Source organism: Somniosus microcephalus, chromosome 3, assembly GCF_052327205.1.
Source record: "Somniosus microcephalus isolate GS21.2 chromosome 3, FLI_Smic_1.0, whole genome shotgun sequence".
In the NCBI taxonomy this organism is placed as follows: Eukaryota; Metazoa; Chordata; class Chondrichthyes; order Squaliformes; family Somniosidae; genus Somniosus; species Somniosus microcephalus.
The window spans coordinates 341162606-341306784 of record NC_140989.1 but is presented as its reverse complement, the minus strand read 5'-3'; the positions used below and the strand labels follow the sequence as shown (position 1 = coordinate 341306784).

The 144179-nt window shown below is 44.9% G+C and overlaps 1 protein-coding gene across 2 annotated transcripts; it reads left to right on the top strand.

Moving 5' to 3' along the window:
- The first annotated feature begins 41800 nt into the window (after positions 1–41800).
- plppr4a (phospholipid phosphatase related 4a) lies at positions 41801–131514 on the top strand. Of its 2 annotated transcripts, XM_085983258.1 has the most exons (8): positions 41801–41906; positions 43418–43673; positions 83049–83234; positions 91797–91926; positions 95024–95219; positions 111809–111866; positions 115294–115467; positions 128289–131514. In XM_085983258.1, the coding sequence occupies exons 2-8, from the start codon at positions 43596–43598 to the stop codon at positions 129627–129629; spliced, it is 2163 nt and encodes a 720-aa protein (XP_085839384.1). In that variant the 5' UTR covers positions 41801–41906; positions 43418–43595; the 3' UTR covers positions 129630–131514. The 2 variants fall into 2 exon arrangements, with proteins under 2 accessions (XP_085839384.1, XP_085839385.1); XM_085983259.1 differs by lacking the exon at positions 41801–41906 and having other exon boundaries at positions 43187–43673.
- Positions 131515–144179: the final 12665 nt, after the last annotated feature.

Sequence of the window (144179 nt, the reverse complement as noted above, 5' to 3'; positions counted from 1 at the left end):
ACATTCAGAATAGGCAAACTGGTTCTCAAATGCATATCACATATTAATTGCCATCACAAATAATAAAGCTGCACCCTTTAGTTAGACTATTTCAGGATGGCAGCTTAAAGATTAAAGATAGGTGAGGGTGGGGATACTAGAAAATATCTCTAAAAACAATTTTCATGCAAATTAACACGATCTAGATGTAGCTAATCATGTTGCATTAATACCATTGGCCCAGAATTTGCTGTCAAAATAACAGTGAGGCTAATGGCGTCACCGTTATTTATGCGCAAATTGCACAGCAACTTCAGATATGGGCAGATGCACAGTTAAATGCGAAAATCTCATTGAAACATACAAGATTCTGAAAGGGATTGACAGGGTAGATGCTGAGAGGTTGTTTCCCCTGGCTGGAGCGTCTAGAACTAGGGGGCATAGTCTCAGGATAAGGGGTCGGCCATTTAAGACTGAGGTGAGGACGAATTTCTTCACTCAGAGGGTTGTGAATCTTTGGAATTCTCTGCCCTAGAGGGCTGTGAATGCTGAGTCTTTGAGTATATTCAAGGCTGAGATAGATAGATTTTTGGACTCTAGGGGAATCAAGGGATATGGAGATCAGGTGGGAAAGTGGAGTTGAGGTCGATGATCAGCTATGATCTTATTGAATGGCGGAACAGGCTCAAGGGGCCATATGGCCTACTCCTGCTCTTACTTCTTACGTTCTTATGTTCTTAAAATCCAAAAGTTGCTGTCTGAGATGCGCTACTCCACTGTTAGCTTCGCGAAAACGCATCTTGTTATCTGACTCACCATTCAAATGCATTGAGCAGCGTGAAGTTCCTGTAGTTGCACTGTAGGTGCGAACTAAACTCGCCACAGAAAGTTAGGGCTTGTCCAGTTCAGTCTAAGTAAACATAGAAACATAGAAGATAGGAGCAGGAGTAGACCATTCGGCCCCTCGAGCCTGTTCCGCCATTTAATGAGATCATGGCTGATCATCCAAATTCAGTACCCTGTCCCTGCTTTCTCCCCCTATCCCTTGATCCCTGTTCAGAAAAATAATCTGTCTTCCTGTTTTTGGCACCAAAGTGGATAACCTCGCATTTATCCACATTATACTGCATCTGCCATGCATCTGCCCAATCACCCAACCTGTCCAAATCATACTGGAGTTTCGCTGCATCCTCCTCACAGCACACACGCCCACCCAGCTTTGTGTCATCTGCAAACTTGGAGATATTACATCTAGTTCCCTCATCTAGATCATTAATATATATTGTGAATAGCTGGGGTCCTAGCACCGATCCCTGCGGTACCTCACTAGTCATTGCCTGCCACTCGGAAAAAGACCCATTTATTCCAACTCTTTGCTTCCTGTCTGCCAACCAGTTCTCTATCCAAGTCAGTATCTTACCCCCAATCCCATGTGCTTTAACTTTGCATGCCAATCTCTTATGTGGGACCTTATCGAAAGCCTTCTGAAAGTCCAACTACTGGTTCTCCCTTATCTATTCTACCAGTTAAATTCTCAAAAAATTCCAGTAGATTAGTCAAGTATGATTTACCTTTTGTAAATTCATGTTGACTTTGTCCGATCCTGTCACTGTTTTCTAAGTGCTCTGCTATTATATCTTTTATAATGGACTCCAGCATTTTCCCTACTACCGATGTCAGGCTTACCGGTCTATAATTCCCCATTTTCTCTCTGCCGCCTTTTTTAAATAGTGGGGTTACATTAGGTACCCTCCAATTCATGGGAACTATTCCAGAGTCTATAGAATTTTGGAAGATGACCAGCAATGCATCTACTATTTCTAGGGCCACTTCCTTAAGTACCCTAGGATGTAGATTATCAGGCCCTGGGGATTTATCGGCCTTCAATCCCGTCAATTTCCCTAACACCATTTCCCTACAAATACTGATTTCATTCAATTCCTCCCTCTCATTAGACCCTATATTCCCCGAAACCTCTGGAAGGTTATTTGTGTCCTCCTTTGTGAAGACAGAACCAAAATATGTATTTAATTGGTCAGCCATTTCTTTGTTCCCCATTATAAATTCCCCTCATTCTGACTGCAAGGGACCTACACTTGACTTCACCAATCTTTTTCTCTTCACATATCTATAGAAGCTTTTACAGTCAGTTTTTATGTTCCCTGCAAGCTTACTCTCATATTTTATATTCCCCCTCTTACTTAATCCCTTTGTCCTCCTTTGCTGAATCCTAAACTGCTCCCAATCCTCAGTATTGCTGTTTTTTCTGGCCAATTTAAATGTCCTCTCCTTGGATCTTATGTTATCCCCAATTTCCCTTGTTAGCTACGGTTGAGTCACCTTCTTTATTTTATTTTTATGCCAAACAGGGATGAACAAATTCTGTAGTTCATTCATGCGATCTTTAAATGTTTGCCATTGCCTATCCACCGTCAACCCTTTAAGTAACATTCCCCAATCCAGCCTAGCCAACTCGCGCCTCATACCATCGTAGTTTCCTTTATTTAAATTCAGGACCCTAGTCTCTGAGTCAACTCTTAATGAAGAGTTCTATCATATTATGATCGCTCCTCCCCAAGGGGCCTCGCACAACAACATTGCTAATTAATCCTTTCTCATTACATAATACCCAGTCTAAGATGGCCTGATCTCTAGTTGGTTCCTCAACATATTGGTCCAGGAAACCATCCCGTATACACTCTAGGAATTCCTCCTCCGCAGTATTGTTACTAATTTGGTTAGCCCAATCTATATGTAGATTAAAGTCACCCATAATAACTGCTGTGCCCTTATTGCACACGTCTCTAATTTCCCATTTAATGCCATTCGCAACCTCAGCATTACTGTTTGGGGCTCTGTATACAACTCCCACTAACATTTTCTGCCCTTTGGTATTTCTCAGCTCTACCCATACAGATTCCACATCATCAGAGCTAATATCCTTCCTTACTATTGTGTTAATCTCCTCTTTAACCAGCTCTTATAATGGTGTGATAATTGTTAATTACTGCTAGCCAACCTCTCTGACACTGAAAATTAACTATTACAAGTGTGGAATCTCATTCCTTCAGGTTGTAATTGTTGTTGGAGATTTCAAATAAGGTAATTAATTTTTTAAAACTTTTTCTTTGACTTTTTTCTCTCATTCTTAATCTAATCTTTCTTTCCCTCTCTTTATTTTTCTTTCTGTAGCTGATTTGACATTGAATTCACCATTCTAACTTAAACTCCCTTGTTTCACAATCCTTCAATCTGATTGTTTAAGGAGCTGCACTGTTGCTTGTCCTGTTCACTCAGATCGCAGATGCCCTGTGGAGGGCACCATGTTGTTTGCAGCTTGCACTTCCAGCAACTTGCGGTGCAAAATATCATGGAGATTAAACGAGAAAGGGCAAGTCTAACTATCAGCGGGTGCCGTTCGTTCACCGGTTACAGCAAATTCTGGGCCATCATTACACGACACGTAACAGTTCATGTTTAGAATCCATTTTGAAAGTGTTATCTAAACTTCCAGATCTGGAAGTATGACAAGTTACATATGGTTTATACAATCTTTGTACAATCATATGTATGTGATATGCAAAATAAATCAATTTATAATTTGGAATTTTAGCAGCAAATGTTATTAGGAAACAAATTACTCAGTTAGGAGAAACAAATTCAGCATCCAATATGAATTGATTTGAAAGGGCCAAGTTTAAACCCTCTAATTTACCCAACATCAATGTTATCCAAATTTAAATGCTTCAATAAATTGTTACAAAAACATGCTATTTTGTTCATATAAAATATTCATGTTTTAAATTTTCTCCACTGACTGAGAAATTACCAAGTTAGTCACTTCAAAAAAAATCTGTTTTTGCATTTCTCCTAGATGAAAGTAACAATACTGAGACAATTTTCTGCTTAACAGTTGTGGAAAGTAAATTTAGAGACATGAAAACAATAATATCAGAGTGCACTGCCCTTAACATAAAGCTCACTAATAGCTTCATTAGCAGACAATACAAACATGCCATGTTGACTATTTCTGAGTTCAGCAGAAATTGTATTGAAATATTAAGTGCAACCCTGCCTCGTTATTATTTGTGCATTGTCTTCTGAATACGGGTCTAAACTCACTGAAGCATTTAGATTTGCTATGATTAGGGACTTTTTATGTAGAATGGCAACACTTGGGATATAAATCATGCTGCAAATGGAAAGCGTATAAATTTACAGGATTTGTCATGGGGGTTGTTGTGCTCGCATCAAATCACTTGCCCTGGCTATGATTGTCTCTGACATTACAGAGTATAGAACGGATCACTGGGCATAGCAAGAGCAGTGGTGGCCGAAATCCAGTTCAGTCAAACTTTCCAAATATATGCAATTGGTGCAGTACTGCAATAAATCCAAATGCACGCCTTTACTTTGCTTGCATCCCCAGCACTCAACAGACATTAGCAACGTTGTCATTTCAAGCCTCACTGAGTCCAGTATATCGGCGACATGATTTTATATATTGGACTGTGTCTTTCCAGTAGAAGGATCTACCCTTTTCTGGGGAGATTTTACATTCCGGGTCCCTCTTTCAGATAAATCTCACACTAGTTTGGTTTAAAGAAAGACACATATTTATATTAGCTAAAAAAATCAAAGCTTCCTCACACAGGCTCTCATTCAGGGGAAAGCAATCAAACAGCATTTGTTATGCTATATGTCAGGGGTACTCACTAACCTTTGGTCAAAGACCACAATTCCAGGCAATGACTTACTTAAGAGCCACTGCAAGGTTATCACCAAGATTTTAGTAAATCTTAATGGCGGGTGTGACAGCCCAGGTCAACAGCAAAGTGCCAAAACAGTGTTATTGCTGGAGCCAAATTACTCTCGAGCCCAAATCTTTTTGAAATGCTTCTCCCAGATGAAAGATATTTTGAATACCTGCAAATCAAGCTTATATTATTGTAAAGTTGGTTTCACTAATAGCTTTGACCCCCTCATTCCTTAAAGATCAAGGGGGGAAAATTTGGTTGCTTTGTGCCTCCCGTTAGTGCCCCACTAATGGGCGTGGCGCCATTAATGCCTCCCGTGAAATACAGCGGGCGGTTAGTGGTGGCGGTAGCCGGTAGCGCCCCTCGGCCCTGCGCCTCCAGCGACGATGACATCGCCGTGCGCAGCATCCCGCTCGTGCACTAGCCGCAAACTTGGCCCGCGCCCCCTGATGTACCGCCGGGCGCTATGTCTGACAGGATCAGGGTGGCGTTTTTGCGGCCAGGGCGGCGATAATTAAAGGGCAGGTGCTGGGCGGCCATTTTTTTTGTGCCCCCTCTGGCCTCTTCCTGCGGGGTGCCAGCCACGATCTGTCAGCCCGGCGCTCCTCTTGAGTGCCGGGCTCTTTTCCTGACACACCGTTCCCCAGTGGTCCAGGAGGGCCCCGGTGCACGCGGCGCTAGGCCCCTTCCCTTTATTCAGTGGAGGGGAGGCCTGCAGTACCGCGGTGCTATGTGCCAACACGTATGGTGATGCTGCACGTAGCACCGCAAATTTGAATGGTAGCGCCCCAAGAGGGAGGGGGTGCGCTTCCAGTAGTGCCCTGCCTCCTGCTTGGGGCACTATCATTGAATTTCTGGTGCGGGGGCGCTAACTTTTTCGGGGCACTAAAAGTAGCGCCCCCACAAAGTTATCGCCCCAAAGGGGGCATGAGCCAATTTTCCCCCCCAATAGTTTCCAAATTGAATTAAAGAATTCAGCTATAAGAGGCGATACAAGGTGCACAGGGACAAACAGCATTAGAATAAAGAATAGTTCAGAAATAGGAGGGATTAGACAGTGGGGGAAGTACGAGGCAGATTATGATGGGTTTAAAGTGCATGTGCATAAATGCATGGAGTGTGGTCAATAAGGTTGGTGAGCTGCAGGCACAAGTAACCACATGGGATTATGATATAATGGCAATAACAGAGACCTGGCTCAATGTATTCAGGAAAGAAAAGGAAAAAAAGGAGGGGGTAGCAGTATTGATCAAAGATACTGTCGCAGCACTAGAAAGTGGTGATGTACTTAAGTGTTCAAAGACAGAGGGGGAGAAATTCATTATAACCAAGGAATGAGCGCTAACTTTGGAAAAGTTTGAGATTTAGCGCCAGGCGTTAATGAATCTCGCTGCACGCAAAATTCAGTGTCATCGCTCAAAGAAAGGATGGGAGCGCTAAATCAAGCACTAACAGCCTAGATCAGTGGCGCTACACTCAAAGCGCTAACCAATATCAGGTGCAGTCTAATCGCAAGACATTATTGCCACAAGCTCTTTCCTGTTCTTAAAGGGGAGGTTCATTCATGCTGCAGAACCTCATTCTCAGCTTTGCTGCCTGTGAACCTGTGTCAGCAAGCAGGAGCAGGCCAAGTCAAGGAGCCGGACAACTCAACCAGCTGTACAAATGGCAAATCCAAGCCCCAGGGAGAGAGCTCGCAGATTTTCGGACCAAGCATTGGAGGAGTTGGTGTCCGCTGTGGAGAGACGGAGGGCGGTGCTGTACCCGATAAGTGGCAGGAGGCCCTCGCCGCAAGTCTTCCGTGCCACGTGGAGGGAGGTTGCCCAGCAGGTCTTGAGCAGCACTGTGGTCCCCAGGACCCACACACAGTGCAGGAAGAAATTTAACAACCTCACTCGGGTGGTCAGAGTGAGTCAATTCCTCAATAAATGCTACAAACCACCATCTGAACCACAGTCTGCACACATTGCCCAAAGACCCACACACCCAGCACTCACTCACCAACAATCTCTACCTACCAACACTCACACCCACATCTCACACCTTGCACACAATGACAGCTATTCAACTATGGCAGGCACATCACCCAAGCACATTGCTCCACACTCACTCACACACTTTCCTTCTCTTGCAGGCCAAGGTGTCTCACAGCAGGAGGGAGCAGGAGCGCACAGGCGGGGGACAAGCCGACACCCAACCACTGTCTGCGCTGGAGAATAGAGTGCTGGAGATTATTGGGCGCCAGGTGGTGGGCGCTGAGGCCATCAGCAATGTTGACCCCCTTGGGGACAACAACGGTATGTCAGTCTAATGTTGGTTGTGGGGAAACTTTTAGAGACATTAATCCAGGATAAAATTAATTGGCACTTGGAAAAATATGTGTTAATAAATGAAAGCCAGCATGGCATTTGGAAAAGTCTGGGCTAATAAATGCAAAACAGCATGGATTTGTTAAAGGCAAATCATGTTTGACTAACTTGATTGAGTGCTTTGATGAAGTAACAGAGAGGGTTGATTAGGGTAGTGCAGTTGATGTTTTGTATATGAACTTTCAAAAGATGTTTGATAAAGTATCACATAATAGACTTACAGTATTAGCAAAATTGAAGCCCATGGGATTAAAGGGGCAATGACTGCGTGGATACAAAATTGGCTAAGAGACAGAAAGCTGAGACTAGTGGTGAACAGTTGTTTTTCAGACTGGAGGGATGTGTGCAGTGGTGTCCCCTCTGGGGTCGGTGTTGGGACCACTGCTATTTTTGATATATATTAATGACCTGAACTTGGGTATACAGGGCATAATTTCAAAGTTTGCAGATGACACGAAACTCAGAAATGCAGTAAACAGTAACAGACTTCAGGAGGACATAGACAGACTGGCGAAATGAGCAAACACATGGCAGATGAAATTTAATGCAGAGAAGTGTGAAGTGTTTCATTTTGGTAGGAAGAATGAGGAGAGGTTAGAGGAATCAAATCGTACAATTTTAAAGAGGGTGCAGGAGCAGTGTGATCTGGAGGTGTACATACACAAGTCTTGAAGGTGACAGGACAAGCTGAGAAAGCTGTTAAAAAGGCATATGGGATCCATGGCTTTATAAATAGAGGAATAGAGTACAAAAGCAAGGAAGTTATGCTAAACCTTTATAAAACACTGGCTAGATCCCAGCTGAAGCATTGGGGCGATTTTCCCAGCCCCGAGGAGGTGGGTTTGGAGGTGGGACAGTTGGCAAAATGGCAAAAACTGAGGGCGGGTTCGGAACCCGCCTCCAACCCGCCTCCGCGCAATTTTGCCGGAGGCGGGTTTGATGGGTGTGATTCGGTCCCGCCTCCATCAGTCAGGAGAGGTAGTTAAGACCTTTAAATAGTAGTTAAGGGCCTCTATAATCCTATTTTGACAGGCCTTCGTTATTTTACCACATTTTCAGCATGTTGCATGACCCTCCTAAACCACGCCAGCTAATCCTGGCGGGTTGACAAGTGGGTGGCCTCCTCACTGCTGCAGCTCCACCATTAAAATGGAGCTTTCATCAGGGAGCAGTTGCAGGTGGCAGAACTTTTGTTTCAAAGGTCTTTCTGCACTTTTAGCAAGCCTGCCGAAGTCGGAGGTGCTGCAGCTTCCATCTCTCAACTGTGGGACCTCCTTGGAAGACCCTCTCCCCGCTTGGACTGAGCGCTTCCCCAATGGAGGTATCTGCCAGCAGCATGGGAACCATTTATTTCCTTTCACCATGGACCTCAGATTCAGATGAGGAGCACCCACGGCAGCAGCAGAACCAGGCAGCTCAGCAGCAACAGCAGCAGGAACCCAACTTCCTGCTCACCCACCTGATGCTGCACAGGGCAGAAGGTGCCAGCACATGGAAGCACGTCATGCAAGGAATGTACTCATCCTGGCCAGAGTTGCATAGGTTGCCCATTGTGGCACATGTGCTTGGCTCCTTCTTAACACATGATAGACAATGGACATGACTCTCTGGCCTCCTTTCACTTTGACCACCAACCTGACCATACAAGTGTCACGGAGCCCGCAATGTGGAGCTGTCTAAGCCGAAATAACAGATGCCATCATGCCAACTGTTTGCCATCACAGGGATGGCATTTCATCAATAAACAGAATCAATCACCCAGCCTGCACACAGATCTGGAGGTTATATCCTTTGCCAGCTGGTTCCGCACAGCATTGGTTTCTTTGGGAGGCCTCATCCTCCCAGATGAGGGGAAGAGTACCTCCCTGCTAGCTCTCGCCCCCTCAACCAGGATACCCAGCGCCTCATCCGGGAACCTCAGGGAGGCCCTTGCCTTGGAGCTGGCCGTTCCTCAAGGAGATAACAGCTTGGAGGTGGTACAGTATCGACCAAAAACCAGTGGAATGAGCCAAGGCAGCAAGCAGCCCTTAAATGAAGCTGGATAAGTGACGTCAGCAGAGGTGAGTTTCAGTCCCAAAACATTAATTGGCCCAGGGGAACCCACACCTCTGAAATTAACTGGCCAATTAGGGGAAAATTGCAAATTTTTCCCACCTCTCAGTGGAGGCGGGTTTGGAACCCACCCAAACCGAAACCCGCCTCCATTGGGAAAATCGCACCCATAGTGTCCAATTCTAGGCATCACACTTTAGAAAGGATGTCAAGGCCTTAGAGAGGTTGCAGAAGAGATTTACTAGAATAGTGCCAAGGATGAAAGACTTCAGCTACATGGAGAGACTAGAGAAGCTGTGTTGTTCTCCTTAGAGCTGAGAATTTAAGGGAAGATTTGATAGAGGTGTTCAAAATCATGAAGGATTTCAATAGAGTAATTAAGTAGAAACTATTTCCAGAGGCAGAAGTGTTGGTAACCAGTGGACACAGATGTAAGGTAATTGGCAAAAGAACCAGAAGTGACATGAGGGAAGCAGATTCAATAATAACTTTCAAAAGGGAATTGGATAAATACCTGAAGTGGAAAAAATTGCAGGACTATGGAGAAAGATCAGGGGAGTGGAACTAATTAGATAGATCTTTCAAAGAGCTGGCACAGGCACGATGGGACAAATGGCCTCCTTCTGTGCTGTATCATTCTATGATTCTATAATGGTGTCCGAGAAGATTTGAAGAGAATATCTTTGACTATCTAAGATATGCCCAAGCTTTCCAAAACCAACATTAGTGTAAGGGTTCCTTTTATCTTAGAGCTTGTACATGGCTTGTGGTACAGATGCTATAGCCTCCCTTTCTGACAATAATCATGGTATAGAAACTCCATCCATTTTGTGATGTTATTCTATATGTATAAATATTGATTAGATAAACCTGGATTGCAATGATCCTTAGCCAGTATAAAGAAGTGAGGATGAAGTCTAGCCTTCACTGACATCTAAATGAATTTAATGATCTTGGACACCCTGTCGTTACGATTGTTTCACCTTCATTCACATCTACCTAGGGCTGGATGAAAATGTTAGGAATGCACTAACATTAAGTAGGTATGTTTTAGTACCAAGGTTCAAAAGCTCTGCCTATAATATATGCTAAATGTACTAATCTGTTTTAGGTCAATCTCAGGTCATTGTTGCATCATTTATTTGGTTGAACTGGTGTTTGGACATTAAAATTAACTGGAATAAATTAGAAGGAATCAAAGGTCATTTTAGTCTTCTAGGAGCTAGTTAGTACTAAGAGTATCAGCCTTGGCACTATAATCAAATTCTTCACAGCAAGTTGCAAGCTTGATTCATTGTATTTTGAACAGGAGCTATTAGGGAAGATATACTCAACATCCCTCCTTCAAAAGATAGCTTTAAATGTCTTTAAGGTAGCAATTAGGGCCTTTGGGAATATGAATTGGATAATGAAAGGAAAGCAGTCTCAATTCCTGTATGAGCTAATGCAGTGATATCATAAGTAACATATGAGCTCAGCAAGGTGGTTCATATATGATAAGCAGGAACCCATTGCTTTATTCATGTATTTTCTTTAAAAAAATTAAATTAACTCCAGAATGGATTGAAGGCGGTTGTGGGACAATGAACAGAACATAGATACAAACTATTTAGAATGGAAGGTCATTCATGGTAACCAAAACAGAGCAGCAGGCAATACAAAGCTGCACCTAATCTTAATATCTCGACTTACTGTAGTTTAAACACATGGGGGGAGAAATTGGGGGCGGTAACTGAATTAGCGGCAGCCATTTAGCGCCCGGTGCGGGAGTACCGACCCGGCTGCTAAATAGGGCTTACCGCCCCGGCAAGAAAGCGAAGCGTTATCTCAGGCGCTCCACTTCCTCTCGGGGCGGAGTCTGGGGCGCAAAGCGCGGTAGTGCCGGAGCACTATGCGGCTGCCTGCATAGCGCTGATGCATTTCATCGTCCCTCCCCTTCCGTTAAAGGGGAGGGATGCTGCACACTCTGCAGGCCATTTGACAGCCTCCGCTAGCCCAACAGGACAGTGTGGTGCAGTGGCCACAGCCTGGCCCGGCCATGGCCCATGCCAAGGGCCGCCACGAGGGGTCGACCTGGAGGTTGGCTAAAACAAGGAAATGGCAGTGCAGGGCGCAGCCAGGCTTCCCCTTTAATTACCGCCTCGTGAGCGGAGGTTGGCCTGGTTTGCAACCCACGAGGCTGTCGCTGACATCGCCTGTGGTAACTTTGCGGGGCGCAGCTGAATTTCTGCCGCAGGGCGGTAAGGGGCTGCGGCGGGGCACTAAGGAGTCGTGTCGCTGGGCGATGACATCATTGCCAGCGGTGCAGCACCACGGAGCACTACCAGCTACCGCTGCTGCTAACCTCCCGCTGAATTTCGCGGGAGGCGTTAGCGGTGCTGTGCCCAGGCGCTAGGGGATTTGTGCCCCGTTAGCGCCCCCTGGGAGCACTAACGAGAGGCTCAAACCAACCCAATTCCCCCCCCTATGGTTCCCTGGCATATCAATAGCTTGTTTTATCTCCTTTTTTTTTACTTTAAGGCAATATTAAAACTTCATGCAGTGCACCACAGTTACATCTGTTGCACTTATTGATTACAATAGACTTGGTTGTTTTCTGTACCATGCTGTGAGTCTTGGATACTGTGGGATAATTGTGTCTGCTACATAATCTTAGAAAGAAACATTGACACATAGGGTAATGTTTCTATGGTTGCCATTCTGCATAGATTTTTGTATGGGTACAATGTGTGCGTACTGCAGCTACCAAGGGTCACCCCCAAAAGGAAACAGGATAGAAGAAACAGCAAAAGTAACTGTTGTGGGTGTGAGGGAATACTACAGTCCATGAAATAATTGGTCCTCTTTACATAGAGATACATCAAATAGCTTTTGAATAAATCACATTGAGATATGCCATGCAACTATTTGACGGAGAATGCAGCAGCCATCTGTCATCTCTGCCGGTGAGATGCGGGGGTCTCCGGTTCCCCAAATGTTGAAGCCTGCAGGAAGAAACAAAGGTAAGTAAACATTGTCTATCACTTTTCACTCACCTCACGTACTTACCTCTCCACGCTTGCACCCATCATTCACCTCCACAACGCACTTTTGCACCACTCCGACCCCCGCAGACCCACTGCTCGCCTCGGTGACCCTGGCGGGGTTTCCCGATGTCGGGAAGCCCGCACCTCTGTCTTATGTTCTTTAATAAATAGACATTCTTATTATGAACACAGCTAGTTTTGCTAGACACTTTTATTGAGCACATGTGGACTAGGTACAGTATCTGTAGAGGCATCCATCTTGACTGCTGCCTTGTGGGTAGCCTAGTGCCTCATGGGTAATGTAGTCTTAATATACATACAGCTGGGTAGTGTAGTCTTATATACATACAGCTATATACAGCTCTACACAGCTCTACGGCTCCACCTAGTGTCCACTATAGAATGACATGTTATTGATCATTACATCCCCCTTTCTTTCAGGTTTAACAAAATCAATATCAATCAACTTTCAAGAAAACAATAAAGATAATATCAGTAACACTTTTGTTAGTGCTCTATAAACATAAACATTTTCAAAACAGTCAACACATTTTCAAAGCTTTACATTGTACTCAAAGATTAAGTCTATCAGGCTTTTTTACTTCACGTGTGGATCTTCTCAACACGGATAAGTCTGATGTGTCTTCATGAGATTGTTCTGGCGGTGAATGACAAGATGCAGTTGCGGCATTGTCATCAATCTGGTCTTGAATAGTCTCCTGTGTTTTTAGGAGGGAACGGCGGTTCCTCCTGAGAATCTGTCCTTCCTCAGTTCTAACAGTGTATGACCTTGGTCCTACTTCCTCAAGAACTGTAGCTTTCCTGTTCCATGCATCTGGCTCCTCAATCCTGACAACATCATCCCTTGTCAATGGTTTTAGAGTTTTGGATGACTTGTCATAGTATGATTTCTGTTTCAGCTTTAACAGTTGAAGTCTCTGTCTCAGTTCCTCACTTTGCTGTTCTTTTGCACAGCAGGGTAGCGTGGTGCGCAACTTGCGACCCATTAGTAGTTCAGCAGGTGAAGAACCACAGTCTAAAGGTGAGGCTCGGTAGCTCAGCAGGGCGAGATAAGGATCAGACTTGCTTTCTGTCGCTTTCTTCAGTAGCTGCTTGAGAACTTGAACACCTTTCTCTGCCTTACCATTTGACTGAGCATACAAAGGACTGGATGTGATGTGCTGAAAGTCATAATGTGCTGCAAACTGTTGCCACTCCTTACAGTTGAAGCACGGACCATTGTCGCTAATGGCAATCCTGGGAATTCCATGTCTGGCGAAGATGGATTTCACATGCATTATGACACTGCTTGCTGTGGTGCTTGAGAGCAGCGCCATCTCAGGATAGTTAGAATAGTAGTGAATCACTATTAGATAGTCTTTACCATTTAAATGAAAAAGGTCCATACCAACCTTTTGCCATGGTGCTGTTGGTATGTCAGCTACTATCATTGGTTCCTTTGCTTGTTTGTTTTGGTGTTTCTGACATGTCTCACATTTGCCTATCATGTTCTCAATGTCCTTATTTATGTCAGGCCAATAAACAGTGGCCTAGAAATTCAGTTCTGACGCTATTGCGGCGCTAAAGTCGGGCGCTCGTCAAATTTAGCGCCCGCCGGAAAGTGCAGGCGAGCTCGCCGAAATTCAGTAGATTTGGCCAACTTTTTGGCCGAGCGCTGCACAAGGCGTTGGAACCCTGTGTTCAGGCGCTAATCCGGCGATGCAGCCTAATAACGCCGATTCCGGGCGCAGCGCAGGTGCGATCATGTGGTGAGTGTCAGCAGACACCCTGACGCCGGCCAGCTCTTAAAGGGGGAAGGGTCAACTTTGACTGCAGCCACGCCCTGCATGCTGTAGCCCTGCAACTAGGCCTCAGGAGTGGTTGTGTGGCATATCAACGCCTGGAAGACATGGAGAGGGCCCGTGAAAGAGCCGAACGCTTCTCTGAGCATGCGCTGGGTGTGCTCCTTCATGGGGTGCGCAAAAGAAGGCGGGTCGTTTGCCCGGCTAGTGGCAGGAAGGCTCCCAGGAGCCAGTTCAGGGAGGCCTGGACCAAAATTGCCCGGAGGGTCTCCTCCAGCTCAGATGTTCCCAGGAGTGCGGACCAGTGCCGCAAGAAATACAACGACCTATGTCGGCTGGTCAAGGTGAGTACCCTTTCCAATGTCCCCCTCATCCTTGCATGTGCACCTCCCATTAGGGCCAAAGGGACATCCAAGGTCTAATGGCCAGCCCTGCTGCCGCTGCAATGGCACTTGCATGTTAATCAAGAGCTCTTTCTGCACTTACCACACTGTGCAAGCTATTCCACCATGGCAGGCCTCACACACAGCTACAGGGCACCACACTGTACTTAGACGCCCTCCTTTCTCTTGCAGGCCAAGCTGGCAAGGAACGCCAGGAGCCTCCATGTCACTGGTGGAGGCCCTCGCGAGTTCCAGGAGCTGACGCCTCTGGAAGAGAGGGTGGCCCGACTGCTGCGGCACCCGGTGATTGGGCCTGTGGCGATCGGCGACGCCGACCCTATACTGGAGCCCACTGGTAAGGACAGGACCGGCTGCACCTCTATCCTTGCCCTCGCGCATCAGATCTACATCCTTCCCCAGTGGCCGATAAATGCGCATAATGCACCAGTGCGGCCTCCCTCGCTGTCGGCCTGTCCTCACTCTAAAGCTACACTTGTGCCTTCCTGCTTTCAGCTGGTGAGGAGGAGGTGCTCCCTGAAGCCCACACAGCCAGGCCCTCGGAGGAGGAGGACGTGGAGGAGCAGCAGGAAGGCGCCACCTCGGGGGAACCCTCCTCCGCTCCAGGACATGCCAATGAAGGGGATACATCTGGCGTGCCGGAGAACCAGGGGGAGGCGGGGGAGGGGAGCCCCGAACCTGGTCCCAGTGGCATGGACGCCCGCGGCAAGGCTCCGGCGGCACGCGACCCTTCTGCCCAGAGGGGGGAGGCGGTGGAGGGGAGGGCAGAACCTGGTGTCAGTGGCGTGGCCGCACGCGGCAGCGCTCCGGCGGCACGCCAGCCTTCTGGCCAGAGGGTGGAGGCGCCCTCCAGTCCGGACTCGGACGTCGCCCAGGAGGTGTGCCTCCTGGACGAGATGTTGGCGGCGTCGGAGCGCCGCCACGTGGAAATCATGGAGGTGCTGGCACAGATGCCTCAGGCCATCGAAAGCCTCTCTCAAAGTGTGGTGGCTTTCGGCCAAGCCCAGGCCAGGGGCCTCGAGGTTTTCGCTGCAGCGCACGCCAGGGGGGTGGAGCTCCTTGTGGCAGCGCATGAGACGGGGGTCGAGCAACTCGAGGCAGCGCAGCACGCCAGTCGCCAGCTGAGAGGTGCTGTCCAGACAATGGGACTGCAGATGCGGGGACATGCCGGCGCAGTTGGGGCACTGACTTCTGCGACCCTCGCACTGGCGGGGAGGCGTCGCCAGGCCAGGCACCGCCCTGCTGCCGCACACCGGTCTGGCCACCCACAGTTTGGCGCGCTTGCTCCCCGGCCAGGCCGCCCGAGTGCAGGTGTGTCTGGCGACCAGCGCGCGCCTGGCATCACCCACCTTGTACCCATTGGTGCAGGCGAGCCTGCCACTCCCCCAGCCACGGTGCAAGGAGCTCCTGCAGCCACTGAAGAGGGCCACCCACAGCTGCAGCAGCCACCAGCCGGCCCCTCCCGGGCCCACCCTCGTGTAGGCCGACCCCCAAGGGCATCTGGCGAGACGCCTTGTCGCCCTGAGGATCCTTCCCCCAGCCTCGGCACAGCCTCACGGCCCAGCTTGAGGCGCAGCAGCAGGACGGGCTGGGGCAAAAGACGCCTGTCCACACACTCGCCCTCTCGCCACACCCAATAGAGTGTGTTCACCGAGGGTTTGGGTGATGCGGGGGCTTCTGTTCTGGGGGGCATTATGTGTTTTTGTTTTATGGGGGTCTTTGTGTTGTTGGGGGGGCTTGTTTTTGTTAGGCCAGTGACGAGGCCATTTGGATGCTGATGTTATGTTAGTCCTCCCCAGGTTTTGGGAGTGACAGAAGTTTGTTACTGTTTTTTGGGGGTCTTCTCTGTTTTGCTCTTCCATGTGGGAAGGGCCCTGAGGTTTTCAAATAAAGATGTTTATTTATTCACCATGTGCAGGTGTCATGTTTCAAGTGGTTGTTGGGTTAACCGGCTGAGGGCTTGTGAAGCGGCTGCGTTCAGTGGGCCAGGCCATTCCCTGACAGGGGGCCTAGAAGTGTCAAGCAATAAGCCCCCGGCGGACGGCCCTTGGACCTTGTCGCTCCCTCCTGGCCTGGTGCTGCTCCTCCTCAGGGTCCTCCTGCTCGTCCTCCTGAGGTGGTGGCCCAATGTCAGGTGGCAGTGCCTGAGTCCTGCGGATAGCCAGGTTGTGGAGCATGCAGCAGACCACGACGAACTGGGAGACTCTATCCGGCGAATACTGAAGAGACCCGCCCGAACGATCCAGGCAACGGAACCGTTGCTTGAGGACGCCTATCGTTTGCTCTATTAGGTTCCTTGTGGCTTGATGGCTTTCGTTGTATGCCAGCTCCGCTGGGGTCCTGGGCGCGCGGAGCGGGGTCATGAGCCATGTGCACAAAGGGTGCCCTTGTCCCCGAGAAGCCATCCCCTTGGTTGAGGCTGTGCCTGGAACATGTCAGCCACAGTAGTCTGTCGCAGGATAAAGGCATCGTGGATGCTTCCTGGGAAGCGGGCATTGACAGCTAGGATGCGCTGCCTGTGGTCACACACCAGCTGCACATTTAGGGAATGGTAGCCCTTCTGGTTGCGGTCTTGCTCGGCATTGCGGATAGGTGGCCGCATAGCCACATGCGTGCAGTCAATGGCGCCCTGCACCATGGGGAAGGCCGCGATCCTGGCAAATCCGAATGCACGCTGCTCCTGCTTGTGTTGGGTCATGGGGAAGGAGATGAATTGGTGGCTCCTCGCGAAAAGTGCTTCGGTGACCTGTCGGATGCAGCGATGCGCGGCGAACTGAGAGATGGTCGCGATGTCCCCAGCAGCGGCTTGGAAGGAGCCGCTTGCATAAAAGCTGAGAGCCACCGTGACCTTCACTTCCACCGAGAGAGATGCCCTGGACATGAGCTGTGGCTGCAAATCTGCATGAAGCCGCTGGCAGATCTCTTCAACCACCTCCCTTCTGAAGCGCAGCCTCTTAACACAATGCGCCGCAGTCATGGTGAGATATGAGACCTGCTCCCGGTATTGCCTGACTGGGTAAGGCCTACGTTGGCGACGCCTAATGGCCCCTCTGCGTCTAGCCATGCCTGGGCCTGTCTCAAAGCGTATGCCAGCCCTTCGCACAAAATGTCGCAACTGAGGGTTGGCCCCCCATGCAGCCCCCATTACAAAGTTCCAACCAGCAAAATCACAAGGATGCAAATGTCAAAGCACTGGCTAGAAGCCAAAAAGACCTCTCCTATGGTGTCCGAAATCAGTAATCTCTGTGCCTTGCTCTCTGTGCAGAAATCCAAACCAGTCAAGTCATTGCAGCGAAATGGCTAGCTTTTATGGGTGAGTGGATGTGCCCTTTAATTAGCGCTCCCCGAATCCCACAGGGCCTCTGTTGAGTTCCATTTCACAGTTCTTAGTAGCGCCACGCCAACATCGGCCGGGCGCCACTGAATTTCCGGTTTGGGGCGCACAAACGGCGTTGCACGACGGAATGACGTCATAAGATGCGCGCGCAGCTGACCGGGCGCTAACACTTTGCGCCGGCGCTAAAGCCCAGCTGAATTTCGGCGTAGGCGCAGATCCAGCGGTGCCCGGGCGCTAAGTGGATAGCGCCGGAAATCTGGCGCTAACGTCTGGCACAAACAGCTGAATTTCTAGGCCAGTGTCTCTTGCCCTCCTTTTGCATTTTTCAATTCCGAGGTGTCCCTCATGAATCCTTTTGAGCATGTCTTGACGTAAAGCCTGTGGAATGACTATTCTGTTCTGTTTTAGTAATAGTCCACTTGCGACACTCAATTCTGACCTTATGTGAAAATATTTTGGACAGGAACCTTTTGGCCAACCATGATGAATGTTCTCTATTACTGTTTGTAATACTGTATCTTTTACTGTTTCTTCTGCTATTTGCTTTGATTTTGTGTCTGACACGGGCAGCGCAGCAGTGACCATACTCACATGAACATCCACGTCTTCTTCAGTAGAGCTCACATGACTCATTGTGGGTGCTTGGGATAGTGCATCTGCTAACACTATGTATTTGCCTGGTGTGTAGATCAGTTCAAAGTCATATCTTTGCAGCTTCATCATGAGTCGCTGAATCCTTGGAGACATCTCATTCAGGTTTTTTTTTATGATGGCAACCAGAGGGCTGTGGTCTGTCTCAACTGTGAAGGTGGGAAGTCCATATATGTAGCCATGAAACTTTTCTAGTCCAACTACCAAGCCTAGACATTCCTTTTCAATCTGGGCATGTCGACACTCAGTATCAGTCATAGACCTGGAGGCATAGGCAACAGGCTTCCAATCTTCACCCTCTGCTTGTAGCAAGACCGCACCTAGGCCATCTTTTGATGCATCCGTTGACACTTTGATTCTTTTTGTTGGGTCAAAGAAGGTGAGTACAGGTGTGGTTGTCAGCACTGTTTTGAGGTTTATCCACTCTTGTTCATGTCTTTCTGTCCATGCGAACTCATTTGTTTTATGTAGCAGGTCTCGCAGACAGGCTGTCTTGGCTGACAAGTTAGGAATGAACTTTCCAATGAAGTTTATCATCCCCATGATGTGTAGCACTCCTTTTTTGTCAGTGGGTCGGGGCATTTTGAGTATGGCGTTTACTTTTTCCATATCTGGCTCTATTCCTTTACCAGATAGATTATCTCCTAGGAAAGTGACTTCCTGGATGCCAAACTGACACTTGGCTTTGTTGAGCTTCAGTCCATTCCGGTGTATGCTTTGTAGCACTTTAGTCAGTCTCTCATTGTGTTCTTTCAGTGTGGAGCCCCAGATGATGATGTCATCAACATAGACCCGAACTCCTTGCAGACCTTCAATTATGTGTTCCATTGCTCTATGAAAGATTTCAGATGCAGATATTATCCTGAAAGGCATTCTGAGGAAACAATACCTGCCAAATGGTGTGTTGAAGGTACAGTATTTGGTGCTCTCTTTATCCAGTTTTAGTTGCCAAAATCCTTGTGAGGCATCGAGCTTTGTAAAGTATCTGGCACCTGACATTTCACTGGTGATTTCTTCTCGCTTGGGAATCTGGTAGTGTTCACGTTTTATGTTTGCATTTAAGTCCTTTGGATCCATGCATATTCTTAGATCATTGTTCTTTTTCTTTACACATACCATGGAGTTAACCCAGTCTGTTGGCTCTTCGACTTTCCTGATGACTCCTAGTGTGGTCATTCTGTCCAGTTCATTCTTGAGCCGGTCACGCAGGGATGCTGGAACTCTCCGTGGAGCATGTACCACTGGCTGAGCATCCCCCTTTAGCTGGATCTTGTAAGTGAATGGTAGAACTCCAAATCCTTTTAACACATCCTGGAAATTATTCACTACAGAATCCACTGAGTCATCTGGTCTGCTTATGGCACAGTTTATACGGTAGACTCTCTTGACCAGTTCTAAGTCCTCACAAGCTTTGTCACCCAGTAGTGAATCAAGTCTTTCAGCCACAACAGAAAACATGAGATGATGCACTTTGTCTTTGACTGTCACTTTAAGTCTGCATACACCTAAGCTATCTATTTTCTGTCCATTATAGTCATTCAGTAGTACTGACTTTTTCTGTATTTTGGGCTTTTCTTTCATATTTTTAATGTCACTCATACTGATTAAGTTTGCTTTTGCCCCAGTGTCTAGTTTCAAGGTAACTAATGCACCATTTACCTGCAGTGGGATCATCCATTTGTCCTCTTTTACTGCATTAACTTTATGTTCAGCATTGTCCATTTCCGAGGGCTGCACATTTTCTGTATCCTTTTTGATATTGTCACATGACACCATTCCTACAAGAAATATCTCACTTAAATCAGTGTCCTCAATTACATTAACTCGTTGCCCTTTCTTAGTTTTTACTTTTGAAAAGCATTGTTTGGCAAAGTGATTCTTTCCATTACACTTTGTGCACATTTTTCCAAATGCTGGGCATTGTCTTAACTGGTGTTTGTAACCACTGCATTTACAATTAAAAATTTCATCCTCCGATTGCTTTTCATTTCTGTTCTGCCCACGTTTCTTCCCCTTGTAGGACACAGCACCGACAGCAGCATTATCACTCATTACAATCGCATCATTATTGATTTCACTGAAAGTCTTCGCGTGCTTTCGAGCTAGCTCGCTGGCTTGGCATATTTTCACAGCATTTTCCAAATTTAGTTCGGTTTCTCTCAACAGACGTTCCCTGACTTTTTTATCATGAATACCAAACACAATCTGGTCACGAATCATGGATGCTTTGAGCTCAGAGAAATTACATGTCTGTGCTTTCAGTTTCAGATCAGTTATAAAGCTATCAAAAGTCTCATTTTGCTGCTGTGTCCGAGAACGGAAGATGTATCTTTCATAGGTCTCATTCTTTTTGGGAGAGCAATGTGCATCAAATTTTTTTAGCACACCTTCTAATTTTTTTCTGTTCTCCTCTGGATTAAATACAAATGTATTAAATACCTCTATCGCCTGTGGGCCTGCAACTGTAAGCAGCAATGCTACCTTCCTTGCGTCTGGCTTCGTACTGAATCCGATGGCTGCAATGTAGAGTTTGAATTGTTGTTTAAGCGTCTGCCAATTGTAGTCGATATTTCTTGTGAGTTTCAAATGCTCTGGTGGCTTCAAATTCTCCATGTCGCTTTTCACAATTTTCAGCAGATCTTCACCATCCTGGTACCATCTTATGTTCATTAATAAATAGACATTCTTATTATGAACACAGCTAGCTTTTGCTAGACACTTTTATTGAGCACATGTGGACTAGGTACAGTACCTGTAGAGTCATCCATCTTGACTGCTGCCTTGTGGGTAGCCTAGTGCCTCATGGGTAATGTAGTCTTAATATACATACAGCTGGGTAGTGTAGTCTTATATACATACAGCTATATACAGCGCTACACAGCTCTATGGCTCCACCTAGTGTCCACTATAGAGTGACATGTTATTGATCATAACACTCTGGTGGAAAAATGGGGATAATCCTCTTAACTGCCTGTTAACTACCTGTTAACAGGCAGTTAAGTGGCTGTAAACCCCTTCCTGCCTCCAGGAGATGGGACCCGGCGCGGGTCGGCTACCCACCTCCTGGGAAGATGGCACGGAGGCGGGTTGGGAGCGGGATGGGTATCCGCCCCCAGATTCTGCCATTTTCCCGGCAGTCCCGCCTCCAAACCCGCCTCCCCAGGGCTGGCAAAATCACCCCCAATGTCTTCAATTGCTTCCCGGCCATCTCTACTATATTTGTGCAAATGATTAACAGGCCGCTGGTCTGATTGCACTGTCTGTGAGGTGTTACAATGCTCACGCCAATTATCAAGACATGTTCCAGTGGTTACACTGGGATCGCACCCACTGGTGTCTTCCAGTGCTGACCCTGTCAGGGTTTGTGGGTTCAGTGGGAGGGCACTTAATTTGCATGCGGCAGGCACAAGCCATACTATCCGACACCGACTTGCCCCATGCAACTGGAAAACCTGGTGCCTGCCTACCATTTGCTGAGGCAGGAGAGGAGTTGCCCAACTCTCCCATCTTCCCCCCACCCCACCCACCACACCAGCCAACTCCCCCTCAACCTCTTATGTAAGAGAGATGATCGAGATTTTTGTTAAGCGTATTGTTCCTTCTTTGAGGATCTCGGAGGCCCAATACATCACTGTGAAACTCTGAAGAAAAAAAACATCTTTGTAATTGTGTGCTTACTGAGTGCGGAATACATCCTGTAATCAATAAATGATACATTCTGTTCTCCATCCGCCAGCCATTATTGCAAAAGTTCTCTGTAGTGTATGTAACCTGTACCACCTTAAGAGGATACCTTAAGGTGATGGACTACTTTTTGATGGCTCCTGTACATTGTAGTACCGGTGGTGACCACACCGGCATATAAACTCTGTGGAGCAAAGTGTATTCCAGTTCAGCCCTGACCCTCAATTACTAAAGACCTGTTTAATTATTTCTGTAGTCTGTGTCCAGTTATTCAGCATAACTACATTTGGAAACACAGACTCAACAGTGGCGACGAGTCTGATCTTACCTAGCGGCAGTTGCATCAAAGGAAGCTTCGCCTCTGAAACGGGCGTCGATCAAGGACATCCACCCTCAACATCCTGCTGGGCACTGCATAGCACGGGAGGCAATCGGGAACCCGGGTTGGTTTCTGGCCACGAAGTCAAACATCAGTGAACATCCCTTCGACGACAGCGGCGGGTAAGCCCGATCGAGCGGCATGGGGGGGAAGTCGGCCGAGTTGTCAGTAAGAGAAGGGGAGGGAAACGATGAAAAGGGCAGAGAACACGACCGCAGCCGGTGTCAGGGGCCGGACTGCAATCGGGGCAGAGACGCGCAGCAGCCAGAAAAGCGTTTATGTCCACAAGGACCGCGGGAGCGGCGGGGAACAAGAGCAGCAGCGTAGGGGAAAATAAAGGACCGCTGGGAGGCGAGAACGGCAACAGCGCGGTAATCGCCATTTTGAGTCGGCGGGGGAAGAAGACAAGCGCGGAAAAGCCGCCAAGTGCGGGAAGCCGCCATTTTGAAAAAAATAATATAAATAGTCATATCCGAAGGAAAGGAAACTCAACAAGGATGCCAAAAACGGGTAACATCACTGCTTTTGATAGCGATGTGGAAGATTGGGCCACTTATGTGGAACGCGTCGAAGTTTACTGTACAACGAATGAGGTACCGGAGGATAAGAAAGCACTAACCCTATGGGTGCGAAGACGTACGGGTTATTAAGGAACCTTGTAACACCAGATAAACCGGTAGGAAAGAGTTTCGCGGATATTGTTACTATCTTGCAAGAGCATTTAAACCCCACGCCGCTGCTGATAGCGGAACGATTTAAATTCTACAAAAGAATTCAACTTAAAGAGGAAAGCAATGCTGAATTCTTAATCGAACTGCGCAAGTTATCAAAGTACTGTCAGTTCGGTACAGGACTAGCAGACGCACTGAGAGATAAGTTTGTGTGTGGGCTCCTAAGGGAAGGAACCCAGAAGCGACTGCTAGAGGAAAAGGATCTTACGCTGGACAAAGCTTTCAGCATTGCAGCATCGCACAAGGCAGCAGCACGACATGCTGCAGAGATACAGCAAAGGCCATTGGAATTCAGCACCAATGAAATGGCATTGGGCGCAGTAAAGTGCTATCGTTGCGGAAGGACAACGTATGACCAGAACCAGTGCTGGTTCAAAGATAAAGAATGCAGGCAATGTGGCAAACTTGGTCACAAAGCGAGAGTATGCCGGCCAGGAAAGAAGACCAGCAGCAAAAAGTCGCCGCAGGAGAAGTACAAAAAAGTACACAAGGTGACAGAGAACAGTTCGGATGAACAGAAGATGGATTCAGACTCCAGCAGTAAGGAACTGGGTTGTCTAAAAATACATAATGTGGGTAACACAGCAGACCGCCAAACTATCTGGGTCATGCTTCGGATAGCAGGAGTCCAAGTGAAGATGGAATTAGACACTGGATTGGCATTGACGGTCATGAATAAGCAAGATTACAAAAGGTTATTCTCGCACATTCCCCTGAGGGATACGGAGATTGTATTGAAAACATACACGGGGCAAATAGTATACCCCATCGGAAAGATAAAAGTAAATGTGGTCTACAATGGTAAAGAAAGTCAGGAAATGGACTTGTATGTGTTACCTGATGGAGGTCCGCCACTACTGGGACGGGAATGGATCCGGAGAATAAATGTGGACTGGCATTCCATACAAGCACTGACTGTAGATTCCTGTAAAGAGGACGACGTCAAACCTAAACGACTGTCCAAAATATTGGACGATGCTAAGGAGGTGTTCCAACAGGGACTGGGAACACTGAAAGGAATTACGGCAAACATCAAGGTTGAAGAACATGCAAACCCAAAATTTTTCAAAGCCAGACCGGTACCTTATGCGATACGACCTGCTGTGGAAGCAGAGCTGGAAGGGCTAGAACATTCAGGAGTACTGTCAAAGGTGGACTGGAGCGAATGGGTCACACCCATTGTTCCTGTCATGAAGCGTTCGTTGAGCAACAAGCCGGGGGAACCTGGGAAAGTTCGCATCTGTGGCGATTTCAAGATCACTGTTAATCCGGTTCTTCACACGGTGCAATATCCGCTTCCGCGGATTGAAGATATCTTCGCTTCGCTGTCTGGCGGGAAACACTTCACCAAGATAGACCTGGCGCAGGCGTACCTACAGATGGAAGTTGATGAAGCGTCACGCCAGTATCTCACGATCAACACACATAAGGGCTTATATCGGTATAATAGACTGGTTTTTGGAGTGGCATCGGCTCCAGCGATTTGGCAAAGGGCCATGGAGCAGGTATTGCAGGGAATTCCAGGCACACAATGCCACCTGGACGACATTCTGATTACAGGAGATGATGATAAGGATCACCTCGCGAATTTGGAGCAGGTGCTCACCAGATTGAAAGAATATGGGCTCAGAGTTAATCGCCAGAAGTGTGAGTTCTTTCAAAAGCGAATCTCGTACTGCGGCCACGTCATTGACCAGGAGGGGCTCCATAAGTCACCTGACAAGATCGAAGCTGTTGTGGAAGCTCCCGCTCCGGAAAATGTATCCCAGTTGAGGTCGTTCCTTGGGTTGGTTAACTATTACCACAAGTTTCTTCCAAATTTATCCACTGTGTTACACCCGCTGAACACTCTTTTGTAAATGGGAATACCATGGAAGTGGAGCGATGATTGTAAGCGGGCTTTTCAAAAAAGCAAGGCACTGATCACCTCTAAGGAAGTGTTGGCTCACTTTAACCCAACGCTGCCTATTCGCTTAGCTTGTGATGCTTCTCCATATGGTATCGGGGCAGTGCTCTCACATAAGTTTCCAAATGGCTTGGAAAGGCCAGTCGCGTTCGCATCCAGATCATTGACCTCCGCAGAGCGCAACTATGCTCAGATAGATAGGGAGGCTCTCAGCCTCGTGTGGGGAGTTAAGAAATTTAACCATTACCTGCAAGGCCAAAAGTTTACGCTGCTGACAGATCACCAGCCGTTGGTTTCCATTTTTAACCCTAAGAAGGGTGTTCCGGTTATGACGGCGCAGAGGCTTCAGAGCTGGTCCCTTTTCCTAGGGGCACATCAATATGATATTGAATTCAAAGGTACAAAGCAACATGGTAATGCTGATGGGCTGTCGCGCCTGCCACTACCTACAGCGGAAGATGCACCGGCAGTTGACCCTGTCGAGATATTTCACTCGACCATCATCGAATGCTTACCAGTCACCAATGCGGGTATTGAGAGAGAGACCCGAAATGACCCGACACTGTCTCGGGTCTACGATTTGACAGTGAAGGGATGGCCAGCACATGGCGACCCACTGTTACCAGCATTCTCAGCCAGACGAGAACAGCTGTCCGTCTGTCAATGAACATTGATGTATGGAACAAGGGTGATTATTCCTCCTAAATTAAGGGAGAGAGTTCTGAAGGAATTGCATGAAGGTCATCTGGGGGGAGTCAAGATGAAAAGCCTTGCTAGGGCTTATGTGTGGTGGCCAGGTATCGACAAACAAATAGAGGATCTGACTAAAAGCTGCTCAGGGTGCCAAAAAGTTCAAAACGCACCTCCAATTGCACCGCTGCATCCGTGGGAATGGCCTTCAACCCCATGGCAACGTGTGCATATCGACTTTGCAGGTCCATTCATGGATTCCATGTTTTTGATAGCAGTAGACGCACATTCTAAATGGCCAGAAGTGATTAAGATGTCGACCACTACCTCTGAAAAGGCGATCGCAGTTCTAAGAACCATATTTGCAAGGAATGGGTTGCCGGAACAAATATGTTCAGACAACGGACCACAGTTCGTGTCAGAAGAATTCCAGAAATTCATGAAAAAGAATGGGGTGAAACACTATACATCTGCCCCATATCATCCGGCTACAAATGGGTTGGCCGAGAGATTTGTACAAGCGTTCAAAAAGGCGATAAAGGCCATGAGCGAAGACCATATTCCACTACAACACAATGTGGACAATTTCCTGATGGCATATTGAAACGCCACGCATGCAGTGACAAATCAAAGCCCTGCCATAATGTTCTATAACAGGAGGTTGCGGTCCCGGTTGGATTTGTTAAAACCCAATGTGCATAGGGAAGTCGAAAACAAGCAATTCCAGCACGTAAATAACAAGGCCACTCGGAGTTTCGAAATAGGACAACCAGTGTTGGCCAGGGACTATAGGAGTGATAAATGGCAATCCGGAACAATTTGTGCCCGACAAGGACCCTTGATGTACACGGTAGACGTTGGAGAGAACGTAATACGACGTCATGCTGACCAACTTGTGGAATCAAGAACAAGGGTCGACCCCATGTCTACGGCAGAGACACCAGTTGAAGAAGTTATTGAGCCTGTAGCATCTACCTCAGACTCGAACGTACATGATGATGTTCAATCCATAGGAGATCAAATGGATGAGTCACCCCAGCAACGAGAACCAGAGACTCCTGAAAGGCGTTATCCGGCCCGGATCAGGGGGCCTCCTCAGAGACTGAATCTTTGAACAGTTTTGTGTGAAAGTTGTATATATGTTATCCATGTAATGTTTAAATTGGGGTGTACACTGTTAAGCTAAAAGGGGAGGAATTATAGTGTATGTAACCTGTACCACCTTAAGAGGATACCTTAAGGTGATGGACTACTTTTTGATGGCTCCTGTACATTGTAGTGCTGGTGGTGACCACACCGGTATATAAACCCTGTGGAGCAAAGTGTATTTCAGTTCAGCCCTGACCCTCAATTACTAAAGACCTGTTTAATTATTTCTGTAGTCTGTGTCCAGTTATTCAGCATAACTACATTTGGAAACACAGACTCAACATTCTCCTTTTAGATTAGCATAGGTTAGACTCAGGACTGAAGTGCTAGGTTTATTAAACTGAACAAAATGGCAGGGAATTATTGCACAATTTTAACATCACCTCTGGCAATTTACAGAGAAAAAGGAATTGTTTCATTGACAAAAGGCAATTAAAATAGTATTAACCTCAGGAACATCCCAGAAAAACACAGTTAAATTCTAGTGTCAGGTTAGTTAATAATCGTGCGAACAGCAAGTTATTTAAAGTCTCAAGGGCAGAACTCAAGGATAGCACAAAGCTGATTCACATGACCTGTAGCATCCTTGGTTTTCAGAATATTAAAAGCTGTTCGAGAGCACACCCGGAAATCATCTCTTAGCAACTGCTCGAAGTACCATGACACCAGTGAGGGACTCGCATATCCTCAGCTGCAGCATGAGGGAGGAATTAAACTCGGGATTTAGAGATGGCAGGAACTCATAGGAGTAATTCTGCTGAGGGCGGAGTGTCCAGTGATGTACCGAGACACTGACCTCGATTTTACTAATGGAGGCGGTTTGAGGGCGGGTCCGCTGCTCAGATGCTTTCCGACCCACTCCCGGCTGCTGCCTCCCATCAGTTATTATTTTTGCTTGATTGGCCTCGTTACGGCTGACGTGCGGGTCCCTCCAGGCTGATGCTTGCAGGCTGTCAGTTTCTCTCATCTGATGACGCGTTGTTTGAATGAAAAAATGTCAATGGGATGGATTGGTGCTGTATTATATAGAAACGAGATTTGCCAGCATCTGTTCTGAACAAAATTTAATGAATGAAATTGCCGGTCATATTATTCCAGAAAGATATTTATGATTTTTTTATATATCAATTTATTATCTGACTATGAAATGAAAAAGATGCCAGATTTGTTCCAATCATTGGCTTAGTGATATTAATGCTTTTTCTCTTAAAGGTGCTGGCTGCTGCAGGAACGGCAGCCCCAATAACTAAGGCTGCACCCAGGTTCAATGAGGGCTCTCTCCATGCTCTTGTTGAGGGAATTAGAGGATGTCAGGAGCTCCTCGTCCCTGGAAATGGAAGGAGGAGGCCTCCTCAGCAAACCAAGGCAGCTTGGCTGCAAATTGCTGAGGAGGTGAGCTCGAGGTCTGTGTGCAGACGCACATGGGTTCAGTGTGGAAAAGGTTTAATGATCTGCTGAGATCACCTAAAGTGTGGCCTCTGTGTTCTGGGAAATGGAAGTTCAAGAGTGCGGGCTCAGGGTGATTTCCATGTAGAATGTTGGTGGTGACACTGAGCGCAAACCACCGTTTATTGGACAGATGATGCCTGGGGCTTTGAGAATGTTGGACTTATATTCATCTCCATGTGCCAGCCAGCTGTGGTTGAAGCGTAAGATTACGCAAATCTGGCATGGATGAGTGCATCCCTTGCCTGACTGCCAGCAATGTGGTCACCTGCTGTTGGATTGCCCACACCCGGCCCCACAAGACGTCACTCCCCATCCTCCTCCTCGTCCTCTTCCTCGTCTTCTTCCTCGTCCTCCAAGGAACGCTGTGAGCTGAGCCATTTGTTCATCCGGCAGCACTAAGCCGCGCTGCTCTTCCTCCGAATCTGACGACCAGGATGAGAGGATGTAAATGGTTCCCATCCCATTGTTATAGATTTCAGTTGAGGCAAGAAGCTAGCTAGAAAGATAAAGACAGATAGTAAGGGCTGGATTTTGTGAATGGAGGCAAGTTGAAGGCGGGACAGCTTTTTGTCGTATCAATGTCCCGCCTCCATCCTCGCCTGACCAACCAGTGGGATTTTCCCCTGATTTGAGCTTGTTAAGCCCGCCCTGCGGGCTCAGCAGGCCAATTAGGGAGGAAGTCACTGACAGATCATGTCAACGTCAGACGTGCTATCTGTCAAGACTTCTTAAAAGAAGAAATGTCAGTGTTTGACAGCTCTTTGAAGCTGTCAAACACTGACATTCTCTTTAGTTTGATGAGTCCTTGTGTTCAAGACTCATTAAACCTTTCAAATTTGTAAATTTCACATAGCTGTTGGAACGGAGCTTCAACAGCCAGTCTGTGAAATTGACAAGCAGGATTTCGGCTCTCCCGATCCACCGCAGCTAAAGGTTGTAGGAAGAAAACAAGGTAACTGAACACCTTTTTAAACTTCTCACTCACCTTGCATACTTACCACTCCACACTTGCACCCATCACTCACCTCTACACCTTACTTCCAGGTGCCTCCGACCGCCACAGACCTCCTCCACGTCGCCTCCAACCTGGCGGGGTTCTCTGAGGTTGGGAAGCCTTCACCTGTGAAGGTAAAATGGCACTAATCCTTTTTTCTGCCTGTTAACTACCTGTTAACAGGCAGTTATAAGGATTAAATGCCTTTCCTGCCCCCAGGAGATGGGACCCGAAGCTGCACATCTTCCCACCTCCTGGCAAAAGGGCACAGAGGCAGGATGGGGGCGGCTTTGCCATTCGCCCCCACTTTCTCCTAGTTTACCGGCTGTCCCGCCTCCAGGCCCGCCTCCTCAGGGCTTGGAAAATCCAGTCCTAAGAGTTTCTATAGATATTTTAAAAAGAAAAGTTAACAAAGTGAGCATTGGTCCTATAAAAAGAGTCTGGGGAATTAATAATGGAAAATAAGGAGATGGCAGTTGAATTGAACAGGTATTTTGCATCGGTCATCACTATAGAGGATACAAGTAACATCCCAGAAATAGCTGTAAATCAGGAAATGGAAGGGAGGGAGGAACTCAAGAAAATTACAATCACCAGGGAAGTGGTACTGAGCAAATTGTTGGAGCTGCAGGCTGAAAAATCTCTGGGTCCTGATGGATTTCATCCTAGGGTCTTAAAAGAAGTGGCTAGTGAGATAGTTGATGCGTTGATTTTAATTTTCCAAAATTCCCTAGATTCGGGGACGGTTCCATTAGATTGGAAAATAGAGAATGTAACTCCTTTATTCAAAAAGGGAGAGAGACAGAAAGCAGGAATCTACAGGCCAGTTAGTTTAACATCTGTTGTAGGGAAGATGTTAGAAGCTATTATTAAAGATGTTATAGCAGGGCACTTAGAAAAGTTCAAGGTAATCAGGCAGAGTCAACATGGTTTTGTGAAAGGGAAATCATGTTTAACCAATTTATTGGAGTTCTTTGAGGAAGTAACATGTGCTGTGGATAAAGGGGAACCGGTGGATATACTGTACTTAGATTTCCAGAAGGCATTTGATAAGGTGCCACATCAAAGGTTATTGCTGAAAATAAAAGCTTATGGTGTAGGGGTAACATATTGGCATGGATAGAAGATTGGCTAGCTAACAGGAAACAGAGAGTCGGCATAAATGGGTCATTTTCTGATTGGCAAGATGTAACGAGTGGTGTGCCACAGGGATCAGTGCTGGGGCCTCAACTTTTTACAATTTATATAAATGACTTGGATGAAGGGACCAAAAGTATGGTTGCTATATTTGCTGATGACACAAAGATAGGTAGGTAAGTAAATTGTGAAGAGGACATACGGAGGCTACAAAGGGATATTGATAGGTTAAGTGAATGGGCAAAGATCTGGCAAATGGAGTTTAGGGGGTGATTTTCCCAGCCCTGGGGAGGCGGGTATGGAGGCAGTACTGCCGGGAAAATGGCAGAATCCGTTAACAGATAGTTAACAGGCAGTTTTTTGGCTAATCCCTATTTTGAGCCCTAAAGTGTGGGCTTCCCGATGGCTCCAAACCTCGCCAGGGTCAGCGAGGTGAGCCGTGGGTCTGGGGGGTCGGAGGGGCCAAAATGTCCAGTGTGCAGGTGAGTGATGAGCGCAAGTCTGGAGAGGTAAGTGTGTGAGGTGAGTGTAGAGTGTTTTAATAAGATTACTTACCTTTGCTTTTTCCTCCAGGCTTCATCCCTTTAGGCTACGGAGCTGCCTTATCTCACCGGCAGAGATGACAGAATGGCTGCTGCATTCTCCGATGCAACAGCCATCTGATTTCTGCTGAGGAAAGAGGTTTGGTGAGTCTTGAGTACAAGGACTCACCAAAGAACAGAGATTGTCAGTGTTTGACAGCTTCTCAAAGCTGTCAAATGATGACAATTCATCTGTCAAAAACGTCATACTCTGATGTTCTCTGTCACCGGCTTTCCCTTAATTGGCCTGTTAAGCCAGCTGGGCGGGCTTAACAAGGTCAATCAAGGGAAAATAGCGTGAGTTGGCCGGACGTCGATGGAGGCGGGACTAAAACCCAACAAGCAGCAGTCCCGCCTCCATCATGTCCCCATTGATAAAATCACCCCCAAATGTGGGAAAATCTGAAATTGATCCATTTTGGCAGGAACAATAAAAAGAAGTATATTATCTAAATGGTGAGAGATTGCAGAGCTCTGAGATGCAGAGGGATCTGGGTGTCCTCGTGCATGAATTGCAAAAGGTTAGTATGCAGGTACAGCAAGGAATTAGGAAAGCTAATAGAATGTTATCATTTATTGCGAGGGGAATTAAATACAAATGTAGGGAGGTTATGCTTCAATTATACTGGGCATTGGTGAGACCACATCTGGAGTACCATGTACAGTATTGGTCTCCTTATTTAAGGAAGGATGTAAATGCATTGGAAGCAGTCCAGAGAAGGTTTACTAGACTAATACTTGGAATGGGTGGGTTGTCTTATGAGGAAAGGTTGGACAGGCTATGTTTGTATCTGCTGGAGTTTAGAAGAATAAGAGGTGACTTGATTGAAACATATAAGATGCTGAGGGGTCTTGACAGGGTGGATGTGGAGAGGATGTTTCCTCTTGTGGGAGAATTTAGAACTAGGGGTCACTGTTTAAAAAATAAGGGGTCGCCCAATTAAGACAGAGATGAGGAGAATTTTTTTCTCACAGAGGGTCGTGAGTCTTTGGATCTCTCTTCCTCAGAGGACGGTAGAAGCAGAGTCTTTGAATATTTTTAAGGCAGAGGTAGATAGATTCTTGATAAGCAAGGGGATGAAAGGTAATTAGGGGTAGGCGGGAATGTGGAGTAATCGGATCAGCCATGATCTTATTGAATGGCGGAGCAGGCTCGAGGGGCCGAGTGGCCTACTCCCGTGCCTAATTCGTATGTTCGTATGTATGTTCGCACACTCAAAGTGGCCATAAATTATTCTCAATCAGTTCAAACAGCAGATGGGTATCAGCTTGACCAGTCACAAGGTCAGTAGATTTGCAAAATCTTATCCCAAACCTCCAACAACAAAGTTGTTGCATTTGAACGCCAGCCATGTTACAGGAGTGCTTTTAAAGTTCTGCACCAATAATGACTACAGATCATGTCCTCCACCAGCTCGTCTCCTTACAGCTGGACTGTTTCTGACAAGACGGGAAACAGGAGCCAGAGGCACGACAATGGGAAAGCTCTATCAAAATAGGAGTATCAAGGCAGTTAACAGGCTCTTAACTGCCTTAACTATCTGTCCCACCGGCTGGAGTCGGGTCAGTTTGGGAGCAGCTGAACAGACACTTACAAAAATCGCGTGGGAGCGGGATGGAGGCGGGTTGGGTGTCTGAAGCCATTTTTTCCGATTTTAGCAGCTGACACGCCTCCAAACCCGCCTCCTCAGGGCTGTTAAAATCGAGCCCATGGAGTGGGCAGATGTTACAGGTGCTGGGAGGCCGCACTCAGGACACATGACAAACCCTACCTGGGTCCTTTACTTCTGGGACCTTACCTTGGCCCTGAACCCTTTACTTCTTGAACTCTACCTGGACTTTCTACTTCTGTGACCCTACCTTGACCCTGGACCCTTTGCTTCTGGAACCCTACCTGGACTTTTTACTTCTGTGACCCTACCTTGACCCTGGACTCTTTGCTTCTAGTCTGGAAGGTGACCACATTTACAGAGTGGGTGGCGTGCCCCTCCTTGGTGCTTTGTTACGCTGAATAGCTAATCCCTCCTAGGCAACAAAGGTCCAGACCATCCAAACCCTTTTACATTTTAATTATTCCCCTGGGGTTGCACCCACGTCCTCGCTGCAAGTTCAGGGGCAGCAGGAGTGCGCTTGTAGTAGGAGAGCATGCAGCGAGAGAAGGGAGGGGAGCAGAAAGTAAGCGAGTGTAGGGGATATGTGATGGGAGCTATGCAGGGAGATGGCAGCTTGAAGTGCACAGTGCTGTAACTGGATGCAGAGTTATGGGCATGTCTGGAATAGTTAGAGTCATTCAATGCAATTTGTGTACAATATCCTACATGCAACATATAGTGAAACAGTATGGATCTCAACTAATGTGGTGCAAAAATAGTTCAGTTCTTGTGACATGACACAATGGGGTCTAAATTTAACATCATTGCGCCAGTTTTATTCACCTAGAATGGGGCAACGATAACCAATTTAGAAGTGCAGAGGCCTGCGCCCAATCTGCATGCGAGTTCAGGCCACTTTTTTTAGACAAATTCATATTGAAATTAGGTTCCTGTGTTCATTTCAGAGTCAGAATCCTAAATTTGTTTGTTCTAGTTGGAGTTTGTAATGCCTAGGCGCGGGTAAAATTTGAAAGGCCTTGATGGAAGAGTTGCATCGGGGCACCTCTTTGGTGCCCACAGCTTACCTGATTTATTCTGATGAGGCCCGAAGATGAATTTACTTCAATCTTCGAACCTTTCCATTCCGGCATGCCTTCGCTTCGCACTGTTGGAATCACAACAGGTTTGGGGTGTTAAGGAATTTGGGCCCCAATAACTTTAAAGTTTAAAGTATTTCAGTCTCAAGAACCTACTCAGAGCACTCTAGCAGTACAGCAATCACCAGCAAAATCAAACCAAATAAGCCAACTTACATACTGCAGCAACAACTTAACCTTCTAAATTCTAGGGAATACAACCCTAATTTGTTTAATCTATCCTCGTAACTTAACCCTTTGAAGTCCAGGTATCATTCTGGTAAACCTACGCTGTACTCCCTCCAAGGCCAATATATCCTTCCTAAGGTGTGGTGCCCAGAACTGCTCACAGTACTCCAAGTGTGGTCGAACCATGGTTTTGTACAGCTGCAGCATAACTTCTACCCCCTTGTATCCTAGTCCTCTAGATATAAAGACCATCATTCCATTAGACTTTTTAATTATTTTCTGTACCTGTTCATGACATTTTAATGATCTACGTACCTGGACCCCAAGTCTCTTTGGACTTCCACTGTTTTTAGCTTTTCACCATTTAGAAAGAACCCGATTCTATCTTTTTTAGGTCCAAAGTGGATGACCTCGCATTTGCCTACATTGAAATCCATTTGCCACAGTTTTGCCCATTCACTTAATCTGTTGACATCCCTTTGTAATTTTATGCTTGTATCTACACTGCCTACAATGCTGCCTATCTTTGTGTCATTGGCAAATTTGGATATATGACTTTCTAGGGTATCATCTAAGTCATTAATAAATCCTGTGAATAGTTGAGACCCCAACACAGATCCCTGGGGGACACCACTAGTCACCTCATGCCAATTTGAGTACCTACCCATTGGCCCAGTAATTCCTCTCTGAACGCGTGAGTACGGTCGGGGTACTCACGCGTCTGGCCGGAGGAAATGCCCGTGTTCAGTATGCACAGCACATGCGGGGAAAACCAGCATTTCCAGTCCTCTGAACGAAGGGGTTCAGAGGCACAGCGCGTGCGACTGCACAGGCAGCGCTTGCGCAGTGAACTTCGTCGATTTCATTCATGGATTCAGTGAGGGTACGTCCTTACAAGTTACACTTGAAAAAAGCATGTGTAAAGTTGCTCCAAGGCTGCGGAGGAAGATATATTTTATCGTGGAGCTTCTGAAAGGCAATATTTTTGTTTGGGAAAGGGAGGAAAGTTATTTTAAGAAATGCTGAGGTAAGTTTTAAAGTTTAAATTTTTTTTTTTAAACGGGTTTTCAGTACGGTAGGTAGAAGGAGCAATTGTGACTGTGTGAATTGAATGTGAGAATGAGTGTTCTAAAATGAGTAATGTAACATTTCCAACACTTTTAAGAAAGAAACTTTTCATCAGTAATAAGTAATTATGTATGTATGTCCGCATATATTCCTTTACATATATGTATGTATGTTTTATATTCCTTTACTTATGTGTATGAATGTATGTTTTTAATTATGATTTTCCAATAAGTTACTTTCTCTGAAAGTCATAATTAAATACATACATTCATACACATAAGTAAAGGAATATATACATACACGCAAAGGAATATATACAGACATACATACATAATTACTTAAAAGAATATATTACTGATGAAAAGTTTCTTTCTTAAAAATGTTGGAGTCATTTTCACATTTAATAAACACAGCGAATTCAATTGATCCTTCTACCTACAGTACTGAAAACCCGTTTTAAAAAACAAAAATAAACTTTAAAACTTACCTCAGCATTTCTTAAAATAACTTTCCTCCCTTTCCCAAACAAAAATATTGCCTTTCAGAAGCTCCACGATAAGAAGTATCTTCCTCCGCAGCCTCTGGAGCAACTGTACTCATGCTTTTTTCATGTGTAAGTTGTAAGGACTTGACCTCACTGAAAGCACGAATGAAAGCGGCGAATTTTACTGCGCACGCGCTGCCTGTACAGTCGCACGCGTTCTGCCTCTGAACCCCTTCGTTCAGAGGACAGGAAATGCCGGTTTTCCCCGCATGCGCTGTGCATGCTGAAAACCGGCATTTCCTCCGGCCAGACGCGTAAGTACCCCAACCGTACTCGCGCGTTTGGAAGGGAATTACTGGGCCAACATTCTACATGTCAATAAAATGAAAAATTTAACAATTGCACGATTTGCCCCCTCGCATCTGCGACTGAGGGTCCAAGGAGGTGCATTGCGCAAGAGGTCATCGTCGTACGTATCCTCACACTGTTCCCTTTTGGGAACTGTATGAAGTGGTGGAAGGATTTCTGGCCACGTTAACACTCCTTCCGTGACCATAACCATCTTCATACCAGCCATTAGGGTGGTTAGTCCCATGGCGTGAGGGTTTTACGGGCTCCCACAACCCATCTGAGGGGGGGGGGCCACCCACACCCGCGGACGCAAGTATCCCGCTGGATGTCCACCCAGAATTTATAGTTGGAGCTCCGACTCCACTTGCCGGGACTGTCTGGAGCGGGGTTCGAAACCCTACGCCTTCTGGCCCAGCGGCGGGGATGCTTACCGCTATGCAAAAGGCCCACTCCGCGCAAAAGGTGACACCCATACATTTCCTGCGCCTTTTCCCTCCCCGTGACTGGAGCCCTATGCTGCCACTTGAAAGACCAAACTATCATCTGTCCTTTTTGCGGCGCCTTTGACTTCTCACTACCAATGATGAGCAGGTGCTGTGCCTCCACCTCGTTGAGGAGATTGCTGAGGTCATCATCAGTTCAATTGTGAGTTCTTTTAATGCTGTGAATTGTGCTCATTCCAGCCATTTCACATTGCTAATCGGATTGGGCCTTTGGCGTAGCGGTAGGATCCCCGCCGCTGGGCCAGACGGGGTAGGGTTTCGAACCCCGCGCCAGACAGTCCCGGCAAGTGGAGTCGGAGCTCCGGCTCTAAATTCTGGGTTGACATCCAGTGGGATATTTGAGTCCGTGGGTGTGGGTGGCCCCCCCTCCTTGTATAGCTTGTGGGAGCCCGTAAAACCCTCCCGCCATAGGACTAACCACCCTAATGGCTGGTTCAAAGATGGTTACGGTCACGGAATGAGCGTTAATCACGGCCATAAATCCTTCCACCACTTCATACAGTTCCCCAAAGGGAACAGTGTGAAGACACGTATGACGACGACATTGCTAAATAAATAAATGGAATAAAAAAAATTCTTTTAGGGCTTTTAAAAGTCTTTAAATTGCTTTAATTCTGTTTAAAACGACTTCAGATTCTTCAAAATAATGTAAACGTTTTTAAAAGTTTATAAAAGTTACCAAAAGCTTCATAAAAATACCAAAAACCTATTTAAAATGCTGCTTTGCATGTAAAAATGCTTAGCAGCTTGTGAGAAACATTGGGGGCATGTCCTATTAAACTGAGACCTCAAGGGGCGTGTCTCAGTTGCACAGCGCGCTACAGGCTTCGCGCTGGCTGCACTCCTGGGCGGCGTGACGTCAGACGCTGCCCGGGAGTCAACATTTTAAAACAGCAATTCCAGGCGTCCCTGAAGCTCAACGGCCGGCGCGTCGGGTAAGTGCATATCGGGGGCTTGCACGCGCGGCAAGCCCCCGACCCGAATTTCTGGGCCATTATCCCTACTGCCTGTCCCCTGCCACTCAGCCAATTTCCTAACCAGGTTAATAATTTGCCCTCAATTCCATGGGCTTCCACCTTAGTTAACAGTCTCTTATGTGGGACTTTATCAAATGCCTTCTGGAAGTCCAATAAAATAACATCCATATTCCCCTGTCTACTACTTTAGTCACCTCTCCTCAAAATATTCAATCAGGTTTGTCAGGCATGTCCTACCTTTCACAAATCCATGCTGGCTCTCTCTGAGGGGGCTGCCTCTCAATGGAGGGATTTGAACATAATAATGAGAATTTTACATTTGAGACATTGGGAAACTGAGAGCCAATGTAGGTCAATGAGCACAGGGGTGAGTGGGAGCTAGTGTGGGATAGAATATTAGCATCAGAGTTTTGAATGAGCAGAAATTTATGGAAACTGGAGGATGTGAGGCCGACCAGAAGACCATTGGAATAGTGGAGTCTAGAGGTGACAATAACATCAATGCGTGTTTCAGCAGCAGATGAGCTGAAGCAGGGGTGGAGATAGGAAATGATATAGAGGAGGAGTTAGATAATCTTTGTAATGGAATGTTTTTGAAAGTGGAGCTCAGCTCGGGGTGAAATAGGATGCCTAGTTTGCAAACAGTTTACTTCAAATGTAAATAGTAGCCGAGGAGGGGGATGAAATCAATGGTGAGTGTATGGAGTTTACAGGGGCAGGTGAGAGGGCAAAGACAATGGGCAGGATTTTCATTGGACCATGGAGGCAGGATTGGAGGCATGCGGGGGGTTAAAATCCCGAAATCGTCGGGCCCGACCCCATCCCGCACCCAACCCACCTCCATGCCAGTTTCAAAGGAGGCGGGTATCTGCCCCGCATTGGGACCCGCCTCCCCGAGGCGGGAAGGGGATTGGGCAGTTTTTAGCCTAATCTCTATTTTTAATGTTGAAGTGTGGGATTCCCGACGGCTCCAAACCACGCCAAGTTAGAGGAGGCGGACCGTCGGGATGAAGGGCTTGGAGGGGTTGAGATGTCCGGTGTTCAGGTGAGTGATGGGTGCATGAGTGCAAAGGTAAGTGTGTTTGGTGTGTGTAAAGTGTTTAAAGAAGTTTTACATACCTTTACTTACCTTTACAGCCTTCCTTCCTTCAGGTCTCGGGAGTCCCTCATCTCACCGGCACAGAAAGCAGAATGGCTGCGAGCTGTCAAAAATTGCAGCATTCAGCTTTCTGTTCTGGGGAGATCTCTAAATCATCATGAGAGGAAGGAATTAACTTAGAATACAGATTGTCAGTGTTTGACAGCTTCAAACAGCTGTGAGATGCTGATATTTCATCTGCCAAAAGGTCTTGACAGATGAAATTTCAATCTGTGACGTCACCCGCTGGGCGGGCTCAACAAGGTCAATCAAGTCTAAATCGCATGGGTTGGCTAGAACTCGATGGAGGCGGGACTACAACCCTGAAAGTTGTAGTCCCGCCTCCTACCCGACTCCTCAATGAAAATCCAGCCCAACGGCTTTGGTCTTCCCAATGCTTAACTGGAGAAAGTTGCGGCTCATCCAGGACTGGATGTTAAACCAACAGTTTGACAACACGGTGGCAATGGAACGGTCAAGAGAGGAATTGGAGTGGTAGAGCTGGGTATCATCAGCTTGCATGTGGAACCTGACCCTGATGCTGTCGCCAAGGGGTAGCATTTAGATGAGGAAGAGGAGAGGGCCAAGGATAGATCGTTGAGGGACCTCAAAGGTAACAGTGCGCAGGTGGGAAGAGAGGCCATTGCTGGAGATGCTCTGGCTATGATTATATAGGTAAGAGAAACAAGTGAGGGCTAAGAGTGGAACCAAGGGAGAGCAGTCCCACTGAGCTAGACAACGGAAGAGAGGTGTTTGAGAGGATGGTATGGTTGACCATGTCAAAGGCAGCAGAGAGGTTGAGAAGGACGAGAAGGGGTAGTGCACCACGCTCAGTTATAGACAATGTCATTTGCGACTGATTGGGCCGTTTCAGTGAAGTGGCAGGGGCAAAAACCTGATTGCAGAAATTAAAACATAGATTTCCAAAAAAGATGGGCTTGGGAGGTGACAACATGTTCAAGGACTGAAGTAAAACAGGAGGTTGGAGGTGGAACCTGTCTTGGAGAAGACAGAAAGGACGAAGGTAGGATTTTTGAGGAAGATGTGATAATGGCAGTTTAAAAGGGAGGAGGACAGTACCTAAGGAGGAATCCGTGGGTCTGGATTATGTATAAATCTTAAATTTTCAGGTAATAATTTTAAATGCCAACCTAAAAATTACACTAAGCATTCTGGAGTTATATCTGATCAAAATCAATTTATTTTCACATCAGCCTAGCTAACTTAATATCATCACCCTGTGATTATTGACTGATAGGAAAATGTTGTATCATTTAACTATACAAAATAGCCATTTATGTTAAACAATCACTGGTTCCACAGTCAAAATGGGCAATCCTGTATTTTGCTCAGTCTGTAACACCATCAGTCCACAAAAAAATAACAAATGCAATGGACAATGAAACATTGCCACCTCAGTTACAGTACAGGTGTGCAACAAAATGGATAAATGGCCTGTTGCAAGTGCACAGTATGGTTTAGACACTGGGTAATAGCAACTGCACCCAATCCTTTCCCCATAATGTTAGCATGAGCAGCACTCACCAGCCTTCTGAAACAAAAATATTCTTCACACAAATCAATAGAAAGAGCCAAAAATAGCTTGTGGGTCAAATGTAAAATGTTTTTAAACTATTTAAAACAGGTCATCGGTAGCTTTGAGGGTAGGGGACAGTAGAAGGGAATCTTGGGTACATGTTGTGAATTGTAAATTAAAGGCAGCATGTGCCTCATAGCTGTGTTGGTGGTAGAATTTCTCATGATACAATAACAGATCCGACCATGTCTGTCACTTCAACTGATCTGGAGGGAGCAGACACCGTGTGCTTGACAAGAATTGTCTTAAGGCATAGTCTTAGAATAAGGGGCTGCTCTTTCAAAACTGAGATGAGGAGGAACTACTTCACTCAGAGGGTGGTAGGTCCATGGAATATGCTGCCCCAAAAAGCTGTAGAAGCTACATCATTACGTAAATTTAAAACAGAAATAGACAGTTTCCTAGAAGTAAAGGGAATTAAGGGTTACGGGGAGCGGGCAGGAATTTGGACATGAGTCTAGGTTCGGATCGGTCATGGCCCTGTGGGTAGCGGAGCGGGCCCAGGGGCCGTGTAGCCTGATCCTGCTCCTATTTCGTGTGTCTAATTCTGTTAGATTCAGGAGATGGTTCTGTGATAGTAGATTGGCGGTTAGGATCAGATCAGCCATGATCTTATTGAATGGTGGAGCAGGCTCGAGGGGCCGATTGGCCTACTCCTGCTCCTATTTCTTATGTTCTTATGTTCTTAAGTGCAGCAGCCAACAGGGTAACCTTTCTGTAGTATAAAATTCATTTATTTATAACAATATAGAGAGCGGGGTACCGCGCAACATTCGAGGTAACCTAACATTTGGAAGCTTCGATTAGCTTCTTCGGGCAGTACTCAAAAGAACTAGAAATACTAAAGTAAATAAAGACAACAGGAAGTTGAGGGACATAAGCAGCCGCTGGGACGGTGGGTGTGAATACGTAAAACGTGGCAACGCCGTATCAAAACGAAGTACTGTACAATGCCCGGAGGGATTCATATACAACACTGCTTAAAATAGTCACACCGCCTTCCCTTAGCTCACATCTGCAGACATTCACTTCCTGAGGAGGAAAACATGTCTTTCCCCACCCAAAAATCTCGATATTGAATTAGTATTAAATCTTCATAAACTACAAAACACCATCACATTTCCTAATGGGAAAGGTATTACCTCCCCGTCGATGGAGAACTGGGCCGGAGCTTCAGACTTTGGAGAACCATATTCTTAAAAGTCTTAAAAATGAATTAAAAGCCCACCCCTCGGGAACAAGCGATAACATAAAGCCATCGATAAGAAAATGCTGACATCATTAACGTTAGGCTTTCCCTCGCTCACTTTCACTGAAAGGCGTTTCCAGTGCTTTGTGATCTAAATCGTTACCTGTAAATATGATGTCCAACAACACGCCACGAATAATTTGTAGTTAGGAATAATTTAACGACTAGACCAGAGCGAACACTATTCACTCACAGAAAACCAAGTGTGCATGTTTGGTGTGGTGAGCCAGTGTATAAGGATAATAATAACTCGCTCTCACAGGAACTAACCTGCTTTTTTTTTACCTTCTGGGTCTCACTGACCATAACCAATGGTATATACTCGAAGTGCTTCAAAAATAGTGCGTGATCTATTTGCAGACTTTGACACGTGCAAAAATGGGTGGGGTGGGGGCATGTGGTTTTCAAAGCGTGTGTACTGGGACTTTAAAAAGACAGACTATCTCCCAACATTAACACGTCTCATCGTAGTTGGGAGTCGGGTATATGAAGCTTTATGATTTATGCACCCAAAGAACGTCTTACTCCGTTCCGCCGCAAGTCGTGATGTAAGTCCTTTTATGAACGTGTTCCTAGAATGTTGATTCGCTTCTGTTTTGCTTTTGAACAAATTTAAGCTTTTCGGTTGTTAAGCTGATGGGGGTAACAGCTCCATAAAGTGGTGCGTCTTTCCAAATCTGGAAAAGGGCGGGTTGGTTTCAGTAAGTCTATACCTAAGTCAAGGTGCATGAAGACAAGGGGTGAGGGCTCTTCCTCGGGTCGCTTTGTTAGGTGGAATGTCCAGACTTTCCAAAGACACCAGTACGGATTTCGGCTGAGGCACCGGACAAAAGGGAATCGTCAAGAACGCTAGACACAGAGACCAGGGGAACTGAGCCCCGTTCCTGGAACTAGCGCTGGCATGGCTTTGGTGTGTTTATTTAAACTTCTCACACCTTTGAAAAGACGTGAAGCGTTGTTGTAAACAAAACCGTGAAGGATGTTTTGTCCGGAAGGGCAGTCGGACAGACTATGTTTCGCTTGCGTGTAGTTTGCCCCAGCCAGAAATCGAACTATTGCCAAACTTTAGAAGGTGACCATGTTGCATTATAAACTGACCCGCTAAGGATGGGATCCAAGATAAATATATATATGAACAATAATAGAGGCATGGCAGCATTAAATATTTGCAATATATGATTACTGGACGCCAATGTTCTATATATTCGCTGAAACAATTGAGTTGCTCCTTTTTATACTGCTTTCACTGGAGCCCATGTGTGTCACGAAAGTGTTAAAAATAGATATCGTGTGAGTGATATTAACTACACGAAAAAGAAACCCGCGTGGGCCCGAAAACTTGAGTTTGACATCTATTAATTGGGTGTAATAAAGTATATATATGATGTATCTTGAAAGCGCTTGATTTAAAATGTACGGATTGCCCAGCGAGAGCACTTATTGTATCAAAACACACTTGAAAGGGGAAGAGCTGACAACATGTGGGGCCGAATTAGTTGAAGGGACGTGGTGCCCGCGGTTAAACCCGGTTCATCTGTTTGTTTTTTTATCTACCTGACTTTATTGATGATGTGTTGAGATGCGTGGCCACCTCCCGGGCTAATGAAAAGAGCCAAATGTTGTCTGATAATCGCTCCAGTGAAGCGCCTTGGGACGTTCAAAGGTGCTATATTAATGCACGTTCTTGTTATTTTTGTTGTTGAAACAACTTGACTCTCTCCAACAGTCCTGTATCCTTGATATCTGGTGGTGTGAGGCGTGTGTGTGTGTGTGCCTTTAAAACCTCTCACAGTAGTAATATGCCACCGCTACTGAGCCGTTTAGTGACGCGCCGTCCCTGTGTACCAAACTCTGGGATTTAATATGCAGGTTTAAATAATTGGAGCATATTAACGCTGCAGGGGGACACGGCAGTCACCGATAGGCAGAAACAGGACAAGTAATAGAAATGTGGCAATGTGCAGACAGTCCCCTTTGACCACACTGCTTTATCTCTGCTGCGACCTGCTATTTATTTTCTCTTCCTCTCCCCTCCACCCCCTCCCCTGTTTCTGCACAGCCTGAATATACGGGCACTTGGTTTGCGGGGAAAGAGCGAGTTTGATTGATCCACAGGCAACGCTCGGGAATGTAAGCGGCGAGCCAGCGACGTTCTGCAGACGAGAGCAGAACTTGGACCAATCGATTGGACCAATCGGCGGCGCGTGTGTGTGGGGGAAAAGAGCTGAAGATCCGACATGTCTTCTAAGGAGAGGCAGAAAGGGAGGCTAACGAAAGACAGCGTTACTCTGCTGCCTTGCTTTTATTTCGTGGAGGTAAGTGGACGCCGGATTTGCAATCGCGGGCAGCCGCAGGCAGGTAAGACCCACTGGAGCTAACGGTGTTGCTCAGTCACACCGCTGCCGAGATTCCCAACACTGGAACTTCCAAATAGTGAAATTCCCAGCCCGTGTCATTTTCAGGGATCGCTGTCTTCGGGGGAGGGGTTCTCTCTCCGAAACATCCTCATGGTAAAGCCAAGATACGACCATTTATTCTTAACATTAGACAATCGGGCATGGGAATCACGTCGACAGCAGCAGCAACGTAAAGTGTATTCATCAAGCAGGCATCGATCCAAAGTGGTCGAGCCTCCAGTAAAGGTACATCTGGTGCAATATTCCAAGCGTTCTCGTTCCAGTTGTTCACGCAAATTATGCAATTAGTAGATTTATTGAATAAAAATTGTGAAAAACGCGCAGGATTACAATTTGCACATTGAATGACTGACTGACTAGTAAAAGCTGCCACACAACACAGTGCTATTTTCCCTTTTTATAATTCACAGACATTGGAATAGCACCGTTCCTGGTTAGTTTTTTTTTGTCATTCACCACATGCTGCAAAATATAATAAAACTAGCTGCCCCTCCAAATCATTCAGTGGAGAAGACACTGGAAAGCAATAGGAACCCTTGTGGGATGTGGGGAGGAAGCCTGGAATAAATTGCTTATATTTCATATTGTGAATAATAGAATGGGGTAGAATTAGCAACAGATGTACACAATGAACCCATAATGGCCCAGAGATTGCTGGAAAGATGATGGCGAGTTCACGGTGCCCGCCATTATTAGTGCGTAAAAAAAAATCCCAGCAATTTGTGGTGAGGAAGAGATATGATGTAAGATCTGATTCGCCACAAATTGCTGGACGATTTGCGCCGTTAGCCACGCCAAAACCCCCAAAAATTACCATCTTGCCGTGAGGCTCCCCAATGTTGTGTCATGAAATTGCTGGATTTACGCCGTTAATACAAATGAATCTCACCGCAACTATTTAAGGCTGATATCTCATGTCGTAAGGAACCTGTTAATGATGTGATTTCTGGTCCTGACATGCCACGCAAGCTTGGAGGCCCTGAAAGGGAACAATTGAAACTGTGGAGTATCACACCCGCAGGTAGTAAATTGTTGTTGGAATTCTTTTCAATTTTACATTTTAAAATGTTTTTTCTTTTCCTTTCTGTTGCTTTTTTCTCTTTCTATTCATCCACTCTCTTTCTTCCTCTCACTTTATTTCTCTTTCTATATCTAATTCGACCTAATTCGTTCTATTTCCTGCTCTGTTGTTCGCTCAGTTTCTTTCTTTATTCTTAAATTTCATTAGTTGTGGAGATAGACCATTGGACCCGATGTTCAGAAGGTCCCAGATGCACAGTTGACCTTGCCATGCCATTATCAATTCGAATTTCTAGCACTTTTAGATGCAAAAAAAATACAATCTGAAGGGCGAGGTAAAAAAATCTAATTCACATTGCACACTATGAGATGTGTCGCTCCAGTAGTTTCTGGGCCATCCTTGTAAAAGATGCATTGTGTGCGTGCATTAGTAGTCCCTGTGTGACGAGAACCAAGGATGCCACAGGCTCAAACAGGAGCACTATAATTATCCCATTCCATTTAGAAGAACGCGCTTGTCTTTTGCCATCTATTAAAACAACAGATTAGCAACATAACCTCTTTCCTTCTCTGTGTAGCTTGGCTTATGATACCTTGCCATCACAGAGTTACTGTAGATTAGTACCTGACAGAAGTAGGACAAAGAAATTCTTGCTGTTAGAATTTTTCTGCAAAGGAGCTGAACCAGTTTTTCAGTTTTCTCTTCTATTCCTGAACTCCCAGCGCACATGTCCCCCGTGTCATTATTTCTTAATATTAAGTACTATTTGCTGAATATTTTACATTAGCATATAGCTCCAAAGTAACAGCAGTAATACCCTAGTATAATATTTGATATCCTATTATTTCACTTCCAATTTTACAGTACGATGTGAGCCAATTCATTTCCATGTTATTGTACTTAAAGAAAGAAAGACTTGCATTTACATAGCACTTTTCACGACCACTGGACGTCTCAAAGTGCTTTACATGAAGTACTTTTGAAGTGTAGTCACTGTTGTAATGTGGGAAACGTGGCAGCCAATTTGCGCACATCAAGGTCCCACAAACAGCAATGTGATAATGACCAGATAATCTGTATTAGTGATGTTGGTTGAGGGATAAATATTGGCCAGGACACCGGGGATAACTCCCCGACTCCTCTTCGAAATAGTGCCATGGGATCTTTTACGTCCACCCGAGAGAGCAGGCGGGGCCTCGGTTTAACGTCTCATCCGTTTAGTGTCATTGCAAAGCAATTTCAGCTTTGCCAATGCTAAATTTAGCAGTGTAAATTTAGAGTCAGAGCCTAACCTAATTTCTGAATGAACTACAGTGAGCCCCACTGGAGGGGTTCTGGCGCTCTACACTTTTCGCGGATGTGACGGGCTGAGAAAATCATATTGGATGTTCCTGGGAGAATTTTTTCCACTGGTTGTTCATACGGTTGGCAGAGTGCGATGCACGCAAGGATTTTTACCTGCCGGCAATAGAAGCATAATTCCACGGTGGCTATCACAGCGTGAGCGATCACCTTTACACTTGCGGAGGTGCACAATATTGGCCTCTTTGAAAAAAGCCCAGTACCTGGGAAGACACGGTCACCAGCAGACCATGGTGGTATCACGTCTACCGGGTCAGTTGGAATGAATTGAGGCTGTGAGGTTGTAAGATTTGGCCGCCAAGCGCATGGCATGCAAGGCAACTCATCTACCCGCCTCATCGGATTTCCAATGCAATATGTGCGTTGAGGAAATGGGCTTTTCTCCCATCAGTGCACCCACAACAACTGAGACTCATCCGTTGACTCGACGGGAGACTCCATCCTTGTCTCGCTCTGCTTCGGTTTGATACTGCATAGACTGTCAATCCAGTGCAGTGTCAAACCTGCTTTTACAACATGCTCAAAGGCTCCAGTGGACCCCCGCACACACACACACACACAATGATAATATTTTGTGAACTCGGATGTTCTCCTCCCACTTTATAAATATTTCCATTTGTAACTGCTGGGAGAGAGCACTGCCCACATTTATATACAAGCAGGTACACAGCTCTCTCCTGGACAAGACCACTCCCGTTCCTACCAAGCAGTAAGCAGTCAATGTAAATGCAGTTCTACCAAGCTGGATACTGAACTATCTCAGACCAGTAGCTACAGTGTAAATGCACTGATAAGCCTCTCCGTAGACAGATTTTCCACTATTCTGACCTCAATAAAAGTAACAAGACAATCCTATAAGTTCTATATATATGTTGTATAGAACACAGAAATGCAATGCTTATATATATATTTTTTTTCTACCCAACCACTGTTATAAATACAGAATTAGCATTGAAGCAAACCAGTTATGGATTCTCATCATCGTAAATTGTGTAGTGTAATTCGAGTGTCAAATCACCTGAAGCACACTTAGAATTTATGCAACACATTTTGGGAGACGGAAACCAGTGTGTGGCAGCCTCCTACAGGTAGACTTCTGAATTATATTGCCAAAATTGTATTTTGTGTTGATGCATACCCTGAAACCACTTTCAATCAGGTGTGAGACCACTTCTAGGGGGTAAGCTCACACCACTTCAGCTTCACACCTGCTGCAGTATAACTGCAGATGCGCCAATCCAAGTCTAAAATGTTCACATTTCATCTGAGAACTTTTAAGTGTTCAATTTGAACGTGTTTAAAGTTAGCAAAGAACCAACAGGGTGGGATATTAAACTTTAATTAGTATCTGATTTGAGTGGAAGTCTGAAGATGGATGCCGCATTCCATTGTTTCCTGACCAGAGATTAACACCGGAGCCAGAAAAATAAAAGCAAAATACTGCGGATGCTGGCAATCTGAACTGAAAACAGAAAATGCTGGAAATACTCAGCAGGTCCGGCAGCATCTGTGGAGAGAGAAAAACAGTTAGCGTTTCAGGTCGATGGCCTTTCGTCAGAACTGGAAAAAGTTAGAGATGTAACAGATTTTAAGCAAGTACAGAGGCAGGGAAATGGGGAGAGGAGGAAAGAACAAAAGGGACGGCCTGTGATAGGGTGGAAGGCAGGAGTGATTAAATGACAATAGAAAGATAGACTTGCATTTATATAGCGCCTTTCACGACCACCGGATGTCCCAAAGCACTTTACAGCCAATGAAGCACTTTTTGAAGTGAGTGGGACCCCGAGCTTCCAGTCGCCTGTTACTTTAATCCTCCACTCCATTCCCACTCTGACCTCTCTGTCCTCGGCCACTTACATTGTTCCAATGAAGCTCAACGGAAGCTCGAGGAACAGCACCTCATCTTTCGATTAGGCACTTTACAGCCTTCTGGACTCAACATCGAGTTCAACAATTTCAGACCATAACCTCTGCCCCTATTTTTTCACTTGGCAGCAGTTGATGATTCTGTCATTCCCATTTACACCGCTTCTAGACTCATTTTTTTTTACCTGTTCCATTACCATCTCCTTTTCCTTTGTACAATCATCCCTTTTGTCTTTTAATCACTCCTGCCTTCCACCCTATCACAGACCTGCCCTTTTGTTCTTTCCTCCCCTCCCCCCCATTCCCTGCCACTGTACTTGCTTAAAATCTGTTACATCTCTAACTTTTTCCAGTTCTGACGAAAGGTCATCGACCTGAAACGTTAACTCTGTTTCTCTCTCCAGTGATGCAGCTAGAAATATAAGTCAGGTCTGCCAGCCATTGATAGGTATTGGCTTAAATCTGCAGTATAATAACTCCCTAACTCATTCCAAATCTTTAACTTGGTTTGAACATCTTTTGTGTGTAGAGATTCTGACATTTCACTTGAAGATTAAAGGGAAAATTCTGTTTAAAATTTAGATCACCATGTCAAACTTTGTGTCCTTTTTAATTCTTGGCATAAATTAAATGCAATAATCCCTTCTGTGGCTGTAACCTGGGAACATAGGAACAGGAGTAGGCCATTCAGCCCCGTAAGCCAGTTCCGCCATTCAATCAGATCATGGCTGATCTGTATCTCAGCTTCATTTACCCGCCTTTGCTCCATATCCCTTGATACCCTTACCCAACAAAAATCTATTGATCTCAGTCTTGAAAATTTCAATTAACCCAGCATCCACAACCTTTTGGGGGAGCGACTCCCAGATTTCCACTACCCTTTGTGTGAAAAAGTGCTAATCTGATTTCACAGCGAAATGGCCAAGCTCTAATTTTAGGATTATGCCCCCTTGTTCTGGATTCCCCCCACCAGAGGAATTAGTTTCTCTGTATCTACCCTATCAAATCCCTTAATCATTTTAAACACATCAATTAGATCTCCCCTCAACCTTCCAAACTCAAAAGGGAATAGAAGCCCTACGTATCTGTACTGCTGTATGTCTCCTGACAAATTTCAGTGATATCTGGGGCAATCAGGTTTTACTGTATGTCGGCCCTCCCACTGTCACCCTTGTGCCTGAAGGTCCCCTCCTGGCACAGCATACACTAGTGCCCTTTGTGTTCCTGTAAAGTTAAACATTGTCTCGTATTAATCCAAACGCACCAATTCATGAGCAAAATTTAATAAAAAATAAACTTGAAACAGAAGGAAAGTTCTAGAGAACACTTTATGTTGGCTTGTGCCAGATGTTTTAATTTTCATTGTTAAACAAATAGTTCATTTCTTGACCGTTTTATATATTGTTTTAAAACATATTACACAAAGTTTAATTTAATATACATAGAATAACACACAGTAGAGCATGTTACAAAGCATTAACGCATGGAAGTTGAGATGAGGTCATGAACTACACAAGATGTATTATTACAAAAGCAAAATACTGCGGGCGCTGGAAATCTGAAATAAAAACAGAAAATGCTGGCAATATTTAGGTCAGGCAGCATCTGTGGAGAGAGAAACTGAGTTAACGTTTCAGGCCGATGACCTTTCGTCAGTGCAGAGGCAGGGAAAAGGAGGAGGGGATGAAAGAACAAATAGGGTGGAAGGCAGGAGAGATTAAATGACAAAAGGTATGATTGTACAAAGCAAAAGGAGATGGTAATGGGACAAGTAAAGAAACAAAAGATGGATCTAGAAGAGGGGTGAATGGGTATAGCAGAATCAGCAACAGCTGCCATCTGAAAAGATAGGGGCAGACAGAAGTTATGGTCTGAAATTGTTGAACTCGATGTTGAGTCCAGAGGCTGTAAAGTGCCTAATCGAAAGATGAGGTGCTGTTCCTCAAGCTTACATTGAGCTTCATTGGAACAATGTAAGTGGCCGAGGACAGAGAGGTCAGTGGGAATGGAGTGGAGGATTAAAGTGACAGGCGACCAGAAGCTCGGAGTCACGCTTACGGACTGAATGGAGATGTTCCGCAAAGTGGTCACCCAATCTGTGTCTGCGTTTGGTCTCCCCAATGTAGAGGAGACCGCATCGTGAGCAGCGAATACAGTATACTAAATTGCAAGAAGTACAAGTAAATCGCTGTTTCACCTGGGAGGAGTGTTTGACATCCTGTACAGTGGGAAGGGAGGAGGTAAAAGGGCAGGTGTTGCATCTCCTGCGCTTGCACGGAAGGTTCTGTGGGAAGGGCAGGGGGTGTTGGGGTGATTGATGAGAGGACCAGGGTGTCGCGGAGGGAGCGGTCCCTTCAGAATGCTGAAAGGGGAGGGGAGGGGAAGATGTGTTTGGTGGAGGGATCACGCTGGAGGTGGCGGAAATGGCAGAGGATGATCTGTTGAATGTGGAGGCTGGTGGGATGAAAGCTGAGGACAAGGGGAACCTTATCATGGTTCTGGGAGGGAGGGGAAGGGGTAGGGGTGAGAGCAGAAGTGCGGGAAATGGAATGGATGCAGTCGAGTGCCCTGTCAACCACGGTAGAGGGAAATCCTCGGTTGAGGAAAAAGGAAGACATATCGGAAGCACTAGTATTAAAGGTGGCATCGTCAGAACAGATGTGACGGAGATGGAGAAACTGTGAGAATGGAATCGAGGTGTGTGATGTGTTATTGCTTTGAATCACACACTAGACTTTGTTATCCTTGTAATACTGTAGAAGCTTACAGTACAAAAGGAGGCCATTTGTCAGATCTAGTCTGTGAATACGTAGAGTTATAGAGGAAAATAACAATACCTTACCCTTTTAAAGGTGTTCATATGCCTGTGTACTGTGGTTAGAAAGAAGTATCACTTACTAAACTTTCAAATGGACAGCAGGGTCATTTAAACCAGAAATTGTATGTTATATCATAAAACCAAAAGTGGCATTTTACTACCTGATTTTTGATGAAGTGATATTAGGACACATGTTACTTGCTGATGGGAGAAAATCTTGTAGCTTCTATACACTGAGGCAACATTTCAGGAAGCGTCTAAAAACTAAAGATAGACGTCTGCATTTCAGGCATAGTTCCTTCTTGCTTTTGCAAGTCAACACTCTGCATCATTAGTGTCTGATTTCTCACACCAGAAGATGATCAGATCACTTGTAAAGTTCTGCAATGATGCAATTATTAGATTATTACCTTAAAAACACAAAGGAATATTTTATATCAGTCAACATCAACCTGTTGTTCTCCATGAACTGAAACAGTGGCTATGGTCGCCATTTTTCAGCTCATTTTTTAATCTCGCCAGTCCTCCTTACATTCCCGTCTGTATGTGTCACTGCCTCCCTCTCTTTAAAGAAAAATCCCTTCTAGTCTCTTAAATCTATTCCTTCTTTTTATGTTCTCCTTTATCAGTTTTTTTTCATCTCCAGATTCATCTGTGCAGCTATTTGCCCACTGCTCTGATCCAGCTTTGCTTCTGAATTCTATGTTGCAGCACCTAGTGAGCAATCTACACTTCTCTCTTTTACACTGCTGTAGGACAAACAACGTTTGTCCAAGTTAGAGTGGGTGATCCATGAAAAGAACGTGGTTAATTTTGACTTGAGTGGGTGGATCATTTATGTTAGAGAATTACATAGGCCCAGAAATTCGGGTCGGGGGCTTCCCGCGGGTGCAAGCCCCCGACCTACACTTACCTAGCGCGCCGGCAGTTGACCTCTTGGCCTGCGTGGAATTCCTCTCCGAGGCCTGTCCCAGAGGCTGGCGCGCTATGCTGGCGTGTCCCAGGGGCGTAGTTAGTGCGATGCGTCCCCTGGGATCACGTGAGCAACAGGCAGCCAATCGGAGCAGGGAATGCTCCATTCATAAGTCTTGACAGATCGTCCTGTCAAAACGTATAAATGCTGAGGCTGTAAAACTGTACTTTACCTTCAAATAAATTTTTTAAAAAACATCACACTTTGTAAATAAACTATAAATGACATTAAATAACTATTTTAAACAAAAATTTAAATTTTTGAAAAAAATAATTTTATTAAAAAACGGGGCTAAAAATAAACTTACCTTGCTTTAAAGTATTTAAAAGTAAAAAACCTGTGGAAAAAATGTTTTAATTTTAAATAATTGACCACTTACCTTTGAAAATGAAGTCCTTACGGCTGCTTTTTACATTTCCAAAATGTACAGACTTACCCGCACGTTAAAACCTGTAAAAAAAAAGGAAGTTCAACGCGCACGCGCAGACTCCCGCGCGCACGCGTTCGACCCCTTGGTTTAGAGGATGGGAAGTGCCGGTTTCCCACGTATGCGTAGTGCATGCAAGATTCCAGCACTTCCATCGGGTCCACGCGTGAGTACTCCATCCGTACTCACGCGTTGGGACACGAATTTCTGGGCCATAGAATTTACAGCGCAGGAACGGGCCATTTGGCCCAACTGGTCCGTGCCAGTGTTTATGCTCCACGCGAGCCTCCTCCCACCCTACTTCATCTCGCCCTATCCAGCATAATCTTCCATTACAATGTGTGGGTAGTCTACCCCCAGCTCACTTATATCTTTACATATATTTATATATATTTTTCAGTTCTGCTATGTAACATGGATAACACAACAAGCTGAATGTAGAAATTATGCTGTATGGCTTCTTGATATTCTCTATTGGGGGGGGGAAACTATATTGGTGTCAAGAAGAGATTAACTGTAACATCAGTCAAAGTTAAATGTTTGGTACATAATAAATATATTAAAAGAATTGTACATTTTATACAAAGCCCATAATCCTTTATATATTTTAATGATTTAATAGGAGCAGTTAATAGACACACTAAATACATTTTGAAGATACTAAACTTGCACCCTCAAATTAAAAATCATCTAATTGCACAATGGCAAATCACATCTTTAATGTTCCGATTTAAAGAGGATTCATTTTGGCTTCACAAATTCTCCACAGTTGGGATTTTGTTCAGTGTATTTGTACGTGAGAATTGTCAGGTCAGGAGGAAAGGCACACAATTGTAATCTTGATTCAAGAAATAACATTGGGAAAAAGAGAGATACAATTGCCATTGAAAACAATGACAAATGAGCATGTATACATTAAATATGGGCTGAACATAAGAAATAGGAACAGGAGTAGGCCGTACGGCCCCTCGAGCCTGCTCCGCCATTCAATAAGATTATGGCTGATCATCGAACTCAACTCCACTTTCCCACCCGACCTCCATATCCCTCAATTCCCCTAATCCCTCAATTGCCCTAGAGTCCAAAAATCTATCTACCTCAGCCTTGAATCTACTCACCTGAACACCGGACATCTTGACCCTTCCAAGCCCGTCATCCCGACGGCCTGCCTCGCTAACTTGGCGTGGTTTAGAGCCGTTGGAAATCCCACATTTCACCAATGAAAATAGGGATTAGGCTAAAAACTGCCTGTTAACTACCTGTTAACAGGCAGTTAATTGGCACTAATCCCCTTCCCACCTCGGGGAGGCGGGTCCCAGTACGGGTCGGGTACCTACCTCCTTTGAAACTGGCATGGAGGCGGGTTGGGGGCGGGATGGGTTTGTGCCCCTCTGATTTCGGGATTTTAACCCCCCACACGCCTCCAATCCCGCCTCCACGGCCCAATGAAAATCCTGCCCTATGTCTCCTAGTTCTAGACACTCCAGTCAGGGGAAACAACCTCTCAGCATGTACCCTGTCAATCCCCTTCAGAATCTTGTATGTTTCAATGAGATCACTTCTCATTCTTCTAAACTCCAGCGAGCATAGGTCCATTCTACACACTTCTCTCATAAGAGGACAGCCCTCTCATCCGAGGAATCAATTTAGTGAACCTTCGTTGCACCGCCTCCAAGGCAAGTATATCCTTCCTTAGGTAAGGAGACTAAAACTGTACACAGTACTCTAGGTGTGGTCTCACTGTACACTTGTAGCAAGACTTCCTTACTCTTATACTCCGACCCCCTTGCAATAAAGGCCAACATGCCATTTGCTTTCCTTATTGCTTGCTGTACCTGCATGCTAGCTTTCTGTGTTTCTTGCACAAGGACACCCAAATCTCTCTGAACACCAACATTTGAAAGTTTCTCACCATTTAAAAAATATTGGCCCAGAAATTTGGGTCGAAGGCTTCCCGCGGGTGCAAGCCTCCGACCTGCACTTACCTTGCGTGCCGGCCGTTGAGCTGTGGGCCCCTGTGGAATTGCGATCCTGGGCCTCCTCCAACTGCCGGCTTGTGTATCCCAGGGGTGCAGTTAGTTTGATGTGCCCCCTGGGATCACGTGGGCCATGGAGAGCCAATGGTAGCAGGGAATGCTTCATTCATAAGTTTGACAGACCTGTCAAACCTATAAATACTACAAGCCCTAAAACATCACTAAATCTTCAAATAAATGTTTTAAAAATCACATTTTTAAAATAAACTATAAATGACATGAAATAACTATTTTAAACAATAATTTAAATTTTTGAAAAAATTAATTACATTTTCTAATGGGGCTAAAAATAAGCTTACTGTTTTAATTTTAATTAATTCACCACCTACCTTGTAAAAAGCAGGCCTTGTGACTGCTTTTTACATGTCTAACTTCTGGAGACTTACCCTCCCGGGGAAACCTGCAAAAAAAACGTAAGTTCGATGCGCACGTGCAGCCTCTCCTGCGCACGCGTTCGACCTCTGAACCCCTTCTTTCGTGCATGCACTGTGCAAGCGCGGGAAACCGGCACTTAGAAACATAGAAACATAGAAGATAGGAGCAGGAGTAGGCCATTCGGCCCTTTGAGCCTGCTCCGCCATTCAATGTGATCATGGCTGATCATCCAAATTCAGACCCCACCTCCCTTTCCTTTTTGCCTATCTTTCCTGAATATCGAATACCCCTGGATGTTGAGTTCCCAGTCTTGGCCATCCTTGAGCCACGTTTCTGTAATCCCAACCAAATCATATTTCTTTACCTCTATTTGCGCAGCCAATTCATCCACCTTATTTCAAATGCTCCTCGCATTAAGACACAATGCCTTCAGGCTTGTTTTTTTAACGCTCTTAGACCTATTAGAATTATTATTTACTGTGGCCACGTTTGATTTAAACCGTTGATTTCTCTGACTGCCACTTTTGTTTTTCTCCTTCCTATCTTTTGCTTTTATCCCTGTTTTCCTTTCCTCTGTCTCCCTGCTCAGGTTCCCAACCCCCTGCCATTTTAGTTTAAACCCCCCCGAACATTGCTAGCAAACCTCCCCGCAAGGATATTTGTCCCGCTCTGGTTCAGGTGCAATCCGTCCGACTTGTACAAGTCCCACCTTTCCCAGAAGCAGGCCCAGTGATCCAGGAAACTAAAGCCCTCCCTCCTGCACCAACTCTTTAGCCACGCATTCATCTGCTCTATTCTCCTATTCCTATACTCACCAGCACGTGGCACTGGGAGTAATCCAGAGATTACAACCTTTGAGGTCCTGCTCTTTAATCTGCTACCTAGCTCCCTAAATTCTTGTTGCAGGACCTCATCCCTCTTCCTACCTATGTCGTTGGTCCCAATGTGAACCACGACCTCTGCCTGTTCACCCTCCCCCTTCAGAATGCCCTGCAGCCATTCAGTGACATCCTTGACCCTGGCACCAGGGAGGCAACAAACCATCCTGGAGTCACGTCTACGGCCACAGAACCGTCTATCTGTTCCCCTTACGATAGAATCCCCTACCACTATTGCTCTCCTACTCTTTTTCCTCCCTTCCTGAGCAGCAGAAGCACCCCCGGTGCCAGGAAGTTGGCTGCTGCTGCCTTCCTCTGGTGAGTCATCCCCCTCAACAGTATCCAAATTGGTATACCTGTTTGACAGGGGGGTGGCCACAGGGGTCCCCTGCACTACCTGCCTGCTTCTCCTGCTCCGCCTGGTGGTCACCCATTTCCCTTCTGCCTGTGCAGCCCTACCCTGCGGCGTGACCAACTCATCATACGTGTAATCCACGACCCGCTCAGCATTGTGAATGCTCCACAACCCATCCATCCGCAGCTCCAGTGCCTCAATACGGCCCGTTAGTAGCTGCAGCTGGATGCATTTCTGGCACATGTGGTCATCAGGGACACTGGCAGCGTCCCTGAATTCCCACATAGAGCAAGAGGAGCATAACACAGGGCTGGGCTCTCCTGGCATGACTTACCCCTTTAATTAATTTAAATTAATTCAATACCACCAGTTAAAGATATACTCTAGGGCGCTTATTTACCAACTGTCCCCACTACACCACAGAGACCCAAGAAAATATAAGCCGCAGAATTTAATCTTGTAATAAAAGAAATACTCACCAACCAATCACTTACCTGCTTCCTGGTGACGTCACACTTGGATTACTTTTTACCTCTCTCCTCTGCTGTTGAATTGGCGTGCCTCTTTTGCTGCCGCCGCTTTTAACTGCCGCCGGTCACGCCTCTGCTCTCCCCCAGGTCCAAGCTCTCTGGTCAGGCCTCGTTCACTGCCGCCGCTTTTAACTGCTGCCGGTCGCGCCTCTGCTCTCTCCCAGGTCCAAGCTCTCTGGTCGGGCCTCGTTCGCTGCCGCCGCTTTTAACTGCCGCCGGTCGCGCCTCTGCTCTCTCCCAGGTCCAAACTCTCTGGTCAGGCCTCGTTCGCTGCTGCCGCTTTTAACTGCCGCTGGTCGCGCCTCTGCTCTCTCCCAGGTCGAAGCTCTCTGGTCGGGCCTCGTTCGCTGCCGCCGCTTTTAACTGCCGCCGGTCGCGCCTCTGCTTTCTCCCAGGTCCAAGCTCTCCATTGGGCTTACGGGTGAGTACCCCATGCGTACTCACCCGTGGAGACCCGAATTTCTGGGCCATTCTGTTTTTCTATTCTTCCTACCAAAGTGAATAACCTCACATTTCCCTCCATTATACTCCATCTGCCACCTTACTGCCCACTCACTTAGTCTATCTATATCCCTTTGCATGTAACATGCATTACGAATCATACAAGGAGGGAATAATGAAGATTTATTAAAACAGTGCCATCACTTATGGATGTGCTGTCCCAGATATATGTGAGTTTAAGACATACTAAGCTCGATGTTAGACTTCACAGCAAGCATGTGGCAGCAGATCCCTCCTTCCCAGTAGCCACTTCATGAATTCTGCAGCATGTTAATTACATTTTAAAATAACGAAAGACACAAGGTGCAATAACATTTTTAAAGTGGCAAAATCCAAATTGAAACACAGAACGTGGTAATTTATCCGAAAGATATTGCACAGCAAAAGCTATCGGACATTAGATGCCAGATTGGCATTTCACAAAAGCAATCAGATTATTAATCTGCAGATTTACATGATCCATGAGAAAACTCAGTAACCCAAATCAAGAGACTTTGTAGAATACACATGCTTCTGTTTGTATATGTAAAAACAAAATTAATGAGATAAAATGAATAATATTAAGGGGATATCAAGCAATTGCACTCTATCGAGGCGCTGAGTCACAGGGGACAATTATAGAGAATAGTGATTTTGACTGTCCTTGACAACAGATCGTGACCCAATTCAAAGCAGACATCAGGGACATCTGTAAAGCAGTTTTTCAATTGTATATAGAACATTCATTAACCAGGAGACGATTTTGCATTGCAACAGCATTAACATGACTCCCTGTAATCTAAAAGTTAAATACTTCTTCCACAAATATTTAAAAATAATTGGAAAAAGTGAAATACATAAAATGATCTTTTACATACATAGTACATTTCTGTAGTTACATGAAATTATGGCCCGGATTTTATGGGGCCGATGACAGTGTACGCCGTCGTAAGTGCCCCCACAAGTTCCAGGTCTCCGCCTGCGATGCGCATGCGCAAAAACCCGGAACTTGCGATCTGTCAAGTTTCACCTTGACAGATCGTACCCATCCGCTGGAAATTCACTTCCGCTGGTGCAGGGCTGGGCTATTTGCCCAACTAGTGCCCAGCGAATACCCACCAAACCCTACTTTTACCAGCGTAAGGGTTTAAATAAGTGTTAAAATAATGATTTAAACATTCACTTACATTTAAAATTAGTTTAGGTCAAAAATGTTTAAATTACATTTTTATTTTAAATGTTTAATTAAATGGTATTTTAATTAATTTTGAACCTGTGATCATTTATTTTTATTTCAGTGTTTTTAGCGGATTTCTATTATGCTTATGGGGATTCCGTATGTAAATGGAATCCCTATAAGCATAATAGGAATCACTCTCTGTCATTGGATGGCCCGGCCCACGTGATCCCAGGGACCACATGCGCCCCTGGGCTACGGGGCCTTTATGCGGGCGTATGCCTGCAGGCCCAAGACCGCAAGAGTCCGAAGCCATCAAGTAAGTACAGAGTTTTCTTGCGGTTTGGCGGCGTACACGGGCGGCAAGCCTCCGACCGCAATTTCCAGCCCAAAATCTTTTGGACATGATATTGTCAAATTGCGCAAACTGTCATATCTATTTATTTAGCAGTTTTGAGTCTGCCCTGTCATCCATGAGTTTTCTGATTGGTTCACTGCAGGCTCTTTTAAATATAGTGCTTTTACTGCTTTTGATTGGTGACTATAGTCTCCTTTCTAACTGGATATTTTTGTGATGGAACCAATCACACTGGGAATGATTTTGATGTTGCCCAATGTTTGTGCGGACGGTGGGCAGAGTGTATACAGTGGTTGCCCAGAAGGGTCAGCAGTGGACTCGATTGATTTTGGTCACGGGTCCTTATTGTAACACGGTTGTGAGCTGCTAACGGTATGTGCTCCCCAATAGACAGCTCTATCTGGAGGCAGGAAATCGGGTATATGTGAAGGGCTTACAGCAGCACCTTAAAGGGGAGGGGTACTAATATCAAGAAAAATAAAAAGCAGGACTTTGGAGCAGCAAGCAACACATGTGCAGAGTCTACAGAAACAAGTACAGGTACATTAAATTTGAAAGCCTTTGAGGTTCAAAATGCACAAGTGACAGCCATAAACATGTCTCCAAAAGCTCTGTCCAGCTTCCAACGTCAGTGTTCTTGCTCAGGCCAACATCCCCAGCATCGAAGCTTTGACCACGCTCGATCAGCTCTGATGGATGGGTCACATTGTCCGCATGTCCGATACGAGACTCCCAAAACAGGCACTCTACTCAGAGCTCTGGCCCGGCAGGAGAGCCCCAGGTGGGCAGAGGAAACGCTTCAAGGACACCCTCAAAGCCTCCTTGAAAAAGTGTAACATCCCCACCGACACCTGGGAATCCCTGGCCCAAGACTGCACAAAGTGGAGGAGAAGCATCCAGGAAGGCGCTGAACACCTCGAGTCTCTTCGCTGGGAGCAAGTGGAAGCCAAGCGCGAACAGCAGAAGGAGCGCACGTCAACCCAAGCACCCCACCCAGCCGCCCCCTTCAACCACCATCTGCCCCACCTGTGACAGAGACTGTAGGTCCCGCATTGGACTCATCAGTCACCTGAGAACTCATTTTTAATGTGGAAGCAAGTCATCCTCGGTTCCGAGGGACTGCCTAAGAAGAAGGGGAGGGGTACTAATATCAAGAAAAATAAAAAGCGGGACTTTGGAGCAGCAAGCAACATGTGCTACAGAAACAAATATATTAAATTTGAAAGCCTTGAGGTTCAAAATGCGTAAGTGACAGCCATAAACATGTCTCCAAAAGCTCTGTCCAGCTTCCCAGTATCTTTCCCCGACAACAGCTGAAGATCTCTTTAAGTTTGACTGGAAATGGCCACTTCCTGACTTGTATCGGCCATGATTGATGGGCAAGAGCAGGAACGGACGGTAGTCTGGCGGGCTGAGAAGAACATGACGTTGGGGTCTTAACTGCATCATTTGACCCTGATTTGCCTACATGTATGAGGCTCCTGTTTGTTTCTGATAGGAGCTCTGACTGCCAAGATGTTGGTCCACCTGGAAATTGGGACAGATGGGAACGCTGCGATAAGTTGTCACAACTACCCACTGCTTGATTTTTGGTCCCGCTATGGCCCCATTTTTAACTCAAAAATCACCCCCATTTTATCAAAACTTTTCTACGATGTCACTCCTGGCTGGTCATTTTTGTCACTGAACCAATCGCAACATAGCTGCTATGAGAGCTTTGTGACTATCCACTATTAAAATTAGACAGTTAGATATCACATTATTTAGTACCTAAATGTTGCTGCTATTTCTAAATGAATAATACATTGCACACTGAAATCAATAAATTCATTGTTAAATTGGCATCCCAATCTCATTTTTGCTGTTGCCTAACAACTCTCCATCAGGTACCTGTGGTCCCTCCTCAGTGCCTGGCCTAATGCTACTACAAACCATCTGTCCTAGTACATTTTCAACTCCTAGGCCAACTCTACATGCAGCCTGACCGCAGCCTCCACACTTTACTGCCTGGCCATTGCCTCCACACACCAGGATCTTTGAACAATGGGAGATTCATTCGTTTACTTCTTAAAATAATCGAGCAAATTGATAAAATGATTTATACGCTTAATTCTCTGCAGTTAATGGAGAACAATACTCCATTAAATTGCCACACAACCTTTAATGTTATAAGTGGAGATACTGACGTGCCCACTGAGTTTCTGAGCTCTCCCTTATTTCCTTGGTTTTTGCTTTCAAACTGCTTGTCAGGAGCAGGCTGGTAATAAATAATATATACAGAATCTCCACTCCAGCGATATTGTACATTGAGTGTGTTTCTCAAAACTCTATCCTGTTTCCTTGACTCAGTGGTAGCATTGTCACCTGTGAGTCAGAAGGTTGTGATTTCAAGTCCCACTCCAGATATTTGAGCACATGATATAGACTGGCGCCTTAGTGCAGTGCTGAGAGAGTAATGCACTGTCAGAGTTGACATCTTTCAGAGGAGATGTTAAACTGAGTCTCCATCTGCCTTCTCCGGTAGATGTAAAAGGTATCATGCCACGATTTGATGAAGAGCTGAGGAGTTCTCCCCGGTGTCCTGCCCAATATTTATCCTTCAATCAACGTCACTAGTAAAACGGATTATCTGGTCATTATCTCATTGCTGTTTGTGGAACCTTGCTGTGTGCAAATTAGCTGCCGCGTTTCCAACATTATAACAGTGACTAGACTTCAAAAGTACTTGATTGTCTGAAAAGCACTTTGAGATGTCCTGAGGTCATTAAAGGTGCTTTATAAATGGAAGTTATTTCCTTTCTTTATGACTGGAGAAGACATCATGACGTCACTCATCTACACAGATAGTTCCCATTGCTGGCTTTCACTAACAGTATGAAAGTATATGACATGAGAGCAGAAGAAGACTGAACGATGCTAGTAAGGACATCTTCATTTCTATCCTTCCATTACTATACAATAAATAATGGATGGTAAATTCTGCAATTTAGCCAACATTTATGAATTTCTGATAGGGAGTGGTCTCTAGTTGAGTACAGAACAACAAAATTGAACCACTCATTTAGCTTTTCATAACTGCATTTCCTAATGTACTTATATTGTGATCAGTTAATTAAACATCATTAAACCATACATTGCTAATGTCATAAGGGATTAAGAGCCTACTGTAAACATCATTACATATCAAAGAGATTATTTGTGTTGTCAGTTATCACAGCAGTGTGATCTCACAAAGACTGAATAAGATACTCAAAAACAATGTAAAAATGTATATTATGTAAAAATATCAGGCACTAGATACTACTCAGATGGCTCAGTGGCTTAGAAGAGATCGACAAAATGAAAAAGGAGGAGGGGTAGCCCTGATAATAAAGGATGGGATAAAGACAGTAGAGAGAAAGGGTCTTAGCTCTGAAAATCAAGAAGTAGAATCAGTTTGGGCGGAGCTAAGAAACAGCAAGTGCAGAAAACATTGGTCGGAGTTGTTTATAGGCCCCCAAACAGTTGTTGTAATGTAGTGCAGAGTATAAATCAGGAAATTAGAAGTGCATGTAACAAGGGTAATACAGTAATCATGGGGGACTTTAATCTACATACAGACTGGGCAAACCAAATTTGCAGTAATAGTGTGGAGGATGAATTCATGGGATGTATGCAAGATAGTTTACTAGATCAGTATGTTGAGGAACCAACTGGGGAATAAGCTATTTTAGATCCAGTATTGTGCAACGAGAAAGGGTTAATTAATAACCTTGTAGTAAAGAGGCCTTTAGGGAAGAGTGACCATAATATGATAGAATTTTATATTGAGTTTGAAAGTGATTTAGTTAAATCTGAAACTAGGATCTTAAATCTAAACAAAGCAAGCTATGAGGGGCGAGTTGGCTAAGGTAGATTGGGAAACTACATTTGAAAGGTATGATGGTAGAGAAGCAATGGCTAACATTTAAAGAATTAATAGATAATTTACAACAAATATACATTCCTTTAAGGCACAAAAACCCCACAGGAAAAGTGGTCCAACCGTGGCTAACAAGAGAAGTTAAAGATAGTATTAGATCAAAGGAAGAGGCTTCTAATGTTGCCAAAAAGAGTAGTAAGCCTGAGGATTGGGAAGATTTTAGAATTCAGCACAGGAGGACCAAGAAATTGATAAAGAAAGGGAAAATAGAATGAGAGTAAACTAGCGAGTGACATAGAAACAGACTGTAAAAGCTTCTATAGGTATGTAAAAAGGAAAAGATTAGCAAAAGTAAACATGGGTCCCTTACAGGCTGAGACAGGATAAATTATAATGGGGAATAAGGAAATGGCAGAGAAATTAAACAAATACTCTGGGTTGGATTTTGCCAGCCCTGAGGAGGCGGGACTGCTGGGAAAATCAAAAAAATGGGAGCGGGTCCCAAACCCGCTCCCAACCCGTCTCCAACCAATTTTCCCGGGAGTTGGGTCCCCGATTTGCGCAGGGACCCGACTCCTAGTGGCAGGAAGAGAATTATAGCCACTTAACTGCCTGTTAACAGGTAGTTATCAGGCAGTTATGAGGCTTTTTCCAGTTTGAGACTTCTGCTGCGGGCTTCCCAATGCCGGGGAACCCCGCCAGGTTAAGTGATGCATGCTGTGGGTCTGCTGTTATGTTTGTGTATAGGTGACAGCTGCAGAAGTGGTGGTGAAGGATGCAATGGGACACTGGTGAGTATCAGAGGTAAGGAAATGCTGGGAAAGTCATTTTTAATTTGTTTAGATTTTTCTGTAGGTGACAAGCTTTGAAGTGTTTGTGTGGCCTCACCTCATTGGGAGACGTGACGGATCATTTCTGAACCCTCACCTACAGCTGCCATCTGTTTTATCCTAAGGAGAGAGTCATTGGAGAGCCTGGATGCAGGGGCTCACCTTTGTACAGTGTTTGACAGCACCTCAATGCTGTCAAACACTGACAGATCATCTGTCAAAAATAAAAGGCTCATATCACTTTAAGAAAGCCAGCAGATGAAGTGTCATCAACTGACGTCATCTGACACCGGCTTTCCCTTAATTGACCGGCAAGTCCGCAGGGCGGGCTTAACAAGGCCAATCGGGAAAATAGCGTCTGTTCGTCAGACATCGCTGGGGGCGGGACTAGAATCTGGAAGGCAGCAGTCCCACCCCCAACTCGTCTCGGCAGTTAAAATCCAGCCCTTTGTGCCTGTCTTCATGGAAGGAGACACAAAAATCTTCCCGGAAATAGTGGAGAACCAAGGGTCTAGTGAGAATGAGAAACTGAAAGAAATTAGTATTAGTACTGGATAAATTAATGGGACTGAAAGCCGATAAATCCCCTGGACCTGATGGCCTACATCCTAGGGATTTGAAAGAGGTGGCTATAGAGATAGTGGATTGCCATTTTCCAAAATTCCATAGATTCTAGAACAGTTCCTGCGCATTGGAAGGTAGCAAATGTAACCCCACTATTTAAGAAAGGAGAGAAAATGGGGAACAACAGCCTAGTTAGCCTGACATCAGTAGTAGGGAAAATGCTAGAATCTATTATTAAGGGTGTGGTAACAGGGCACTTAGAAAATAATAATAGGATTGGGCAGAGTCAACACGGATTTATGAAAGGGAAATCGTGTTTGACGAATCTGTTAGAGTTTTTTGAGGTTGTAACTAGCAGAATAGATAAGGGGGAACCAGTGGATGTGGTGTATTTGGATTTTCAGAAGGCATTCGATTGGGTGCCACACAAGAGGTTATTAAACAAAATTAGGGCTCATGGGATTGGGGGTAATATACTCACATGGACTGAGGATTGGTTAACAGACAGAAAACAGAGAGTAGGACTAAACGGGTCATTTTTGGGTTGACAGGCTGTAACTAGTGAGGTACCGCAAGGATCAGTGCGTGGGCCTCAGCTATTCACAATCTATATCAATGATTTGGATAAGGGGACCAAATGTAATATATCCAAGTTTGCTGATGATACAAAGCTGGGTGGGAATGTAAGTTGTGAGGAGGATGTAAAGAGGCTTCAAGGGAATATAAACCAGCTAAGTGGGTGGGCAAAAACATGGCAAATGGAATGTAATGTGGAGAAATGTGAAGTTATCCACTTTGGTAGGAAAAATAGAAAAGCAGAGTATTCTTTTTAAATGGTGAGAGATTGGGAAATGTTGGTGTTCAGAGGGACCTGGGTGTCCTTGTACACAAATCTCTGAAAGTTAACATGCAAGTACAGCAAGCAATTAGGAAAGCAAATGGTATGTTGGCCTTTATTACAAGAGGATTTGAGTATAAGAGTAAAGACGTCTTACTGCAATTATATAGAGTCCTGGTGAGACCACACCTGGAGTATTGTGGACAGTTTTGGTCTCCTTACCTAAAGGAGGATATACTTGCCATAGAGGGAGTGTAACAAAGGTTCACCAGACTGGTTCCTGGGATGGGAGGTTTGTCCTATGAGGAGAGATTGAGTAGACTAGGCCTATATTGTCTAGAGTTTAGAAGAATGAGAGGTGATCTCATTGAAACATACAAAATTCTTACAGGGCTTGATGGGGTAGATGCAGGGAGGATGTTTCCCCTGGCTGGGGAGTCTAGAACCAGGGGTCACAGTCTCAGAATAAGGGGTCGGCCATTTAGGACTGAGATGAAATTTCTTCACTCAGAGGGTGGTGAATCTTTGGAATTCTCTACCCCAGAGAGCTGTGAAGGCTCAGTTGTTGAGTATATACAAGACAGAGATCGATAGATTTTTGTATATTAAGGGATATGGGGATAGTGCAGGAAAGTGGAGTTGAGGTAGAAGATCAGCCGTGATCTTATTGAATGGAGGAGCAGGCTCGAGGGGCCAAATGGCCTACTCTTGCTCCTACTTCTTATGTTTTTATGTAAATGTGCTACGCAGTTTGATACTTAACCATACAAAGCTGTAGCAGAATGAGGAGTTTTGGCAATGTTCTATATTGTGAGAATTAATCTCAGGTAAGCAGCCAAAGCTTGAGTGTTTATTTTAACCATGAACACACTCCAAGCCAGAATGTAAGCTTAGTTTTGGCATTTTTTTTTAGAGCTTTCTCATCAGAGTTCTTACCTTCTGTTGCCGTCACCTTGTGGTTGCCAGCTTTTGCTGTTACTTTGTGTTTTGCAATCAAGGTTTAAAAAGCTGTGATTAGGAAGAAACAGTTTTACTGAGAAGTAGTATGCCGAAGTACGTATTTTGTAACCTTCCAGCTTGCTTGTGTTAAACTGGACCATAACTGTGGGCGCTGGGAACGGCAGTGTGTTCCTGGCATCCAGGGTTGCTAAGGGAACCAAGAGGGTAATCAAAATTCAGTCATTTTTAGAAGAAGATTTTTTTCTTCCAAGTTTTCATTTTGGCCGGCCCCAGAAGCTGCTGTTCATGGTGCACAAGTAGATGCCGGAGATCTGCCTCTGATTTTGTCCACCTGCTCGATCTGAAATGGCCTCCTCAAGAGAGGCAGAACTCCCACCTGGAGCTTACTAAAGAAATTCAAAGGAGCTTAACCCAGGAAAACTGGTCAGGTTTAGCAGCACAGCCATTGGGCGGGTACAACGCAGAGTAGAAAATCCCAGCTATTGTTTTTGCTATTTTCGCTTCTTGTATTTCCAAACTAACTCATAGGGCAGGATTTTCATTGGGCTGTGGAGGCGGGATTGAAACATAGAAACATAGAAGATAGGAGCAGGAGCAGGCCATTCGGCCCCTCGAGCCTGCTCCACCATTCAATGCGATCATGGCTGATCATCCAAATTCAGTACCCAGTCCCTGCTTTCTCCCCATACCCCTTGATCCCTTTATAGAAACATTGGAGGCATGTGGGGGGTAAAAACCCCGAAATCGGGGGGGCACGAACCCATCCCGCCCCCAACCCGCTTCCATGCCAGTTTCAAAGGAGGTGGCTACCCGACCTGTGCTGGGACCCGCCTCCCCGAGGCGGGAAGGGGATTAGTGCCAATTAACTGCCTGTTAACAGGTAGTTAAAAGGCAGTTTTTAGCTTAATCCCTATTTTAAGCCCTGAAGTGTGGGATTCCCGACGGCTCCAAACCACGCCAAGTTAGCGAGGCGGGCCGTCAGGCTGAAGAACTTGGAGGGTTCGAGATGTCCGGTGTTCAGGTGAGTGATGGGTGCATGAGTGCAGAGGTAAGTGTGTTTGGTGTGTTTAAAGAAGTTTTACTTACCTTTACAGCCTTCCCTCCTTCAGGTCTCGGGAGTCCCTCAACTCACCGGCACAGAAAGCAGAATGGCTTCAAACAGCTGTCAAATGCTGATATTTCATCTGTCAAAAGGTCTTGACAGATGAAATATCAATCTGTGATGTCACCTGTTGCCGGCTGGCCCTTAATTGGCCTGCTGAGCCCGCTGGGCGGGCTCAACAAGGTCAATCAAGTGAAAATCACGTGGGTTGGCTACAACTCGATGGAGGCGGGACTACAACCCTGAAAGTTGTAGTTCCGCCTCCTACCCGCCTCCTCAATGAAAATCCAGCCCATATTGTTACAACCTGAATACTGCTCTCTTGCAATCACTGTTGTATTATAATGGTGGGTACATTAATTCTATTATAGTAAGAATATAGCGGCAAAACTGTATGTATTTTTCTGTCACATTGAGCTCATTTCAGCCATTAGATTATGAATCAAAAAGTTTTTTCAGTATTTATTAATGTGTGAAATTTAAATTTTAAAATTCTAAAATTGGGGCAGTGTATTTGAGCATCTTTTTTAACTAATCAGCTTCTTTTGAAAATTGACAGCTTTCCGCACTCGGTACATTTGACTGTGGTTATATAATTTCCAACAAAGAATGTTGAGTGTTCAAATGCTGAAATACATCGAACAGGTTATATAATTTCTGGATGGGTCACAAACGAACTTTGAAAAGAACAAAGGCTGGTTGGATCAGTTGGTAACATAAAATGCTAGTCTCTTCGAAAAAAAAATCAAACTCTTAAACCATTTAAGGACGAAGAACAATTGTATCAATAAAGTAACCTCCATCTAATAGGTAAGTATTCATATTAGCCTTTAAATATAAATGGTTCCACAAACAGCAATTAAATAAAAGACCAGATGTTGGGGGTTAAATTGGATAAGCTCCCGCAAACGGGTGTGGGGAATCGCAATGCGTGCAGTCAATGGCACCCTGCACCATGTGGAAGCCTGCAATCCATGCTAAACCTCATGCTCACTCCACCTGCTTGTCTCTGACAAGAGGGAATGAGATATTTCTCATTGTATAGAAAGCCTCACTCAGTGATCCCCCTGTACTGCATTAAAAACATAAGAACGTAAGAAATAGGAGCAGGAGTAGGCCATTCGGCCCTTCAAGCGGGCTCCGCCATTCAATAAGATCAAGGCTGATCTTCTACCTCAACTCCACCTTCTCTGGGGTAGAGAATTCCAAAGATTCACCACCCTTTGAGTGAAGAGATTTCTCCTCATCTCAGTCCTAAATGGCCAACCCCTTTTTCTGAGACTGTGACCCAAATTTTAGACTCCCCAGCCAAGGGAAACAATCTCCCAGCATCTACCCTGTCAAGCCTTGTAAGAATTTTATATGTTTCAATGAGATCAACTTATTCTTCTAAATTCTAGGGAATATAGGCCTAGTCTCCTCAATCTCTCCTCTTATGACAATCCCCCCATCCCAGGAATCAGTCTGGTGAACCTTTGTTGCACTCCCTCTAAGGCTAGATCTATCCTTCCTTAGATAAGGAGACCAAGACTGTACAAAGTACTCCAAGTGTGGTGTCACCAAGGCATTGCAAACTGCGAGATCTTGCTTATATCTCCAGCAGCAGACTGAAAGGAGCCTGGGGCATACAAATTAAGAGCCATGGTCACCTTGACAGCCACAGGCAATCCTGTTCTTGCCCTGCTTTGAGGCTGCAGTTGCAGCTGCAGCACTTGACAGATTTCAGTCATGGCTTCTTTTGTGAACCGAAGACGTGTCAAGCATTGGTCGACACTGAAGTTGAGGGAAGAGAATTGCTCCCTGAAGAGCCTTGGTGGATATGGCCTCCTGCTGCTACCAGTGCCACGTGCTAGTCAGAGTAGAAATTAGAAGGATATTTCAGATGAATACGTGGCTAGAGGAATGGTGCAAGGGGGAGGGATTCAAGTTCATGGGATATTGGAACCGGTTCTGGGGGAGGTGGGACTAGTTCAAACCGGATGGTCTGCACCTGGGCAGGGCTGGAACCGATGTCCTAGGGGGAGTGTTTGCTAGTGCTCTGGGGGAGGGTTTAAACTAAAATGGCAGGGGGTTGGGAACCTGAGCAGGGGGTTGGGAACCTGAGCAGGGAGACAGAGGAAAGGGAAACAAGGATAAAAGCAAAAGATAGGAAGGAGAAAAACAAAAGTGGCAGTCAGAGAAATCAACGGTTTACATCAAAAGTGGCCACAGTAAATAGTAATTCTAATAGTTCTAAGAGCGTTAAAAAAACAAGCCTGAAGGCTTTGTGTCTTAATGCGAGGAGCATTCGTAATAAGGTGGATGAATTGGCTGCGCAAATGGAGGTAAACGAATATGATTTGGTTGGGATTCCGGAAACGTGGCTCAAGGATGGCCAAGGCTGGGAACTCAACATCCAGGGGTATTCGATATTCAGGAAACATAGGCAAAAAGGAAAGGGAGGTGGGGTAGCATTACTGGTTAAAGAACAATTGTAAGGAAGGATATTAGCTCTGATGATGTGGAATCTGTATGGGTAGAATTGAGAAATACTAAGGGGAAGAAAACATTAGTGGGAGTGGTATATAGACCTCCAAACAGTAAGGCGGAGGTTGGGGATGGCATTAAAAGGGAAATTAAAGAAGCGTGCAATAAGGGCACAGCAGTCATCATAGGTGACTTTAATCTACATATAGATTGGGCTAACCAAATTAGTAACAATACTGTGGAGGAGGAATTCCTGGAGTGTTTACGGGATGGTTTCCTGGACCAATATGTCGAGGAACTAACCAGAGATCAGGCCACCTTAGACTGGGTATTATGTAACGAGAAAGGATTAATTAGCAATCTTGTTGTACGAGGCCCCTTGGGTCAGAGCGATCATAATATGATCGAATTCTTCATTAAGATGGAGAATGAAGTAGTTGACTCAGAGACTAGGGTCCTCAATTTAAATAAAGGAAACTACGATGGTCTGAGGAGCGAGTTGGGTAGGATTGATTGGGGAATGTCACTCAAAGGGTTGACGGTGGATAGGCAATGGCAAACATTCAAAGACCGAATGGATGAGCTACAGAATTTGTTCATCCCAGTTTGGCATAAAAATAAAACAAAAAAGGTGACTCAACCGTGGCTAACAAGGGAAATTAGGGATAGCATAAGATCCAAGGAGAGGACATATAAATTGGCCAGAAAAAGCAATAATCCTGAGGATTGCAAGCAGTTTAGGATTCAAAAAAGGAGGACAAAGGGATTAATTAAGAAAGGGAAAATAGAATATGAGAGTAAGCTTGTGGGGAACATAAAAACTGACTCTAAAAGCTTTTATAGATATGTGAAGAGAAAAAGATTGGTGAAGTCAAGCTGTCCAAAGATGTGCGGGTTAGGTTGATTGGCTATGATAAATTGACCCTTAGTGTTAGGGGGATTAAATACGTGGGGTTACGGGGATAGGGTGGGATATGTGTTGGCGTAGGGGTTACAGGGATCGGGTGGGATATGTGTCGGTGCAGGCTCGATGGGCCGAAATGGCCTCTATCTGCACTGTGGGGTTTCTGTGATTTCTGTGAATTCATACTGGAGTTTCACGACATCCTCCTCACAACATACCCCCCCACCCAGCTTTGTGTCGTCTGCAAATTTGGAGATATTACATCCAATTCCCTCATCCAGATCATCATTAATATATATTGTGAACAGCTGGGGTCCTCGGACCGATCCTTGCGGTACCCCACTAGTCAGAATCAGGGGAATTTATAATGGGGAACAAAGAAATGGCAGACCAACTAAATACATATTTTGGTGCTGTCTTCACAAAGGAGGACACAAATAACCTCCCAGAGATGCTGGGGAACATAGGGTCTGATGAAAGGGTGGAACTGAAAGAAATCAGTATTTGTAGGGAAATGGTGTTAGGAACATTGATGGGACTGAAGGCCGATAAATCCCCAAGGCCTGATAATCTACATCCTAGGGTACTTAAGGAAGTGGCCCTAGAAATAGTAGATGCATTGCTGGTCATCTTCCAGAACTCGATAGACTCTGGAACAGAACCCATGGATTGGAGGTTAGCTAATGTTACCCCACTATTCAAAAAAGGTGGCAGAGAAAAAGTGGGAAATTATAGACCGGTAAGCCTGACATCGGTAGTGGGGAAAATGCTAGAGTCCATTATAAAAGATGTAATAGCAGAGCACTTGGAAAGCTGTGACAGGATCGGACAAAGCCAACATGGATTTACAAAAGGTAAATCATGCTTGACTAATCTACTGGAATTTTTTGAGGATATAACTGGTAAAATAGATAAGGGAGAACCAGTGGATGTGGTGTATTTGGACTTTCAGAAGGCTTTCGATAAGGTCCCGCATAAGAGATTAGCGTGCAAAATTAAGGCACATGGGATTGGGGGCAAGGCATTGACTTGGATAGAGAACTGGTTGGCAGACAGAAAGCAAAGAGTTGGAATAAACGGGTCATTTTCCGAGTGGCAGGCAGTGACTAGTGGGGTACCGCAAGGATCGGTCCGAGGACCCCAGCTGTTCACAATATATATTACTGATCTGGACGAGGGAATTGGATGTAATATCTCCAAATTTGCAGACGACACAAAGCTGGGTGGGAGGGTATGTTGTGAGGAGGATGTCGTGAAACTCCAGTATGATTTGGACAGGTTGGGTGATTGGGCAGAAACATGGCAAATGCACTATAATGTGGATAAATGTGAGGTTATCCACTTTGGTGGAAAAACAGGAAGGCAGATTAATTTTTGAATGGCAATAGATTGGCAGAAGGGGAAGTGCAAAGAGACCTGGGTGTTCTTGTGCACCAGTCGCTGAAGGTAAGCATGCAGGTGCAGCAGGCGGTTAAGAAGGCAAATGGTATGTTGGCCTTCATAGCAAGAGGGTTCGAGTACAGGAACAAGGATGTCTTGCTGCAGTTGTACAGGGCCTTGGTGAGACCGCACCTTGAGTATTGTGTGCAGTTTTGGTCGCCTTATCTGAGGAAGGACGTTCTTGCCTGGAAGGAGTGCAGCGAAAATCCACCAGGCTGATACCTGGGATGGCAGGAATGATGTATGAGGAGAGATTGTGGCGATTGGGCTTATACTTACTGGAGTTTAGAAGATTGAGAGGGGATCTCATCGAAACCTATAAAATTCTGTCAGGCCTGGATAGACTAGATGCAGGAAGGATGTTTCTGTTGGCCGGGGAGTCCAGAATCAGGGGTCATAGTCAAAGGATCAGGGGTAAGACATTTAGGACTGAAATGAGGAGGAATTTCTTCACCCAGAGAGTGGTGAACCTGTGGAATTCTCTGCCGCAGAGGGCGGTGGAGGCCAGTTCATTAAATATATTCAAGAAGGAGTTGGATATATTTCTTAAGGCTAAAGGGATCAAGGGATATGGGGAGAAGGCAGGGACAGGGTACTGAATTTGGATGATCAGCCATAATCGCATTGAATGGCGGAGCAGGCTCGAATGGCCGAATGGCCTACTCCTCTCTTCTATGTTTCTATGCTGAGTGCCTTTCTCCCCTTCCTCCTCCTCCCTCTTCGAGTAGCTTGTCCTGCTCAGCGTGGCCCCTCTTCATTCTCCCAGTGATGTTCAATTCCCAGAGGAAGCCCTACCAGGCCACCCATGCCTGGAAGCAACTTTTTTCAACACAAAATTTTAAATAACACAGAAAGTACTGCAAGACCAGCTAGACTACTCCCTGTAGAGTACTTAAACTTTAGCCAAGTATAGGAAACCTCCAAAAAGGCATACAATTGCACCAGCAGCCAAAAGAAATAATCCAGCAACTAACCGGCGCAGACATGATGGGTCAAATGGCCTCCTTCTGTGCCATAATTTTCAATGATTCTAACCTGTACGAACTTCATGATCCCTGTAAGTAGTGCTGGTGGGGCGTCCTTCAAACCATTTAACGTTGTGTTCAGCTATGCGAGGTTAAGATCTGGAGTTACAAAATGGCAGCGGTGGCTTCAAATCAGCGTTGTACACTGATTTGCGTCATGATCTCCCTGCTCTGCATGCTGCTGGTGGTCATTAGGCGCACGTACTAAAACCCCTTTACCAAGATGGCGTCCTGTGCACTTCCTGTTGGAAGTGTGCGTGCATATCTCGGACCCCATTTTTGAGTCTTAGTTGGGCGTGTAGCGCCTAAAAACAGGTGCCACACAGCCCAACTTAACCCCCATTCTGTTTTCAGTGATGTTGGCTGAAGGATAAATGATCATCAGGAATTTAGGGGAACGCCCTGCTCTTCTTTGATGAGTGCCATGGGATCTTTTACATCCGCTTGAACAGGCAGATAGGGCTTTGTAGTGTATGTACCTTTAAGGGGAGAACTACTTTTTACAGCTCCTGTATACTGTAGTACCGGCAGTGACCACACCTGTATATAAACCCTGAGTAGGGATCTGTACTGCTAGTTTTTGAGCGACCCTCATCCAGTAAACACCTGTTGATTGTTCCGCTGCAGTCTCTGTCGATTTGTTGAAGGACACCATACATCAAGATTCACGGATTTAACATTGGCGACGAGTCGATTCGAACCTACCTGCAACTCTGCAGAAGAAGGCCGATTCCAGGGGCACGGGCGTCGACCATCCGGCGGAGACTCCAGCGAGACGGGCTGGCAGCAGGTACGGCGCAGACCCTTCCCGGATGGCGACGGCTGGAGCCAACCGACAGGACAGGGGAAGGCCGAGCAGCGTCAATGGGGTAAGAGAGAGGGTAAAGTGCACAGGGCACAGCTGGGGTTGAAGACCGAGCGGCGTCAACGAGAGAGGCGCGCAGGAAAACGCGCAGAGCGCGGCCGGTGTTCAAGGGCTGAGCAGCGTCCGTGGGGGAAGAAAGGAAAGCGCGGGAGATGCCATTTGATCCGCAGCGGAGAAGAAGGGAGAGCGCGGGAGACGCCATTTTTGAGCCGCAGCGGAGAAGAAGGGAGAGCGCGTGAGACGCCATTTTTAGCCAGTCTAACCACACCCAGGGATGCCGAAGAGTGGCAGTGTCACAGCGTTCGACAATGAAGTCGAAGATTGGGCGACATATGTAGAACGCATAGAAGTGTACTGCAAGGCGAATGAAGTGCCAGATGCCAGGAAAGCACTGGTATTGTTGAATTCCATGGGTGCAAAAACGTATGGCTTACTGCAAAACCTAGTAACCCCAGAGAAGCCAGTGGAAAAGGATTTTGAAAGCATAGTGGCAATCCTACAGGACCACTTAAACCCCACACCGCTGCTGATAGCAGAAAGATTTAAGTTTCACAAAAGGAACCAGCATAAAGACAAAAGTAATGCTGAGTATTTAACGGAACTGCGCAAGCTATCGAAACACTGCCAGTTTGGAATGGGACTAGCAGATACTTTAAGGGACAAGTTTGTGTGTGGGCTTCAAAGTGAAGGAACCCAGAAACGGCTTCTATCAGAAAAGGATCTTACGCTGGACAAGGCTTTCAGCATGGCAGTATCACACGAAGCAGCCGCACGGGGAGCTGCAGAGATACAACGGAGACCGCAAGAATATGGCACAAATGAAATGTCATACGGAGCAGTGAAGTGTTATTGCTGCGGCAGAACAACACACGACCAGAAGGATTGTTGGTTCAAGGACCAAGTGTGCAGACAGTGTGGAAAAGTAGGACACATAGCAAGCGTCTGCAGGTCGGGAAAGAAAACCAGCAGCAAGAAATCTCCGCAGGAGGTCGGGAAAGAAAACCAGCAGCAAGAAATCTCCACAGGAGAAGTACAAAAAGGTATATAAGGTGACGAAGAGGAGTTCAGACGAACAGAAAAGTGATACAGACTCCGGAAGCAAGGAGCTGGGTTGTCTGAAACTACATAATGTAATCAAAATGGAGGATCACCAAACTATCTGGGTCATGCTCAAGATAGACGGAGTCCAAGTGAAAATGGAATTGGACACAGGATCAGCCCTAACAGTCATAAACCGAAGGGACTACAAGCAGCTATTCTCACATATACCCTTGAGAAATACAGAGATTGTCTTGAAGACGTACACAGGGCAAAAAGTCTACCCCAAAGGAAAAATAAGGGTGAACGTGATATACAACGGCAAGGAAACACCAAAAATAGACCTATATGTATTGCCAGATGGAGGACCACCACTACTAGGACATAGAAACATAGAAACATAGAAGATAGGAGCAGGAGTAGGCCATTCGGCCCGTCGAGCCTGCTCCGCCATTCAACGAGATCATGGCTGATCATCCAAACCCTAGCACCCGGTCCCTACACCGACAGCCATCCCACCCAAGCCCTATCCCCGTAACCCCGTAACCCCACGTATTTAATCCCCCCTAACACTAAGGGCTAATTTTTATCATGGCCAATCAACCTAACCCGCACATCTTTGGACTGTGGGAGGAAACCGGAGCACCCAGAGAAAACCCACGCAAACACGGGGAGAATGTGCAAACTCCACACAGACAGTCACCCGAGGCCGGATTTGAACCCGGGTCCCTGGCGCTGTGAGGCAACAGTGTTAACCACTATGCGTGAATGGATCCGGAATGGATCCGGAAGATACAGCTAGATTGGCATTCCATACAAGCACTGACTGTAGATGCCAAAAAGGATGATGATGTCACACCTGGACGACTGTCAAAAATGCTAACTGACGCACAAGAAGTGTTCCAGGAGGGACTCGTAACACTAAAAGGCATAACAGCGACGATCAAAATAGAGGAAAATGCAAGCCCAAAGTTTCTTAAGGCCAGACCGGTGCCTTATGCGATCTGCCCAGCCGTCGAAGCAGAGCTGGAAGGTTTGGAACGTTCTGGAGTACTGTCCAAAGTGGACTGGAGCGAGTGGGCTACACCCATCATTCCTGTAATGAAGAGGTCGTTGAGTAATATGCCTGGGGAACCAAAGAAGGTTTGCATCTGTGGGGACTTTAAGGTGACAGTGAACCCAGTCCTTCACATGGTACAATATCCGCTTCCGCGGATTGAAGATATTTTCGCCTCACTATCTGGAGGAAAACGCTTCACTAAGATTGATCTGGCCCAGGCGTACCTGCAAATGGAGGTAGAAGAAGCCTCGAAACAGTACCTCACGATCAACACTCATAAAGGTCTCTACCAATACAACCGGCTGGTGTTCGGGGTAGCATCAGCTCCGGCTATTTGGCAAAGGGCAATGGATCAAGTCCTGCAAGGGATTCCAGGGACCCAGTGTTATTTGGACGACATCTTGGTCACGGGCGAAAATGACAGTGATCACCTCGCCAACCTGGAGCAGGTGCTCACCAGATTGAAGGAATATGGGCTCCGAGCTAATCGCCACAAATGCGAGTTTTTCCAGAAGCAGATCTCGTATTGTGGCCATGTTATTGATGAAGAGGGGTTACATAAGTCCCCTGAAAAGATTGAGGCAGTAGTCAAGGCTCCAGCACCGGAAAATGTGTCACAACTGAGGTCGTTCCTCGGGCTGGTGAACTACTACCATAAGTTCTTGCCGAATTTGTCTACAGTACTACACCCACTGAACACCCTACTGCAAACGGGGGTACCATGGAAGTGGAGTGACGAATGTAAACGAGCTTTCCAGAAGTGCAAAAAATTGATCACATCAAAAGAGGTGTTGGCTCATTTCAACCCAGCACTACCAATTCAGTTGGCGTGTGATGCATCACCCTATGGTATTGGAACGGTGCTGTCGCACAAATTCCCGGATGGCTCGGAGAGGCCAGTAGCCTTTGCGTCTCGGTCACTAACCTCAGCCGAGCGTAACTACGCCCAGATTGATAGGGAGGCCCTCAGCCTAGTGTGGGGAGTGAAAAAGTGCAACCACTATCTGCACGGGCAGAAGTTCACCTTGCTGACTGACCACCAACCACTTGTCTCCATCTTTAATCCAAAGAAGGGCGTTCCGGTGATGACTGCGCAACGGCTACAAAGATGGTCCCTTTTTCTAGGGGCGAACCAATATGAAATAGAGTATAAGGGCACGAAACAGCATGGAAACGCTGATGGGCTATCACGCCTGCCATTGCCTACTGCAGAGGAAGCACCAGCAGTGGACCCTGTCGAAATATTTTATTCGACTATAATTGAACGCTTGCCAGTAACTAACGCGGATATAGAGAAGGAGACCCGAAATGACCCGACACTGTCTCGGGCATATGACTTGACGGTGAAGGGATGGCCAACACATGGCGACTCACTGTTGCCAGCATTCTCATCCAGAAGAGAACAGCTGTCAGTATGCCAGGGGACCTTGATGTGTGGATCCCGAGTGGTAATTCCACCCAAGTTAAGGGAGAGAGTGCTCAATGAGCTTCACGAAGGCCATCTGGGAGGGGTGAAAATGGAAAGCCTTGCTAGGGCTTATGTGTGGTGGCCGGGGATCGATCAGCAAATCGAGGACCTGACAAAGAGCTGCTCAGGATGCCAGAAGGTCCAAAATGCACCACCACATGCCCCTCTACACCCATGGGAGTGGCCCTCCTCTCCATGGCAATGGGTGCATATTGATTTTGCTGGTCCATTCATGGACTCAATGTTTTTAATAGTCGTGGATGCGCACTCGAAATGGCCTGAGGTGATCAAAATGTCCTCCACCACCACGGAGAAAACGATTGCAGTCCTACGGACCATATTTGCCAGGAACGGCTTGCCAGAGCAGATTTGCTCTGATAACGGACCACAGTTTGTGTCCGAAGAGTTTTGGAAATTTATGAGAAGGAATGGGGTAAGGCATTACACATCTGCCCCGTATCATCCAGCCACAAATGGATTGGCTGAGAGGTTCGTACAAACCTTTAAAAAGGCAGTAAGAGCCATGTGCGATGACGACATTCCACTGCAGCATAAGGTGGACAATTTCCTGTTAGCCTACAGAAATGCGACACATGCAGTCACCAACCAGACCCCGGCCATGATGTTCTTTAACCGAAGGTTGAGATCTCGTCTGGATTTGCTCAGACCAAATGTACGAAGAGATGTTGAGAGTAAGCAATTCCAGCACATCAATGAGAAGCCGACAAGGAGCTTCAATGTAGGGCAACCAGTCTTGGCCCGCGACTACCGAACAGAGAAATGGCAACCAGGAACGATATGCACACGGCAGGGGCCACTAATGTACACAGTGGATGTTGGGGAGAACATTGTGAGACACCATGTCGACCAGATCCTAGCATCACAGGAACGAGTCAACCCCATGTCTCGCGTACCTGGTGATGAACCCGACATAGAGGTAGCATCTCCCCCAGAAACAGTAACATCGGAAGCTGATGAACCAACCGACGACAGGGGGGCAGAATCGCCTCCGCACCAAGAGCAAGACACTCAGGAAAGGCGCTATCCAGAAAGGATCAGGAAGCCGCCCCAAAGACTGAATTTATAAATGGACTATTTTCAGTTAATGTTGCATGTTAAAAGTATTAATTGTTAAATGAATGTTATGGTACTGTTAATCTAAAAGGGGAGGAATTGTAGTGTATGTACCTTTAAGGGGAGAACTACTTTTTACAGCTCCTGTATACTGTAGTACCGGCAGTGACCACACCTGTATATAAACCCTGGGTAGGGATCTGTACTGTTAGTTTTTGAGAGACCCTCATCCAGTAAACACCTGTTGATTGTTCCTCTGCAGCCTCTGTCTATTTGTTGAAGGACACCATACATCAAGATTCACGGATTTAACAGGCTTCAGCTAATGTCTCATCTGAAAGACATTGGACCAGATCTTGCTGGAGCGGGACATCTCGCGGTGTACACCGTTCGTTAGATTTTTTTTTCCTGCACCCTTCAGTTCGAATGCATGACTCAACAACCATAATTCAGAATTTGAACTTTGCTATACATAGGACAGAATTTCAGGCAGTGCTGCTGTTCAGGAGAGAGTTCAACAGGCAGAAAGTGGCAATGTTAGCCACTGGTCTTTTGTGCGGGCTGCTTGCAATTACACAGAATGTGGAGGCACGGCTGCAGAGATCTTTAGGAAAGTCACAGCCAGCAACATCTTGGAGCGAATGGATTCTGTAATGGAGCAAACCTTCATCACCAAATCTACCATTCGGCACTGTTTTGAAATATACTGGCTTCAGGAGTAAGAGATAAATAGTTTTTTTGCAGATTGCTAAACAGAGCTACAATATTGGGTGAATATAAGCTTTGCAGAACACAAATATTACTGATGTTGACAAATGCACTATGATTTTACAAGAAGTACCTTAATTTTTCAAGCTAAATCAATCACTTGTTCGGACCAGCACAGCCAAATGCAATTACCCAATATAAAAGCTGCAAATCTGTAACTGAGAAGGCGTTTACCCTTAGAGTAAGCATGGGTGGTCAGCACCACAGTCAATCTTTCTTGACAGACTTATTGACTTGGTTTCCTCAGTGCTGGAGTTAATACACCACTTAACTGGTTGCTGTCCCCAATTTTGTCTTTATCATCCGCAGGCGACACTTTGATCATCAAAGTGAACTTTTGATGACGGCTGCTAGGTCATTGATGAACATGAGAAATAAAACAGGCAGAATTCCCTGTTGGAATCAGGCATGGCTGTTGTGATGAGGAGAAAAACATGTGTTTATCATGATGTGGTGCTTCCCATTCTTTGATCATCAAATTCAACAGCTCACCACGTCTATCATAAAAGACCACCTTCTCAATCAGGTGAAAGAAAATGTAGCCGCTTAAATTCTCCAGCATTTTCACGGGGGTCACTACTCTAACCTCACACCAGATAGCAGGAGAATCACTTCATCATTGAATAACGAGACTTAAGTTATTACAAGTTGGCTAATTGATGCTGAAGTTAACGAGTGATCAGATAACAGGTTGTTATGACTGAGATTTCTGATGCCTATGGGTTTCCTGAGCTTTGAAATTATAGGAATAGTGGTGTGTTCTTACTGGAAAACGAAGGGAGAAGCTGAAACTATCAGCTTTTCCTTTACCAAGGATTCGTCTTTCTCTGCCCAAAATAAAAGGGGAGTGAAATTCATAACAACCTTTTCTTTTGAAGTATCTGCTGTTGCTTATAATGCTTTGTCAAGGCATTGTTAATGTGAATTCAGGGAAACGTGTGGCTGTTTTCCACTGAGGGAAGTTAAAATGACCAGCTTACCTGCTCAAGTGGAGTCAGTTCAATAATGAAGCAACTGTGCTCTTTGGCAGAAAATTTGTTTCAAAATTTGTTGTTGCTGGTGAGAGACGACTGCCCAGGAACACAACAGAGGCTGAGCACCCACCCTGCCAACTACCATCTGCTTTTTAAACAGTTCACTGCTGCCTTCATTGGCAGACCTGGATTCAGGAGCATTTCAGCCGGATGTTCAGTAAAGTGTTGAAAAGCCCTGATATGTCGCACAGCTGTATATTTCATGTTTTGGAAATCAAAAATCTCAAGGTTTGGATGTTTAAATGAACCATTCCAAGCACCAAAAAGACCTGTACTAACCAAAAAATTACTTAACATATCATTTTCTACATCAACCTACACAAGCAGCCGCAACACACAATTTTTAAAACTTCAATTGCTGCTTGCTTTTTGCTCCTGATTTAATGGGTGGAATTTTCTTTACCTCGGCGGGTCCGCTGCGTGCGGTGGCCCCGTCGGGCCCCAACCCCGTTGTTGAAAATGAACTAATGAACTTACCTTAATGGGGCCTATTAAGTCCGCCCAGCGTGTTACCTGGCCCAATGAGATGGAGCGGGTCTGGTGATGTCATTCATTACTTTTTGTCAGCTGGGATCTTTAAAGGAACATGACCAGATTAGATTTGAAGTTTTGTCTAACATAGTGCTGTCAGTGCACTACAGCACTGAGGTGCTGTAAATACCGATAATGACTGCACAGAGGTGCACGGCTGCACCCAGGTTCTCCGATGACTCCCTCCATGTGCTTATGGAGTGAATCAGAGCACACAGGGAGGTCCTCTTCCCTTCCAACGGGCGGAAGAGACCCCCTCAGGCGACCAAGACAGCCTGGTTGCAGATTGCAGAGGAGGTCACAAGCAGGGATGTGGTCAGGAGGACCTGGGTGCAGTGCCACAAACGTTTCAATGATCAGGAAATGTTAGTACAAAGCCACACTCAACTTCATCCTGCTGTGCCTCTCATCACATCCCCATCACTCTGCCTTCCCTACCCTACTCCTGCACATCCTTACTCACACCAACTTACCTTGGACCTCCACCCATCCCCTCTCTCTCTATCTACATTATCACATCCCCATCTCACTAGCCACCCCTCACACTCACCCTCACCCTAGTGCAATCATACTAACTAACAACACACAAAGGTAGCCACTTGGGTGTTTTATCTAATGTTTATGTAAGGTTTCTGTTAATGTGGTATCAAACATAAAAATCTTTATTTTCAACGCTTTCTGGTCTTGGACAGATTTGTGTGCGCCTTTGGAAGTGGTTATTGAGTTGCAGTGAATGGTGAGACGCAATGATGATGAGTGTGAAAGGAATGGCTTGGACATTGTAGGGATGCTTTATGGTGTTGGTGTGGGGTGGTGCCAACCTGGCGCATCACATGGCAGCCATATGAGTGTACAGCATCAAGTGAAGTAAATCTGGCCATGATGAGGTCATCCCTGGCCTCCCGGGCAGCAATGTGTAGCATCAGGTGATTGCGGTATTGGTGGTGTTGGTGCTGCTGGTATTCGGGCTCATTGTGGTCCGATTCGGAGGACCAAGGTGAGACAGTATAAACTGCACCCATGTTGATGGAATAGATGGCAGGTGAAGTACAGATGACAGAAGCATTCTGTCAATGGTGAGAGTTCTTCCAATGAGGTGACACTGGATGGAGACTTTGCTGGAAACACTTGTAGCCTGCAGAATCAGTGCTGGAAATGGACTGAGCTACAGCTTCTGCCTGAGGAAAGTGATCATCTGTCAGGTGGGAGCTTTTACTGTACATTTGATGCTGTCAAGTAATCAGCTGGAGCAATGGCCACTGAACTCCTTCAGGTTGACAGACATGGTTCCCGAGCTGCCTGAATCCCATGGCTATGCAGGGAATTTTAAAAAGTAAGTGAAAAAAGGCTCTTAAGTGCCTGTAAACTACCTGATAATCATCTCAATTGGGTCGCCTGTCGGTCGGTCAGCTCCGCGATGACAGACGCCCCAGGGGGAAAGGCACGTGGGAGCGAAATGACAGCGGGTTCCTGACCCATTATAAAAAATAACAACTTTCCCACTGATCGCGGCCTTTAGCACCCCGGAAAATTCCGGACATAGAATCAAAGTGCAGAAGGAGGCCACTCAGCCCATCCTGTCTATCCTGCTGCTAGCTGCTCAGCTGGAACTATCGACTCTAATCTAATTTCTCTGCTTTCTACACATCCTTTTATATGCTTCATTTTCAAATACGTATCCAATTCTGTTTTAAATGAGTCTCTGCTGCAATGGGCACTTGTGGGCACAGAGACTCAATTAAATCAGAATTGGATACGTATTTGAAAATAAAGCATATAAAAGGATGTGTAAAAAGCAGAGAAATTAGATTAGAGTCGATAGTTGCAGTGTTCTATAACCCTCTCTGCAAAAAGCATTCTTCTAACTTCCCCTTCATTCTTGTAGTGATAATCCTGAGTCTATGCCCTCTTGTTATCGATTTACCAACCAGAGGAAACTATCTTTTTCTATTTACCTTCTAAAAATCTTTCACATAATTTTGAAACCATCGATTCGATCACCCTTCTCTGTTCCAGTGGGAAAAAAACTCCCAATTTTTCAAGCTTTTTTTTCATGATTATAACCGCTCATTTCATTCCCGGTATTATCCTAGCAAATTTTCGCTATACCTTTTCCACAGTTTTAATTGTCTTCCAATAATGGAGTGCCGTAATTGGCTTGGTTTCTGCTGGCCAACCAATGGAATCCAAAAGACCAAACTCGCCCAGTGGAAAACTGAAGTCATTCGCAGTTTGATAAACAATAAAATGATGATACCATTGCATGGTTTCCAAAAGCTGAAAACAGCCATGAATAAGTCTGATTTGTTTTATATTTGTTAACGCTTCCTCCATACATTCATATCATCACATTTACTTAAATGTATTGTAATGGAAGCTTACTTATGTAATCAGTACAGTACTCCCATTCTCATCAATATACTGTAGTCTAGGTAGTGCATCACATTCTAAGTTCTCCAAATAGTCCTTAAACTGGCATATCATTGTTTGTATAAAAATGGAAGTATATAAATATTTGTACTATGATACTTTATGATTCATCATATTAATCCTTTATTCCTGATGAGTGCTACAACTATAGCAATCAACTAAACTCTTAAATATTGTGTGTAACGTGTGATATGTGAATAATTTAGCTTGTAATATTTTATTTCCTTCAGATTGTTTTCTGGAATAATTATTGTTTCAGTTGCTGCTTGCAACATCTCGGTATATAGCTCATGTGCCTTCTCTCATTTTCTTTTCTCAGCTGCCGATACTGGCCTCCTCCATTGTCAGCCTTTATTTCCTAGAGCTCACTGATGTCTTTAAACCAGTTCGCTCGGGCTTCAGCTGCCATGACCGGACACTCAGCATGCCGTATATTGAACCCACTCAGGAAATCATCCCCTTCCTCATGTTGCTTAGCTTGGCATTTGCTGGACCCGCAGCCATGGTTTGTACTTTATACAATATTATGAAATGCATCTTACGTTTGAAATTTAATGTATGATTGATTTTGCCGACATTTCCAATCACCGCCCCCCCCCCCATATTTAACTGCTAATCAAATCAAAGTTTTTAAGCTCATACATAACTCCTTGTTATTCTGCAAGCGTGACCTATAATTTTGCTGCACATGAGACTGAGATTTCACGCATGAACATTTTAAAGGTTAATTCTTAATTAAAATAATATTGAAGAGCTGGCAGTAGCATTTCCCATGCTTTCTTTAGAGGCTTTTTTTAAGCTGCTACCCCACAGATTCATGCCCACGACATAAATTGATCATGTTGGTGGGCTCCAGGCACATAGGGCATTCTTCTTTCACGGGATCAGTTGTGTCATTGTCTCCCTGCTTTCCAGGAACAGCAAAGGCCCTGCATTATTCATCCCCTTTTAATTGAGCTGCCAGTTGTGCTGGGTGCACTGTGCTATACGGGGACTCCGTTGTGTGTATCAGTTGAAGTATGGAGGACTGGCTCGCCACGTTTACTTATTTGAGTCTAGTTCCTTGACTTGACCGGGACATTTGTAAGCCCACATTTAGCTTTACGAGTGTACTGGTGTTTGTGCTGTGGAGCGCAGCCAATGAAGAGCTGTACTCCTATAAAAGTATGTTCATCAGTGCAAAAGACCATTATGACCCACTTTTGACTGGTCTTTCATATTCATTAAAGAACTGCTGTCATTCATGGTCACCGCTCTCTGGTAATTGAATCTGATGCATTGCATTATCAGCTCTACTCTGGTGGATATATTGGAGCTGATATTGGAGCTAATCTAGGTCAGCAGAGAGCCAGATTACACTAGTAGACAAAAGTTAGCTCATTCAGATAAAAAGAGCACATTCTCTTTTTTTTTTCACGGACGAGGGAAGTTCATGCTGGTGAATGGAACACTTTCATTTCAGAACCTAGTTTCAATGTCAAGCACGCCGACATCAGGTATAGCATAGTTAAATACAGAATAGAGCCCACTTAACTCTGCCCTTACAATACGGCTCAGTCCTAATCTCAAATGAACACCTTGTACTGGGGTAGCACTGCAATGTTTTTCCATTTCCTACATCAGCCATTCTATGACATTTCCTAGTGAGAGACAATTAGCATTAAAGTAAGGCAGTTTTGCACTTTTGCCCATGGATTATGAACTGGATTAAGAATGGGTCAAACCAATTTCACACAAGACCCTCACAGCTACCAGAGAGAGTATTTGAACCCTGGCTTTAGAGGTCAAATGCTAGCATATAGTTGTCTGCACAGCCCAGGTCCTCTCCAAAAAAGCATGTTCAATAATATAGTGGCCCCTGAATTTCCTCAAGGATTCTGCCAGGGTCCCACCATAAAGGGGTCCAGCAGAACCTACCAGCTTACAGCATGCTCCTGCCAACTCCAGGAACTCCCATCGGCCTTGTAACCAGAGGGACCTCTGCTCGACTCTTACAAATTTAATGGGACAGAAATTCGGGTCGGGGGCTTCTCGCGGGTGCAGGCCCCCGACCTGCACTTACCTAGCGCGCCGGCCGTTGTGCTGTGGGCCCACGTGGGATTCCGATCCTGGGCCTGCTCCAGCTGCCGGCGCGCAGTGCTTGTGTACCCCAGGGGCGCAGTTAGTTCGAAGCGTCCACTGGGATCACGTGGGCCATGGAGAGCCAATCGGAGCAGGGAATCTCTATAGAGATCGGCCCCAAAACATAACTAAAATTTCAAATAAACTTTTTTAAAAATCACATTTTTAAAATAACTATAAATTACATAAAATAACTATTTTAAACAATATAAATTTTTGAAAAAATTAATTACAGTTTATAACGGGGCTAAAAATAAACTTACCTTTCTTTAAAGTATTTAAAAATAATAAACCTGTGGAAAAAATGTTTTAATATTAATTAATTCACCACTTACCTTGTTAAAAGCAGGCCTTGCGACTGCTTTTTAAAAGCATAGCTGCTGGAGACTTACCCTCCCGGAGAAACCTGTAAAAAAAACGGAAGTTCCAGGCGTACGCGCTGCCTCTCCAGCGCACGTGTTTGACCTGTGAACCCCTTCCTTCAAGGGAACGGAAGTTCCGGTTTCCAGCGCATGCGCAGTGCATGCACGAAACCGGCACTTTCGTTGGCCCTACGCGTGAGTACCCAGCGCGTACTCACTCGTGGGGACCTGAATTTCTGGCCCAATGATGCCAAGGGGTGGAGCTGGGTCGGGATTCCCTACGCTGGGAGTTCTCGCTTCCCAGGCAGGAGCCCAATTTAAGTATGATACTAAGCGCTACGCTTCGCCACACTTCCATCTGAAATATATTCGGAAAACAGCAACTAACTGAACAAATAGGGAACCTAGCAATCAACGCGTAATATCTTTAAAAAGGTATTACAAACAGAGAAAGAAATGAGTCTATCACTGATCTCCGGAAGAGCCAATTCACAGGTATTATACGTTTCTATACTGCGACTTAACACAAAACAGCACCGTAGAGATCTGTTAGTAGTGGTAAAGTGTGAAAAAAGACAAAATTCTCCACAGGCCCTACATCAGATACACAACTGAGTACCTCAGACGATCCATCGAATGTAATTCAGTGGGAGCTGAGGTTGTTTACACAGCCGAGGACTGAATTGCATTGGGTTGTGAAGAAAATTAAATCTGCAGCCTGGAGGTGTAATATTTAACTCCACAACAAAATCACAGCTGATAAATTTACTACATTTTGTTACAACTAGTTTAATACAGCTGCTTAGTTACTACAAATTAAAATGAACAATGGCCATTTAAATATGCCATGAGGCTGTCTGTGGGAACCATGCTCGGAGTCTATAATAAAAGGGGGATTTATTACGGCTCATTGTTATTGAAAGAGTTATAAAGAAAATCTTATATGAAATCTGCTGTTTTTAAGATTTAAATATTCTGGAACCTGATAGCTTTGATAACTGATGATACAAGGTAAATTAGGTCTTTATAATAACATAATAATACAAATTGATATTAGTGGATTTCCTGTGAGTTTGTTTGTGTCTGTCGGAAGATATATTATTGCATAATGACAGGAGTTTAACGCACAATGTATTGTTATTTATCTTAAATTGATTTACTGAAAAGCTTAGAAGTAATATAAATTACTCAGCAGCTTTGCAGCAAAATGAAGTTTCTTTGCACTAGCAAGACATAGAAAGAACCCTTAAGAAGCTGGTCTGTGTGGTGTGTCAGGCCAGAGATTGCACAGGTCGTTCATGCCAAAAGTGTAGGGGAGGGGATATTAAAAATAGTGAATAAAATGAAACGTCCATAGAGAAACAATCAAAGCAACTTAAATAGGCAGCAAAAATGTTTTCACCAAATGAACAGAAAAGGCAAAATTGCCGATCAATCAAAGCGCATGTATGTGAAAAGTTGACACGGTTGGGTTGGACACAAAGGGGGCGATTTTGCCAGCCCTGGGGAGGCGGGTATGGAGGTGGGACTGCCGGGAAAATGGCAGAATTTGGGGGCGGGTGCCCAACCCACCTCCATGCCATCTTGCCAGGAGGCAGGTAGCCGTCCCGCGCCGGGTCCCATCTCCTTGCAGGCGGGAAGGGATTAAAGCCTATTAACTGCCTGTTAACAGGTAGTTAACAGGCAGAAAATAGGATTACCTTTTTGCCTTCACAAGCGCGGGCTTCCCGAAGGCTCCAAAACCCGTCAGCTCAGTAAGGCGAGTACTGGGGGGTCGGGGGGTGCAAAAGTGTGGTGTGAAGGTAAGTGATGGGTGCAAGAGTGTAGAGGTGAGTATCTGAGGTAAGTGCAAAGTGTTTTTAAAAGTGTACTTACCTTTGTTTCTCCCTGCAGGCTTCAGTCGGTGTGTATGCGGAGAGCCTCGGACCTCCGTGTTGGAGATGACATGTCCGTTGCATTCTCAGATGCAACAACCATCTCATTTCTGTAAAAGAAAGAAGTTTGATGAGGTCTTGAATTCAAGACCTCCTCAAACTACAGAGAATGTCACTGCTTGACAGCTTCACAGAGCTGTCAAACGATGACAATTCATCTGTCAAAAATTTTTGACAGATGAAACGTCATACATTGACGTTCTCTGCAACCGACTTTCCCTTAATTGGCCTGCTAAGCCCGCTGGGCGGGCTTAACAAGGTCAATCAAGGGAAAATAGCGTGGGTTGACCACAAATCGATGGAGGCAGGACATCGACCCGCCAAGCAGCAGTCCCACCTCCAACACAACCCCATTAACAAAATCGCCCCCAAAATGATTGGACCCGATTCCAACACTGTAGCACCGACTCCTCAACCTGCACTCTCTGAGTGTGGCTCCCCCTTCGGGAGTTGCAGGATCGTGGAAGTTTCCCTTTAAGATGCGCTGTGCAGTAGCTACAAGACTGTTAATTGTATAGTTCGGTACGCTCACAAGTTGCGCCTTCATGTATTCCAAACTCTGTTTTTCTTTTCAATGTTAAGGTTAGAATCTATGCAACGTTCAGTTCTCCATGGCACTTTACCTTTGTTAGCCCATGTTCACAAGCCTTAGTCAGCAACAACATTGTTTTAATTAGCAATCAGCATTTATTTTGGCCATGTTTTTGACATCTTCTTACAGTATTATCGGCAGCGTGGTAATTGTAGAAGTAGCGCCTGCCTGTTTTTATGCTGATTGCAATTGTTTCTGCTAAAAAAAACTGATTTTTTTTGTCTCTATATTGTGCCACACCTCATACATCATCATCGTTATCCCTTTAAATTTGACTTGCACCTAATTTTCCTTTCTTATAATCCCTAGACCCATCTGACTCTACAACTGAGACTGCGAATAATTATGCCAATTATTTTATACCACAGAATGGAGTGCCCTTTGTGCTTGACATTTTGGGCAGTATTTGCCCCAATTCTTAACCATTTAGAACTGACTTAGAGCTGAAGACAAAACAATTGGCCCCGGTATCTATAAGCTACTAAGACTTGTAATTTTTTTTGAAGGATGGTGTAGGAAATAACATGGTATTTTGTAAGTTTTGATATCAAAACAATCACTACTGTATATTCATGCTGTAATTTTACACCTCTGCCAATATGGGTGGAATATTCCAATAATAATCCACACCTGCTGCATATGAGAGTCCATTGGTGGTGCAGGGCTATGTAAAATTCCACCCGCTAGATATTTGTCTTTACCCCCTGGGCATTCAGCATTGCCTGGGCAGACTGCAAAAAGAAAAATCTCTTTGTTAACTTTAGCAAAACTTCACATTGCAAAAAAAACCTCACAGTAATATTAAATTGGGTCTGAGGGAGCCTTGCATTAGAATCGAAAAGTAAAATGCACTATTACTACAATGTTCCCTAGATCGTAAAATACAAATAATAGCTTTTGGATGATTTCCATTTGAAGCTTAAGAGTTGGCATTTTACTTGAGAGAAGTTAAATAAATGGTCATTGTCCTTGTTAGTATTTAAATTACATGGTGGGTAGATTCACTCTTTGTCTTTCCATAATGCATTATGACTTACAGTCAGTCAACTCTTTACATTAAGGACACTCGGGCATTTTGATTATTCCTCAGCTATTTGAGCCTCTTTGTTCCATGTGTTTCTAATGTTGCATTTTCCTATTGGTAATAGTTACTTTTGTTATAGTGACTAGCTAATGAATTGATAATAAGCAGCTCATTACAACATTATTAAAGAGTTGAGTCCTGCTATTTAGTTCAAAATAAGCATGGTTAAGTCATCTTTTTTATGATTGACACACAATAATTCCTTTAGAGTATGAGGGGTAAGTTTTGAGAAGTATTGCTCATAGTGCAGAACTTCCACATTAAATGGATAGAAAATCGCGTCAGATGCACTGACCTGTGTGTCTAAATTTCCAGGGATGCTAAAATCAATTTCATGGTTTCAAACAGAAATATAAAAATTGGAAATAATTATTCTTTTGCACACTACTCTTTTAAATTTATTTTTCTTAAATCATTCAGTGCTGGAACAATTTTCAACTTTGGACACCAATAACATCAAGCACTCTTAGGGCATGTACAGCACAGATGTTGAATGCGATCTCCCTTACTCTCCCACAACAGTGTACCTTATGCCCAGTTGGTAAATGTTATTCCCTATTATGCCAATGTGCATTTTTACATTTGAACATATTCGGCAGCATTATGTCCTTGCTGAGTAAGGTTGCCAAGTTGTGCTGAATTGTGAGCCGTTTTATGGACCTGTCTTCACTTACAGTCAGGGAGAGAGGAGGCTTTCATTACATTAGTCCAGGCTGGATTCAAATCCAGGGCCCAGATATGAGAGAATAGCAATTTTAACTCATGTTCACGTCTAGTCCCCAACACATTGGCAGGGAACTTGCGATGAGAGTAACGGTGAGGCTATCACCGCTTATTGTTATAATAGAGGAAATCTGACAGCAACTTCCGGAGTACGCGCATGCACAGTTAAACGTGGAAATCCAGAAGTTGCTGTTAGAGATTCCCTGCTCCTCCATAGGGTGTACTGTTACAATCCTTGCCGATAGACACCACTGAGATGAATGCAATGGCATGAACCTGCTGTACATGCCCACTAGTTCTGCACTAAAAACAACTGAAAAAGTTAGGGCTGGTGCATTCAGGAGTAACTGAGATTTTAATGACATGATAAGTGATAATTACTGCTGAACAACCTCTCTGGCACTGAAAAATTAATTTTACAAGTGTGGAGTTGCATTCTCTCAGAAGAAAATGACTGCTGGAGATTTTTTTTTAATTGTACTTTTTCTATCTGTCTCTTTTATCTATCTCCCTTAATTCCACCTGTATTTCCCAATCTTTATTTCACTTTCTGTACGTCATTGAAATCTAATTTATATTTCCTGCTTTATACTTCCTTGTTTGAACTCTGTGGGCTGGATTTTGTCAGCCCTGAGGAGGCGGGTATGGAGGCGGGACTGCCAGCAAAGTTGCAGAATTTGGGGGCAGGTGGCAAACCTGCCCCCATCCCGCCTCCGTGCCCTCTTGCCAGGAGGCGGGAAGCCATCCTGCCCTGGATCCCGTCTCCTCGAGGCGGGAAAGGGATTAAAGCCTATTAACTGCCTGTTAACAGGCAGAAAATAGGACTATCCCCATTTTTCGTTCCAATGTGCAGGCTTCCCAACCTTGGGGAACCCCGCCAGGGTGTAGGACACGAGTAGGAGGTCTGCGGGGGTCTGAAAGTGCGAAGTAGAGGTCAGTGATGGGTGCAAGTGTGGAGTGGTAAGTATGTAAGGTGAGTGTAAAGTGTTAGAAAATGTTCACTTATCTTTGTTTCTGCCTACAGCCTTCAGCCGTTGTGGAGCCGGAGTCCTGACATCTCCACTGTAGATATCACAGACTGGCTGTTGGATCCTCCGATCCAACAGCCAGGTGATTTCTACAAAGTTGAAAGGTTTGATGAGTCCTGAACAGAAGGACTCATCAAACTACACAGAATGTCAGTGTTTGATAGCTTCACAGAGCTGTCAAATGCTGACATTTCTTCTTTCAAAAAATTTTGACAGATGTCACGTCATACATTGACATGCTCTGTCACTGACTTCCCCCTAATTGGCCTGCTGAGCCCGCTGGGCGGGCTTAACAAGGTCAATCAGGGGAAAATCCCGCTGGTTGGCCAGTAGCTGATGGAGGTGTGATTCAAAGCCGGCAAGCAGCAGTCCCGCCTCCAAAAGCTTCCCATTGACAAAATCCAGCCCTGTGTGTCTCAGTGAAGATTCTTCAGTCCGATTGGTTGAAAAGACTCGCTGTTGCTTGCCCTGTTGACAGATGCCACAGATCCCCTGTAGAGGGGGCCGCACTGGAAATGGCATTGGATTAGAGAAAATCTCTGCTGACAAGCCCACAAAAAGTCTGTGAGCAGCTGTGAGTGAGGTGAACGACGAGTGCTGTTCCTTCACTGCTGAGAGCAAAATCCAGGCCTTTTTATAAAGAAATACCGTCTCTGCTGTTTAGTTTATTTACTGTTACATATAGTATCAAAAATCCATTCTTGTAAGAGAGCGGAAAGCATGTTCGAATGCTAAAAGCTGAGAAATGAATTACAACTAAAATGAACAATTAACATTTTAACAGTACTGTTTCCTAATGGACCAGTGAGTTTATCCAGCTGAGTCATACAGATAAAGAAGATCCTGGGGAAGACACCTTTCGGGTTAAGGAGGGAAAAATAAGACGGGATTCTCACCATTAATCCCTATCCAATAACCTCTGCTGCAAATGATTGCATGTGGACTTCAGGTAAGGATCAAGCGCTCCCTGGGGTTGAATGGTCTGCCAATACTGACTGACAAGGCTCATATTTGTGGAACCGTTCCCAGAAAGGAGTCCAATCCTTCAGGAGAGGAGAGGAGGAAATGCTGTTGAGCAAATTTATTTTCATATATAAGATGACAAAATGTTGTTTTGAGAACTTATGGGGAATGTTTCTAATGATGCTGCAAAGCATTTTCAGTTCCAATATGCTATCCAGTGACATGACTAATAGGCATAACCATCCTTCTTGTCATTGCAGATTATGATAGGTGAAGGTATTCTTTACTGTTGTCTGACTAAAAGACGAAATGGAGTAGGATCTGAGGCCAACATCAATGCTGGTGGCTGTAACTTCAACTCATTCCTCAGACGAGCCGTGAGATTTGTTGGTGGGTTCAAATACTGTTTATGCCATTTAGGTTCATATATCATTGAATAGAAAAAGTTAAATATTCAGAAGATCTGACGTAGATACTCGTGGATTTCTATTTACATTTTTGCTGAAATGAAAATGCTATTAGACTGGTGTGGTTACCGATTGACGTAATTCAGGAAAGAGGCACATAATCTTCACTGTACGAGCAGAATAATATGTTTGGGTTTGGCTGACAATTAGATGCACTATTTTTTTCAAGCCACCACATACAGGAAACTCTTTTTTATCCGGCACCGACGTAGTGCCGGTTCATCAAAAATTCCGGATAACCGAGAGCTATAGTTAAAAGATACGGAGAGCTGAGAGCTCTGTATAAAGCAACAAACCCTGTTGCTTAGCAACAGGTGCAGAACAATGGCCACAAGTTCCATGCATCTCTGTAGCTTAGCAACAGCTGCAGCCACACCCTTGCACAGTGACAGATCGAGGAAGGCAACTACAATATGAAGTAAAACTTACCTGAACCTACTCCTGAATTTTGCCGGTTAACCGAGATTTCCGGTTATTTAGGTGCCGGTAAATCGAGAGTTTCCTGTAACTACACAATTTGGTGTCATTGAGAAACGACTGCTATGAATGTAGGCTTCACTGAAAAGATACTTAAATATGATTTGATTCACATTTACTTTTCAAAGACTATAGTGGTTTCCACTGGCTGGTTGGAGGAATGTGCCCAGGAGGCCTGGTCCATTCTGAGGACCGGGCCTCATTTATATCGGGCCAGCAGGCTGCGGCCAGAATCCAAATGCCTTGGGGCAGTCCACTAGTAGGTAGGTTCCTGGGGGAGGTGGCCCAATTGATGGAGGGTGGGGCGGGTGGGGGGGTGGGTGCGCAGAGTGGCAGCTGGGTTTGTGGGGCTGGTAGGTGCACTCCTGCTCCTCACGGCCCCACTAAAATAAAGAGGCACTCACCTTGCGGGTCTTCCTTAGCCCAGTTGCCAGCTGATACTGGCCGGCCCACACTCCACAAATTTTAGCGCAAAAGTGGCATTGGGGTCCTATTGACACCTTTGCTTGTTCCATCCTTTCTTATGTTGTTAAGACTCTGGCTCTGTATCGCAAAGGCAGTTTGTCTTGCAAAAGAACAGCACCAACTGCCCAAGCAGTCTTTCTATCCATCGAATTCCAATGGACTGTGTGTAAACTGTCACAAGTTATAAGCCTGTTGCGAGGTCAATTATACATTTAAATCTGATGGATGTCCCGAGACGGGCCAGGTTTTGTCAATGACAGCAGCAGGAAATCTGCTACCAGCCAGTGAAAGCTCTAAACTATAAATTATGATTACAGCAACAAATATGAAATAACTCAATTTTAAAATGACTTTATTACATTTTATTAGGGATATTATAAGCATACAGGTATCTGTGTTTCACCCATCACCTCCTTGTCAGAGTGTTTGGTGAGCATATTGGAAACTCTAAGTGAGGATTTAGGTAGCGCTGTTCCAGCACCAACTATAACAAGGCTTCATAGTTAGTTATAGAGTTACAGAAAATACTTAATTCTATTCTCAAATAGCAGTTGGGACTGGGGAGCGTTTCCTTTTATAATCAATTCTAGATTTTGGAGCCCAATGTGGACATTATAAAAGCTCTTATTGAAAGTGCAAGTTTACTGGTATTGAGAAGTTATAATAAATGTAACAGCAGTATTTCATTTTTGCTATTTTTTTCTAGGTCTGTTGTTTAGATTTGCATCCCTATTACAAAAGCAGTGTAATGTGTCCTGGCACATGGTCCGGGTGTGACATCACCATGATTTACAGGCATCACAATGTTTTCAGATTGTTTACTTAAATATCACAAGTCATTTTTGGAAATTTCTTCCAGTTCAGTATACATGATTATAAACACCATCTGAGCCTCATAGGTACATTACAACATTTCAATTTGAACAGTGCATAGAGATTGTAAGAAGAATGTGAGCAAACATCAAACACTAAAGATGAATTAATGGTCTAAAACTGATAGAAATGACTTATGCTTCTTCAGGTTTATTAGAATTGACTTATGCTTCTTCAGGTTTATTAGAACACTGTAAACATCACAAATCCAATTTAATTTTGCTTTTTGCAAATTTTTGTTATAACAAAGGTATTTTTTAATATATTTACAGTGTGAAAATTGAGTTCCCTTCCCCAATAGAATGTAAATGGTCACTAGGAATACATTACATTACATAGAACTGCTTAGCTTACAGCCTCATGCTTCTGTCCCTTAGAAATTATTTGAACCAGCGTTAAAAGGAAAAAATATCTGCATGCCAATACAACATATGTAGATTAAGATGTAAATAAATAAAAGTAAAACCTTTGTGTGTAATACAATTTTAGTTCTTTAGTTGAGTACTACAATTCCAATTATTACTTTGCACGGTGGCATAGTGGTTAGCACTGTTGCCTCACAGCGCCAGAGACCCGGGTTCGAATCCGGCCTCGGGCGACTGTCTGTGTGGTGTTTGCACATTCTCCCCGTGTTTGCGTGGGTTTTCTCCGGGTGCTCCGGTTTCCTCCCACAGTCCAAAGATGTGCGGGTTAGGTTGATTGGCTATGATAAATTGACCCTTAGTGTTAGGGGGATTAAATACGTGGGGTTACAGGGATAGGGTGGGATATGTGTTGGTGTAGGGGTTACGGGGATCGGGTGGGATATGTGTCGGTGCAGGCTCGATGGGCCGAAATGGCCTCTATCTGCACTGTGGGGTTTCTGTGATTCTGTGAATAAGAATCACAGAGACAGCTTATTATTAATCTATTTTCTGGAAGTGTTAACGCAATAAATTATTCAGTGAAAATATATTGGTGGAAACTGTATGTTCTACTTTACACAGTTCATCATCAGATCCAAAACTCTTAAATTCTCTCCGGTATACTGATCGGAACTAATTATGTTCCTTAATGGTATGTGTATTTTCTAACAGCTTTGATATTTTTGGCATTAATTCGCCACTATTTGGGACCAACAGTCTTGTACCATATGATTCTGAACTAGCAGCTGGAGATAAAAATTGTCATGCTAATTATTTTTTGATTTCTCTTGAGTGTTTCAGGAGTTCATGTGTTTGGCCTTTGTGCCACCGCTCTCATCACTGACATTATTCAGCTGTCAACTGGGTACCATGCCCCATATTTTCTTACAGTGTGTAAGCCCAATTATACCTCGTTAAATACCTCCTGTGAAGAAAATCCCTATGTTGTGGAGGACATCTGCACAGGATCTGATCCTTCTATCATTAACGCTGGCAGGTTAGACTTTACGTTTCACTTTATGTACAACAAAGAGCTGCTGGTTTATTCTGTGCTCAGTTTGGGAATGTATTTGATTAATGCACAACTTCACCATAGCATTTTAGATAATGCTGCAGAATAACAAGGTATTTTTCACTTTGTACTTAGTAAAGGCTTAAAACACTCTCAGATAAATTCATTCTAGGTTCTCCATTATCTTGAAAACTAAATTTCTATTATCTTCAACCCTCCTCTCAGAAGAGCAATTTTTTATGTACAGTAATAGGAGAAATTCTCCTTCCTTCACTTCCAACAGTTGTAACTTGATTAGTCAAATGGAATTCAGGATCTATTCTGTACTGTGGACACATGTCCACCTTTAACCAGATAGGAACCTCACTTCACTCTGGACGGCATTGAAACCTGAACCACAGGTAGGATGGATGGGCTTTCATTAAAAAAAACTGTAAACCCCATTAATCCTGATGTTTGTTTTTATTCATCTCCCCATCCTATTCCATGAGAACAAATACATTAAATTTTCAGATTAGCCCTGAAAAATTATAATTATATGTTTTGTACAACTTGCTGGAAACCATTGCACTGGCCATAATATTAAGCTGCAGTATTAGGGAGGACTATGTCTGGATTTATTAAGATGTATCCCAAGTTACTTACATAACATTAAATATCTGGCAGTCTGATGAGGACAGCTTCTGTCGAACAAACTATTACCACTTCTTGCCACTGCAAGAATTGATTTAAATAGAGCTTGAATTTTGCCTGCAGGCAGTAAAATTATACCAGTGGCTCTAAATGTCACTAGCAATTTGTCTTTTACACTTGCAACATTATCAGAATCAAAGGAAGATTGACAGTGTTGTTGTCACCGACATTGTTAGAAACCATGCTGCAAACATTTTACTTGTAGTTCAAATACTAATTATCAAAATTGGAAATAAAAACACTGACATACTGCTCGTCTGTTGTGATTAAATCTGAAGCCTGGAGTTGAGTAATGTGTACAATTACACACACCACAACTACTTGAAGTAAATTATGATTTTATTGCAGCAACCTTCTTTCATTTGTAAATCTTAAATGTGAAACTCTGTAATTGTTAGAATCCAGTCAACCTTCTTAGTCAGTAATCAAATATAAATAGTATTACTCTGGCAAATTATGATAAGAGATTAAATTATAACTGCATTATCAGAGAGGTTTACTGTCTGTAGTTTTTGTTTCTATGCACCTCTGCCCACTGGATTCATGGAGCTGTGGCTGGGGACTGAATGTACTCCCTTCAATTCTTCCTCTTACATTGCAAAGCTCCTGCTTTGATGCGTCACTATGGGCAGCTTGTGCTGATCCAGTCAATGACAGTGTTTGGTCTGTCTGTTGATAATGGTCAATCCTGGTATCTCTCATCCAACCTGTATCACTGACATTGCTAGGTGGATCTGTGTATATACTGACATTTATCTTCCCCTCTAATGTCTAAAGCCACCAGAAAGAAATCTATTTCCACCATGGAGTGGAGATTATAGTCAGGATTTTGCTCTACCAGGTGTTATCGGCTTACACTGAGTAGACAGTGTTTACCAGGCCTGCCGCACCTATTTTATCTGAAATAACCAGTTTGTTTTATAAAGGTTTAGCATAACTTCCTTGCTTTTGTACTCTATGGGCTAGAATTTCCTAGGGCCGTGGAGGCGGGAATGGAGGTGTGTGGGGTGTTAAAATCGCGAAATCGAGGGGCACGACCCCATCCCGCACCCAACCCACCTCCATGCCCGTTTCCCAGGAGGCGGGTACCCAACCTGTGCTGGGAGCCGCCTCTCCTTGCGGGAAGGGGATTAGTGCCAATTAACTGCCTGTTAACAGGCAGTTTTTAGCCTAATCCCTATTTTTATCCCTGAAGTGTGGGCTGCCCGTCGGCTCCAAACTACGCCAAGTTAGCGAGGCGGACCGTCGGGCTGAAGGACTTGGAGGGTTCGAGATGTCCGGTGTTCAGGTGAGTGATGGGTGCATGAGTGCAGAGGTAAGTGTGTTTGGTGTGTGTAAAGTGTTTAAATAAGTTTTACTTACCTTTGCTTACTAATGCAGGCTTCCTTCTTTCAGGTCTTCAGAGTCCCTCATCTCACCGGCACAGAAAGCAGAATGGCCGTGAGCTGTCAAAAGCTGCAGCCTTTGCTTTCTGTTCTGGAGAGATCTCTAAATCAGCCTGAGAGGAAGGAATTAACTTAGAGTACAGATTGTCAGTGTTTGACAGCTTCAAAGAGCTGTCAAACGCTGATATTTCATCTGTCAAAAGCTCTTGACAGATGAAATGTCAATCTGTGACATCACCTGTTGCTGGGTGGCCCTTAATTGGCCTGCTGAGCCCACTGGGCGGGCTCAACAAGGTCAATCAAGTGAAAATCGAGTGGGTTGGCCACAACTCGATGGAGGCGGGACTACAACTCCAAAAGTGGGAGTCCTGCCTCCTACTCGCCTCCATTGATAAAATCCAGCCCTATACCTCTATATTTATAAAACCAAGGATCCTGTATGTTTTTTAACAGCCTTCTCAACTTGTCCTGCCACCTTCAAAGATTTGTGTACATACACCCCCAGGTCTCTCTGTTCCTGCACCCCCTTTAAAATTGTACCATTTAGCTTATATGTCCTCTCCTCACACTTCCTACCAAAATGTATCACTTCACGTTTCTCTGCATAAATTTCATCTGCCGTGTGTCTGCCCAGCATTGGCCACAATATTCCAGCTGGGCTGGCGATAATTAACGGGCAGGTGCCAGGCGGCCATTTCTTTTTGGGCCACCTGCCAGCGCCTGCCCCCTCTGTTAGATCCGTGATTCTGAGAGTATGATGTTTTCAAATAACTACACGGATGCTGTAACTTAACAATCAACAGGTGTTTACTGGAGTAGGGTAGTCTCAAGACTGGGGGTACAGAGGCATGCTCAAGGCTTATATACAGGTGTGGTCACAGCCAGTACTACAGTATACAGGAGCTGTAAAAGTAGTTCTCTCTTAAAGGTACATACACTACAATTCCTCCCCTTTTAGATTAGCAGTACCCATAATATTCAAATAACAATTAACACTTAAACGTGCACATTAAACAAAAATAGTCCATTTATAGATTCAGTCTTTGGGGCGGCTTCCTGATCCTTTCTGGATAGCGTCTTTCCTGAGCTTCTTGTTCTTGGTGCGGAGGCAATTCTGGCCCCTTTTCGTCGGTTAGCTCATCAGTTTCCACTGCTACTGGTTCTGAGGTAGATGCTACTGGTATGTCGGGTTCATCCCCAGGTACTCGAGATATGGGGTTGACTCGTTCCTGTGATGCTAAGATCTGATCGACGTGGCGTCTCACAATGTTCTCCCCGACATCCACTGTGTACATTAATGGCCCCTGCCTTGTGCATATTGTTCCGGGTTGCCATTTCTCTGTTCGGTAGTCGCGGGCCAAGACTGGTTGTCCTACATTGAAGCTCACAGAATCACAGAATCACAGAAACCCCACAGTGCAGATAGAGGCCATTTCGGCCCATCGAGCCTGCACCGACACATATCCCACCCGATCCCCGTAACCCCTACACCAACACATATCCCACCCTATCCCTGTAACCCCACGTATTTAACCCCCTATTCTCCTTGTCGGCTTCTCATTGATGTGCTGGAATTGTTTATCCTCAACATTTCTTCGCACATTGGGTCTGAGCAAATCCAGACGAGATCTCAACCTTCGGTTAAAGAACATCATGGCCGGGGTCTGGTTGGTAACTGCATGTGCCGCATTTCTGCAGGCTAATAGGAAATTGTCCACCTTATGCTGTAGTGGAATTTCATCGTCGCACATGGCCTTTATCGCCTTTTTAAAGGTTTGTACGAACCTCTCAGCCAATCCATTTGTGGCTGGATGATACGGGGCGGATGTGTAATGCCTTACCCCATTCCTTCTCATAAATTTCCGAAACTCTTCGGACACAAACTGTGGTCCATTATCAGAGCAAATCTGCTCTGGCAAGCCGTTCCTGGCAAATATGGTCCGTAGGACTGCAATCGTTTTCTCTGTAGTGGTTGAGGACATTTTTATCACCTCGGGCCATTTCGAGTGAGCATCCATTGCTGCTGCTTCCTCCACAGTAGGCAGTGGCAGGCGTGATAGCCCATCAGCGTTTCCATGCTGTTTCGTGCATTTATATTCTATTTCATATTGATTCGCCCCTAGAAAAGGGACCATCTTTGTAACCATTGTGCAGTCATCACCGGAACGCCCTTCTTTGGATTAAAGATGGAGACAAGTGGTTGGTGGTCAGTCAGCAAGGTGAACTTCTGCCCATGCAGATAGTGGTTGAATTTTTTTACTCCCCATACTAGGCTGAGGGCCTCCCTGTCGATCTGGGCGTAGATGCGCTCGGCTGAGGTTAGTGACCGAGACGCAAAGGCTACTGGCCTTTCCAACCCGTCTGGGAATTTGTGCAACAGCACCACTCCAATACCATAGGGTGATGCATCACATGCCAAACGAATTGGTAGTGCTGGGTTGAAATGGGCCAACACCTCTTTTGATGTGATCAATTCTTTGCACTTCTGGAAAGCTCGTTTACGTTTGTCATTCCACTTCCATGGTACCCCTGTTTGCAGTAGGGTGTTCAGTGGGTGTAATACCGTAGACAAATTTGGCAAGAACTTATGGTAGTAGTTTACCAGCCCGAGGAACAACCTCAGTTGTGACACATTTTCCGGTGCTGGAGCCTTGACTACTGCCTCAATCTTTTCAGGGGACTTATGTAACCCCTCTTCATCGATAACATGGCCACAATACGAGATCTGCTTCTGGAAAAACTCGCACTTGTGGCGATTAGCTCGTAGCCCATATTCCTTTAATCTAGTGAGCACCTTCTCCAGGTTGGCGAGGTGATCACTGTCATTTTCGCCCGTGACCAGGATGTCGTCCAAATAACACTGGGTCCCTGGAATCCCTTGCAGGGCTTGATCCATCGCCCTTTGCCAAATAGCCGGAGCTGATGCTACCCCGAACACCAGCCAGTTGTATTGGTAGAGACCTTTATGAGTGTTGATCGTGAGGTATTGTTTCGAGGCTTCTTCTACCTCCATTTGCAAGTATGCCTGGGCTAGGTCAATTTTGGTGAAGCGTTTACCTCCAGATAGCGAGGTGAAAATATCCTCAATTCGTGGAAGCGGATATTGTACCGTGTGAAGTTCACTGTCACCTAAAAATCCCCACAGATGCGGACCTTCTTTGGTTCCCCAGGCATATTACTCAACGACCTCTTCATTACAGGAACGATGGGTGTAGCCCACTCGCTCCAGTCTATGTTGGACAGTACTCCTGAACATGCCAACCCTTCCAGCTCTGCTTCGACGGCTGGTCTGATCGCATAAGGCACTGGTCTGGCCTTAAGAAACTTTGGGCTTGCATTTTCCTCTATTTTAATCGTTGCTGTTATGCCTTTTAGTGTTCCGAGTCCCTCCTGGAACACTTCTTTTGCGTCAGTTAGCATTTTTGACAGTCGTCCAGGTGTGACGTCGTCATCCTTTTTGGCCTCAACCTTCAGTGCCTGTATGGAATGCCAATCTAATTGTATCTTCCGGATCCATTCACGTCCTAGTAGTGGTGGTCCTCCATCTGGCAATACATATAGGTCCATTTTAGGTATTTCCTGGCCTTTGTATATCACTTTCACCCTTATTTTTCCTTTGGGGTAGACTTTTTGCCCCATGTACGTCTTCAAGACAATCTCTGTAGCTTTCAAGGGTATGTGTGAAAATAGCCGCTTGTAGTCCCTTTGGTTTATGACTGTTAGGGCTGATCCTGTGTCCAATTCCATTTTCACTTGGACTCCGTCTATCTTGAGTGTGACCCAGATAGTCTGGTGATCCTCCATTTTGGTTACCTTATGTAGTTTCAGACAACCCAGCTCCTTGCTTCCGGAGTCTGTATCACTTTTCTGTTCGTCTGAACTACTGTCCATCACCTTATGTACCTTTTTGTACTTCTCCTGTGGAGATATCTTGCTGTTGGTTTTCTTCCCTGACCTGCAGACTCTTGCTATGTGTCCTGCTTTTCCACACTGTCTGCACACTTGGTCCTTGAACCAACAATCCTTCTGGTCGTGTGTTGTTCTGCTGCAGCGATAACACTTCCCTGTTCCATATGACATTTCATTGGTGCCATATTCTTGTGGTCTCCGTTGTATCTCTGCAGCGCCCCTTGCAGCTGCTTCGTGTGATACTGCCATGCTGAAAGCCTTGTCCAGCATAAGATCCTTTTCTGATAGAAGCCGTTTCTGGGTTCCCTCACTTTGAAGCCCACACACAAACTTGTCCCTTAACATATCTGCTAGTCCCACTCCAAACTGGCAGTGTTTCGATAGCTTGCGCAGTTCCGTTAAGTACTCAGCATTACTTTCGTCTTTATGCTGGTTCCTTTTGTGGAACTTAAATCTTTCTGCTTTCAGCAGCGGTGTGGGGTTTAAGTGGTCCTGTAGGATTTCTACTATGCTTTCGAAATTCTTATCCACAGGCTTCTCTGGGGTTATTAGATTTCGCAGTAAGCCATAAGTTTTTGCACCCATGGAATTTAACAAAACCAGTGCTTTCCTAGCATCTGGCACTTCATTCGCCCTGCAGTACACCTCAATACGTTCCACATATGTCGCCCAATCTTCGACTTCATTGTCGAACGTAGAGATGCTGCCACTCTTCGGCATCCCTGGGTGTGATTTAACTGTCAAAAATGGCGTCTCCCGCGCTCTCCCTTCTTCTCCGCTGGCACAAAATGGCGTCTCCCGCGCTTTCCTTTCTTCCCGTGCTCGCCCTTCTTCTCCGCTGCGGCTTCTAAAAATGGCGTCTCCCGCGCTCTTCCTTCTCCACGGCTCAATGGCGTCTCCCGCGCTCTCCCTTCTTCTCCCCGCGGACACTGTTCAGCCCTTGAGCCCTGGCTGTGCTCTGCGCGTTTTTTTCTGTGCACCTTTCCCGTTTCCACCGCTCGGTCCTGAACCTGGCTGCTGCTTTACCCTCTCTCTCTGTGTTTTGTTTTTCCTCGAGCCGCTCGGTTTTCAACCCCCAGCTGCGCCCTGTGCTCTTCACCCTCTCTCTTACCCCGTCGACGCTGCTCGGCTTTTTCTCTGCCATCGGTCGGCTCCAGCCGCCGCTGTCCGGGAAGGGTCTGCGCTGTACCTGGTACCTGTCGTCAGTCTGTTGCTGATCGTCGTGGCTGGGGAACCAAGCCCGGCTCTCAACAGCCTCCCCTGCGATGTTCACTCTCTGCCGGACGACTGGGCGGTTGCTCGTGGTCGACGCCCGTGCTTCTGGCCTCGACTTTCTTCCACCGCCCTACCTGAGCAAATCCTTGAAGGGAAATGCAGAGTTGCAGGTAGGTTCGAATCGACACTCGTCGCCACTGTTAGATCTGTGATTCTGAGAGTATGATGTTTTCAAATAACTACACGGATGCTGTAACTTAACAATCAACAGGTGTTTACTGGAGTAGGGTAGTCTCAAGACTGGGGGTACAGAGGCATGCTCAAGTCTTATATACAGGTGTGGTCACAGCCGGTACTACATTATACAGGAGCTGTAAAAGTAGTTCTCTCTTAAAGGTACATACACTACACCCTCTAAAAGTAGTGCCCCGGCAAAGTTATCACCCCAAATGGGGCGTGAGCCAATTTTCCCCCCTATATAAGAGACTTCATTATTAACCACCAGTTCTTTCACTTTTAAAGAATTCCAATAAATGTACACGGCATAAGCTATCCTTTAGAAACCTATACTGATGCGGTACAGTCACCTTTATTCTTGTTAATATTCCTGAATATAATAAATTCCCAACATTTTCCTCTCTAGGTACTTCAGTAACTTTTTAAATGTATATGTTTTCTGTCATGTAAATATAATTCTACAGGTTCATAATTATGTATATAAAGTAACATTTGAAAAATGCACAGAAACATGCACTATTTCTTGCAACACTGGAGGAAATGTCCTGTGTGTGGGTATAGCAAAATCACTAACATGTTGGGGAAGAAATTGGTGTACATTTTGCATGTTTGCCAGGTCCAAAACATCTGCCATGAAGTAGAATTTTGCAGTGGGATGTCCCGTGCCAGAATGGCACTGGAAGTGCACCCTACACCATATTGTTTCGGGTGCTCGATGGGTGTCCCTGGCTGCTGCCTGAAAAAAATGCTAGCGTCATTTAAATATGTTAATAAGGGTCCTGCACCTGTATCAGGTCCCTTTTGTGAAATTGGTGTCCATGCGCACCTGAACCGTCACTTTCTTAACCCGCCCAGCAAATCATGGCGGGAACAGTTGGCAAGCAGCTTTCAGAAGCGGTATTTAAAGGGATCTTTACCTCAATTAGGATAAGTCTGGTTAGTTGTTTTAAGCATCTAGAATGCTTTGGGGCCAATTTTGTTGCTGTGTTGTCAAGCATTTGTTTGTGAGATACTTTGCACTGTGAGTTTGTGGAGGTCCAGAACACTTTCACTGATTTTGCTTATTCTCAATTGCTGAACATGGGAATGCTGCTGGACTTGTCCTTGAGGTTCTCAATCAGGAGGAAGAGCTGTAGCAAAGAAGGTAGCCAAGGACTCCTTGTCCCCCCAGCAGCCAGCCCTCCACCCGATGGTCGGGGTGGAACAGGACTGGAACAGTACAAAAGCGCCATGACTACTGCCGGGAAACCGAGCACAGATCTGTATGACTTGTGGTCACAAACAAGTTGAACGTTCAATGAATGGAAGCCCTTCCTGATGTAAAACAGAGCCAGCTCCTGATGGGTTGCATGCAGGGCTACGCACATGCACCTGTGGAAATCCAGCAATGCGGGCAAATCCTAGTGATCAGTCCTCCTGCTCAGTAGTGACGGTGATGAATTGTTGGCACCTTTGAAGCAGTGCATCTGTCACCTGCCTGATTGCCGTAAGCACGGCAAATGGACTGGCGTTACTAATGTCACCTGTTGCAGTTTGGAAGGAGCCAGAGGCATAAATGTTTAAAGCGACAATGACCTTCACTGCCGCAGGCAGGACAGTGCATACCCTGGTGCTGGGCTCCAAATCTCCTTCAACAGATGACATACATCAGTCACTCCCTCCCTGTTAAAGTGGAGCCATCTTACACACTGTTCCTCTGCGAGTTTGAAGTATGACGATTGGTTTCTGAAGTTACGCGTGCTGTGCCCTTTCCTCCTTCGACTTCTTCCTGCAGCCTCTGCCGGTCTTTTGCTTCCTCCCATGCTGCTGCTGCTCTTCCTCCTGATTTGGCAGCCTCAGTGATAACCCCAGCAGCATCTCCCTGTTCAACAATTCTGCTGAAGCCAATCCCATGTGTCAGCACCTCCGAAAACCTACTCTCAAAGTAGTCAACAGCCGAACACCAGCCAAAACAGAGAGAAAATGAGACCAAAAGCACCCTCACCGCCTAAAACAACTAACCTGAGATTTGCCTTAATGGAGGCGCGGATGTCTTTAACCAACGCTGCTTCCATCTGTTCCCGCCATAATTTGCTGGGTGGGCTTAGGAAGTGCCAAATCAGGTGCTGCCAGACACCAATTTCTCAAATGGGTTGTAGGACTTTTATTTGCATATTTTAATGATGCCTGGGTTTCTTTCAGGCAGCCGCCAAGGACGCTAAATGAGCGCCTGACCCAATATGGTGCTGGATGCACTTATGGCACACTTTAAGCACGGGACCTCTTCAAGGTAAATTCATTTTAATGCCCGTTTTGGGCATGAAAAATAGGTGAAACACAATCCAATTACTCCCCAGTTTGTTTTTAATATTTTGTTTACAGTAAAGACCTACCTTCTTGAGGTATATAAAATAAAAATAGATTATACGTAAAATTATTTTATTAAAATGTGACAGCACAGCATCAAAACAGCATCCAACCAACCTTCATCTTGTTTCTAAATAAATTACAGTGACAGATGTATTCAGTCTATCACATCTGTTCCTGGACATTATGCTGCCAGGTATGTGACAGTAAGTGAGTGAGGATGCGTTGAATTGCCGCTTTTACCCTGCCCACATCATATTCCACTTTCAATGGTTGGTACTTCTTTTAAAAATTGGCACATGGTTCATGATAGGATCAAAATATTAGTGATTGGACTACCAATAAATGTCATCTAATGCATTTTACGCTTTTAATATTGAAGAAAACTAAGGACCAATGTTCTGGTCTAACCTAGACTGCTAGAACAAACGCCAAGGCCAGGATCTGACCTGAGGAGGTGTGTTGGGAGCAGGACTGCTGGTTTCTGGGTTCTAGTCCCACCCCCAGCGACCTGACGCTATTTTCCCCTGATTGGCCTTGTTAAGCCTGCCCTGTGGGCTTGCCGGCCAATTAAGGGAAAGCTGGTGTCAGATGACGTCAGTGCATGATGCTTCATCTGCCGGCTTTGTTAAAGTGACAGGCACCATAATTTTTTGACAGATGAATTGTCAGTGCTTTACAGCATTGAGGTGCTGTCAGACACTGACAATCACTGTCCAAAGGTGAGCCCTTGCACCCAGGCTCACCAATGACTCTCTCCTTGGGAGAAAACAGATGGCAGCTGCATGTGAGATCAATTCTCCCAATCAGATGAGGCTTCGTAGAAACATCAAATCTTGTCACCTGCAGAAACATATAAACAGAATAAAAATATTTCTCACTACATTCTCTCACCTGTCATACTTACCTGTGCACCATTGCACCCATCACACTACCTCTACAGCTGTCATTTGCACACTTACACTGCAGCAGACCCGCAGCTCGCCTCGCTGACCCTGGCGGGGTTCCCCGACATTGGGAAGCCCGCATCAGCAGGCGTAAAATGGGGAAAAGCCTCTTAACTGCTTGTTAACTACCTGGTAACAGGCAGTTAATTGGCTCTAATCCCCTACCCGCCGCTAGGAGACGGGTCCCTGCATGAGTCGGGGACCTGCCTCCCAGGAAGATGGTTCAGAGGCGGGTTGGGACCCGCTCTCAATTTTTCCCATTTTCCCAGCAGTCCCGCCTCCAAACCCGCCTCCTCAGGGCTGGTAAAATCCAGCCTCTAGTCTGTTTGACAGCTATCAAATAGATCTAAGCCTTCTTAACTCAGTTCCTGATGGACTCGTTTCCATAGAATACAAATCACTTGTACTTCATCATTAACTTGCCCTAATTTGGAAAATCCTACTGTAAAGGGGAGAGTGTAGAAGGAACGTTAATGTAGGAAATGGAAATGCCAGTGTGGTACATTGGAAGATGCTCTTCTGTAATTAGCATTGAGACATATTGTCGTCTGAAGGGAGCCTTTAACTATATTTAACCAACATTATACCTGTCTGAGGAGTGATGGGTCCAAAAAAGACACATCTCTGTTCACCGTCATTCTCATTCAACAACAATTTGCAGTATGGAAAATTACACCAAGGCACGTCACAGAGGCATGAGGAAAATGGACGCTGAGCCAAAGAAGAGCGATTAGGTGGGGTGAACGAAAGACTGGTAAAGGAGATGGATTTTTAAGGAGTGTCATAAAAGAAGCGAAGGAGGTAGAGAGGCAAAGGAGTTAAGGGAGTGAATTCCAGAGAAAGGGATCTTGGCAGTTAAGGCACCAATTGTGGAGATTGGAAGAGGGAGATGTACAAGAGGTCAGAGTCACAAGAACAAAAAATTGGGGAGGAGGTTAGAGAGTTAGGGGGACTAGGAGTCCATGTCAGTTAGAAAGAACAATGAAGATGGATGAGCAGAATTTGATGTGGGGTAGAATATGAACAGCAGCGTTTTGGATGAGATGGAGGTTATGAAGAGTGGAAGATGGGAGGTGACAAGGAGACCATTCCTCACCTTAATGAGCATAAAACATCCACCAATACAGAAACATTTTATGAAGTTTGCTGTTGATAAAGGGAAATTGTGTGAGTCTCCATGACTGGCATGGTTGGAAGTTGGGCCATAAAACTATAGGGCCAATTCTCTGACCCACCCTCCACACTGGGAGTGAAGCAGGAACTGTAACCCGCTCACTTTAAGTTCTATGTAACAAAGATTTTCCATTTATAAAATTCTGTCTCTGGTCTAGCAACTGGCTGTTGTATTATAAGGTAAATTAATGTTTTAATATAATTTATATGTAAAGTACACTGAATACAATCATTAGTGTTGTTTTATATAAAATTACGGAGACCCTCACCAAAACAGTCATAATAGCTCGGCCCACCATCAAGAGCAATGGTGATTGCAAATATGCTGAATGAATGCAACCTTGATCCCCGGTGCCACTTAAACCATTACACAATGGCCCTGGAGGGCTCAGTATCAGTGAAATATTCAATTGCTCAGCAGGTTAATTATACAAAAAATGACTAAATAATGAACTCAAAAGGCAATAATCTTAAATAAATAATTGGAGTTAAAAACAGTTAAAGATAACGGACCATGATTTTTATGGAAACGTTCAATGATCTGTTGTTCCGTTCTGTGTCCGTACCTTGGATCTGCGTTGGACATTGGCTGCAGGGTTTCTGACTCGCTGCGATGCTCGCTGCAGTGTATTCCAATCAGTTTTACAGCAAATTGTGGCATAAATTTGCCACCGGAGGAGCCGGGAGCACAACAGTCTAACTTACGACGATCGGGGCCAAATATGCCATTCCAGGAAATTCGCGGCCAATATGGTAAATTCAGCAATTCGCATGTTCACAATGTTGAACTCCTTGAAGAGATCGTGGGTCAGAGAATGAGGTCTACAGTGTTATACCTTTACCTCTGGCCCATGCTCAATGCTGAAAGTGCATGAGTGCTGAATTTGTCTGCGTGTATCCAAATACAGTAACTGATTCAACTGCAGAAACAGAAAAAACACCCATTATTAGCTGACTACAGAATTACAAAGTATAAAGTTGCAAATGGGCTATGTCATACTTAGCTTATCATGAAAGATTTTCTGTATTTCAAGATTACAACATCAACATGCCTTTGTGCTTTTAATATAATAAACTGTCCCAAGGCACTTCTCAAAAAGGAGAAAGAGACTGAGTGTTGGTAGAAAAATAAAGAGTTGACTGAATTCATGATTGAGAAAATAGGTTTTTAATAGGCTTTTATAGGTGGTCGCAGAAGTAGCAAGGAAAAGAGACTGGGGGCAGGTATGGTTCTAGAGGATTGCATCCAGACAACTGAAACCTTTGCAACTGAGTGAGGAGTACTGAGAGAAAGGATGGACAGGATGTTCAAGATTCAGGATCGTAGGCTGTGAGCTGGGTGATATAGGAGGTTGCAAAGAGGTTTGTAAAAGAGGATATGGATTTTTAATTTGATACACTAGGGATAAGGCGCCAGTGAAGGTCAGTGAGGGAAAGAAAAAAAGACGACCGACCGACCGTCCATCTCAAAGCGCTTTACAGCCAATGAAGTATTTTTGAAGTGGAGTCACTGTTGTAATGGGTGAGTATGATTTAGTGCGAGACCGGATGCGAGGAGGCGGAGTTTGGATGAAGTGGAGTTACTGAAAGTGGAGTTTGGGGAGACTGGCAAGGAAAACAAGATAATGAATGCATAATGGTATGGGGGAAAGTGGAAGTATGTGTTCTCAGTCAGCTTTGACTCAGTAGTGGTACTCTCACCTCTGAGTCAAAGGGTTGTGGAATCAAGCCCCACTCCAGAAACTTGAGCACATAATCTATGCTGACACTTCAGTATAGTACTCTGGAAGTACTGTCGGAGGTGTTGTCTTTCAGATGAGAGGTTAAAATGAGGCCCCATCTTCCCTCTTGGGTGGATGTAAAAGATTCCATGACACTATTTGAAATAGAGCAGGGGAGTTCTCATGGTGTCCCGGCCAATATTTATCTCTCAGCCAATATCTCTAAAACAGATTATCTGGTCTTTTATTTCATTACTGTTTGTGGGACCTTGCTGTGCGCAAATTGGCTGCTGTGTTTCCCTAAATTACAACAGTGATTACACTTCAAAAGTACTTCATTGGCTGTGAAGCGATTCGGTATGTCCTGAAGTCACAAAAGATGCAATATCAATGCAAGTTCTTTAGGAATAGATCAGATATGGGATTCATCTACTACACATTCTACTCATGCCTTGAAAGTGTTGCAAAGCTAGAATGCTTTCAGCATTTTGAAGTAATTTGTATTTAATAGATACTTATTTCAGTGAAGGTGGATCAATGCCATGTGTTCAGCTTAGATGTGGGCCATTGCTATGCCACACATGTTGCTAAATCTCAAGTAATCCCAAGTTACAAACATGCCGCTACTACGCCACGTTTCTAAGTCCTAAGTAGCCCTGTGTGCCACTATATTCACAGAATGATGTTCAGTGGTTCACAAGGCCACTTTCACCTCATAAAATGACAGTGAACTAAATCCCACATTGCATGTTAACCACACTGCCTGCTGCTTTCTTTTTTAGCCATACCTTTGGACATTATGTTGAACTGAAATTTCCCCAGTAAAATAAATCTCCGGACAGCATAAACATTAGAATACACATCTATTAGCCGCCCATGTGCCATTTAATTTCCTGGAACAGTTACTCGTTGGAGCCCTTCACATCATTTTAATTTACGTTTATTAAAGATAAATAAGCTGCAGCAACAACACAGTTGAAGAAGGAATGATGATCATCATTGTGCAGTGTGAAAGAACACCCCCGAAGCCAGTAGTAGAAAAATGGTCCATTTCTCAACACTGGGATCTCGTACCTTGGTTAACACAAATATGTGAATTTAAACAAGAATGACTTGCTAAAGAAGCCCTTCTAGGTTTTAAGACGAGTGAATTTTTCAGTACTTCAGCATCTGAGGGCTTGGACCTTCTAAGTCTGTAGAGGAATAGGCAGCAGCCACACCATCCCCAAAGTAATATCAATCAGCTCCCTTTTTCACTGAATGAAGTGGGAACTTGAAACCTGTACACTTTAGTATTCTGTAGCATGACTAGATTGACGTATTGAAATAATGTTCAGGTGCCGCAATCTGCTTGATACCTTGGCAAAATGTTTTATCTTGATGCTGTCACTACAGACCACATTAAGAGGTTAATTTGAGCGGCACTAAAGCTGCTTCCTTTTAAAATGATTATATCGACACAACTGTTAAAAACAAGTCAACAGATGCTTTCAAAATCATTTATTTTTAAATTTGTTCCTGGGAGTGGGTGTCACTGGCAAGGCCAGTATTTATTGTCCCCTAATTGCCCTTGAAAAGGTGGTGGTGAGCCACCTTCTTGAACCGCTGCAGTCCATGTGGTGAAGGTACTCCCACAGTGCTGTTAGGGAGGGAGTTCCAGGATTTTGACCCAGCGACGATGAAGGAACGGCGATATATTTTCAAGTCAGGATGGTGTGTGACTTGAAGGGAAACATGGAGGTGGTGGTGTTCCCATGCGCCTGCTGCCCTTGTCCTTCTAGGTGGTAGAGGTCGCGGGTTTGGGAGGTGCCGTCGAAGAAGCCTTGGCGAGTTGCTGCAGTGCATCTTGTAGATGGTACATACTGCAGCCACAGTGTGCCGGTGGTGGAGGGAATGAATGTTTAAGGTACATTATCTGCTTTCATCTAGACCTGCCATATGACAGTTCACTGCAGTATAGGGTCATGATATTTCTTAGCACTGACCTTTTAGAATATTACAGTTGGAAAATATTGGTGGTTGTTCAAAATTCAATATTTAATATAAGCAGACAGAAGGTTCAGTATTGCTAACATGACTGTGTGACATGTGATGTAAATATCTACACAACCATGCAGAAAGCCAATAGATCATGGAATACGATACTATCTAAACTGAAATTAAGGGTTTGCTTATTTACATTGCTGTAAGATGGAGGAGGCTGACAAATTCAACAGGAAGGGAGTGACTGAAAATGTCTTAATATTAAATCATTATATTTTATTTCCTGGTAGAAATGTATTCAATGTCATATTAATTGCTAATAAAGATTTCACGTTATGGGAAATTGTGTGTTGTCTTAAAACTGATGATTTAAAAGTCTGCCTGAAATGGAAAAAATATTAACAGTTCTTTTGTAAATTAAATCATTGCATTTCTCATTTTTCAAAAAAATCAATTCGTTGTCAGGTAACAAATGCAGAGGATTATTACCATCAGTAAAATGGGCCTTAAGTAATTTATATCTCTCTCTAGCAGGAATTCCTTGATTTGCTGCATATATTTTTAAGAATCACAAACTGTCTCTTTAAGAAAATAGTTTACCTCTCTGTAGTTCAAACATTCTACAGTGTACTTTATATAAAATGTAGTATATCGGTACCCATTATAAAATGTGTATATATCAATACTCATCAATTTAATATAAAGATAAATTCTGTAAAAATTAAACTTGGCAACTGGCATTCCGTACAGATTTATTAGTTAATTGTCTGGTCTTATATAGCACAGGCAAATGTTTGGTCAAAGTAATAAAATGTAAAGCAGCTACAGAATGGAACTATGTAGGTGGTATAAATCAGTTGAATTACTCTTGTCTCTTGGATTGAAATGATTCTGCACTCCAATGATTCCCTAATAAGTTACAAAACACCAACAGCATAATTAAATTGTCTTGTTTTCCTTTGCAGAAAATCTTTTCCATCCCAGCACGCTACGCTTGCAGCCTTCGCAGCTGTGTATGTTTCTGTAAGTAATCAGGGCCGCCTTGTGTGATCCACAGTGTCATAACCAGCACAGTGTTGAATCTGTCAATTAACTATTAATTGTGAGTAACATCTTAATCTGCTATGTAAATTAGCTGCAACCCTCATTAGTAGGTGAAATGATCAGTGTGAAAATAGAAAGAATTAAATTACGAACATACGAAATTGTTGGGCAGGAAAAGACCAGCTGGTCCATCAAGTCTGCCCCACTCCATGATGATTAAACACTTCTTCCCTCCCCACCTGCCCGCCCCCCGCCCCCGCCCCACCCACCCAGCAGGCATGTATAATCTCCAGGGACAGGCAAAAAAACAGAGAAAAACCCAGGGCCAATAAGGGAAAAAATACAATGGAAAATTCCTCTCCGACCCCCACAGGCGATCAAAACCAGTCCAGAAGATCACACGGACCAACTGTTATCTAAAAGGCACTTGCCTTCTATATGATGCGATTTCTGCCCCAGTCAAGAACCGATCCAGCTCCATCTTGAAGGCGTACAGAGAGTCAGCACCCACTACACCAACCACCCAGAGTCTCACTACACTCTGGGAAAAGAACTGCCTAACACCCAGTCTATTCCTACTCTTGCATAGTTTAAACTCATGTCCCCTGGACCTTCCCGGACTGTACCTTTGCTGCTTATCATAGAATCATAAAATGATACAGCAAAGAAGGAGGCCATTTGGCCCATCGTGGCTGTACCGGCTCTTTGAAAGAGCTATCCAATTAGTCCCACTCCCCTGCCCTTTGCCCATAGCCCTGTAACACTTTTCCTTTTTAAGTATTCATCCAATTCCCTTTTGAAAGTTATTATTGAATCTGCTTCCATCACCCTCAGGCAGTACATTCCAGATCCTAACAACTCACAGCGTAAAAAAAAATTCTCATCTTACCTCTGGTTCGTCTGCCAATGATCTTAAATCTGTGTCTGTTGGTTACCGACCCTTCTGCAACTGGAAACAATTCTCCTTATTTACTCTGTCAGAACCCTTCATGATTTTGAACACCTCTATCAAACCTCCTCTTAACCTTCTCTGCCCTATGGAGAACATACCCAGCATCTCTAGTCTCGCCACGCAACTGAGGTCCCGCATCCCGGTACCATTCTAGTAAATCTTCTCTGCACCCTCTCAAAGGCCTTGATATCCTTCCTAAAGTGTGGTGCCCCGAATTGGACACAACAACACTCCAGGTGGGGCCTAACTAGTGATTTTATAAAGATTTAGCATAAACTTCCTTGCTTTTGTATTCTGCCTCTCTATAAAGCCAAAGTTCCCGTACACTTTTTTTTAACAGCCTTCTCAACTTATCCTGCCACCTTCAAAGATTTGTGTACATACACCCCCAGGTCCCTCTCTTACTGCACCCAATATTCCCTTTAAGCTGCATGGCCACATGGCCGCACAGCGCTCCAGGAGTCCACGCAGCCGGTGAACCGGCTTTTAAATTGAAAAAAACGCGTATGAGCGGAATTTTGAATGAGCCGTGCAGCCTGTTAAAGGGGCTGTGCAGCCCTAAAAAAATTACAGAGAACATTGCCTGCACTCCCTTTAAAATTGTACCATTTGTGGTAGTGATATTTAAACTATGCTTTATACAGAAAGGCAATTAGCAAGAAAGCTACATCATTTAATCATAACAGCAATTTAAAGGTCCTAATATATTTTGTCCAAATATATTTATGTAATCAATTATTCAATCCCAACTTGTATTAGTTTCTTTAACTTTATGGAGGACACATTATAGTACTGCACTATTTGGCAAGAAGTCCTGAAGTTATGCCTTGTGTCCACAAACATACGGACACTTAACATGTTTATCTGAAATTCCTCTCTGTACTATTTTAGCAGGGGTGTTAACTAGTCCAAAATAAAGGGGCTAAAACCTCCCCAGTGGAAAATACTGGACAGAGGGACATTTATACAATAGTATCATTGTATATATTAATCAAAAACATAGTGGAAACATTAGAGATGAAGAGGGCCATTCTGTACTTCACAGTGACAGGGTGTTTAATAAGTTTTTAACATCAGTCTTTACAAAGGAAGATGAAACTTGGACTGCTGGTGCACTGCAGGAGGATATGGGAGAGGGAATACTCAAAAAAGTAGTAAAAAAAAGTATGCATCCCAGAATACTGAAGGTGGTTAAGAAAGAGGTATTGGAGGCACTAACCATAATTTTCCAAAACATGTTTGGAAATGGGAATTTTGTCAAAGTATTGGATGGTGACAACTATTACATCTTTGTTGAAAAAAAGGGAAAGTAACCGCATGGATAGAAGGATCAATTGAATTTTCAATTTGGCAGGATGTATATCCCAGGGATCTGTGCTGGGACTTCATTTCTTTTCTACTTATGTAGATTATTTGGATGTAGGTACCAGATAAATGATATCAAAGTTTGCTGATGACAGCAAACTAGGGGAAATGCCAAAAAGAATGCAAGAGATTGCAGGAAGACATAGACAAGTTAGCAGAGTGGGCACATAGGTGGCAGGTGCAGAATAATGCAGAGAAATGTAAAATAGTGCATTTTTGGATAAAAGAAATGCACGCTAAATGGTAACAATGGAGGAACAGAGAGATCGAGGGGTGCAGATATATCTTTGAATGTTTGCATGCAGGTTTATAAGGCTGTAAAAAAGGTAAATGGGATTCTAAGTTTTTACATAGAGCCATTGAATATCAAAACAATAAAGTGATGCTGAATTTATACAAGATATTGATTAGCCATAGTTGGGGTAGTGCATGAATTCTGTGTCCTCCATTATAGTGCCATGGAAAGGAAACAGGGAAGATTCCCGAGTATGATACCAGGGATAAAAGATTATTGTTATGATGAAAGGCTCATTTTTTTTAATGGAACTGAGAAGCTTAATGAGTGATCTAATGGAAATTTTCTAAATTATGAAAGGTTTTTAGAGGGTAAATAGTGAACGACTGATTCACTGTGGTTGGTGAATCGATAATAAATGGACCTAGACTGAGGATTATCATTAGAAGAATGAAGAGGATATTTGAAGAAATATTAGCACCCAGAGGAATGTATGCAACAGAGATTGCTTTACCACAGATAGGAAACTGAGGCAGACTATAACATCATTAAAAAAATAATTGGATACACATTTGAAAAAGAAGAACAATATGAGGAAAGGGCAGGGCAGTAGGCAGCTGCAGTTGAATAACTAGCAGTGTCCCAATTGCCTGAATGGGCTCCTGCTATGCTGCAAATTCTGTGACTCTAGTATTCTGCAATGTAATTCAAGTTATTCAGTTGTTAAAAAAAAATTCAATGATTTTCCTGAATGTCTGTGTGGGGATGAGTACTTGTAGAGGATAACACAGGACAATATGCTTAGTTAATTTCACAGCTGATTTAGTCTTTATATTTTGTTCTTTGTCATTTAGATGTATTTCAATGCGACCCTGACAGACTCCTCCAAACTCCTCAAGCCACTGCTGGTCTTCACCTTTATCATCTGTGCAGTAATCTGTGGTTTAACACGCATTATCCAGTACAAGAATCATCCGATTGATGTGTACTGTGGATTTATGATAGGAGGAGGAATTGCAGTCTATTTGGTAAGTGTCATGTCTTAGAGTTTGTTACAAAGATATAATCTTTGGAGCTTGTAACAAAGGTAATGCAATAATCCTGGGGGACTTTAATCTTCATATAGACTGGACAAATCAATTTGGCAAAGGTAGTCTGGAGGACAAGTTCATGGAATGCATTCAGGACAGTTTCCTAGAACAATACGTCATGGAACCAACCGGGGAACAGGCTATTTTAGATCTTGTATTGTGTAATGAGACAGGGTTAATTAGCAATCTCATAGTAAAGGATCCTCTGAGGCAGAACGATCATAATATGATAGAATTTCACATTGGCCCATAATTTCCGACAGGAGGCTTCCTGCGTGCAGATGCCTCCTATCGGAAAAAAAATCTACGCTCTTACCTGAGGGCCCCCGAGATCCACACACTTCTGATCCTGGGCCTCTCCACGATCGAAATGCACAGGGCCCACATATCCCAGGGGCGCATGCGGTTCGCAAGCGTCCCTGGGATCACGTAGAACTGTCAAATATATGAATGGAGATTACCCCAAAAACACATCAAAACATTAAATATATTTTTTTTATCACGTTTTTAAATGAGTTAAAATGACATTAAATTAAATATTTTAAACAAAACTTAAATTTTTTGAAAAAAATAATTAAAGTTTTTTACGGGGCTAAAAATAAACGTAACTTTTTTTTAAAGTATTTCGAAATTATAAATGAGTGAAAAAAATTATTTTTTTACTTTTTTAAACTCTTATGCTGGTAAATGCAGGCCTTACACTTTTACCAGGTGTAAGATTTTTAAGTGTTTTCAGCGGTCGGAGGTTCTGCAGAAAGAGGAAATCTCCACCCGCAGAGGCCCTTCTCCAGGGCAGGCATCCGATCTGTCAAGATCATTCTTGACAGATCAGAAATGCCGGTTTTCAGCGCATGCGCTTCGCATGCCTGGAAACGGCATTTCTGATGTCCCTACGGGTGTGTACAAAGCCGTAGGCATTGGAAAATACGGGCTGTTAGGTTTGAGAATGACTTGCCTAAGTCCGAAACTACAGTCTTAAACTTAAATGAAGCGAATTACACAGGTATGAGGAGCGAATTGGCTAAGGTAGATTGGAAAAATAGATTAAAAGGTATGGCAGTAGATAAGCAGTGGCTAGCATTTAAAGAAATACTTCATAATTCCCAACAAAAATACATTCCATTGAGAAACAAAAACTCCACAGGAAAAGTGATCCATCCATGGCTATCTAAAGAAGTTAAGGATCGCATTAGATTGAAAGAAGAAGCTTATAATGTTGTGAAGAATAGTAGTAAGCCTGAGGATTGAGAGAGTTTCAGAAACCAGCAAAGGATGACCAAAAAATTGATAAAAAGGGAAAAAATAGAATGAGAGAAAACTAGCAAGAAATATAAAAACAGATTGTAAGAGCTTCTACAAGTATGTAAAAAGGAAAAGAGTAGCAAAAGTAAACATTGGTCCATTAGAGGCTGAGGCAGGAGAAATTATTATGGGGAATAAGGAAATGGCAGAAACGTTAAACAAATATTTTGTATCTGTCTTCACAGTTGAAGACACAAAAAGCATACCAAAAATGGTGGGGAACCAAGGGTCTAATGAGGGTGAGGAACTTAAAGTAATTAATACAAGTAGAGAAAAAGTACTAGAGAAACTAATGGGACTAAAAGCCGACAAATTCCCTGGACCTGATGGCCTACATCCTAGGGTTCTAAAAGAGGTGGCTGCAGAGATAGTGGGTGCATTGGTTTTGATCTTCCAAAATTCCCTAGATTCTAGAACGGTCCCAGCAGAATGGAAGGTAGCAAATGTAACACCGCTGTTCAAGAAAGGAGGGAGAGAGAAAACAGGGAACTACAGGCCAGTTAGCCTGACATCAGTCATCGGGAAAATGCTGGAATCCATTGTTAAACAAGTGGTATCAGGGCACTTAGAAAATCATAACATGATTAGGCAGAGTTAACATGGTTTTATGAAAGGGAAATCATGTTTGACAAATTTAATAGCATTTTTTGAGGATGTAACTAGCAGGATAAGGGGAACCAGTGGATGTAGTATATTTGGATTTCCAAAAGGCATTCGATAAGGTGCCACATAAAAGGTTATTATGCAAGATAAGGGCTCAAGGAGTTGGGTGTAATATAGTAGCATGGATAGAGGATTTGGTTAATGGACAGAAAATAGAGAGTAGGGATAAACGGATCTTTTTCAGGTTGGCAGGCTGTAACTAGTGGGGTGCCACAAGAATCAGTGTTGGGGCCTCAGCTATTTACAATCTATATAATGACCAAGATGACGGGACTGAGTGTAATGTATCCAAGTTTGCTGATGATGCAAAGCTAGGTGAGACTGTAAGCTGTGAGGAGAACACAAAGGGTCTGTAAAGGGATATAGATAGACTAAGTGAGTGGGCAAAAAGGTGGCAGATGGAGTATAATGTAGAGAAATGTGAGGTTACTCACTTTGGTAGGAAGAATAGAAAAACAGAATGGCCTAGAAACTCAGTAAGGCGCTGCAAGCTTTGCGCCCAGTTACCGCCTAAAGAGGGTTTCTGCGCCAGTATAGGAGGTTGCGCTGATATTGAGCTCGACGGTAATGGCGGCGGTAGCCGGTAGCGCTGCGCCGGCACCGATGACGTCATCGGTGTGTGCAGTGCCCCGTTTCCGCCCCGATGCCGGCCCGAACCCCATATTCAGTTGCCGCTGCCTCCTCCGTGGCGGCCGCTACTAACATCCGGAGACCAGGGCCTTACTGCAGCCTTAGTGGGGCGCATAAAGGTGGAGGTGCGGCCGGCCGCTTTTTCGGCGGCCACCTGCCCGCACCTCCTTCCCCGGCCTCCTCCACCACCCCCCCCCACGGCATTGCCGGCTGCTTTCCGCGAGCCCGGCACTTCTCCGTGGTGCCGGGCTCATTTGCCGGCACAATCCAGCGGTGATCTCCCCGTTGCAGGCACCTCCACCTTAAGAGAAGGAGGAGGCCTGCAGTACCGCAGCCTGCCGCACCGCATTGGGTGGCGCAGCGGCACTTAGAACGCTGAAATTCAGTTTCTGCGCCCCAAGCAGGGGTGGGCACACCCTGGAATAGCGGCCGGCTCCGACTTGGGGCGCAAAAAGCGAATATCGGACGGTCGCACATGGCTCCGCGCCCAGCGCTATCTTTTGGCCATTAGCCAGCTGGCGGGGCCATAGTGAATTTCTAGGCCAATATTTTTTAAATGGTGAGAAACTTTCAAATGTTGGTGTTCAGAGAAATTTGGGTGTCCTCGTGTAAGAAACACAGAGAGCTAGCATGCAGGTACAGCAAGCAATAAGGAAGGAAAATGGCATGTTGGCCTTTATTGCAATGGGGTTGGAGTATGAGTGTAAGAAAGTCTTGCTACAACTGTACAGGGCCTTGGTGAGACCACACCTGGAGTACTGTGCACAGTTTTGGTCTCCTTATCTAAGGAAGGATATACAGGAAACTCTTTGGTATCCGGGACCGGCGTGTTGCCGGTTGATCAAAAATTCCAGATGACAGAGAGGGTTATCTACAAAGAAAAATTAAAAAATCAAGAAATGTGCAGTATACAGTAATTGGCTACTCACATACAGAATGTTGTGTTAAGTGGATGGTGGAAGATGCTTGATTAAGTACAGTACTGCCAGTTGAGGGTAATGGAATGCAATGACTACCAGCAGCGTGGGAGACACACAGTACCCCTGTAAAATGGCAGATCAGAAGAGACTACCGGCAGTGCGGGAGAGTCAGACTCCTGTTACGGGGTATTGAGCTGTTCCGACTTCCGACAGCGCCAAGAAGCCGAGTAGTGGCAGTTTGGAGAACTACCCGCACTGACTAACTCAGCCACTGCGGGAGACTCAGACTTGGCAACATTGCCGGTTATTGAGGTGTTGTTTTCGGAGTGAGAATTTTGCCGGTTAATAGAGAATTCCGGATATTTAGGTGCCATTTAAACGAGAGTTTCCTGTACTTGCCTTGGAGGCGGTGCAACAAAGGCTCCCTAGATTGATTCCTGGGATGAGAGGGCTGTCCTATGATGAAAGATTGTGTAGAATGGGCCTATACTATCTGGAGTTTAGAAGAATGAGAGGTGATCTCATTGAAACATTCAAGATTCTGAAGGGGATTGACAGGGTAGATGCTGAGAGGTTGTTTCCTCTGGCTGGAGTGTCTAGAACTAGGGGGCATAGTCTCAGGATAAGGGGTAGGCCATTTAAGACTGAGATGAGGAAGAATTTCTTCACTCAGAGGGTTGTGAACCTTTGGAATTCTCTCCCCCAGAGGGCTGTGAATGCTGAGCCTTTGGGCTGGATTTTGATACTGGAGGCGTGTAGGAAGCAGGACTACAACTTTTGGGGTTGTAGTCCTGCATCCATCGAGTTGTGGCCAACCCATTCGATTTTCACTTGATTGATCTTGTTGAGCCCGCCCAGCGGGCTCAGCAGGCCAATTAAGGGCCGCCCGGCAACAGGTGACGTCACAGATTGACATTTCATCTGTCAAGAGCTTTTGACAGATGAAATATCAGCGTTTGACAGCTCTTTGAAGCTGTCAAACACTGACAATCTGTACACAACGTTAATTCCTCCTCTCAGGCTGATTTAGAGATCTCTCCAGAACAGAAAGCTGAATGCTGCAACTTTTGACAGCTCGCGAGCATTCTGCTTTCTGTGCCGGTGAGATGAGGGACACCCGAGACCTGAAGGAAGGAAGGCTGTAAAGGTAATTAAACTTCTTTAAACACTTTACACACACCAAACACACTTACCTCTGCACTCATGCACCCATCACTCACCTGAACACCGGACATTTCGAACCCTCCAAGTCCTTCAGCCCGACGGTCCGCCTCGCTAACTTGGCGTGGTTTGGAGCCGTCGGGAATCCCACACTTCAGGGATAAAAATAGGGATTAGGCTAAAAACTATCTGTTAACAGGCAGTTAATTGGCACGAATCCCCTTCCTGCCTCGGGGAGGCGGCTCCCAGCACAGGTCGGGTATCCGCCTCCTTTGAAACTGGCATGGAGGCGGGTTGGGGGTGCGATGGGTTCGTGCCCCCCGATTTCGCGATTTTAACCCCCCACACGCCTCCAATCCCGCCTCCCCCCGCCCAATGAAAATCCTGCCCTTTGAGTATATTCAGGGCTGAGATAGATAGATTTTTAGACTCTAGAGGAATCAAGTGATATGGAGATCGGGCGGGAAAGTGGAGTTGAGGTTGATGATCAGCCATGACCTTATTGAATGGCGGAGCAGGCTCGAGGGGCCAAATGGCCTACTCCTGCTCCTATTTCTTACATTCTTATGTTCTTATGTTCCTGATGTTGTGTACTCATTGGATTTAAATTGAAAGCAGTAATCCCGTCCCTCCCAATGAAACATTTTGAAGTTGTTGTTCAATAATACATAATAAGGCCAAAAGATTAAAAACCTCAGTTCCATGTTTGCCTGGTTTATATACTTATTGTATGTTAAACTTGTGATAATAATGCTTTTTCTAAAGCAGAAATGTTATTTTAACTTTCTCAACAGCAATATTGAGTTAGCGTTCATTCTGTCTGTCAGGTAACACTGAAACCCACTAATTAGGGGTGAAACCATTTGATTTTGATTTTTTTAAAGAAAATCAGAAATTAACTGTGAATTTTATGAAAATAGTTAAAATAAGCACTGAAAATTGTTAAAATAAACAACAAAACAGAAATTTTTGTTATAATCAACTCTTTTAGGGAATGACAATGTACTATCATCTTTGAATTAATTACGTGTAATATTAAGAGAATAACCTTTTGCATCTAACAGATAAATTATTACACTATTGGACAAAATTTACTGTGTGTTATGTGTAACGAAACTACGCTCAAAACTGGGCATCCATGAGACGCTGTGGGCCAGGAGCAGCAGCAGAATTATATACCAGCACAATCTCTAACCCCATAAGCCCTGCATAAAGAATGAGTTTATGATCTTGCCACACCTAAACCACAGAGGAGGAAATCTTTCCTATATATGTTTAAATCATTCAGTTGTCCTCCTAATTTGTCTTGAAAAATTGCCAGTGTATCTGTGAAGATTAATGTTTTTCTTCAAAATGTTTAGTAGATAGTTGCTCTGAATTTCTGTGGGTTTCTCACAATTTCCTGCCATGACTTTGGCATGAGCACAACAAACCTCTCGGACAAATGGTTGTTTCTCCCGGTGTAGAACTCGCACAGAAATCTCAGTCAAGTATATTTGAGTAAGCACAACAAAAGATGCTGGGAATAGAATGTCAAGTGAGCTCCCTTCAAAAGTAATGAATTTTGGTTCGCGATGGCTCAGTGGGTAAAGGCACCATTGGAGGCAGGGTGGGGAGGGGGTGGGTGGGGTTGGTGATGGTTCTCGATCTCCCCCCTGGAAGTGGAGGAAATCCTGGAGAAATGGCTCATGTCTAGCCATTTATGCTGTTTCTCTGATGGTCTATAATCTCCCGGTGAAGTTATGGCAGTAGATTGGAAGAACCCGCCACAGAAAATCCAGATGAATGTGTAGGGCCCCTGAGCCAGATCAAACAGGAAGATCAAAGGCTCAGAGCCCTTGTCCAGTGATGAGTTCATTGCTCTCTGATAGGCAAAGTAGAAGGCCCCTAAAACAGGCATCAACTTTTAGGGTTAGGAAAAGAGAAGATTGTCCAGGATTCCTATTTGTGATTGCCATTTTAGGATTGGCACAAATTCCCAACCATTCATTTATATGGTTGGAAAATTATCAATAGCATGTGGCCAAATTTCTGACACGTGCATTTGTAGGCAAGACTGCCTGCTGGGAGGGTGGAGTTAGGATATTATCCCTCCATGTCTAGGAACTGAATTTATTTAAACCAGCTGTACTGTAGGCCATTTGAGTTAATGCCTTTTAAATAAAGATTAACATGTTTAGGCATCCAATTGTACTCGCAAGGACTACATGCCAATATTGTGACAGGATTCTTAATTTGATAAGTTATGGCTAACATTTTATTTGCTAATAAATAGAGATGGATAAATGTAGCCTTTGTTCTAACTTACAGGCACACAAACATCATTTTAGGGGATGTGTAATTTGTTTGAGTGACTCATTAATGCTTTAGCAAGGTATTTGACACTTCAGTCTGACAGTCTGCTGTGTGTTACAGTATCCTACCCTAGAATAAATTGACATTTCATATGCTAGTTAGTCGAGCTCTACCACACTCCTCTTTGAAGAGACAGAGCTGCCCTTTAGGTGCAGTGCTACTGTTAGAAAAGCTGCAGTAAAATCCATCATGCTTTCTGGCCTACTATTTGAGCAAGTGATTCAGAGAAAAGTAAGAGAAAGTCAGGGTGCACTGAAAGCAGTTGCTATACTTTGCGTAGTGCTGGTAGTTATGGCTAGTTTTGAAGGAAAAATGGCATCTGCCTTCCTTCCGCCCACTTCCGGCGTGGCCCATGCTGAATGCCATCATGTGAGGAGTGATAGCTCGGGCGGTGCATGCGTGCGATGGTAGTATGCAGAGCAGGGAGATCATGACGTCAGTCAGTGTGTAATGCTGATTTGACGCATAACCTGCCATTTTCAACCTCACCACTCCATTCAACGCCCTCTCCTGACCACGCACAGCTGAATGTGCGGTCAGCTGCACAAGGAAGCCCCCACCAGCACTACTTAAAGGGATCCATCCAAACTTGCAGGTTAGTTGCTTATTGCTATCTACTGGCTCTTGCAGTTTGTAGGAGTACTGGGTTGCTGGAAGAGATTTGAAAAGTTGGTAAAGTGTGCAGGGAGTGCTGCTGGACATTGTGAAGGCATTGGCTGCTACTATAAGGCCTCTGAGTACGCCACTTGTTCCCAGTCATGTGGGCTCTAGTTGCTGTCCCCCTTGCGCTGCAGCGTGACAGGGAGATGGAGCAGAGGCAGCAAAGAAGATGAGCTGCCCACAGAGGGAGGAGGAGGAAGAGGGTAGAAGGGCTCTCGGCAGGAGGCCTTACCCACCTAGGGTCTTCAGGGAGCACTTCTTACTCCAATTATATAGGGCCTTGGTGAGGCCACACCTGGAGTACTATGTACAATTTTGGTCTCCTTACCTAAGGAAGGATATACTTGCCATAGAGGGAGTGCAACGAAGGTTCACCAGACTCATTCCTGGGATGGCGGGACTGTCGTATGAGAAGAGATTGAGTAAACTAGGTCTGTATTCTCTTGAATTCAGAAGAATGAGAGGGGATCTCATTGAAGCATACAAAATAATAGGGTGGATGCTGGGAGAATGTTTCCCTTAGCTGGAGAGTGTAGAACAGGTGCCACAGCCTCAAGATAAAGGGTAGGCCATTCAGGACTGAGATGAGAAGAAATTTCTTCACACAGAGGGTGGCGAATCTTTGGAATTCTCTACCCCAGAGGGCTGTGGAGGCTCAGTCATTGGGTATATTCAAAACAGAAGTCGATAGATTTCTGACTAGTAAGGGCATCAAGGGATATGGCGATAGGGCCGGTGAATGGAGTTGAGGCAGAAGATCAGCCATGATCTCATTGAATGACAGAGCAAGCTCGAAGGGCCGAATGGCCTACTCCTGCTCCTATTTCTTATGTTCTTATGTTCCTACCTGTACCTAAGCCAGGAGCAGTGTGTTCGGCGGCTCCACTTCACCAAAGAGGTGGTCACAGAACTCTGCCACCTTTTGGCACCAGATCTGCCGCCTCAGAGCAGGACGACGATGGCTCTGCCAGTGGTCCTCAAGGTGACCATGGCTCTGAATTTTTTTGCCAGCAGATCCTTTCAGGCTGGAACAGGTGACATAGAAACATCTGGCAGTTCATTGTCCATCACTGCATCCGGGAGGTCACAGGTACGCTAGGAGAGGGGACTGCATTGTGTTTTTTCTAAACAGAGAGAAGCAAGAGCAGTGCACACGTGGCTTTGCCAGGATATCGGGCTCCTCCATGGTGCAGGGTGCCATCGACTGCACACATGTGGCTTTGCAGGCGCCGCATCTCAATGGTGAGATTTACCGTAACCGCAAAGGGTATCACTCACTTATTGTGCAGTTGGGGTACGACTACACCCAGCACATCATGATGGTGAATGCCCCCTATCCTTGCAGCAGTCATGATGCGTCTATCCCGCACTAGTCAGCGGTGCCAGCAATCTTCCAGCCCGAGGGTGGCTGCTCGATGACAAGGGCTATCCGCTCTACACCTGGCTGATGACTCCCCTCTGCAACCCCACCACATGTGGCCAGCAATCATATAATGACAGCCATGCTGCCATGAGGAACGTCATCAGGCAGACCATCGGGGTGCTGAAGCAACGGTTCCGCTGCCTTGACCACTCCGGAGGAGCCCTCCAGTACACGGCCGAGCGGGTGTCCCAAGTTGGCTGCTGCATCCTCGACAACTTGGCCATCATGAGGGCACAGCCCTTGTCTCCAAGGGTTCTTTGACAATGTCAGGAGGGGGATGAGGAGGAGGAACATGAGGAGGAGGAGGAGGAACATGAGGAGGAGGAGGAGGAACATGAGGAGGAGGAGGAGGAGGTGGAGGAAGAGAAGGAGGGGGAAGAGGAGGAGGTGAGGAAGGAGGAGGAGGAAGAAGGGAGGAGGTAGCCTACACATCCACATTGTGGACGGGCTGTCCAGGCACCATCAGGCTCCCGTTCCCCTGAATGAAACCCCAGATCCCTGTTGCTCAACACTTCCTCACCAGACCCTTCCTCTCTCATGGAATGTTACAGCACCCTCTTGGCCACAACGCTGAAATGAAAGCCACCATAAAACAAACATTCAGACGCTGCATCATGGTTGGGTCCACAAGTGTATTAATGGAGTTTCCCATCTCCTCCACCCTAGAAATCATGGGCTACAAGCTCTACGCTAAGCCCTATGCAAGGTTGGTGCCGGACTCCTTCATGCTCCCTGACAGTGACAACAGGCTCTCTGGCAGGCCTGCCAATGCACCAAGCATTTCTGTGTGCATGCTCATCACCCTTCTTCTGTCGGCTGCCCCATCGAAGTCCTCATCTGAGTCTTGTGCAGCCGAACCTGTGTGCGACCTCACCCTCCGGGGAGCTGTCACCTTCGCTACCCTTTCCCCCTGCCCTGACTGCAGGCCACTCGTGTCCGATGACTCACTATGTGCAGATCCCGCCTCTATAAAGTACGCGCAGTGCCAGTATCTGAGCTGGTGGCTGTGATTGTGAGATGGAGTGAGGTGTCTCTTCTCCACCACTCTCCTCTTGCTCTTCCTCCACTGGCCGGGCAGGTTGGAGTTCTTGGGTATCCGAAAGGAGTAAGGCACAAGGGTAGGGTTGTGACGAGAGGATGGGGTGGGCGGAGGAAGCAACACCTGCATGCTTACACCATCAGCTGCTTGTAAGTGCGAAGAGATTTTGGGATGAGGGGGAAGTGGGATGTGAGAAGCAGGATTAGGTATGAGCATAATGTCTTCTTCAATGGTTTCAGCCTCGCTGATTGCCATGGCCTTAGTGATGACCCCGCCAATAATGTAGAGCACGATCTCCTCCAGCTGGGTCAGGACATACAGGCTTGCCCTTCCCCCGTCGGTTAGCTGCTGCTTCCAGTGGTTATGAGCCACCTTGCCCTGCAAGAGAGAGGGAAGTGTGTCCGTGAGTGTGGTGCAATGCGTTTGGGGGATGTGTGTGTCAGTGAGTGTGGTGCAATGTGTTTGGGTGAAGCATGTCGGTGAGTGTGGTGCAATGTGTTTGGGTGATGTGTGTCAGTGAGTGTGGTGCAATGTGTTTGGGTGATGTGTGTCAGTGAATGTGATGCATTGTGTTTGGGTGAAGTGTGTCAGTGAGTGTGGTGCAATATGTTCGGGTGATGTGTGTGTCAGTGAGTGTGGTGCAATGTGTTTGGGTGATGTTTGTCAGTGAGTGTGGTGCAATGTGTTTGGGTGAAATGTGTCAGTGAATGTGATGCATTGTGTTTGGGTGAAGTGTGTCAGTGAGTGTGGTGCAATACGTTTGGGTGATGTGTGTGTCAGTGAGTGTGGTGCAATGTGTTTGGGTGATGTTTGTCAGTGAGTGTGGTGCAATGTGTTTGGGTGAAGTGTGTCAGTGAGTGTGGTGCAATGTGTTTGGGTGAAGTGTGTCAGTGAGTGTGGTGCAATGTGTTTGGGTGATGTGTGTCAGTGAGTGTGGTGCAATGTGTTTGGGTGGTGTGTCAGTGAGTGTGGTGCAATGTGTTTGGGTGATGTGCCTGTCATGGTTGAATAGCTGGCAGTGTGGGCACGGCGTGAGATGTGGGTGTGAGGTTTGGAGCAGTGATAAGTATGTGAGGTTGTGGTGAAGCTATGAATGTAAGGTTTGATTTGTGATTGATAGTAATTGTTGGTAGGTTAGTGATGAGGGTGTGGTGCATTGAGCAGTGTGTGAGGCTAGTGGTGCAGTTGGTGGGAGAAGGCTTTTGAAGATACATTTGTAGATCTTGACTACTTGTGTGAGGTCATTGAACTTATTTCGGCACTGCATTCATCTCTTCAGAGCAAGACTACTGGCATTGTTCATGTCAGTTATCTGCTCCCACTGCCTTCGCAGTGTGTGTCTGGATGGCCTCCTGGCCCCCTATGGATAGAGCACCTGTATCCTCCATTCCACCCCCTGCACTAAGGCCGCTAGTGCTATGTCCGAGAACCTTGGAGCCCTTTCTCTGGCCTGTTGAGCCATTATTCACTCTTCCTCATGCTGAGCCTTGCCTCCACAACCAGTTGCATGTGCTGCTGCAGGCAGAATGCACCTCCCCTTTAAGAGGTGCAGACTGCCTTTAAGAAGTGGAGGCTAGCTTTAATTGGAGCTAGCCTCGCACAAATTGCATCCCCCCCCACCCTCCAGCTGAGCGTTCTGCCATTCAGCAGCGCGTTCAGGACTGGGCTGAATGCTGCAAACATTGTACCGCGATCCCCGTGCCCATTTTCGGGGGCTATCAAATTTTTAACCCAGTAGACTTTCAAAATGCCCTATAATATTCGCCAACATTAATGTTTTAAACTCTGGAAGTTAAAACCTGAAATGCTTCAAATCACAACTACATGTCTACATATACTTTTCTGATGTAGCTGAAAGACACTTGATCAGAAGTGGAGACAATCTACTTAGCACATGAACTTCACCCTCATAAAAATACTTAAACCTTTATCTGGATTTGTATCTTAAGTACATATTCCAATTTAACACACAAGCCTGACCTAATTTCCCAGGCACCACGTGGTACAGTGAGACAAAGCAGGATCACTAATGCATCTGCTGGCCCAGACATAGCAGGAGAGAGGCAGGATTGACTGGACAGGCATCAATTTCATAAAAATATAAAAGTGATCTTCTTTCAAAAGGAATGACACGAAGAAAAATTAACTTGAAAAAACAATGCAATTAAGAAGTAACCTGCAAACAACTTTTAAATTAAAACTGTTTTACAAGATAGAAGAATTTACGAAGCACGTTGTTCTGATCTGGAATGCACTGCCTGAAAGAAGGGTGATGGAAGCAGATTCATTAGTAACTTTGAAAAGGGAATTGGCTATACACTTGGAAAGGAGAAATTTGCAGGGCTATGGGGAAAGAACAAGTGAGTGCGACTAATCGGATAGAAAGAAAAGAAAAAAGAAAGACTTGCATTTATATAGCGCCTTTCACGACCTTAGGACGTCCCAAAGCATTTTACAGCCAATGAAGTACTTTTGAGGTGTAGTCACTGTTGCCTGGCACAGGCACAATGGGCTGAATGGACTCCTCCTATGCTGTATGATTCTGTGAAATAAATGATCTTTAACATGTATTTTGATTCCACGATATGTTGTGTTCTATACGTAGGGTCTTTATGCTGTGAGTAATTTCCAGCCTAGTGATGATGGCATAACCCACCCGACCCATCACAGAGAGCCTTTGAGGTCACTGACGGACATCAGCCAGGAAAGCAGCAGGCAACTCCAAGGAAAAACTGGCAGCAGCATCGATGGGCTTTCATCGCACCATTCTGAGAGTATCCTGAACCGAAACCACAGAGAATCTAGCTCCCTTACAAACTTAAAGAGAACCAGTGCTGACGTCGAGATCATTACTCCTCGCAGCCCAATGGCAAAGGAGAACATGGTAACCTTTAGCAACACGTTGCCGCGTGTCAACACACCGTCGTTGGATGAGGCGGCCAGAAGGAATGCAACGATTCATGCTTCTATGGACTCTGCCCGTTCTAAACAGCTCTTGTCTCAATGGAAGTCCAAGAACGAAAATCGGAAACTGTCCCTGCAAGTGATGGAGACAGAAACTGGTCATTCACCACCAAAGTGCATGGAGATGAGATCCAGTTCAGAACCAGCAGGCGTGGGTCTTAATGGAGACCAGCAAGCACAACTCACCCAGTATCTGAAAATTCAAGCTGGTACTATTCCTGGGGCTAGCAGTACCAGTAGCATCATTGGAGGAGCAAGAGTCTCCATGCAGTCACGTCCAGGCTCGTCACAGCTTGTCCATATACCTGAAGAAACACAAGAGAACATAAATACTTCTCCTAAAGCCAGTTCAGCTAGATCAAAGTGGCTCAAAGTAGCTGAGAAGAGTGGAGTTGGTAGGGCAAGCACCCAACCAAGAATTATGCAGGTTATTGCTATGTCCAAACAGCAAGGAATGTTACAGAGCAGCCAGAAAAGTACAGATGGTAGTACAGTAACCTGCACAGGATCTATAAGGTACAAAGCTCTAACAGACCATGAGCCTACTAATATTGTCAGGGTGGAGGCTCACCCAGAGAACAACAGACCCCTTGTGCAAGTACCATCGGGCAGTGAAGGAAGTGGATCATGGAAATGGAAGTCCCATGAGAAGGGCAGCATTCGCCAAGCATTTGAGTTAAATGATCTGAACAGGGACTCTGAAAGCAGTGAGTCATTAAAGGATAGCTATGCTTCGTCTGATAGAAAGAAAACCAACCCTGACAGTAGTGAGCACCATCACCACGGAATCACCACCATAAGGGTAACGCCAGTGGAAGGGAGTGAAGCCGCTTCTGAGACGCACTCGGTGTCCTCCAGTCGGGACTCAACCCTCAGGCGGAAAGCTAACATCATTTTAATACCTGAAAGAGGCAACAGCCCAGAAAGCACAAGAAATATCTTCTACAAGGGAACTTCGCCCACCAGAGCTTATAAAGAATGAACCCTTATTAAGAAGCCTGCTGAAAGACAATCCATTCTAAACCAGTACTTACCCATAATAGATTGAGCAGTTTTAAATGTGCCATTCAGTTGTTTATTAATTGAAAAGTTACTGATATTTAAACATGTTTGCATGAATATGATATTTTTACATTACACTAATCAAAAGCACACAGGCAAAGCCTGAGCCTTGTGAAAAAAGTATTTGCTACATTGCTATTTCAATAAACTGTGAATGCATTTTCGCCCATTTTGAACATGTCATTCATGTATCGAGCAATTTATATATTTTCAGATCGCTTTCGCTGTACTGCCGTATTCAGTAATGACCAATTTAGAATTTATTTCCTGATTAAAGCTCTAGACAGTATTTACATACCCAACTGTTATAAAGAGTTATGTAAAATTGTGTGTGTAAAAATGTTATTGAGGTTGCAATGATTACTTGGTTAACAATCAGTCACAGTTTTAGTTAGTTACAAAGCTACCTTCCAAGGTGATCATTTAGATGGTAAAGCCATGTAGCTTTTATAGAAATTACATGCAAAATATATTCAAATGCATACAAATATGCACCACATGCATTACAAATAATAGAATTTTTTTCTCACAGAATGTAAAATGAACAGTAATTGATTACTGATCACAATTTATATCATAGATTTTTATACCTATTGTAGCCTTAGCATATTAATATCATGCCTTTTAAAGAAAATGTTTTTTTAAGTAATATAGACAGCATTTTTTTTTGTAAGCTTACACAGGCTGTATTTCAAAACTATTAAAAATTATAACGTATGCCTTTAATCATGAGGTACAGGCTTTGTGCCAAGCTGTTTCTACATTGTTAAGTAATGAATTAAAGTGTCCAATACAACAGTGCTGCAATCTCACCGCCCCCCCCCCAACCTCACCTCCCAATGGTGTACTAAATATAACCCTGTACAATCCTTTTGAGTTGCTAAAGGAAATTGTTTTTGTATTTATTACTAGATCCATATTGATAGAAAAACTATGTGTAACTTTTACTTGTTGATCCTCGTAGTTTTGGATACAGCTTATATGTAGGAACACAACAGTCAGGAACCTTCAAATGACTGTTAAAATAGTGTGTTACCAACACTTTCCTGTAGTGTCTTTGTTAAACACTGGTGAGAGTAGTCATTTTTCTTAAGGAATCATCTCAATTCAAAGAGCTATCGGCTTTGAATGATTCCCGTGATTAAAGTGAAAGCCTTCTTCGTATTGCATTATGAGCTAGTTATGTTTTATTGCAATGGATAGAAAAGCCGTACTGTTCCTGTTACTTAAAGAGTGGCTGTAACGCATTGGACTGTGGAAAAAAAATCTAAACATCTGCATGTATTTTTTATATGGTTCCTCTTGTAAAATTAGGCACTATTTGCATTGCAACCAATACCTTAATTAAATATTTATTAAGGAATTATTTAACAGGTGACATTTTTTTGGTCATTGTAAATAATTACTAGTTGGTACAAGCTGTGATACCTTGTTGAAGGTTTGTTTACTTGCCCAGTAATATTATATTTAAGTGGTTTGTATGTTAAAGGGAAGACCATTTAACTAACGTATGCACAGATGTGTATAGTGGCATATGTGCTTAAAATGTTCTGTTAACTATTTTTTCAAAAAGTGTTTTAAAGACGAGCGTTGGCTCAGTAAGTGTACGCAAAACATTATTTTGTGCGAGTTCCTAAATTGTGGTATACAAAAGTCTCGTGAAAACTGACCAAGGGAGAAATACTGGAACTTATTTCTGTTGAAAAAAAATCAATGGCTCTATTATCATGTTTGAGAGATTTCAGCTACACTGTACCTTTCCCAAGTGTGTTGGTTATTTACAAAATAAATGTTTCTTAATTGCAGTGGATACAAGTAAATCATGTTTTTTCATTACAGCACAAATGTAGAAACAGCAGTGTAATTCTTTTCTACTGGACTACATGGAGCAATAACAATTCCATCAAAATGCAAGATACCCGAAGCATAATTTGGTCTCTCCATTAATCCAAGCAATGTTTTGATATTTTACACTTTTTAAATGATAATGCTTTATGTTGTCACAACTTTTCCAGCATTAGTTAACACAAGAAAGGTAAAATAAGAATACCTCGACCGTAGATGTTTACAGCACAGTGAGGCCCTTTAACCCATCACGTCTGTGCTGGCTCTTTGTCAGAGCACTCCAAAATTAACCCCACTGTCCCATTCTCTCCCCATCACTTTGTACCTTCCTCTGTTTCAAATGTTTATTCAACTTCAAAAGGCACAATGCTTTCTGCCTCGACCACTCCCTGCAGCAAAGCATTCCATGCTGCCAACTCTCTATAAAGACATTTCTGTCGCTCTCTCTCCTCACTCTCAGTGATAATTTTAAATTGAGACCCCCTCAATAACTCGCCTGACTAATACTTTGTATAAATTCATCATTGCTTCTTTACCTTTGTACTGTCTGACCCTATTTATAAAACTGAAAATGTCATGGGCTTTTTTATGGCTTTTCCACTCACATTTTCCAAGACCATCAGCACATGGGCTGCAGCACTTCAAGGACGAAGCTCAACAGCTCCTTCTCAGGACAGCTAGGGGTGGGCAATAAATGTGGTCCTGTCAGCGACGCCCATATACCACATGCAAATTTAAAAAAAAGAACATTATGTGGTTCAGAAAACGTATAGAGTGAGGAAAGGCCATTCGGCCAATGAAGCCCAGTCTGTCAGAAAGGGTTCTCTTAAGGCAACTTGATCCTGGTAAAGCAGTTGCCCCCCAACTACCCTGTGATTCTCTATCACTGCAATTTCACGATAAGACTCATACAGGAAACTTTGTGCTATCAGGCACCCATGGGACCGAGCTACTGCCGTTTTTTTAAAAGCTCCGGATAGACCAGCGTCAATGTTATCAGATAGGAGCTTTTCATCGCAGTATCTGACCACAAACACTGTTGCTCAGCAACAGCTTGTAACCACTCGGCCCGTGGCTTGGAAGCGTCTCTGAAGCTGTTGCTAAGATACAGAGACGCTTTCTAGAGCCTGCCGTGTCTGACCACAAACACTGTTGCTCAGCAACAGCTTGTAAACACTCGGCCCAGTAGCTTGGAAGCGTCTCTGAAGCTGTTGCTAAGCGACAAAGACGCTTTCCAGAGCCTGCCTGTGAAAAGAATGCTAGGAGAAAAAAAAACACCTAACCAAAACGGCTGCTGATTTCTGCCGTTAGATCAAAGTTGCCGGACATTCAACTTCCGGATAGCACAAAGTTTCCTGTACTTAGATATCAGGCTGCATACGCACTAAGGCACATTGGCTCATAAAAACATAGAAGATAGGAGCAGGATTAGGCCATTCAGCCCCTGAGCCTGCTCCGCCATTCAATGAGATCATGGCTGATCATCCAAACTCAGTACCCTGTCCCTGCCTTCTCCCCATATTCCTTGATCCCTTTAGCCTTAAGAAATATATCTAACTCCTTCTTGAATCTATTAATGAATTGGCCTCAACTGCCTTCTGTGGTAGAGAATTCCACAGGTTCACCACTCTCTGGGTGAAGAAATTCCTCCTCATCTCTGTCCTAAATGGCCTACCCCTCATCCTTAGACTGTGACCCCTGGTTCTGGACTCCCCCGCCATCAGGAACATCCTTCCTGCATCTAGTCTGTCTAGTCCTCATCTGGATCAAGCCCACACTGTATGTAACATGTTTTATTCCTTCAGCAACGGCCAAGCACCAATTTTGAATCTGTTTCCCTTTTTGGGGAGAGGAGCTCAAATAGCACAGTGGTCTCTGGTTTCTGGTTGTATGGGTTAATTTATGGGCTGCATGGTTTCAGACAGTGGGGACATAATCTCAACTAGTTATCCTCCTAAACAGAAAGACAGCTGCAACCCTCTTCAGACATTACATCCAGTAATGCCGGGTTTAGAAAGATCAAAATTCAGATTCCAAGAATTTGAAAACCAACTTCAAATTTTAAAGCTGGGTGATAAAAGTTACAGTAAGAGCCAACCTCAGGTCTGGGTAGCTGGCAGTTACCATCTTTACTGTCCACACATAGAATGAAACTTACAGCCAGGATGATTTCTGCAAAAAAAACAGCAAATACAAGCGGACTCATGTTTATCAGAAACTTGTTTGGCATCAGGAATCTGGGAATGATTAATGGGCCTCATTACAACAAATAGATACAGGACCTGATATTTATACTATACAAAAGGCACAATACTGTGGATGCTGGAAAGCTGAAATATAAACAGAAAATGCTGGAAATACTCAGCAGGTCAGGCAGCATCTATGGAGAGAGAAACAGAGTTAACAGGGTCGATTTTCCTGAAGCTGTCGGGAAGAAGGCGGGACTACAACTTTCGGGTTTTAGACCCGCCTACATCGCTGTCCGGCCAATTCGCGCGATTTTCCCTTGATTGACCTTGTTGAGCCCGCCCAGCGGACTCAGCAGGCCAATTAAGGGCCACCCGGCAACAGGTGACGTCACAGACTGAAATTTCATCTGTCAAGAGTTTTTGACAGATGAAATATCAGTGTTTCACAGCTGTTTGAAGCTGTCAAACACTGACAGTCTGAGTTCTAACATGAGTCCTTCTGCACAGACTCAGTTAGAACTCTCAGCAGCACTAAAAGCTGAAGGCTGTCACTTTTCACAGATCGCAGCTATTCAGCTTTAAGTGCCGGCTGAGTGATGTGCTCCCGACGCCTACAGGAAGAAAGGCTGTTAAGGTAAGTACAGGTAAGTAAAAGTTCTTTACACACTTTAGACACACCAAACACACTTACCATTGCACTCATGCACCCATCACTCACCTGAACACCGACATCGCGACCCCTCCAACTCCTTCAACCCGAGGGCCCGCCTGCTCTAACCTGGCTTTGTTTGGAGCTGTCGGGAATCCCACACGACACCCCTCAAAATAGGGATTAGGCTAAAAACTGCCTGTTAACTACCTGTGAACAGACAGTTAATTGGCACTAATCCCTTCCCGCCTGGGGTCGGCGGGTCCCAGTGTGGGGCAGGTACCCGCCGCCTCTGAAACTTGTGTGGAGCGGGGTTTTGGGTGGGATGGTGTCGGGACCCCCGAATTCGGGATTTCCCCCCCCCCCCCGACACACCTGAAACCCCGCCTGACGGCTCCAGGAAAATCGACCCCAATGAGTGGCCTCTGCACAGATTGGTGATTTCAAGGGTATTGCAGGGAAATCTACAAGCAGGTGTATTTGCCTTGGAACAGAATTCGTCCTAATCAACATCAACCGCATAATTAGAAACCAAAGCACTTTGGAGTCCAGTGTAACAATGAACACATAGGCCCCGGATTTCCTCAGGGATTGGGGCAGATGTGGACTAGCCAGGTGCAAAATAGAGTGGAATCTAGTAATGCCGGGTCTGCCTCCCAGAAACAGGATTTTGTGTGGGCGGGCGGTTCATGCGTTCACCCCCTTACAGCCTGACGTAATAAATGGAGGTGGGATGGTGGTACCCACTGGAGCTCCTGCTAGTCCTACCTCCTGTGCCTCCAACGTATTGTACTCCTGCAAGGTACAAGAATGCAAGCCATTTGTGCAGCGGAGGTGGATCCCACATGAATGTTTGAGACTGGGTTAATTCAGGAGATGGCTTGGTGCCCCTCGGTCAGCGACCTTACTGAAGAGGGTCCAATATATTTAATTTTTCTGCCAGGCACCAGCTTCACCTGCAAGCGGCTGGCCAGTGATGTATTTTGCTGTCCCCAACCAACCGCCCCTCCCCCGCCCTCCCCGCCCATTAGTGGGTGCCCAAGGTGCACCCATACTGTCGTAGGTGTCCACTACCATTATGCAAATTGCCTGACCTTGGGAAATCCAGCGGGGTCAGGCACCTGGGTCACCAGTGAGTTGGAACTCCCACCCGGCATAGAGCAGGGTCGTGGGATCTCGGGCTTTCTTTCTCGTGAAATATAACATTTGCATTTGCTCCAGACATTCCCAGATATTCAGTAGGGCTTAAGCCCAGTTTCATCAAAACAAAAATGGCAGTTGTCTTGTCTTTTTACTTACAACAGTAAAGATATGCTTGGAAATACATCCTATCATTTCCAAGTTTACGCAATATGCTGTACTTTGATGTTTGCACTATCCCTTCCTTCTCAAGTTTAGGTGAAGTGCATCACTGTGCAAAGCAATAGCAGTTTATTCATACAAAAAATGGCAATTATATCAAATGGAAGTTTACTTCTTGCACAGAACATAATGCACACTAAAATGGTGCCCACAAAGTGGAAAAAGTCAGAGCAGGTCTTCAATGAGTTCTGGGAGGGGGGTGGGAGAGTGGGGGAATCATTTTTTTTGGTTTAAAATACATTGGGCTAGATTTTCAGTATAGACAGTTTTGGGGCGCTAACTTTAGCGCCCGCCCGAAGTTAGCGCCCGCCCCAAAGTAGCGCCCCATTGCCGGAAATTCAGTGGCTTCGCCCTAAGAGGCTGGTGGAGCGCTAAAAGAGGCGTTCCACTACTATCTTTAGGCGCTAAGCCGGCGGTGCAGAGCGCAACACCCGAGCTCGGGCGCAGCGCACGGCAGACACTCTGGTGCCAGTGAGCTCTTAAAGGGGAAGGGTGTGATGTAAGAAAAAGGAGGCTTACCATCAAGTAACTTTAAAGTAAGCTTTAAGTAACTTATAAACACACTATATACAAGAGAGGTCTTTACCATGCCTCTGGTAGAAGCCTCTTACAATACTGAACAGACCAGTATTTATACAAGTCCAACAGGAAGTGACACATGACAGGAAGTGAGGTATGTACACAGTTCATAGTTCACAGTTCACAGTTCACAGGAAGTGATGACATAACTTCCCGGAAGTTATTATTTTTATCACATTCTTCCCTCCTGCAGGTTTAGGAGGCTGTGGTCTACCTTTTGGTCCGCAGCCGCCGAACAAGGAAGAGTCGCACCCGTTTGGATTCCCGTCGTAGAGGGTCGCTGGTCCGCTTACATGCGGTTGGCCATTGGTCAGAGTCCGTGTGGCCTGGATTGCCCTGTGAAGGGTCGGGGAGATCATGGCTTCGAGTACGAGCCCCAATAGGTTCAAAGTCAGACTGCCTCTGTTCAGAGGGAGGTGCAGAGCTGGTCTGTGGCGGACCAGTACTTTCATGCATGGTACTGGGAGGGTCGCAACCTTGAGCACGGGGTTCTACCGGCACCAAGCTAGTTGGTGTCCGATCAGGATCCTGGAGAGGGGTACCCGATAGGTCCCAAGAGTTTCCTGGTGAAATGCCATCACCCGATGTCCCACTAGGTCCTGGTGGGCAGGGAGCCAGATCCCGTAATGATATGGTAGATTCTCGGCCGTCGGAATATCGTATGTTTGCATAGGTGGGGTTGGCATCGGTTAGTTCGACCTCGTCTACAAGAGGGTCATTTTTAGACGTCCGAACGTATCTTCGGAGTAATACAGGTCCAGGAGTAGTTAGCCATGACGGGAGTGATGTCCCATGAGATGAGCGACGCTGGAATCCAAAGAACCGCTCATGAGGTGTAGTATTTGTGGCTGTAGAAAGCAGGGACCGTATAGAGTGCAATGCATCCGGAAGCACTGTTTCCCATTGCTGGTCTGGTAGGCCCCGAGATCTTAAAGCGAGACGTACGGAATTCCAGATGATACCGTTATACCTCTCTACCTGCCCATTTCCGATGGGATGGTATGGTGTTGTTTTGCTTGTAGCAATTCCCCGTTCTGAGAGGTAGTCCTTGAGTTCCCTCGACATAAAGGATGGACCCCGATCTGAGTGAATATAAGCCGGCATGCCACAGAGAGAAAATACCTGCTCAAGGCAGCAGATTACTGTGGACGCCAGCATATTGGAGCAGGGGAAGGCAAACGGAAAACGTGAATATTCGTCGATCATGGTGAGCAAATATGTGTTCCGAGTTGAAGAGGGCACTGGGCCCTTAAAATCGATGCTAAGTCGTTGCATCGGTTGGGTTGCATGTATGAGTATACCATCTGAGGGGCGGAAGAACTGAGGTTTTAATTCCGCACAAAGCCGGCATTCTGAGCATATTTTCTTTACATCTCCAGTGGAAAAAGGGAGATTCCGTGATCGTACGAAATGTAGCATGCGCGTAACGCCAGGATGACACAAACCATTGTGGACATCCATGAGAGTGGAGGATGACATAGTGGAGCAGAATGCCCGTGTGAGGGTGTCCGGGGCCACATTCTCCTTGCCAGGCCGATAGAGAATGGTATAACCAAAAGAGGCCAGTTCCATCCTCCAAAGTTGTATTTTATTATTCTTAATTTTGGTTCGCTTTCGATTATCGAGCATGAAGGCGACTGATCGTTGGTCCGTGATCAATGTAAAGTGCTGGCGAGCTAGAAAATGGTTCCACTTCCGTACTGCCTCTATGATGGCTGTGGCTTCTTTCTCAACCGGAGGATAATGTAGCTCGGCACCTTGTAAGGTCCTGGACATAAATGCTACAGGACGACCTTCCTGATTCAGAGTAGCCGAGATCGCCACCTCCGAGGCATCACATTCAACCACGAAAGGGAGATTCTCATCAATGGAGTGAAGAGCCGCTTTCTCCAACTGTTTTTTGAGAAGGTTAAAGGCTGCAACAGCCGCTGTTCCCAGTGGAAATGATCTAGCATGCAGCAAGGGTTGGATTTTGTCCGAAAAATGAGGAATCCATTTAGCGTAGTATGCAAACAGACCGAGAGCCTGACGTAAAGAAGCCGGATTCTTAGGTGACGGGAGCTCTTGGAGCGGGCGAAGTCTTTCTGGGTCTGGCTGAATGATACCATTGCCTACGCAGTAGCCAAGGATGTTGATGGTCGGTTGCGACTCAACAGATTTGGATTCATTCAGGGTCAAATTACGGCGATGGAGGGCGTCCCGAAATTTTTGGAGGTTGGAGTCGTGTTCCTGTTGATCGTGACCTGCAATGGTAATGTTATCAAGATAGGGAAAAGTGTCCCTTAGGTTTTCCTGCTTAACCAGGCCATCCATTGCCCATTGAAAGACAGCCACTCCATTAGTAACCCCGAATGGGAGGTGACGAAATTGGTACAGTCGTCCATTAGCCTCAAAGGCTGTGTACTGCTTATCTGAGACCTTCAAGGGTAACTGATGATAGGCACTTTTTAAATCGTAAGTTGAGAACACTTTGTATTCGGCCAGTTTATTAACCATATCATCAATGCGTGGCAATGGGTAGGCGTCCAAGTCGGTATATTGATTGATGGTTTGCGAATAATCGATGCATAGTCGCTGTTTGTGAGGTTTTAGAGGGTTCTTGACAATGACGACTTGAGCCCGCCAGGGCGACGAACATGGTTCAATGATATCCTCTGCTAGAAGTCGAGAGATTTCAGCCGCAATAAAAGATTGGTCTTCCTGATTAAAGCGCCGCGATTTCGTTATTATCGGTTGGCATTGAGGCGGAATACTGGCAAATAATGAGGGTTCATCAAGTGAAGCTGCTGATAATGCACAAAATGGTAATTTAGACGGTATATTAGAAATAGTAAGTCCGGGTTTGGATCCACCAAACTCAATGGTGAGTTTCTTATGCTGTTTTTGGAAGTCCAGTCCTAAGAGGAGATCACTACATAAGTCCTTGAGCACCGAAAGTCGGGTGGAGGGATACATACGACCATGAAGTGTCATATCAACAAAACAAAAGCCGGAGATTCTGGTATTAAGTGATGACTGGGCCATCGCAATTGCCTGGTCCGATGGGAAGACATGTAGTTTCAATTTCGCAACAATCTGTTCCTTAATGAAACTATCAGTACTTCCTGAGTCAATTAAGGCATCTAAGGTATGCCCTTTAATTGAAATTTTTGTGGCTGCATGAGACAGGTTCTGTGGGCAAGCAGCTGTAATTGGTGTCGTTGCACAGAGAGTGGCTGAAACTCTCGGTGTGCTTCTTCGGGAGAGAGCTCGAGAGGAAGCTTGATAGGTCCTAGCTGGAGCATCTTGATAGGCCCTAATTGGGGCAGTTCGGTAGGCCTTAGCTGGATTGGCCCTCGTAGAGGCCCTTGATAGGCAAACTTTAGCAAAGTGTCCTTTTTTCCCGCAATAACTGCAGATTGCATTGCGAGCAGGGCAGGTTTTCCTAGGGTGAAAAGCATCTCCACAAAAGAAGCATTCCTTCCTAGATTGCCAAGAGGCTGCTAAAGTGGGGTCGTCCTCCTCTTCTTCATCAGAATTATCAGAATTAGATTCCCCCATGATAGGGTTCACCTGAGACCGCTTGAATTGTCTGGTTGCAGCTACAGCAGCAGATCGAGATCTGGGCAGCTGATAGAGGTCTGCATTTCTCTTTGCCAAATCCAGTGAACAAGCTAGGTCAAAAGCTTTTTGTAGCTCAAGTGTTTTACTTTCTAGTAGACGCTGGCGTATAAATGGAGATGCAATCCCGCAGATGAAAGCATCACGAATCATTTCTTGGCGGTACAGCTCAGCTGAGGCTGCCTGAAAGTTACAATCTACGCTGAGCCTGCAAAGTTCTTGCAGGAATTCGTCAATTGATTCCCCTGGCCCTTGTCGGGCTGTGGCCAGTAGATGTCTAGCATAGACCTCATTTGGGGTCTTGGCATACAGTTTCTTAAGTGCCCGAATCACCTCATCGTAATTATCCCATTCATCAACATATTCGAACACTTTTGGGGTCACATAATTGATAAGTATCTTCAATCTAGCAGGAGCATCCACTTCACATTCATCCAGAAAATTCTCAAAAGTACGGTACCAATGCTTCCATACCCTGCCAGCTGCTGGTGCATTCGGGTCCAAGTCCAGACGAATAGGTCTAAGGATTTTCTCCATGATGGGTGGTTCCCTGGATCCTTAATTCCGAGTTTGTCCGAAGGTCAAGTATTTGTGAGTGTAAATACTAAGTTACTTAAATTGATGTAAGAAAAAGGAGGCTTACCATCAAGTAACTTTAAAGTAAGCTTTAAGTAACTTATAAACACACTATATACAAGAGAGGTCTTTACCATGCCTCTGGTAGAAGCCTCTTACAATACTGAACAGACCAGTATTTATACAAGTCCAACAGGAAGTGACACATGACAGGAAGTGAGGTATGTACACAGTTCATAGTTCACAGTTCACAGGAAGTGATGACATAACTTCCCGGAAGTTATTATTTTTATCACAGGGTGCATGTGTTTTTTTCAAAGGCACAGTCTGGGGGGGGAAACAAAAGGTGGTGGTGGTGGTGGTGGTGGCGGTGGCGGTGAACATAAATACACCGTTCACAACAACACACTGGATCCTTCCACACAACACATGCAGACTGCCTTTTATAGTGCAGGAGGAGTGCCCTTTAATTTGCGCTCCCCAGGGTGTGTTGCGTTCCATTTTACAAACGCTCTGGACGCCAGCCGCACAATGGGGCAGTCCGACTGAAGTTTGGATTCGGGGCAGCCAAAGGGCGTTGCACGAGGCTGTGACGTCATTTTCTGCGCACGCATCCGGGCTGCCGCTAAACTTTGCGCCGGCGCTAACGGGCAACTTAATTTGGGGCGGGGCGCAAACTGCGCTGCGCCCGGGCGCTACACGCATAGCGCCCGAAAATCACTTCTCTTAAGGTGCTAACTGCTGGCGCAAGCAACTGAAAATCTAGCCCATTGTTTACAGCCAGGCCCACCACCAATCACATTGTTCGATTTTCCGAACGCAGCTCATTAACTTCCCACTAGAAATGCACATGCAAATCAAGTCAGCATCGTTAAAATATTGTCAATTCACAGGCTGTAAGAGACATAATAGCTGGGATTTTAACTGCCCCCCCTCCCCCCACCCCAGGCCCCCACCATTCCCTCCCCCCAGCCAGTGAGAATGGAGTGTGGGAAGGAGTTAACTTTAAAAATCTAGTTCCCGGCTCCAATCCACCACGTTCCCAGCCGCAGGTGATTCAGGCCACCGACGAGGATCCTGCTAAAGGCAGGCTAAGGGGGGGCCTACTTTTAACATTCTATTAGTGGCTGAATATTGAAACCTGCTATCTGCATTATTACAATTACCTGGTAAAGTGGCTTCAGCTAAACGACTCCTAAGAATGCCCATGCTGTTTATTTTTTTTTTAATGTTCTAAACAGTGACTACGATCAAGGTGACTGTTATATCTAATTTTTAATTATAATGCTTAAAGGTCCAACAGAAATGTTAAAAAATGGAATCATTAAGAATTTAGAAAGACAGAAAAGTATTATTAACAGCAATAACATCTTCACTGTGGTTCTTTTGTTTTTGCTGTAATCTGAAATGTATTTACTTTGAATGTAGCCTTACGTCAAATGTAATTTCATTATTACGTCTCAGCTCCAGTCCATGGCAGTCGCCCACTATAACGGTCTCAGCCCCTGAGAAGTAATTTTAATGTTATTGCTGTGAGCACCCAAAGACTGTTTGGAAATGATGCGTTATGACATTTTATCATTGTTACAGTCTGCAACCAACCATGAGAACCTGACTGTGGCAACAGGACTCCTTTCACTGGCCTATATAAGGCAAATGGAGCGCAAACTAGGGCTTATTTGAACTTTGCATGTTTTGCCATTAAATTTGAAGTAATCTAACTGTACCGTACTGCAGAAAAACATGGCGGTTATGCAATCATTGGCTTCTATCATTTTGTAGATTGTGAAGATTCCTCCATAGAGTTCAAACAGGCTTAACAAAACGTACACTTCTTTACATTGCAGGATATATTTAAAACTTGTGTCGGCTGTCATTGAATGCCACCATTTTTATATTATTGTCTAAATAGGTCTACCAAAAAGAGTAATGCTCTTCTAACCTTACAGTGGCAACATTTCATATTAATAAGTGGTGCGTAATAGAAGTAACAAGTCCATAGTAGAGTCAGCAAGTCATTGTTCATACTTTGGAATATCATTGCTAAGTACCTTAGTTGGTATTAACTATCATTAATCATTGGTGCGACTGCACTCAGAACACTGTGTACAGTTCTGGTCATCGCAGCAACTGAAAGGGGCAACCAGAGTGATTGAACGGATGCATTGATTGGATGATGATGAGCGATTGTGTAAATTGGGTGTTGCTCTCACCGGAAAAGAGAAGGTAGAGTTCAACAATTTCAGATCATAACCTCGGCCCCTATCACACATATATATACATTTTTTTTTTTATCCACACTTTTGTTTGGCCTTTTTTCTTCCCTCCCACATGGCAACTGTCTTTCATTCTGCCAGCGCAATTCACACCTCATCTATAACCATCCTTTGTTCCTTAACCTGTCCCATTACCACCTCCTCTTCCCTTGAATATCTCTTAATGTCTCTCAATGTCTCTTACTCTCTCCTGCTTTCTATCCTATCACTGACCTTCCCTTTTGTTCTTTCATCCCTTCCCCCTTTTCCCAGCCCGTAACTTGCTTCACAATCTATTCCTTTTCCTGCTTTTTTCCAGTTCTGACGAAGGGTCATCGACCTGAAACGTTAACTCTGCTTCTCTCTCCACAGATGCTGCCCTGGCCTGCTGAGTTTTTCCAGCATTTTCTGTTGTTATTTAGGTTGGCAGGTGATGTGTTTTCTGTTTTTAGGATTCTAAAGGAACTAGACCATGTCAAACTGTTTCCGCTTGCTCAGAACAGTAGAACTAGAAGACAGGGCGTGTACTTTAAAAGGGTTGCAAATTCAAAACTAATCTGCAGAAACATTGGGGGAATTTTAACCCCAAAAAACGGATGAGTCAGGGTTGGGTGGGAAGTTAAAATGTTAACAACCTGAACCAGAACCCGTCTCCATCCCGACCACTTCTGGTTTTAACGGAGGCGGGACGGGGGACACGCAGCCAATCCACTGCCAGGAGGTGGGTTGGCACTTTAAATATTATAATGAGGCTGGAAGCTTCGGGTTTAACCTGCTGTGCAGCCAGCCAGGATTCCCGGGCCTCGGGAATACCGGCAGCTGCAGCAGGGACAGGACAATGGCAGGGAGCAATCCTTGTGGGTCAGGAGGAGCAGGAGTGCTACCTCCCGGCACCCCCAAGCTCCCCCACCATCAGCTACCCCCCCCAGGTCGGGGATCGAACCCCCGGGTCGGGGATTGAACCACTGGGGTCGGGCTTGCACCTACCTGTGGTTGAGGCCTCTTGTCCAGCGATCCCCGCCCGACTGGAAGCCAGCCTATCAATCAGGCTGACTTGCGGGCAGGGACCCTGTCTGTGACGTCACATGCACGCTGTCGAGTTAAAACGGGGGTTTCCCGAGCTCTTCCGGGGACCCTTCCCCGCTCTCGGCAAGTCTAAACATCAAAATTTCGGCCATTATTTCACTGAGCGAGTGGTCAACCTGTGGAACAGACTCCCTGGGGAGATGGTGAAAGCAGATAGTGTTGATTCATTCAAATGCAATTGTATAGATTTCTTTAAGAATGTAATAATTTGGGATACAGTATATGAATAATTAGAGACATGACATGTGGTAAGTGTAGCGTGCTTGGGAGGAACAGGTGACTTTGGACCTATGGTTCTCAAAGCTCCCCACCACTGGGGGTTTTCCTCA

Excerpts from the sequence above, each read along its gene's own strand:
- plppr4a (XM_085983258.1), top strand. The coding sequence starts at position 43,596 with ATGTCTTCTAAGGAGAGGCAGAAAGGGAGGCTAACGAAAGACAGCGTT. Across the intron at positions 83,235-91,796 it reads TTGCTGGACCCGCAGCCATG|ATTATGATAGGTGAAGGTAT; the intron begins GTTTGTACTTTA and ends TTGTCATTGCAG. Across the intron at positions 91,927-95,023 it reads ACGAGCCGTGAGATTTGTTG|GAGTTCATGTGTTTGGCCTT; the intron begins GTGGGTTCAAAT and ends TGAGTGTTTCAG.